Source organism: Caloenas nicobarica, chromosome 10 (assembly GCF_036013445.1).
Source record: "Caloenas nicobarica isolate bCalNic1 chromosome 10, bCalNic1.hap1, whole genome shotgun sequence".
NCBI lineage: Eukaryota > Metazoa > Chordata > Aves > Columbiformes > Columbidae > Caloenas > Caloenas nicobarica.
In genome coordinates, this window is record NC_088254.1 from 8,558,460 (window position 1) to 8,680,355 (window position 121,896).

The 121,896-nt window shown below is 39.7% G+C and overlaps 3 protein-coding genes across 5 annotated transcripts; 1 reads left to right on the forward strand and 2 right to left on the reverse strand.

The window, feature by feature from the left end:
• Positions 1 to 3,239: 3,239 nt before the first annotated feature.
• FAM81A (family with sequence similarity 81 member A) lies at positions 3,240 to 15,018 on the reverse strand. Its single transcript, XM_065642064.1, has 8 exons — positions 14,972 to 15,018; positions 13,466 to 13,739; positions 12,586 to 12,704; positions 6,858 to 6,987; positions 5,627 to 5,733; positions 4,360 to 4,495; positions 3,789 to 3,984; positions 3,240 to 3,379 (listed from the first exon to the last, which is right to left on the reverse strand). Exons 1-8 carry the CDS (start codon positions 15,016 to 15,018, stop codon positions 3,240 to 3,242), a joined length of 1,149 nt encoding a protein of 382 aa, XP_065498136.1.
• A 10,384-nt stretch (positions 15,019 to 25,402) lies between these two features.
• Positions 25,403 to 114,569, forward strand: MYO1E (myosin IE). Of its 3 annotated transcripts, none has more exons than XR_010606763.1 (28): positions 25,403 to 25,483; positions 58,466 to 58,609; positions 61,321 to 61,410; positions 62,335 to 62,429; positions 69,374 to 69,461; positions 71,014 to 71,103; positions 72,064 to 72,195; positions 73,264 to 73,398; positions 74,353 to 74,485; positions 78,099 to 78,295; positions 79,323 to 79,403; positions 79,783 to 79,869; positions 81,109 to 81,195; positions 82,311 to 82,478; positions 83,239 to 83,324; positions 83,923 to 84,004; positions 84,738 to 84,844; positions 88,699 to 88,797; positions 92,569 to 92,713; positions 96,699 to 96,813; positions 97,483 to 97,652; positions 98,115 to 98,260; positions 101,667 to 101,813; positions 103,451 to 103,608; positions 104,434 to 104,526; positions 107,392 to 107,596; positions 110,968 to 111,175; positions 111,588 to 111,664. XR_010606763.1 is itself a non-coding variant. In XM_065642118.1 (28 exons), the coding sequence occupies exons 1-28, from the start codon at positions 25,481 to 25,483 to the stop codon at positions 112,357 to 112,359; spliced, it is 3,330 nt and encodes a 1,109-aa protein (XP_065498190.1). In that variant the 5' UTR covers positions 25,403 to 25,480; the 3' UTR covers positions 112,360 to 114,569. The 3 variants fall into 3 exon arrangements, 2 of the variants coding, with proteins under 2 accessions (XP_065498190.1, XP_065498191.1); XM_065642118.1 differs by lacking the exon at positions 110,968 to 111,175 and adding an exon at positions 112,283 to 114,569 and having other exon boundaries at positions 111,588 to 111,757; XM_065642119.1 differs by lacking the exons at positions 107,392 to 107,596; positions 110,968 to 111,175; positions 111,588 to 111,664 and adding an exon at positions 105,768 to 107,380.
• Positions 114,570 to 114,872: 303 nt separating this feature from the next.
• On the reverse strand, positions 114,873 to 120,810 carry CCNB2 (cyclin B2). Its single transcript, XM_065642120.1, has 9 exons — positions 120,702 to 120,810; positions 118,981 to 119,109; positions 118,775 to 118,900; positions 118,186 to 118,356; positions 117,954 to 118,112; positions 117,388 to 117,624; positions 116,169 to 116,309; positions 115,473 to 115,583; positions 114,873 to 115,169 (listed from the first exon to the last, which is right to left on the reverse strand). The coding sequence occupies exons 1-9, from the start codon at positions 120,729 to 120,731 to the stop codon at positions 115,065 to 115,067; spliced, it is 1,209 nt and encodes a 402-aa protein (XP_065498192.1). The 5' UTR covers positions 120,732 to 120,810; the 3' UTR covers positions 114,873 to 115,064.
• Between the last annotated feature and the right edge of the window lie 1,086 nt (positions 120,811 to 121,896).

Consider the following 121,896-nt stretch of genomic DNA (forward strand, 5'->3'; position numbering starts at 1 on the left):
TTTTTTTAGAGATGTAGAAAGAAGAAAAAAGTTTAAGAAATATTAAAAATTCCTGTGAAACTTCATCTGAGTCTTCTGTAAAACACAAATTGCTTAAAAAAAATAATGGACGTGCAGGGAAGAATGTCATAAATTAGGTTTTGTGTCCTCTGTGCTTGAAATTTAATCCTGTTACATCTTGTCCTATCAAGAGTCCACTTAAGTTAGGTGTTTGGGTGACAGGGCAGTGGTTGTAGAATCATAGAATGTCCTGAGTTGGAAGGGACCCACAAGGATTATCGAGTCCATCTCCTGTCCCTGCATATGACAACCTCAAAATTCATACCATGTGTCTGAGGAGAGAGTTTTGCCATACAGCTTTAAGATGATTGAAAGATAACAGGGAGTGTAATTCTCCCTGGAAGAACTCAGCTGTTAATTATCAGATATGAGCCCTCCCTGACAGACTAGACATTGTTCACCTGTTTTGTGCAGAAAACTTAACAAAAAATCCCCAACAAAAAACCCCACCACAACCAGAAAGGAAAGTAACTTGAGAGAAAACAAACCAAAATAATACGTTTTTCCAATTGAGCAGAGTAAAATGCAGCAGGCAAGTAGGTAGGGAGCATGAGTTGTGACAAATCGATTGATGTGCCCGTCCTTGTGGATTCTGTGTCTAATATATTATTTTTTGTAACTTTTGTTTCTTTCTAAACTCTTCGGGCCTGTTCTGTGCTTCAGCAGGCAGCTACTCTTCCTTGCTTTTGCCCGTGCGGCTGCCATTCCACTGCTCCACTCTTCTGACTCTTTGTTACTTCTCCAGAGTTTTCAATCTTTCTTCATATTACTGTTTTCTATTCCGGCTTTTCTTCGCTTGTTCTGCAGAACCCTCTTGGTCTGGAATACGTGCTTCCCTTTCACAAGTGACTCTGGAGCACTGGGTGCAGAGCGTGGGCAACGGGCATGCTGCTCCTCTGTGTGTCCGTGTGTACGGCCGGGCCTCACCCACCCTGTCTGTCTGTCCCAGCATACAAGTCCCCATAAGGCACTGCTTGGCAGTAGCTTGTACTTCAATATTGGTTTAATTGGGCTTTTAGTTATCTGCCTTAGCTGAGATTTGGGAAAAAATAGTTTCCAAACAGCAAAAGTAAAATTGGATGGGGTTTTATGTGTTGTTTTATATCTGGATGAATCACACAAGATTTTTACAAGAGAACCATTTTATTAAAGTCCTATATAAATTGTTTCTCTGATTCCTTGTATGCCCTTCATATCATACCAGATTCTCTCAGGTACAGATTTCCAATTACAGAAGAAAAAAATTGTTGGGTTTTTGTTCTGTCTGGTTTTGCTTCTTTCTTTGTTCTTTTTTATAAAACACCAGTGATAGCTTTTCCACTGCACATGGCTAAATATTTAAGAATAGATAAGAATACAAACATGAAGAATGAATGAATTTTAAAGACAATTCTTAAGAAATATTTGCAAGCATTTCATTGTCTCCCTTTAGTGAACTGGGCTTTCCCCTTAGCTGCCATTGTAAATACATTTCACAGCACATGGATGACACAAGATAGGAATAGCAGAGGCAGTTTTGTTATCAGAGAGCATTGGAAGCCAGACTTGCAAAAATCCCATGTATCTTTGATAAATTAAATTACTTTCAACTATATAGGAAGTGAATATAAACTTAGGTGCTAATCCTGTAAAAATGTATGCGTTTCCTTGATTCTTACATACTAACACTGTCCTACTGAAGTTAATGAGCTTAAGTTTTTGGAGGTGGTTTTTTTTTTTTTTTTAAATGGTGACTCTGTGGGTCAAACCTTCTTTCATGAAAGTGATGAGAAATTTGCCGTTGATTTTCCAAATAGCAATATGGTTTTGCAATACTGGCCAAAAGAAAGGTCTATTAAGGACAGTGCAGAGACATCCTGTTAATTTTCTTATGTCAACAGAAATTCTTTTGTAAATTAATAGTATTCGTGTATATGAATTACTGTTAATAGTATGAATTCATAGGATACTGCATGAAATCTTTTCATGAGTGCTTAATCCTGCATGACTCACAAACATGAGGAACAATATCGAGCTATGAATGAAGATATAAAATCAACATAATATATATTCCATGTCTAGATTAATATGCGTTATGGGTGCTGATTTTCGTTATGTAATCCGTTCTCGGAATGGAAACAAGCACCATTGTTGTTTGCAAATACTGTGAATGCAATTAGCAATTTGAATCTGCTGAATTATTAAAGTCTACTTAAATTCGAAGAATTAGTTGTTTTACTTCAATAAAAATTTCTAAGCAGATAATAAACTGCATTTTATTTTACATTACGTTCTCCAGACTAAGTTAGATTATCACCTTCTCTTTTGTTTTCAAACCTTTCAAAGTTTTTATTAATATAAAGAAACAAGTCACAGGAACACATATAAAATACTCTATATACATCTTTTACCTTGTCTCACCTCCATTTGGTTATTAATTTTAAAAGGTCACAATACATAAGACCACGTGAGTTAAGTTTCTTATGTTGTTAATAAATCATCTTAGTCTACAACTACATTATATAACACTACTTAGTTTACACACGTACACAGAAGATATTTGCAAAATTAAAGAAAGTTTTTCTGATGGTATCTAGATTTTGAAAACTGCTCTGTTCAGTGCCAATTCTGTCTCCCCAGGAAGTGAATAGTAGAGAAAGTCACTGTAAAAATGTCTGTTGACTTCAATTAAGTAATTTGTATCAAGGTGGAAAACCTTGCCAAACTGATGCTAAACAACGGATATAAACTTGTTGTATTTTGTTTGTTGTTTGTTTTTGTTGAGGGTTTTTTTTTGTTTCCTTATGTTTGTTTGTTTTTAAAGGGGTGTGTGTGCAGGCACTTTTCCATATATAAGCATATACCCTCCTGATCAAGCCTGCAAAACTGGGGAGCACTGGAATGCCTTTAGCAAATTAGGTGCCAGCTTTACCAATATATTACTCCAGTTTTACATGGTGCTTAGTCTCCTGAGAGCAACTAGAGTAGTGCAGTGGCAAATCAGCACCTCAGCCCGTAAAAGCCTGTGGTCAGTTCGTCTATGAAGAACTGGCGTTTACTGCTTGGAGTAAACATGCGGACCTGCGCAACAGCAGCATGTCATTTGGTACATGCACTTAATCTGGGTTACAGGCTGGAACAAGATTTTAGTCTGCCTGTTTAGCCAGGAAAATGTGAATCTCTCAGGCAAAATCTTGCAGTCATGGTCCAGCCTCTCCCCATGTTGGAACCTCCTGCTTCATTTGGTGGATCTGCTTCTGTAGTTCATCTCTGTCCAGCTTCATTTTCGCTTCTAGAACTTGCCGTAGAGACCCAATACTCTCATAGATAGCTGCAAATCCTAATTGCAGGTGAGAATTAAATTAGTTAATAAGCAAAAGCAAGAGTATCGCGTAATTTCTATCAGGATGTGCTTCCTACCATAACACTCTCTCCGCTTTATAGCAGAAAGATAACAGAAGTTCTGAAGAAAAATAGGCCTGTAATTGTGTGCTGGTGGCAGCAATGCCCCAGATGACAGCCAGGCTGTGCCTATGCATGCTATGGGGAGAGCACTTCTAAGCTAAGAAGATGTCACCTCTCGCTGTGAATTTCACACTTAGTGAAAATCCTTTTTAATGTCACAGGTGCAACCATTACATCTGGCCCCAAAGTCTACTTTGATACAAGCAGAGGCATTTTGCATATTATTATAGGTCAGTAATTGTTACCACAATTCAGAATAAAGAACTTGATAACTATGGTCCTACCAGCATTAACTTCAGCTTTCATTTCTTTTATATCTTCATTTATCTCACTTTGAAGTTTGCCAATGCGAATATTTATCTTTTCTTCTGTCGGTTTTGCTTCATGTGCTTCCATGGTCATCTTCTGTATTTCTTCTATTTTGTCAATTTTCTCTGCCATTTGGTTGAATTTCATCTCTATAGTTCTTTCACTCATTTCCTGGAGCCGGGAAAAATAGTTTTAATTATTTACTCTGCATCTGAAATTACAGTGGTCTTTCCCAAATATGCAATAGACATTGATTTATCATCTTTTATGCGGAATTCAAAGGTGTAAAGAATTATAACTTTTTATAGAATGCTTTAAACTGGCTTGATTACTGTAGGCTGAAATACTGATATATTTAGAAGTGATCAGATTTATTTGAAGATGCTCAGTCTGTGGGGATGTTATACTTGACATCAGGGAAAATACTAATATTGAGGAGGTCTGAAATCTCACTCAAATAATAACTCAATTACATCATCTTAGCTATTAGTAATGCTCTTGCATACTTCCCAAGAGGTATTATTAGGACGTTTGAATGAAACTTACAGCATTTTCCTTAAAAGTCAATGAGAGTTGGTCAATTTTTTGCACAAGCTCTTTTTCATGCCTTTCATGTTCCTGTTCCATCCAGCTACGTGCAGACAAAATCTGGCTGCTGAGTTCCTCAATGGCATTTTTTAATCTAAGAGCATAACAGAAATGAGCAGATACAAAAGGGCAGAATTTTTGATCATTCAGCAGTGACTTTCTTTATCAACGTGTTCATAAAAATAAATCCATGACAATTTAATACATTCTTGACAGCATATTAAGGTGAATCTTTGAACTTTGATGCCACTAGACTGGATAAGGTAACATGGTTTTAGAAAATAAAGATGAAGCAGCACAACAAAATAGCAGTTATTTATACGTAACACAACACTACATTTTGAGGTATAGTAGATGCAAATTTTTTGCAGCACTGAAAAAAGACTGTGGTCATCCATCCATATTATAATCTTCCTTTCCATAGGTCTTAAATCTGAGCAAAGATTTAGTACCCATTTATTTTAGTGGTGATGCTGGTTCATATAGCCCCGCTTGCATTGCCTATACCCACCTCAAGTTAACACCAACCAATTGTGCCACTGAAAGTGTTTCTTTAGACAGTCTTTTTTCCAGTGAATATTTGAGATCTGGATGTATTCTTTCATCTGGTTTGCAAATAGTTTTACTGGTATAACTGATGGGATTACATGAGGAGAGCAATAAGCAGTAAGGATGTGGATGGCTTAAGCCAGGACTGCCACTGAGTGAAATGCCTGGAGAGGAGGTAGTATCTAAATGGAATGTATCCCTGTATAATGTCTAGTAATAGCAGAGTAGCTTATAATTAATAATTCAGGTATTTGAGTTATCTATTCATATTCGAAGCCAATTTAAAGCAATAACACTTTGTGAATGCTGTGCCTTGCTTCCTGGTTCCTTGAGCTGAACTTCTTGCCCTGCTCTCAACAGCCACCTCGAGCTTTTGTTGCTTTCTACAGTTCTTGCAAAAAGGCACCAGGCCACTGTTGCCAAAATCCTTAGTTGTGTTCTTTAATACAAGTTCTGCCTGGGAACTTAACTAGGGACTTAATGGGCTTTTCAAAATGGTCTCGCCACATTAGGGGCAGAATTCTTGTTGAAAGCGAGTCCTACCTGACAGGCCATTGTGCTCTTGTAGTAACTCTTGAGCACACATACGTATTTAAAAAGGTTCACGTTTTTTTAAACCCGAAGACGACAACAGCCAAACTTGGAAAATGGAGCAGCAAGGTTTCCTGGCACTCACTTCATATCCAGAAGATGGAGCTGTTGGTTGCTCTCTTTGTAGGCAATCTTCAGCTTTGCTTCTTGTTGCATTATTGATTGCTCTACTCTGCTCAGAAGATGAGAAATCTGAAACAAAATTCAGAATTTACTGTTTTTCAACAGTGTTTCATCACAGTCTCATTTGGGACGTTTTCCTACCAGTAGAGGAGATCTTAAAGAGGGGCTATTTTTGCTGACATTTGAAAAATTATTGAATTTGCACATTTCACTTGATCATGAAAAATATACTGTCTCACAAGATGAAGGTATCTACATTGTGAAAACTGTAAGTTTTCAGCCATAAATTGTTTTAATAGTCTTCTCTTGAAAGCATCTGCCTGCTCCCCCCTTGAGACAGCTGAATTTGCATAACCCGTACATCTCTATGTTGTCATATAAGCAGAGTAAAAGAATGGCAAAGCACTCCACCAATACTGAGTGATATTCTTCATCACTTCATGTATAATGGCTACTGCAGTGATAAAGCTGTTGGATTTAACTGGGGATAGGCCATTACTAACAGCAAATATTTCTCACCAAAACAATCATCCCAGTTTTACAAAACAGACTGTTCTGTTTCACAAGATTAATGACAATATGCTCCTGGCGTGCTGGTGCATTACACTGAGTCTTCTGAGAAACACAAAGTGGATTTTAACCATTCACCTAGCACAAAATGAAGATGTAAAATACTTTCGTTGCCCCAAAAAATGAGAGGGCCTTGAGATGGAGATAGGAAGAATCCTTTTCCTAAGTGTTTTATGTCTCTGCTTGTATCTAATGCTCACTATTGTGTTCAAATACATACGAAATCATTCTGGGCAGGCCAAAACATACCGAGAGAGACACTGATGTTGCATTGTTGTGGTGGTTTTGCAGAGCATCCATGTGTTGTTCACATTCCAACCTCAAGAAGCCATTCAGTAACTACTGACTTTTCTTCATTCCTGGAGACTTTCAGGTGCTTTTAAATACTATCCCCTTCTACACAGCATGCTAAAGGCAGCAAATTAAGGGCCTTTTTTTCAGTTAGACCAGTGCAATATTGCAGCTGGGTACCCATATTAAATCTAATAAGGACTGTGAGCACATACACCTCTCCATTTGTAAATAAGTGACCTCCCAGGATAATAATTAGCAGTAATGGAGTCTGTGTGAATTGGACTGTAACTCTCACCCGTACATGAATCATTCTGATCCAAATACCATACCTGTATTTCTGCCTCTTTGATTTTAGATTCTAAGATCAGTTTGGAGGTGTGTTGATCTTTACTTAGGCTCTGAAGTCTTTCATATGTAATTTTATGCTCTGCAGACAGCCTGGCTAACCCAGCATCACATCTGTTTGAAAAAATAAATACAAAAGCAACAGCTGAATAGAATACAAGGTTCAGGCTTTTTAAATTATCCATTTTAGACTAGGCAGTTCTGTGAAATTGCTGGCTGTCTAGCAAAACAATGTTATGAGACTATAAGAATGGTGATATATCTCATAGTATTCAGCAAACTGCCCCCAAATGGGACTGGAAGTCAAGTAGTCTGACACATACATTCCTCTTTTCTTGACGCTGACGTAATATGTATAAACTGTGTTGTTATCAGTCAGGAAAATCACATTAGAAATGCAAAGATGCGGAATTTCAATACTCTGTATTTTTGTCATACTCCAAAAGACATCTAGTAACGTGTGTATGATTTCACCTACATGATTAGAAGCCTAAATAATTGAGGGCTGTTTTTTCATTATTGTAGCTATGTTCCTCTGAGCTTTACATTATTTTTTAATTTGTGAAATAGCAGTATACAATTAATGTGTAGTAAACAATGTGGGGCAAATTTTACAGTTATTAGTCTTTATTTAGGTAAAATTGTCTTTAAAAGCAATGGCAATTTTGTCTCACAGAAGACTATGAATTGTAGTTCTGGAACTATTCAGGGTAAATGTGCTGTAGAATCTGTGCATTTTCTACCACATTTCAAAAATCCTTTGGCCGGGTCAGTTTCTTCTACATACAATAAGGACATTAACTGAGCTGTAAAATATAAGTACTGTAATTTCAAGAGTAAGACTGCTGTGAAGTATGACTCATGTATATTTTTTCGTTAAGGGAAATATGTAATCGGCAATGTTACCCAATTTGATTTACAAAACCAATGGAGAACAGATAGCAGTTACAGTTTGAGGGAGAAAAAGGCAGTAAAATGGAAGAACGAGCTAAGGCACGTTAAATCATTACCTAAACCAATGACACATTTTAAGCTCTTTTTAGTCAGATCTCAGTTTGAAGGCTTTCATTGCGACACGCATTTTCATCACCTCGGTTACAGCAACTACCGTTACCATTAATCGTGAAGGGAAAGTAACAGCTAAAATGACAAACACAGCATCTGCTTAGTATTATGGTAAAAGTTCAACATGAAAATAATCAGTAATTCAAAATAGGACAAAGAAATTATAAAACTTGTGGAAATTAATTTATAGTTTAGCAGTTCAGCATTGCAAGACCGATTAGTAATATCTGTAGGAACACCAGCTATGATTTACGTAGCAGTGAACCATACTTGTAGCTCTTACAATCAGGCAGTTTCTTTAGAAGGATGAGAGAAGCCAAATCTCTTCCTGTTGTTGTGGTCAATCAGAGAGAATCAGGGGAATGAAATCATCTTGCATCTACCCACCAAAAGCCTATGAACTCACAAAAACGGTTAGTTTGTTTCTCTGAGGCACCACAGAAGATCTAAAAAGCAAGAGCTTTGAAAGTACTGTAGCAACTGTGAACAGCAGGCATTTGCAAGTGGTTTTAAGGCAAATTAATGTTTTGGGTTTGACCACAGTTCATCTCTCTTCTTTGTGGAACTCAGTTACGTGATCAAAGAGGCCATAGAGTTGCATGGTAACTGAAACATTAAAATTCTGACTATGTTAATTTAGTGTCAGCTTGGTATGTATTAATCAGAATATTTCATTTTTCTACAGGGATATTACAATTTTCACCCTTTTAAACAAAGTTTGAATAAAGTTTAAATTCCATTGTCTGTTGTTATGCAATGTTTAACCTACATTGTTTTTTTAAAAACAATATTCTATATGTCGAAGTGGTCAAAGAGAAGTCTCTTTGCTATATATATTGTACACACAGGCACCCAATTAGTTTTGACCTGGAAGAAAACATCAGTGTGCTCCAGACACAAATGAGATTCTGATATTAATTATGTGAATATGCATTTTGAGTTAAAAATATGAAATTTCGGCCAAGGATGCACTAGAATGTGTTTGTTTTTACTACCGTTTGATTTTGGAGGACATTTTCTGAAAGTTCTGGTTGCCAAGCTGTGTACTTCTCTGAAATTAGTAAATTACAAATAAATGGAGAGATTTTGTAGTGCCAAGTATCATTCTTGGTTTCAGAATACATTATAATTCTGAAATATAAACCAGTAATGTTTAATATAAGCAGTGAAATTATCAAACAGCTGCCTTGCAAGTCATAGTAAGCAAAAGCAGTAGTTATTTTTCTGGCATGCTGAGGAATATTTCTGTTGCCTTCAGTCTCTAAGAAATAAATACACAATGGTTGCTCTATTCGGTATCGCCAAGGACTAGATAAAGCTGAGGACTACACCAATACTCTGCAACAGGATGCTACATAAATACACTAGAATGGTACATACAGATTTTTAATGTTCCTGTTTTATTATAGCAGGAGATTTTTCAATTAAAGTACCAGTGTTTCAGTGAAAAACAAGTAGCTGAAGAACAAGTAGTGAAAAGCAAGTTGATATGTCCAGGGCACCCAGTGGGCAGGAACAGCAGAGCTGGTGGATTCTGGGCGGCCTGGAGCGGGATCCCAGTCAGGCTGTGTGAGCGGCTCCTACGCAGCTGGAGTGCAGCACATTTGCTGTGCTGATGGGGTCCATAAATGCACTGCATCCCAGATGCATCAGACTCATTTTCTGTGCAGTGTAGGAAAATCTGCCTACATGTAATGAGTCCAGAGCGTCTGGAATGAATCAGATCTATAATGTATATAAAAACCATCTATATATGCAAAGTAGGCCCAATTTGAACATGCATAGCTGCCATTTCTCTGGATGTTTCAGCTATCGGGAAGCTTCTAGAGACAGCTACTGCTATGGTTCTGACCAGGCTGCTCTATTTAAATTTTCCAGACAAATTATCGTAGTCCACAAGTTATTCTGTAAATAAATAATAAGGCACTACTCATGAGTTTTATGATCTAATATCAGTAGAAATAGAACTGGTAAATCTGCGTTATATAAAATTGCAGACATCAGGGACAGGAGGCTGGAGTAATGGATCTATTGGCATGTATCTAATTTTCTGCTGAATGTGTCACTGAATTTAATAGAGGTAATGTTTTTCTTACAGTTAATGCTGATTCTTAGGAAAATGTACAGCATCATTCACGGTGAACACTATAATGATGCTTTACAAATTCATCAATAAATTATGCTCAATGAGAAGTGGTCCCGAGACATGAGCCGTAATGTGTACTCAGTCTTCTCCTGCTAGGGATATGAGTTGATTTTGTGATGCAGGTGAGCTTAATTGCGAGGGCTGTCGGAAACTCACTGCTCTGGAGCTGTTGGTAGCGTGATTGTGGAGCTGTGCTTCGGAACTGTGTGTGCATGTAGCGAACCCTGCTCTCACCATTGAAAGCAACAGCCCCCAAGAAATAATAAGGCAGTTGTTCAATGATATATTGACATGTTACAGAACAGTTGGTATTGGGAAATAAACACCACTCTCTCCAATATTGAAATTGAATAGGATGTTTAGTATGCCTGTAATTACTGGAACTGAAATTTTGCCAGAATCCTGAGATTGATATTAAAATTATTACATGACCAAAAGGCTCAGATGTAGGTGATTTACTGTCATGTGTCATATAGAAACTGATGGACACTGATTGTCCAGCTGCACACTTCCACCCTGGAGCAACTGTGATGTCCTTGGAGTTAAATTAGCTGACTGTCACTCCAGCCCGAGCCACACACCATCCCTTGGCTGTGGCTGAGCGTGGATGCACAGTAAATTGGCAACCATAGTAACTCAGTCGCGTTTCTGAGGTGTCACTCTTTGAACTTATCTGAAAGCTAGCAGGACTAGGTGTAAAAGTAAGATTATATTAGGTGAGTTCATCTTATTTTCTCTAAGGAACATTGGCTAGAGTAATCAGAAGGTGTTTATCCCAGGACAAATTTCTGGTTAAGTATCTGTATAGTGCCAACAGCATCACAAACTGCCGGCTTGACCAGGATCTCCAGAAATTAATATAGTTGTTATTCACAGGAACACTAATTTTCGAAGTAGAATATGTCTGTAAATGAAGGCAAATAGCTTTCTCCATGGAACACTGCTTTAACTTGATTTTTGATAAAGGAAAACTTACTTTCTTCCTCATTCAGGGAAAATTTACCATAGAGAACATAATGTTGAATTGAAGTAACCGTTAAAAGACAATAAACTGATTGTCTTGTGGGAATGAATACAAATACCCAACATTCTAACATTGCACAATCTAACATAAGGCAGATTAGTATAATCTCCTACAATTGTCAGATAAATTGCAAGCCAGTCACAGTACAAGGGCATTGCCCTCAGTAAATAAAGGAGGAATCCTGGCACAGACTGTGCTAATCCCCCCAATCCCCACACCAAGTACTTGGGACAGGCAAGGGCCCCGTTGTCAAACTCATGCTGGCACATGTTTGTTCACTCAAGTTCTGTTATGAAAAGCAAAGGCACTATATTGTGCTTCACAAGGTGTCAATGACTCTGTTGCTCCAAATACAGACCTTTCTCAGGATGTTGTGTGATCTCAAAGTGGATTTTTTATATAAAGAAGCAGGAAGATCTAAGCATGTGAACTTGTCAGGGATTTCTTGGTGAGATAGGTATATATGTGTGTGTATATCACTCTATATATATTATTTCAATCAATTTTCTGATTTGACAAAATAAGCTTGTCTAGTTCATTCCTGTTTACTTAAGGACAGTGCATAACTTAAAAAAGTAAAACCTCTCTAAAGTATTCTTTACAAAATTGGCTATGAAAGTTACAGTGGAAACTTTGAACAATCAAATAATTTATAAGAAAACTTTTATTCAAGGAAAATACCTCCCTGGTTATTTTTGTAGGCTATTGAAGGTTATCACTAAATCACTTGAAGTATCAAAGAAAAAAAAAGTCTGTACAATATAGACAATAGATCTATTTCAGGACAAGTATAATTCCACCAAAGCTATTAGCCAAGCTGCTGTAGGCCCGATCAGGTAATTTTCCTATAGCTGTACATATCCTCTGCCTTTTGCGTTCAACTGTACAGACACTTAAGCAAATGTACTGGAGTTTGTAAATGTGTCATTGATGACACAACCTGAAGTCTGTGTAGTTCCACAACTGTAATCTGGAGTTTCAAGTAGCCTATGAAATCTCTGTTTTATAGATTTCTGTTCCTTAATGTGTCAGGTAGCCTATGTAATTTCTAATATGGCTGACTAATTACTGAATGCACAGATTTTTCCTTCTAAAACATATGCAAAAATGTGCAGCTATTCTGTTCTTTACAAGTGCAGATTGTTCCATGCTGCCTTTATAATTGTGATAATTAATTTGTTTCAAAGATAGACTGCCCTAACCATAGTACTTTTCAAAGCTGAACCAAATCCAAATTCATAAGGAATCTGAGGTAATTTATTAAAAACTAATTTCAGGAATTAAGGGTGATATTGTTAAGTTTAATGTGTAATACTGGAATGCAAAGGGTTATTATTCATTTTCTTGAAAACACTGAGCAAAATTATCCTGGGAATTTTGCCAAAGTTGAATTCAGCCCATTATCATTAACATTCATACTTCAGGATTACACCAATATTAGCTAGTCCCCAAAACATACTTCTGTGTTGACTTTTACCTTGCAACTCTTCCCCGAAGATCCCCTAAGCCAGAAAGCTGCCGCATTTCCAGACTCTTCAGGGTAGAATTTGTTCCATAGCTGAGGTTGTCTCTGACACGGATCTGTTCCTGCAGCATCTACAAAGCATTCATATGCAAATATAAACTCTATGTCACATGTAATGTACATATAAAATGTCACTCGTTTGTTTTCGGTAACATCACGTACTATTTTATTATTACTTTATTAAAAGCTTTGTCTTGTACTAAATAAGACACTTTTAGGTCATTCATTATTTCTTATTCTTAGTATCCAGTCTGCACATAAACACCGTAATATGTACAAAGTATAACTTGACAAGGGAATGGAAGCGTAAATATTAATTTTTATCCTTTCGGTTTCCCCACCACACCCCTGTTGCTCATTGCAGCAAAGGTCAGACATGAAATATGTATCTGCATACGATTAGGTCATAAAAATGAGCGGCTGGGTTGGGCTGCTTGGTGTTGTCAGTAAGTCGGAAGTGAAAGAAAGTTTATTATAGATCTAAGGCATTTCCGAGTGTTTATACAGCACAGCCTTTGGACTGAACTTGAGCTGGGTATTAGTGTCGCATTAATTCATTTTCTCAGGGGTTTCCAGTGCAGCTTTTGAAAGCAAGCTTATTAGTACCACAAAGTTTCTGTGTTTATATGCTGACATCCTGTGCTATTTTAATAGCCACTTAAGGAATTATGTAATTTGTGAACAGTGTTTCAAGTTATAAAAACAATTTATAAGCTTACAGGATCTTCAGACCTTGTCTGACCTTTACTTATCCTCTGGCAAACTTTCTTACTAAATTAGAAGGAATAAGTAGCCTAAATGGGGTTAGTCCTGTGAAAAATTCTTGACATACCTCAATGTCCCGATTAAGCTGCCTCACGATCGCCGTTATGTTTCGGATGTGTTCTTCCAAGAGTTGCCTAGCCAACCGGTCGCCCCCCCCTTTGTTCTGCATTCTGTGCAGAGTGGAAACAATGTCCTCCTTAATGCGAAAAGCGTGTTCCACAAGAGCTGCCGTTGTTTTCTCATGGCTTAGGATTCTGTCTTCCAGCTGATCCACCAGGCTTGCAGATGCCAGTGGGACCGCTGTCAACGCCTGGCTGTGCAGCGGGATATTTCGAACCCGTCTAGTGGAGAAGAATATCCAGATATTGTGAAGTTCTTACACAAATTCTGCAATGTCTCTCCCCTGGACACAGTGCGATACTGTCTTAGTAGCAATACTGGGGAGAAGCACCAAAGTACTCACAGCGAGAGGGCCCCCTGCTACAAAAAAATGGGTGCTGTGTTTGCTACTGTGCATATCTTGTACAGAGGCAGAATGGGCTCTTTAAGGAAGGTTACAAAAGCATAGGATCTTAAGAAAAGGACATTAGCATTGTCAAAGTAGTTACAATTCAGACCTATAATTTGATTAAGAATCCAAATTCAGAACCCCTTTACTGAGCTGAAAAAGTAATGCTATTTGTCTCTACAGTTTCCAGGCTTAATCAAAGCAGTAACTATAGAAGGCAGATGTTGTAAATTAAATGAAAACAGACCAAGATTAAAAAAGAGTTGCTTGTGCCCATTCCTTTTTTCAGTCTCTACAGCTATCCTGTAATACCATACAGAAGCCTGTCCTCCCATGGAACACACAGGAGCATATGTAGGTGTGGAAACTAAGGAGATACCAAAATCATGACAAGTTTCTCATAATCTTAGTAGTCAAAATTTCCCCCCAGAATAGCTTGCCTTTGGATACCTTCACTAATTGTCTAGATTTTTCAAGAGACCTCTGCACTACATAGCTTCCATGGAAAGCAAGGGAGCTCATGGGTGCTCAAAGTAAAAAATTAGGCTGCTAATAAATGCAATCTTTCCTGTCACTATATTCTGCAAAGAATAAAGAAATTTTTCAGAAGCAGAAGTGGAACATACAAGTTCAACCCCACTTTGAAAAAGATCTTTTTCTTTTACTATGTATTCTCCATGTTGTTTCCTGTTGATGAGCCAAATTAACGGTTTATTTTCACCATGATGATATTGATGGAGATGCATGAGGACTCCAACAAAGGTAACTTCTGGGCCTGAGTATTTACACTTACTCCATGCTATTAGAAGACTGGTTAAAGTATAGTAGTCTTGGACGTTTACTCACTTACAGTTTAAGCTATTTAATTTCTTTGGGAAAGGGTTAAATAAAAGCTGAGTAAGGAATTGTGATTTGGGCCATGATTTGAATGAGTCTACAGTATTTCACTTTGCTTTGCATACTAATGCCAAAGTCCCAAGTCACAGTATTACAATAGATAGAGAACTGAGAGACACATAATACTCTGCAATATGAAGACTTTATTTTTTACATTCCAAACTGTACCTTTCAGAAGGGGCAAGAGTTGGGAAGATTGGGCTTCGCTGGGCCATTTTCTGGTCAATAATTTATCTGTTGAAAAAGTACACATTGAATTATTTAATAGTTTATATCTGGCACTGAAATAACTTCATGCTTCTGCTTTAAATGAACCTTTAAGTAAAGTTTAAGATTACGCTGACAGCTCTGATCTTGGAGTTCAAATATTGCTTATAGAATAAAGGCAAATAAAAATCAATACAAAAGAACAAAAGAATGAAAACTGTTAGAAAGCTTTTTATAGTGAAAATGATACTCTAAAAAAAGGCAAAGTTGACAGCCTTGAAACTGAAATCTGCTGTGGACCCACTGAACTGGTTTGGCAGGACAAAGGCAAACAAGCTTCTTGTCCCCAGTTGGTTTACTGGCCTCAGACATCATCAATCTATGAATAAAAAAGAAAAATCTGCAGGATTATAATAAAGCTTAAGAAAATATTGGCTAGAGAATTAAATAAAAATATTTCACGACAGCAGATTGTTAGCAGTAAGGTGTTTTTCAGGTAAAAGCATTGGCAGTTGGAAACCTAAATAAAATGTGTTAGACATCAGCATAGTTTAGCAAAACTGAGTCTTTTATTAATTTGTCTTCAAATCTAAATGACTGCACTTTATGTTTTAAGAAAATTCTTCTGTGGTAAGAATATAGGTTCTGTTTTTAATTTTTAGACATAGCCAGCCAGACTGTGACAGACGTTGCAGCAGGATAACTGTTAAATAGCTTCAGAAAGACATTTTAGATATCTGACTGTGAGACCAATACCTGGCTCAATAGCTTTGTCCGCTGACGGAAGTTAAATTAATGAAGAAGATGGTAGCCTCAATCAAAAAGATGGTGGCCTAAATCAAATCCAACTATTCCACTCTATATAAAACAAACATTTTTCATGATAGAGATGGCATGAATGAGCATGTCCTGAGCCTGAATTCCTTGGGAACCTAAAATCCTCACTGAAAACTGAAGGCTGATCTATGAAAAAAATTTTGTAATTGCTGATGAAATCCAGTGCAATATGCTGTACAAATAGAAGCAGAAAAATAGAGTTGTTGGAACAAAATAGTCAAATATCGATTGTAAAGAAGTGATAGGGTCATCCTCCAAGATCTCAAAATGCGAAACATGATTGTGCTTTAGAAATTTATGAAAGCCCTGCCTGAAAGCAGAGAGCAAACATTGTCACAGTGTGTGTGTTCTATTTATAGCACAGTGCTTCAGAAACTACAAATTAGAAAAAAAAATCATTTTAAGAGAAGCTGGGTTGCTGAGCAGCAATGACACTAGACTGGAATTCAGAAGGTCTGATTCTAATTCCTTGCTCAATTTCTGATCCTGATGACTTTGAACAAGTTATTTCCATTTCTAATGACTCAATTTCCCTACATGCCTGTAAGTAAAAAGCACAGTATAAGAACTGGGTATCATTATGATGATTTCTGCATTCAAAATCCTGTGCAGACACTGAATGTCCAGTGCTGCAATCTTCCTCACACTCTGCTTTCCCAGGTGTTTTTTTACCCATGCCGCCGCTCTGCAGGCCACCCCCCAGCTGCACCGCCAGGTTAGACAGGGCCCAGGCACCCCGTTCTCAGTGCATCTGAGCTCGCTCGCTCTTCATCCTCTGGGCCATAACACATTCTAATGATCTTGATGCAGCAAAGCATTTAAACACAATGTAACTGTAAACCCCAGAATATCCTACTGATTTGAGAAGAGCTATGCATTTCACAGCACCAAAACACTGGACACTACCTAGAAAAATGGAGAACAAATTAAAGTCCGTACATCTAGCAGTATCTTAGTGAAATACAATTTATAAAAACCAGCCAAACAAACAAACAAAAACCAACCCTCCACTCAAGCATTTTACAGTCTGCACTATCCATTTATTATCAATTGAAAAAACTGTTTGGAGCAGAGTAAGCATAGGATTGTTTGAAGTTTTTACTTTTTCTGCCAGACTACCATTAGACATGCAGCTAATGGCAAATGTTTGGGGGAACTGTGCACATGAAACAAAAGTTACACAGATGGACTTCTCGTTCATTGTTGCTAACTTAAGCACATCACTTGGTACACACTGAAATATCATCAATTATCGGATTTCTTGATCTGATCCAACATCCAGAATGGATGTGTTAAGATCTTCTTCAGCAGTTGTACAAAACTTTTCTGCAGTTTGGAGGTAGGTATTTGCAGGAAACAATAATAGATGGGTGTTGGAACTAACGGCAAATTCCCTCTCTACCTATTTAGACTAGTAAGTATAAAATAAAAGAAGAATATGTTCTAATGCCTAGATTCAGAAGAATGTAATTTCACAAAGCTCAAATTTTAGTGGCAGTAAACTAGGATCAGCTTAGATCCCAATTGAAATACTAGTTTCAAGTGTTGGGGGTTGGTGGGGTTTTTTTGGGGTGTTTTTTTGTTTTTTTTTTTTCTTAAATGATGTTGTTTCCTGCTTGATAACTGCTATAGAATCTTAAATCATAATACATTAACCCAGTAAATTTTGATTGTTTGATTGATTTAATTTACTGAATTTCCAAATATTCTTGTTACACTGACAAGGTAAAGATTTGTCCCTGTTGTAAATGGTATGCCCAAGTGCCAAAAATAACAGTTCACTTGATACATAAGGCAGCTTTTCCATGCAAACAGAGGCTACTTCTTTATCGTTTCTTTGAGTCACTGACACCAGACATGTGAAAGCTTGAAAAAACATCATACATGGGACATGCAGAAGAAACTCTTAGCAATGTGAAGTTCACTCCTTGCTATTTGTACTGTGGCATCCCTTCCCACTTCAGCAGACTGCCTTGCATGTTTATTTTCTGCGGATTCTCCATTTCTCCGGTTTTGAAGGATAATTACATCTGTAGTGTTCGGTTCTCCATCTTCCATTATAACCTAAATCTAGTGCTTGCTCTAATGTCTGTGCACCTCAGAGCGTTTTTCACATTCATCCTCACAATATGCCTGTGGGGTAGGAAAGCGTTATTATTCCTGAAAATGTTATTTTCCTTTTGTTGCTGGTAGGGAGGTGAAGCACGAGTGGGACTATGTGACTTGCCACAAGTCACACGGGAATCAAAGCAGACTGAATACCTGCCTAGGCAAACACTTTAATCACTCTTTTCTTCTTAAAATAGAAACCACTTTGGTTGCTATACAGGGAGCATCTGACGGTGCCATCCCAGGAGCCGCAAGGTCCTGGTGTTACTCTGAGGCACTTTGGGGCAACATTTTGGAGTAAGTGCCAAAGTCCCTGGGTCGCAGCTCAGCAAAAAGATGGGTCAAAACCCGAGTGTATTAGCGAGTCGTGTGAAACAAACCCGTGCAAAGCCCCTGTGTGCTGTGTGGCGTTTGGGAACAGGTACGCGGTGTGCGGTGGAGTGCGGGAGCAGGCTCCGCGCAGGGAGCGGTCACCGTGCCGGCCTGCCGAGCCCAGGCTGAGGGTCCTCTGCAGAAATAGGTCTGATCGGCTGAGGTGCTTGACTGTGCTAACGCAGCTCTGCAGCACCTGGGATCCCAGCTGGAACCCGTGCCCGCGCTGTGCCGTGTGGATGCACCGGCGCTCCGCCGTGCCCGCTGCTCTGCCTCGCCCGCGGCTCTGCCGGGCAGGCGGGCCCGGGAGCCCGGAGGGGTCACCGATACACGCGGTGATGGCTGTGGAAACACGGGGTACACAAGAGCTGACAGGACATGACAGCGCAGACACCACTCTATGGCCATGCAACGCGGAGGGACGTAGTTGGGACAGGCTGTCGGGCGGGCGCGGGGCGCAGCGCGCACTCACCAGTGCTGGCTCAGGGCAGGGCAGGGCTGCCCATCGCTCCCCTGCATCCCCGCGGCCGCCCGGGCCCCGCTCTTTAGCGCGCTGCCATCGCTCCAGCGGCCGTTTGCGAAGCGTCGTGGCTGCCTCTGCGCAGCCGGGGCGTCAGTCCGTCCGTCCGTCCGCGGCGTGGCAGCCGCTGCGCGGAGCGGGGCCGCCGCAGGCCGGGCTGCGGGAGCGGGCGCGGTTGCCAGGACGCCGTCACCATGGGAACCGCTCGGCGGGGGGCAGCGCCGCGCAGGCAGCCCCGGGAGGGCGGCGGCGAATCTTGCGGCCGCCGGGGCAAACCCCTGTTGTCATCGCTTCCTCGCAGGTATCTCATAGCAGGTCCGCTCCTTGGGAGGCAGGGAGGGAAGGGAAGGACCCCTCGAATAACAGCGGCGTTCCCTGCGGCGCGGGGCATGAGCAATGGGGACGCGCGGCAGGGGCCACGTCTGCGGCCCCCGCATCCCCACATGTCGGCCTCCAGAAAGAAAGTTTGGTGGTGGCGAAACAGCAGTTACTCTGAATTTCTAATGGTGCTGAAGAGCTGAGAGTGTGACTGAAAGTATGGATTTTTCCAGAGCATATAACAAACCTTGGCAGAATATAAGACTGTTAAAATTGATGGTGAATAATAGTTTTGTTTGTAAGATTTCCAGGTTATATATTCAAACAAGTTCTAGCGTGTGTAGCGTCAGTAAAACTTCATGTATCACAGAAAGGATGATCTGTCCCTTTGCGCAGCAGAGGCGTATGAGCTAAGAGAAAGTATTACTGGAAAAACAAAGTCCATCGAGGGTGTGTCTGCCTTCACTGCTGTTTCCTCCTTGTGTCATTCTTTGGACTTTGGTACAACCACCTTAGGTAAACAAAGGGTAAGGGAAATCAGAGGCAAACTTAACTGCGTCAGTTCAATCTGAAATAGCAGATTATCTCTGATTTTGGTTAAAATATAGACATCTCGCACTGTCATATAGGCAGACTATTGCAGGGCTGGGTACCTGGCAGATGCAAAGGATAAAAGTGCTATAGCGTGCACACACCATTGTAAAAAGCAAGGCGGGGTCTGAATCCACACTCTGATTGACTTATTTGTTTTAAAATAATTCCCACATCAAACGATCAGGCCAGAAACAAAGCATGCCATAAGTACTTTCAAAATGGGATAGTAACCAAGCTGAGAGTCATAGGATTGTGGTATAAGTCGGGTTAGAATGGACCTCAAGAGGACACCTGGCCAACCTCCTGCTCCGACCAAGGTCACTGATGAGGCCAAATGCAGTTTTTTGCAGTTTTACACAGGCTGCTCGTGAAAACCCCCAAGGATGGAGACTATCCAGCCTCTTGGGGCAGCCTGCTCCCATGCTTGATTGGCTGCTGGGGGAAGAACATTTTCCTTGTACCCAGCCTGAACCTCTCTTGTTTGCATTTCTGTTGTTGTCTTCCCTCCATGCACCACTGTGAAGAGTCCGGCTTTGCCATCTTGATGACTTCCTCATAGGTACTGGGGGCTCCTGTCAGGTCCTCCAAAGTCTGCTTTTGTCAGGCTGAGCAAGCCCTGCTCCCTCAGCCTCCCCTCAGGGAGGGCCCACTGGCCTCAGCTGAGCTTGTTCTAGTTTGTTGGTGTACACAGCTGGATTCTCTGACCTGGCAAATACCTAGACTAACTTCATGCACCTGTCTAGTAATTTTCCTTGCTGAAGGACTGCTCAGATACTCAGTGTTTTCTTGAGAATGTATATCTGCAGGAGTGGGGCTTGAAAGCAAATTTTTGTTTAAAGCAAATTGATTAAAGTTATTTTAATTTTAAAACAGGTCAACATTTGTATGTCCTACTGCAGTCTTGAAATTAACTTTAAAAGGTACCTCCATACTGGCTCTTGGTCTGCTTACTCTCTCTGTCCCTTGTCTGAGAACAGCGTTCAGCATGGTGGGGGCTGAGAGGTGGGGAGGGGACAGGGAAGTGCTTGTCTGTTCCTCTGCTCTTCCCAGGCACCTGTCCTGGCCACCGGCCAACACAGGGTATGGAGGTGAATGATCTTTGATTTGACCTACACAGATACTCTCTTCATCAGAGGTCTTGAAGGCAAATTCAGATCACTTTCCTTATCAAGACACAACATTAACAATAATGTTAATTTATTCTGGAGTGTTGAACTGTCTCACTCATGAATGGAGCCCCATTTTGAATAATCATGGAAGTACAGAACGGAGCAATTTAGGCTGGAAGGGACCTCAAAAGGGAATCTGGTCCAACTCCCTGCTCAAAGCAGGGCTAATGTTGACGTTAGATCAGGTTGCTCATCATAACATAAAATTTTGATCTTAAAAGCTTGTGTAACGTTTCAAAAAATCTCCCTCTGAGGAAAAAAAATACAGTCCTTGTACTTTTGTTGATGTGAACCTACGTAACTTAACTGAAGTCAGTCACAGGAATGCAGGAGGCAAAACTCCTCGGTTACCAAGTCCTTGTGGACTTCTTCCAGATTTATACCAGCCTTGCAAATAACAACATTATTCATACACTTTGGGTTACAGTTGGAGAAAATTCAACTCCATGAATTCTGAGTATCTCTTACGTCTGAGGCTTCTCTTAATCAGATCCAGAGTAAAGGAGCCACATGATATTTTTCCTCAAAAAAACCTCAATGGGTGAAAAGGGGCTGTTGATTTTGTTACTGTACTTTTTATTCTTGTGGTATTTTAGATGGACACGTTGAACCTGTTAATGAGCATGTTTTCTGAACAGGTATGCTTCTCTAATTTAAGGCAAACAAAAGAAAGGAAAAAAGGAAGATGCTGTGTTAGGTACAGAGAAAGGGAGTGGCAGAAAGCTAAAATGGTTATACTGTTTTCTGTAACTGGAAAACAGTCCTAATCATTGAAGTGATTTCATCACATTTTAAGTCATAAACTTCTGCCTTTGTTTTATACATGTTTTTGTGTTTCTCCCTACATTTCACAAGTAGAAATTGCTGGATCCCTGTTTTATTTTCTGTAAGTAGAATTCTACATTCGCCAAGTGTAACTGAAGGCAGAATGTAGCCATCTGCATTGTAGCAGAAAGCATTAAGATTATAAAATGACTGTTTACTCTTTGGAAAGCAGATACAGCAAAAATTGAATGGAATTTTTAAAGTTTCCTTAATTTTCTACTGCTTGTTTTTCTGTGACACAAGTCCTTCATCTTTCTAAGAAATACCAGATTGTGTGGTTTTCTAACTAAAAGTATGATGTCTTGTTAAGGGTATTAAGCCTTATTTTAGTGGCTTTCAAGCATTAGATTATTAATTAAATTATTCTGATCAATAGACGACAAATATATAGGTTATAAAACTTATTCTAAATATATTTTGTAAGTAAGAGGAAAGCAGTAATGCCTTATTTTTTCCTTTGCTGTCAGTTTTAAACAATTAGAAAGCAGTCAGGGCAGTGCTTATTTCATTAAAATTCCTACTCTTTTCCAGATCCACTGACTTCTCGTGAGAGTTATTTCTTTCTGAAGCCACATTAATGTTTTTAGAATGGAGAGCAAGGGAAGGTTGTATTCTCTGGCATTTCCAGAGGTAAGGACCATGTTCTTTTTTCAGATAGTTTAGTCTTTACACACTTCGGCACCAGCCTGATGCCTGTTGGGTGCTGGCACACGGTGTCACTCAGGCAGTGGGAAGGTGGAAACACGTGTGCGAGTTACCAGCCGCACTATGGAGGCAACAACTTCTCCCTTGTGGCACTGCCCAGTGCTGGGCTCTGAATCAGGGCATGGCAAAGAGGCTGTCATCACTTTGCCAGCACTGAGCCTGAACCCACCTCCGAACGAGTCCCGAGTGCTGACTCAATAAACCTCCTCAGGCACTGGAGTGAAGCTTGTCCTTAAATGTTTTGTTGAAGCTTAGCACTAGTGATCAATATCAGGAGGATCAAGTGCTGCAACTGCTTGCAGCCAGAAAATATCCTCAAAATAATTCTTGATGTTAGCACTTGTGTGCAGGAGCTGGTAGGTGTTACTAACCAAACACAACACTGTCAGACAATACATGCACTGAAAAAAACAATTAAAGCTCTTGATGTTGGGAATTTTTCTTAGATATTTGTAAGTTAGGTCTCTTAAAGGTAACCTGTCCATCTGAATTTTATGACAGAAATGTCACCACTTCTAAGTTGTGTTCATCCTTTAAAAATACAAAGATTCCTTTTTACTCTGCTGGAGCTCCTTGAGATGAAAATGTGGGTTCTGCCTTTCTCAGAGCTGACTGTTAGATGTTGTTGGCTGGAGGAGCCCAGGCATGCAGACCATTCAGGCACTCCACCGCTGACACTCGAAGGGAAATGCCTTCCCCTCCTTCTCAACCTGGGTGTTGAATAAGTGTCATTCACCTAATACAGTCCGCTTGGGAATTAGATGTTTATCATTAAAATAAGCAGAATTAAACGACTATGTTTAAAACCATGAAAAGAGTTCATTGTGAATTAGACTGTGCTTGGTACACACAGTGCTTAGCAAAGGTTCATGCAGACACAGAGCACTGATGCCTTCAGCCCTGACATTTTTGTTGAAGGTCATCTTCTAGTCCATCTAGAGTAGATGTGCCCCTGTAGCACACGTAAAATACAGTGAACTCGGGACTAGTTTCTCAGGTAGCTATCCAGTCTGAATGCACTTTTTTACTCTTCATTCACAACCTAGTTTCTCCACTTTTTTCATAACTTGTTATAAAGATGTTTCTTTGTATGGAAACACACATACAAATATATGTCTTAGGAAAATGAACACAGACATTAAAAAGACCCATGTACAAAACAAATAGAAAAACCTACACAACCTATTGGATTATCTTTCTTTTGTGGGCCTATATGTGCTCTCTGGATTCTCACAGGTTTTCTTCACCGCTTTTTATCACAGTCTCATAAATTTATGTAACATTTCCATGTTCAAATGAAATACTAGGCAAACTATTTTTGTCCTATTTCCATAAAACTGCTGTTACTCACCTATTGGGAATCAAAGCGTGAAACTCTTCTCCTGTGAACTTCTTCTAACTTTTAGCACTATCAGATTTATTTTTGCTTTAATAGCCATTGCAGCTTGTATTTACCACCAAGCTACTTTATCAGTGAAAATATTTCCTACCCGTCATGTCAATGTCAGTTAACATCCAAGCAATCCACTACAGAAATCCCAAGCTTCACGTGATCAGTAATCATACAGTGTAAACCAGGCTGAGCTGAAGAAGTGCTTTGGTATTCTTTAAAACCAAGGGTAAAACATGTGCAAGGCTGTTGCGTTTCATCCAAACCACCAAAGTTTCTGGGACCTAAGAGGGGGCCAGATAGATAGTTTAAGTTTTGACCCATTTCTTTATTGAGCGCGTTGGGGTGGTTTGAATTTGTAACACTTCATTATCCATGCTTAACGTTTGCGAGCCCGCATGCTGATCCTGCGGCCAGACCCACGCGGACAAAGCCAGGTGCCTGTGCTGAGCAGCACGGCCACATCTGGCTGCAGAACCAGCCCCTCCTCCAGAGAGTCGGGAGTGAATGCGCTTATGCCTCATCTCTAAAATAGTTTGGAAGGGAGTCTTTATTTGGTTTATAAAAATAAGCAATAAAAATTGAACACCACTCTCTATTTTTTCCAAGAACCACACTTCTTTTTAATCGGAAATAAACTAAAACCTGGTAATATCTAACAGTGAAAAACAGAAACTGTACTTTTCAAAGTAGTTTGGAAGTAGTATTAATGTATGACTCGGGGTCTGTCAGTTATGACTGTTAGATTGTGTTGTTTCCACATTATTTGTACTCTAACGGTGGTTAGAAATCCATTAAAGTCAACAGCAGGGCTTTGACCCTGGGGAGGAGCGTTTGTTACCAGGACTTCAGTCCCCAGCCGTGGATGGGTTTTACTTATTCGATCCCTTAGAAAGCAGTCTCTGGAAATTGTATTGATTGTATTCTGATCAAAACAATACAGGCAACATAGGGCAGGTGCCAACCTCCAGGCAAACACTTAATTTTTTGTTGTTTTTTTGCATTTGCGGGGTGCACCTAGGACTTGTTTTGGCATCCATTTGGTATCAAGATGCTTTGTACGCTCCAGTATTCCCAGGGATTAGAAGCCTCTCAGCGCTGTGGGTGTGAAGCAGCTTGCTGGGGTGTTACCGTTCGGCCCAGCCGCAGCGGCGCGCACCCCCGCGCCCCGGGGCCGGGCCGCGCACCCCAGCGCGGGGGCCGGGCAGACCGGGGCTGCTGCGGGTGCACCGGGGGGTGTCGCGAGCACCGGCCCCGCAGCCGGCGGGAGCGCGAGGGCGCGCAGGCCGCGCGCACGGGATTCCCTCAGGGAATGACGTCCCGGCGGCGCGCGGCGATTGGCTGCGCCGCGGCGAGTTCTCCATTTATGGACACATCGCCCGCGCGGCCGGCACGGGGCAGCCGCCGCCGCGTTCCCTCCCGCTGTTCCCGCCGGCCCGGGCCGCAGCGCTCGCGGGGCCGCCCCGCCCGCTCGGGGCCGCTGCGCCGGGCTGCCTCGCGCCGCCCCGCCCCGGCGGCGAGCTGCGCGCGCGGGGAGGGCGGGCTCGCGCGCTCGCTCCCTCTCCGCCGTCCGTCCCGGGGCGCCGGCGTGTCTGCGCAGAGCCGCGGGCAGCGAGCGCCGAGGAGCCGCGATGGTAGGCGCGGGGCCGCCGGGGCTCGGCCGGCTCTCGGGGGGGGGGCAGTGGAGCGGGGGGGGCGCGCCCGCCGGCGGCTCTCGGCGCGGAGAGCGCGGCTGCCTCGGCGCCCGTCTGCTGCGTTTCCTCACGCTTGGCCGGGAAGGGGCTGCGGGCAGCGCTCCGTGCCCCGCGCTGTGGAGGGGCCGCGGCGAGGGGGGAGTTGTGCAGCCGGCGTGTGGGGAGCGCGACCGTGCCGGGCGCTTGCCGGGGCGCAGCCGGTCAGGGGCTGCTGGCCCCGTGGAGCCCGGGTGGGGGCTGCCGCCGGGGCACGGCGGCTCCGCTCGTCAGTGGCGTCCCGAGCAGCCCGGGGCCGTCCCCAGCCCGCCCTGGCCGGGCTCCGTCCCGTCCCGCGGCGCTCGGGCGGCGCCGGCGGAGCACAAGCCTCATCTCCCGTCGTCTCTCGCCGTTTGGGGTCTAAAGAGGTTTTGCGTGTCGCTGTCCTCAAGGAGGAAACACGCTGTGGGAAGGTAACGCGACGGCGTTGTTGAACAACAGGTGACGCGTCTCCGCTTCAGAGCGCCCTTCTGGACGGGGTTCTGCCGGAGACCGCCCCCCCGCCCCGAGCTGCTGCTCCCGGGCCCCCGTGTCCCAGCAGCGGGGGCGGCTCCGGCCCGCTGGCCTGCGGCGGGCGGCGCGGAAACGGGGTGTGCAGCAAACGAGCAACCGAAGGCAGGGAATTTGGGCACTGCAAATGCGGGGTCTGTTAAACCTCTCGTGTGATGAAGCGATGTGATGTCAGCCAAACACATCAGTGCTAGGCTGAGGAAAAAGCTGAGGTTAAGCAGCTGATCCTGGTTTACCTTTAGTAATTGACTCTTGATGACTGATAAATAGCTTTCATTCTGAAGTAATCCAAATAATGATTATGACTACCTGTTATACAAGAACCTAGAGTCAGTAGTGAAAAATCCTATGTGGTAATAAACTAGGCTAAAATCCATAACCTTTAAATAAGTAATTTATTAAAAAACTGTTCTAAAGTGGAATGCTAGAGATCCGTGAGTTAAACTTGGAAAACTTTTGCATTATTCCTACTGAAGCTTAACTAAGGTTAAGTTTTGAAGACTGATCAACCTAGGCCTTGTGTAGTCAGAGCTTTGCTGACTTGGAGTGTTAGCTGGGGCCCTTCACTGCCAGTATGTTTTAAAGGATGCCCGTCTTATTACCAGTGTCTGGGCTTCGACTTCCTGTGGCAAGTACAGTTGTGCCTGGTTAACACCTATGTTGAGTACAAGCCTGTGCCTTAAATGAAGCATTGCAGAGGTTAGGAAGGTAAAATTTCTGTCACAGTCAGGGATAGTGATACTACCACATCTTACAGCCCTGTTATTGGTAAGGAGCTTTGAATAAGAGGGGTCCATGTGTTCCCTGTGAGTTAGCCAGGTGGTTCAAATCAACTCTTTAACCATAACCTTTGCTCAGTACTTGCTGAGTCACAGACACCTGTGGCACTTACAGACTTCCTGGTAGAGACTGTGTCATTGCCTGTGCTGCTGGCATGTGAAATGGGGTTGAAGTCCTTGGTGCAGGGCCTTCTGAGATGTCTGCCTCTTAACAATAATACTTGGAGATCAGTGAGTCTATTAGTTGATCTGCTGTGGACTCTATTAATTGCTTTTTAATGAAAGATTTTAATCAAAATGTAGTTATTGTAAGTATACATAACTAGTCGGTAACATACGAGATGAATTTTATGTTGTCAAAGAACTAGTTTCCTCCACAAGATGTAATTTCCAGGGAACTATTCAGGCAGTTATTTCTCCAGATTTAGTTTGTTACTGAAGTAGTCTCAAATTAATCTTTTCACTGTGAGGTTTCAAGCTAATGTGAACTCCATTTCTTAAAATTGTCTGAAAGTAATGATTACAACAAACCCAGGAAAGATCGTTTTTGAAGTACTGCTTTTTTTTTTTTTCCTAAGAATTATGCACAAACAATTGTTTGATAATCATTAAAGGTAATATTTTGTAACTTAGAAAGCTGGCACAAGGATGGATTGCCTGGTGGGACTTGCAATGACTGCTTATGAACATGAATCACCCTACTAATATCCTGAAACTTTATACTTGTTCTCTGTACTGTATGCAAAATTCACATGATTTCCCTTATTTTTGTTTTGACAATTTTGATTTCTGTGGAGAAGCAGAATGTCATAGGTGCGCTTCATGTTCTCTAAATTAAGTCTTTTCTGCCATATCATCTCCGTAGGCCTCACAGTGAATTTTTCCTGTTCTGATGGTGTCCACAGTGCAGGGTGCGGAGATAATGCTGCTGTCGGTTGTGGTTGTTTCATGCCGTTGAGGCAGTCTGGTACAGCAGAGCATATAAAGGTGATGCTGGTATAGATGTACCGTGTTGTCTAGCCTCTGTGCCGTGGCACGCTGCCTCGCTCGGGTCTGCGGGCAAGGTTGTGCAGATCTGTGCAACTTAGCAATACACTTGTGCTTTTTTGCTGATTTATTTTTAATCCAGACCAAGATCTATATCCAGTTAACAGTGTGGTTTCAGGAGGAGAACTGCAGACATGGAATGGGTGGGCTGTTTTGTGGCTGTACACTGCAGTACAAGATGGGAATGAGCAACAGTGGGGCAAAACTGCATTAAAGCAGCCAGTTCTAAAAAATGTAACATCTGAAATTTTTCTCTTGAATTGCATCCATTTTATTAACTTTGCATTTCAATTTTAAAAATTCAAAATAAACCAGAACCTCTAAGAGTTTAGCTGTAACTTTTAAGTCTTTCAAAATGTGTATTATGTAAGTGTAAAGTAGTCCCACTCCAGTGCAAGAATGGGTCCTTGATGTTCAGGAAACCTCTCAGCAAAACTAACCTGAAACTTGCTTGAAGTGAAAAGTAAGATCATGTGAACTTTATGCAACTTTTGCTTTTATTATGTGAGTTGGGACCTTCATAGTGTCATTAGGTAGTTCATGGAGATGCATTGGAGGATCTTGTGTGGAGTTGGATAGAGAATTTGTATCATGTTACAAAAGTAATATTGTCACGTTAATGTGACAATGTGATCTTCAACCTTTTGTTTAAAGCAGCTCTTTAGTCTTCAGGGAAATATTGTTCCCCTGAGTACTGTCAGCTGGCTTTGACTTTCTAAGGATAAAACATTGAATGCTAATCAGCAAACATAATATGGTGCCAGTTTATGCCTCAGAAATAGTATTTATTAGAAAAAGTAGGAAACAAACAAAACATAAAACCAGATAAACACTCCAACTCATCAGTGATAAACTTTGCCTGCTTTTGCATAATCTCTGTTCTAGAGGGAAGGCTCCAAAAGAAAGCAGATTCATCAGTATCTGGAGTAACTCGCAAATTGTTGAGCAAGCCAGGATTGTCTAATTCACTTAAGGAAAAAAAAAAAGTGTTCACATGTTGCCTTTAACAAGCATTTCAATGCTAAGCATTTTTTGTAGCACTGCAGTCAGTATGCGTGTTTTGTCTGGGCATAGTTGGTGTCTTCATGTTTCCACCTCGTCAACAAAGACGGAAGGTTGAGTCTTAAAAAGGAACCTTTTTATAGCAGTTAAACATAGCTTGACATCAGTAAAGGTCAGATATTTATGGCCCAATCCAGCAAGATGCTAGGGATGTCTTGATTACATGTAGTGCCTGTGAAAGTCTGCAGAAATGAAAATGACTCAATTAGCCTGGAAGGACTTGCTAGCCTTTAGGATTTTGTCCTAAAATAGCTAATGTGTGATGTGAGCTGGGACCTTATACCATCTTAAGTTCTTCTTCTGCAAGAAAGTCACAAGGAGGACACGGATGCTTCTGTATCTGAAGGGAGCTTTTCTGTCTGGTGCTGCAGACAGTAGCATAAGCTTAAACCTTGTTCTCTGCCAAATGTGGAATAGTAGGGAGGGTAACAGCATGTGCTTTGCATTATGTCTAGAGGTGCATTAATGGAAAAATCTTCTAGCTATATGGTGTTTCTGTCTGGCCAATACATAAAATATAAAAACCACAGTAGCATGTTCAATAGCAAAGCCAGGGACTCATACTTGATTGTGTTTTGTTTGTTTGAATTGTGTGCATGCTTTTCTCTGTTTCTTTATAGTTTAGACCTCTAGAATGGTTTATGGATATATTGGGCATGTTAGAGCACTTTTTCAGAAAACACTAACATATGTAGAATGTTACCTAAATGCAGCTTTTGCAGCTGAAAGCTGAACACCTGATTGTACGTGTGTACATCTTAAACATTTTTCTCATAATTTCTTTTGCCCTCCAGAACTGTTTTTTTCCCCCTCCATACATAACTAGCTGCTGGTGAAGGAAATGGGGTGACAGTGCTATTAGTAGTTTAACTAAACTACTTACAGTAATTTTTTCTTAACTTGAAGGGATAACTTGCCCTAGTTTTACTGCCTCATCTTAAAACATTGCTGCATATGTGTAATGGGGGAAGTTAAACAAGCTTTTTAAAGCTATTGTGATAGCCAGTGAAATCTAGTCAAGCTTTTACTGAGTTCTCAGTAAAATCTTAGTAATATTCTCATCTTAACATGGAAAGTATGTTTTTGTGCTTGAAACCCTAAGAAGTTGTATGTCTCTTTAGAGAAGTCTTCTCAGCTCCATTTGTGATAATTTTAAATATTTTTTTTCCTGCATAAATACCAACTTAATCTCTTCCCAGATTTAGGATTTAGTGTAAAAGTGACTGATCTAAATGGTCATGCACTGCCCTATCCAAGTTACATCAAAGAAGAAAGGTTTTTGTACTTTTCCCAATTTCAGCCTAAGGAATTCTTTGCCAAGGACCTCGGTAACCCTGGGAGTGACTTTCCTGTGGTTATACTAAGAGATCTGAGACAGATCGTTGTTGTTCTGCTAGCAGAGACTAGCCTGGATCTGGCTTACTGTCTTGGCCTGTAAGTTGTCAGGTTTTTGCTTATCCATTTATTCTGGTTGTCACCACAAAACATAGTTTGAGTGACCAATTGACCTGCTTTTCAGTTTCCTAAAACACTATTGTAATGTAATACTTGGCTCTGCTTTTTTTGGGAAGCTGGATTCTAGATCTAGATGGTGTGTGGCTACTGGAAAGTATTAAGAGCTATGTTAGAAAGGGATTTTGCACCTAATTAAAACAGGTTTTGTTCTGGGAGTTAACAGTGCAAGAGTAGAAGGAGTAAAATCAAAGCAGCAGTTCTCAGAACTGGGAAGAGTGTGTGTATATGTTTATTTTCCAAATCCTTATTTTTGTAAAACAGTTCATTGCCTTTGCAAATGCAGAAATCACCAGGCTTTGGCAAGAAGGGGTTGCCTTGCGCTATTGTTAACTTTTTGAATTAAGCCACTTTGTACTATCTAAAGTCTCACCTTGAATGTAAGCAACAACAGTTTACATCAGTGTAAAAGGCTAAACCTTTTGGGGAAGGTTCTCTTATGCATTTTCTCATCTGTTGGATGTCATTAATTTCCTCACTATTTTGTTGTCTGCCAAGAAGATTTTTCTGGTGGTTGCAGGTCACTAGCAAATGACCAGCATTCCAATACTTCTGTGGAAGTGATTTGTTTGTTTCTTTCCTGCTTGTGTATGGAGAAGTATTACAGGTGTATGGGATGCCTGCTAATTTTTGAAACTGCTTGTAGCCAAAGGATTCTGTTCGCTGTTGTATGTTGTTTGGCTTTTATTATTTCTACTACATGGGTGTGAAAGTATTTACAAATATTAGAGAAATATGGCAGAAAGTAAACAAGAATTTTGTTCCTATCTTAAGATCACAACCAAGAGCTGTCTCTGGCAAGTTGTTTAGACATTCACCTCGCCTAATCATCAGTACTATTGGGCAATCTTGGCCTCCTGTTGCACTCCTGGGGGAGCCTGGGTGTGAGGAACTGTAGTTAGTCAGACCTTCCTGGGCTCAGGCCAGTCTTTCCCATCTCCTGCTCCCTTCCCCACGTTCCTGAGATGCCAATCACTGACCTGCCCAGGAAGTATGGCTATCGCTCATCTCCTGACTCACCTTATCTTCCAGCTTTTCTATCCTCCACCTACTGATTTCCTCCCCTTCTTCTACCCTCACCTCTCTAAAAATGCAAGAATAGCCCTGGGGCAGACCAGGTGCACTGTCATGTTCTGGCAGTGCATGAGATCTGTTTTCTCTGCTTGACTAAGTCATTACTGTGGTAGGAAGAGGTTTCGTGGTCTAAAGTATTTCCACACGCTGAACCTTGCAGGTGTTTTCTGCCTATTTTATTATATATGCTTCATACAAATACCTAAATGGTTTTGGAGTTCGTTGGCTCAATGTACAACAGCAAGTACATCTAAGCTCAAGATTATTTTTCCAAAGACACAGCGGCATTTAATTGGCATTAAAACTATTGGTTGCTTGGGTTCATAAACTGTAAAGTGTATTTCTAAAAAAATTTCTGATTTTTTTTTTTTAATTGAAACTGAAAAAGCTATTTTAAGTAAAGCCAATGGGAGATCTGTCATGGAAAGCAGTATTGCTAATTGGAGCATGAGTCAGAGTTATCAGAAGTGATGCTTATAGGGAAGCATGCTTAAGAGGTACAAATAATTACCTACTAACATATAACTTACTAATATCAACAACTAAATGTGAACTTTAAAGTTTAAGTCAGGTGCTACCAGATGTTGAGCATGCTTTGTGATCAACACCATTATGGAAGTGTAAAAAGGACTAAAAAACAGGTCTGCTCTGCTCTCCTATCATCTGGGTGATTCCTCAGCTGCCAGAAGTGTCTCTGGCAAAAGCCACTTCAGGTGGTCAGGGAACGTAATGTTTTAATGCTCTTGGGGTGGGAGGATGATAGATCTTTCTTTAGCTTACTTCATCAAAAAAAGGAACACAAATGGTTTATGCAAAAGAATGTGCTTTGAGAAGCTATTTTGGTGCTTTGTTCAGCAGTCTGAAGTCTAAATGTGGGGTTTTTGTTGGCGTCATTCAAACAGCACTAGCAGTCTTGCAGTGACTGGCTGCACTTGTCCCTGCACAGGAAGCGTTAGGGGTTTTCCTTGCCGGCTCAGAACCACTCACTGAATCACCTTCATCAGCTGAGCCTGAGTCTGTAACCAGTTCTTGGTCAGCCTTGTCTAATTTAAGTGTTGAAGTCGTATTTAAGTCTGAACAGTGCAGCCTGATATCCTTTCTAAAACATGTCAAATGTTCTTAATGCTCAGGATTTCAATCTTTCATGCTTGTCTTTTGAAATAATATGCTGCCAGATGTTTTATCCTGCACCTAGGACAGTCTTCTGTTTCCAATATGACATTCCACAGCACTTGTGAGGCTTTAAATTCTAGGCAGTTTACCAGTGCATGTTGTTATCTTTCGCAGTGATTTATGCCTTTTCCTGTGCTTTGAGATGTATATTGCTAATAGCAGAAATATGGAAAAATAGAAGTTGAGACTGCTTGTCAGTAATATATCTGCAGTGCCAAGCAGTAGTCAAGAATTTGTCTCATCTTGTGTGTTCGTGTTTTGGGTGTTTTTTTCTTTTTTTTACTGCCTCGAAGGATACAAGTCTGCACAAATGCCTAAGTGCTTCCAAATTTGCTTTTGCAGTAACTCTTAACCCTGTGTTATTCCCAACTTTGTAAAGAAGTACGCTGATAGAAAGTGTATTTGAATTGCTTTTAACAAATGCTACCAACACATTTCTTTAAATCCTTTTCATTGTGGCCCCTGTACACTTTGATAGCTCTTCAGTAGGAAGATTCCAAGGACAAAAGTTTATGTAGTTGTCATCAGCATGTATATGTACATAATTAGCATTCTGTTAACCGTTGGGCTTTGAGCTGTTACGGTTGTTTTGGCATGTACTGAGCACCTGTTGATCACTCAGGTTTTGGAGTATCTTATTGCAGATGTTGGTATATGAACTGGAAAATACTTTATTTGTGAAGTGAAAGCACTGTGTTCTTGAAAATACTCCTTCAGTATGCCTCATTAAACCTAATCTTAAAGGCCACTTCATGGTATTCAAAAGCAAGTGCATACTTTTGAGTATTTTTTTTCTTTTAGTATTTGGGAAGAATTTGATTTGTCTGTTTATCAATCATAAAAGAATTTGTTTTCCTGTACTGTGTCTGAACTCTTTTCAGTACATACCTAAAGAAAGGGAAATATGCAAAAGTGTTTATAACAGGAATTGAACACAGTCATAGTACAGATATATTAAATGGGGGATGTCGAACTTGGTGAGATTCATTCCAGAAAGGATACAAAGTTACAAAACCAGCTAGTTGCTTTCTGAACACAGTGGTACTAGCTGCCTACATAGTCTGAATTACTAAATAATTCTGCAGTATCTTCTGGTAAGGCCAATGAAACATGGATCTTGTGTAATTCTCTGTCTTGATATTGGCACTTACAAATTATCTAAATATATATCATGTTTTAGAAGGACTTAGTGATAGGATGCAATCATCTAGGGAACAAACTAATTAGCCACAGAAATCCATAATTGTATTAGACTCTTGTATCATATTTAGTTCTACAATTCTTGTTGATTCTTGATAGTGCAGTTTTTATGGAAGCAAGTTAGACTGATAAAGTACTTCTGTCAGGAAACTTCTCCTATATTCCCTACCATAATTTGAATTAAAAATGTGGGTACTGTGGAAACCAATGTATTATAAAGCATGATTTTTATTACCTATAGCTTCAATACCATATAATATCCTGCTGACACTGCTCTTGTGTAAACTTGATTAGTTCCTGAATTTCGAAGTGCTTTAATCCATGAAAACAAATATTTGACTTTACCAATTAAAACACAGCAGTCCACTAAGAACAGAATTACTTCAGCTAGATTTTATTTCTTCTCTACTTAAAACCCATGCCTTCTGCACAGTCATGTTTCCAGGACTTGATGTTGTATTGTTGGTAGTCTCCAAAGCCTTTTTCAGTGCTTCCCCTCAACTTTAAATATACGCTGGGAACTACTATATTGGTCAATAATTGCTAGCTTCAGCAAACCAAAGATTCCTACAAAAACATTATGGTCTTTGCAGTGGAAAAATCAAAATAACTTCTCAGGGTAGGGCAATTCAGATGTTTTCTGGTTTTGAGGGTATCCTGTCTGTTCTTTGTGTAACCTGTAGGACTTGAATAGACTGGAATAAGGTGACTCTTTGGAATGGATTAGCCCTGGTGTCAGGGGAAGTATAGACCTACTGCTGCAGCTTAAACCTCCTGAGATATCTGTAGCAAAAGAGCTAAAACTGCATAAATCTCCCCTGATCTGTGCCCACAGTGTTAGCTGTTTACTTGCTCTGCATTGGCTGTGGGGTTTGCAAAGCATCTCTTCTGCTTCTTCCTCAGGTAGCCAAGAGTTCCTCATTACAGTTGTTTGAAGCACACATTTTTCTAGCTGCACTAGCAAGGGGTGGCATAAGCACACAGGGCTTGTATGGGGAAGAACACTTTTCTTCCAGCAAATTGATGGGACCTGGTGGGCCCCTTGGTGTTTGGTTTTGATGGCCAGTGTCACATGCTGCTTCCCAATGGTTGAAGGCAAAGTCCCTGCAGGAACAACATTTCAGAACCCTCTCAGGACCCAAGTTGGTGAACCAAGGTTATAGGAATAGGCTATCAGCAAATAGACTTTGCTCTTAAAGCTGATGTTGCGCTAACTTCTACAAACTATGCTATTTTAATTTTTTTTTAAATGAATTAGGCTTGACACGGGGGAAAAAATGAACTTGAGTGTTTTTTGTAACAAATGGAGATCCTGTTTTGACACTGCTTTTGTCTATGGAGGTCTGATTTGAGATTTGGCTTTTAATGAGCAACTTGAGTTCCATTTAAAGCAGAGTTCTGTGGGGGAAAGGAGAATGACTTCATTGTAGGCGAGCCACTGCTTTTGCTATTTTGCTGTGTCTTTTTTTTTTTTTGTCTCAGCATTGGGTTGCAACCACAGAGTTCAAGGCATGATCGTTTTCAGATGAGAGGATAGGGGTAGGTCTTCAGCAGAGCAAGGCAGATTAGAAGTGTATCTTACCAAATGAAAGAGGACTTGACAGTGCCTGAATATCCAATATGTGGAACTTGAGATATATGTTGAGTACCTGTTTCTAGTAACTGAGTCTGGCTTCTGAAGCAGCTTGGATATTTGTCTGTAACTGTCACTCTTGTCTTACAGCACTATGTAATAATGTGTATCTGCATGGCAATAAAGGACTAGATCCAATGTACTGGAGAAAATAAGAATTTGACCAGTTTGATACTTGCTTTAAATAACAACTTAATCTGCATATACAGTGCTATGTGGTTGAAAAAACTTAGATTTGATACGGTTGAAGTGGGTTCTGTTGTGGTTTAAAAGAGTACATACAATAATGGAGACTAACCTGTTCTAGCTTAAAGCTGCCTTCAAACACGCAGGGTATGTACTTTCTGCAGAACTTACTCCAGTCTCCACTGCCCTTGGCATCAGTCTCGGGAATATGTTTAACAAAGCGTGTGAGTAGTTTCACTCTGGCATAGTTTCATTCTAGGAAGACTTGAGAGGAAGCAGAACAACAGTGGCTACTTATTCCCATATTTGGTATTGTTCTAGGCAAAAAGAACATCCTTCTTCACTAAAACCGAAGAATGATACAGAGTTTCTGGGCAATCTAACCTTCTTTAAACCATGGGTTAATCTCGACAGGGGTCTATTTTCTTTGTAGCTGTGTCCAGTGCAGTTTTCTATGTGGAGTTATAGTGATGTTAAGCAGTTAGGTGGCACTAATGGAATGGATTAAAATAAGTGAGCTTGCAGCTTCACAATACTAGAAGTTCGTCTTTACATAGGTACAAGTCCTTTTTCTACAGCAGAGCTTCCATTGGTCTATACATTAGCAGTGGTGTATAAAGAATTGGAATTACTGGAGGTTACAAGTACTTCTAGTGAAAAGAACACTGATCCTTTAATTGCTGATAGTGGAAGAGAGCAGAACAATCAGAACATCAATGTCAGTTGTACCTCCTTGCTTGCTCATTGTTTTCCCTTTCTTGAGACCCGTACTTGAACGGGCTCATGTTGTATTCTGTATTCCCAGTGCAGATTTGGGGGTGGGAGGGGAACCCCAAGCCCTAAACCCGAGTTCTTAAAACAGTCCCTATTAAATACTGAGGAAGAGGCAAATACAATGTACTTCAGAAAAGCATTGCAGTCACTAGAAATGTACTCTCTACTTCATGCTGCTTTACTTGCTTCTGTGCAATTCACCTGTAAAAATACAAATTAATTCTGTGACAGCAGATTGTGATCTTCAGTTTAGGAGTCCTGAGCTTGACCTCTTCTTGTTCTTAAGTATTGCAACTAAAAACTTCCCATGCTGGAAAAGAAAGAAATGTCTGAAAACCACCCAGAGGAGCAGAACATAATACAAAATTCTAAGTCCCTGTTTCAGTGACGTAGAGTAAGTTTATAGACTTAATGTCTTTTCCAGTCCTGAAAGCTGCTTTTGTGGAAAGCAATTTAAGAGCTGTTTATTCTGAAAACAGTCTTAACTGTGTGAAAGATGACAAGTGCTGAAGCAAGTATTATATATTTGGGTATATTGACAGTACAGCCTGTACCCTTAGTGTATAGGCAGGTATGTCATAAACCTTTTGCTGTCGCTAAGGATGTTCTGATGAACTTGTACTGAAGGTAGTAATTTGAATGTAATAGAGAAGCATGTTGTTACCACAATGAATTAGTCATGAATAGCTATTGAGTCTGACACGCCTCAAGAGTGTTTACCTACTGAAATCAGGTTTTCTTTTGTTCAGATAATTTCTTAATGGTAGAGGCTGAGGCATTTCTGCACCTGAGGCCATTAGGTAACTTTTACACCTGACTTGTCCAGTACATGGGTCTGTTCTCAGACCAGAATACATTTAAACTTGAACAAGCAGTTAGCAGGCTTATCCTGCTACTGTCTGGTGGGATTGTCTTTGTGCTGGCTAGATCCAGCTTGGGACTGCAAGAGACAAAGCAAGTTTGATTTTAAACTGCCTGTTGTGGTTTGTACTGGATCTCTGATATTCAAGAACAGTTAAATAGCTCATAACTTATTATGGGGAGAATACACTTAAGACTTTGTGGCGTTCCTCCTAGCCTGCACTTCAAAATTTGTAGCTGGAGAGTCAGTAATTGGCGTGTTAACTACCTGTTGAGATAGCTACAGTCGTGAATTTTACATCCGAAGCAGACAGTATTTTGAAAGAATATCCATTTTTATTTCAGAATTATTTTACCTGGAGACTACAGTTAAGATCTGAAAGTTAGAAGTCAAGGTTATTTCCCCCCCTGACACCCTCCTGCCCAGGGTTTGAAAGTAATTAGTCACTCTGCTCTTTACAGATGTAGAGTGGTAGGCTAACTATAAAATACTGATCCTGCTGCTGTTTGCTCATTGAGAGCGCAGGTGTACAAACAGGAAAAGAAAAAGGGGAAGTTAATATAACTTGATTGCCAAAACAAAAAAGCACCCATTCAGTAGCTAAAATTATGTTCAAGCTGGTAACAGGATACGGTGAACAATGAAGAATGTTTCTTACATTCTGTATCTAAATGTGTCCTTTTAGGGCTTGTTTTGCAATTATTCTTGACCAATGGAAACTCTTGAGGTGGGTAGAAGTCTACCGCATTTAAATGAAACCGATTTTTGGCATGATATCTTAATGAGATGCCTAGTCACTTATTTTTCATTATTGGTATTTTTGAAGACTTGGGAATATACTCAAGAACTGACACTACTCAGCTTTTAAAGTTGTTTTTTTTTAATTTTTAAATTTTTTTTAGTCAGGGCAAGTCAGGACACGTAAGTAATAGAACTGTCAGGTGGGAGAGTACTTTCTGTTGTTTTATCCATTTGCAACTGTATCTGTAATAAAACATAGTATTCTCCCCCTTATTCCTGTTCGTCTCTTCCAGTCTCTAGTGTGACAGTGTGTGACAACCTCGCTGAAGTACCAAAGCTGTGCAGAGCCTCAGTAGTCTCTCTGTGGATGTTGTTTTGTTCTGCTGCTATTTTAATAAGGAAATACTGAGGAATATATCTAAGGGGCATGTTTCCGGCAGCTGCCATGGTTGCTCTGTTGTGGAGCTCTCCTAGGAGCCTGAATAATCTGTAGTGTGTGAGGGCTGGAATCCTATGCTGGTTTTGACAGACAATGTATATCCAAACTACATTGTGTCCTCCATAACAGAAGTGTGACTTGGTCTGCAATAGGCTGTGACAGACCCTACTTTCTCAAATAGGAAAGAGAATAAGGGGAATAAATCTAAGAGGGAATGGTCAGGTGGTCTGGGTTGGCAAGTTGGTGGGAGCTGCCTGATCCAGGCAAGCTGCTTCCAATTTCGATGTGAAGTTCTGCTCCTTCACTTCTACCTTAGTTCTCTTTCCATCTGTTCATAAGCCTTCAATATTGCTGATGAAACTGGTTCAGTGTAGCACCTTATGTGAACCTAACCTTGTATAGGAAACCTCTGCTTGTCTTCATCCGCACTGATCAGCCACATGACTTTGAAATACTCGGCCTGACACTGTGGTCTTACCTCTTAGCTTCTGCAGTTGTCTTCCACAAGCTTTCCCTTCTATGTCTCTAACTTTCAGCAAGCTTTCACAGAGGTCCTCTGTTTTCAGCTGCAAATCCCAAAGGACATGCTCACTTTGTTACAGTGTGATTTTGGGGGGTTTGTCACTTAAATGCTATCTGTAATAGTATGTAATGTGATGTTGAATTTTGCGTTTACTAGTAGTTCTAAACTATTTAGCCTTGCCCAGACAATGGTTCTTAAATGGTGTGTGTAAACATTGGAACATTTATTTGGTCCCTTTTAAAGTGCAGATATCTATGTTAGCACATACTAGATGGAAACTTGCAGTGAAATACATTGCATAAAGGCAAGGAAGTTCTATTTTGTGCTTTACAATAAGGTGATGGAGATGAAAATGGATGTACAAATGTTATCTCCATTCATGAACCTGGTTATATGAATAAGTGATGTTGTTATTAGAATAATATGAAACATGTGACTAACAGATTAAAAATTAATTTTTATCTTTGTAGTACTTCTTACAGTTATTGCTGTGGGGTGTTGGTGGATTTTTAGGAGTGCAATGAAATATATACGCTACTCAGTTTGTGCATTACCACTAAATTAGCAGAACACCGAGAGTGAATCTTTAAAAGGAATCTATGGAATAATTGGTGTTAGATATTGTCTGTATACCACAGACCATGAGTGTGTGTTTAAAAGATACAGGAAAGCCCTTTAGTCATGCTTAGTTATTACTGTGTGATTTAAAATGCAGAGTGTTTTTTTGAAGCTGCTGTTAACACTACCTAAAAGCAATACAACTACTTTAGAAGTGGAGTCCAGAGTAAAAAAAACTATTGCAAAGAGTTCCATAGCACTTGTAATCACTACAAATAACTGAAACCTCTGACACGATTTGAAAGGGTTTTTTCTCTTTTGATAGCCCTTCTGCTGGACCAGTGGGCTGTTATTGACTTATGACTAAATTACTAGTCTTGCTCTCTTTAGAAATTTGGGCTTTACCTGATGCTTTCCCATACAAACACTATGTAAATCAACCCCTGCTAAACATTGAGATTTGACAGGAGCAAACTGCAAAGCGAGATAGCTGCCTCCTTTCTTTACTGTGTTTTGGTGGAAACAAAATGATTCTGGCAGTCAGACCTTGCACAAGGAGCGTGCAGAAGCACATCTGCATATCTAATAGTCTAATTATTTAAGCTACATACTTTAATAGGTGCTTTCATTAGTTGGATGAGGCATGCTTAGTTGCACAACAGAGTTTTTCATATGGTTGCTGGGATTAACATGTTGCAGAGGAAAGAAAAAGGCCCAGGCAAAGGACTGAGATGGGTAAAGATCACATGCCTGATGTGTGATGTATTTTTCCACTATTGCTTCACTAGATGATACATAGAACTGTGCATCTTAAAGGAACCTTCTAGAAAACAAGCTTTTCTCAGTTACTATACTTCAAATAAACCAAGGTACATAACGACATCAGTGGGGGTTTTGAGAGTGGCAGTTGTGAATTCCAAATCTATATCACTAAATGACCAACCAATGATCCCACCTCTTTGCTGAAATGCTTAAAGCCTTCCTTGCCTTTATTTCCTTTTCCATCATCTGCCGTATCACAGGACAGCATGCTGCCCTCGGGTGCCCGTGGTGGGGGTCAGTGCCCCCTCACCAGCACCAGTGCTGTCCCCAGCAGCATTAGAAGCCGGACATGCCATGGCCGTGAACTGGGCTCTCTTGCCTGACCCCGCTCCAGGTCTGCAGCTACTTCCACATGCTGTAGGAATGTGAGATAATGTGTTAAAACCTAACAGTTTTTCATTAAATTAAATTGAAGCTAAATCAATAGACATCTGAAATGATAGAATGAGATTTTATGATACTGCATATAAAACTTAATAGGAAACTGTAAAGTGGGTTATCCATCTGCATATTTAAAAACTTAACTAGATGAGGCATTCTAGTGCACAAAGGCTTTTAAATGCATGTTTCTGCATTTGAATGCAATATAGCCTACAGGGGAGGTATTTTTTTTTTCTTATAATATAAACAATTCACGAATTTTACTAAAGAACAGTTTGTACTAGCGTGTTCTTTTTTATTTTGAAAAACCTAAAGAAATACCCTGAGGCTTTCCTTAATTACCGTACATGATTCTAATGGCTTTTGTTAATGGGATGTATTAACAATGAAATACTAAAAATTGTATTATCAATAGCAAAATAGCACAGACTTGCAGATTTGTTCAGTTGCTGGCAGGCTGTACATCTTGCTTGTTAAAAAAAAAAATCTGTGTATAAGTTACTCTGGTCTTGTATTTGGTCTTACTGAACTTAGGTTTGTTGATATTCTTTTGTGTGTATCTGTGAAAAGTTACCTTGGAGGATGTTTGAAGCTCCAATTCCATAAGCAACATAACAAATGTCCTTCATTTCAGTGTGGCAGAATAGATGGAATCTGTAACTTAAGTTTTCAGCTCATCTTCCGAAACCAGAAATGTGCAGACAAGGAGGAAAACTAAAGATCTGTGGGTTATGTTGGTGTGGTGTTTGTGTGTGGGGTGTTTTTGTGTGTGTGGTGAGGGGTTTTTATTATTATTTTTGATGAGGACACTGTCTATAAAAATGGATAGACTACCTCAGAGTTGTCTTTTTTTACGGTCCTGCAGGGGAAAACATTATTAATTGGCCTAGATACTTTTTGCAGAAGCAAGAGAGGAATGGTTTTCTTTTCAACAAAAAACTACCTAGGCATAAATAAAACTGGAAGAATAGGTTGGCAGCTTATTACAAACACTTGGATATTTCATGGTTCTTTGTTCTTTTTGTATTTACATGTTCATAATTAGAAGAAGTTTATTTTTGAAAGCCTCAATGAGTTTCAGTATTTTAGGTGTTGAATAATTAATGCTAAACTTTGTTTACGCATTGTTTATGGTACCAAAGAACCTTAAGCAAGTGATGAAAAAAAGGCTTGCCACATTTCTTTATTTACAATTATCCTCTGGTTAATAGCAACATTTAGACACAACTATCTTGCCAAAATCCTACCAAAATTTACATAAAGACTGGTACTATGCTGAGCCTCAGCATTGAATTCTGAGGGCTGCCCAAATCTTTCCGAGTTGGTCCCCTGCCCCCTTCCAACACACTTGGAATTTGTTTCCAGTTTTGCTTTTTCTTTTTTGTAGGGGAACATTTCTTTATTTTCAGGTTTATATGATGCTATGCCCAAGTACAAGCAGCTTGACTACAAAATGAGCTGTGCTGGAGTGTTTATTCATAGAGGTTAAAATGTTTGTCCTTAAACTTACTGAGCACTGACTTGTTCAGACCGTGCTAGAATGATGGTTCATGGTAGTATCAAGGAATAGCTTAGTTCTCTGTAAATAATTATCAAATGCAGTAACTGCCACAGGTCACAAGGAATTGTCTGGGATTAAATAGAGAGAAAAAAATCTCACCTGGAATTTCTCAGAAGAACTTGCCTTTAAGTTTACATCTAATTTTTTTTTTTCAAAGGAAGAAAATAGATTTTAATGAAAATAGTCTCATAAATATAGAAACATGTACTGTATCAGTGCCTTGGCATCTTCTCATGTACGTTTTAACATCATAGGTCAATGCTCCAAAAGTTTATGGCATCGATTTAAATTTTTGGTCATCTAATCTCACATAATGACATTGACATGAAATTTAGGGAAAACACCAAATAGGCAGTAGTTGTGGTCTGCAGGCAGCAGCAGTGTCTTTGCCGCTGCACATACCTGCCTTTCTGAAGGGGCAGGAGGTTGAAAGTCTGTCCTGCTTCTCACCAGTCTTGGAGCTGCCTGATCCGCACCATTCTCGAGAACCAGCCGAGCTGTGGGCGTCTGCTTCAGAAACCCCGTCAGCTGAGTGTTGCTCACAGGAAAAAGGACAAAACAAGGTAGATGTGTAGTAGTAGAATTAGAGGCTGATCTTGGACAGTATGCCTTTTCCAGCAACTGTGGCGAAAGCCCTGAAAATGGACCTGCAGGTTTAGGATTATCCGAAGGTTAATACAGCATGCCGAACCCTTAGTTAGCACCAGGGAAGTCTGTAGAGAGTGTCAACATTTTTTTCTTAAGAAGTTTGTGGGGTTTTTTTTTGGTATTGCACCTGGAATGCTCCTGATACTTTTATTTTTTTTCTGGTTCTCAATCTAACTTACAGGTGCCATGGTGTTTCTAGGTCAGGTGTGAGGAAGGCAAAGAAACCAGTGTGGAGGGAGAAATATATTGGGAAGGTTTGTCAAAGTTCAGGACAGCCCTGTGTGCAGTAATTGGAAGTAATGCGAAGTTGAACTCTAACGGGTACCTGTTGCTGGAATATCTCTGCGTGCCTCGCTGGTGATGACGGCTCACAACTGAGGGGTGTGCAGCAGAACACGCTCTTACTGACCTGATACAGCCTAAAGGTACAGCTACTGCTTGTGTCTTTGAGTCACATTTTTAGGACACCACTTGAAATGGTTTTTGTTTTCAGCACCTTAGAGTGAAAGGCAGCATTTGTAGCATGGTCAAAAGAATGAGCTGCTCCTGTAACCGTGGTGGGGCTATAAGGAATACATTGCTTAGCAAGCTGACGTGTAAGTTTAGAGGAAAGCTACTTGAGTGCAGGCTGGGTTTTGAGCCAGATCTTTATTTTTAAACGAGTACAAATCTTGGCTTTAGTATGGGGTGTAGAAAAAGGTAAAGCTGCCTCTAAGGGCTTCTACGGTGTAATGAATTGCAGCAGCTCGAAGTCAAAGGATATCGATAATCTGAGCATCCATTTTGTGTCCAGATTGTTGAAGAGTGGAGGGAAAGAAACAATATTCACCTAACAGCTGTCTTAGCTGAATCAGAATGCTATGCTTAGATGAAAACTCACTCAGCTGGTTTTAGTTTACATTTAAAAATAATTTTTTAGTTCGTGTGTGTTTGACTCAGAGCTCAGAGTTTGAATGAGCCTAGAGGTTGAAGGCAAGGTATGTCACAAACATTTAAGTTTAATGTGGTTTTATGTTGATGCCCTGCAAGCCTAAGTCTTCAGCCATGGTTTAATACCTGAGACTCAAGGGTTTTTTTTCTTAATTCCCACTGCCCCGAATTTTGAGACCTTTGTGATTTAGCTTGAATTTCACCTGTTCTCAGTTTTCATTATGAAGTTTAGCATTTTGCTTAAGATTATAAAAGCTAGCTAGCTTTCTATTTTTGGGATAAAATGCTAAACTTTTACTGTTAAGGAATATAAACAAGTAGTTGGATTCATAATGTTTAAAGTTCTCTAACAGAGAAGTTCTTTGAAGACTTAAATGAGATGTACAAGTTGATAGGGGTACAGATGATGGTGATGAAGAGAACCTAATGTAGAATGTAGAATCATGTTGAATACAGATTTGCTTCAATATGGTTGGGGGCAGAGAAACACTTCTTTGGACTGGGCTTCAATTTTTGGATGCTTTATATCTTAGCACCATACTTGAGTGTTCAAATGAAAAAGACCTTTAGGTAAATGAGGTGTCTTCAACAGAAAATGTGAATAATTTTCTGACAGGAAGCCAGGATCAGACATAGAAATGGAAAAATAAAGGGGAAAGAAAATGCAGCATCACACTTCACTGCAGAAACTCTTTTAAATAAAATCAGGGTAACTTATCTGCAGTGGGTATGCAGCAGTTTTTTCTTCAAAGCTGACCCTTGGCTTTTCACTTCATTTCATTTTAACAGAAACGGTTTGAAACAGATGTTTGTTTATGATGCTGATACTGAATTACAAGGTGTAACAGGCACTTAAATACGGTCTTTTGCATAATTCTGCAAAATCAGTGATAAAATTACAGGTTTTGTGAAACAGCAGCAATTTAAGCGTACTGGCATGCATTCAGAGCTTCTTTGGCATCTTTCTGCAAAGCAGAATTATGCCAATGCATCATCTGTGACACTTAATCTAGAATGTATCCTGATACTATCAGTTTCTTACAGCAAATGCATGAAATTTGCAAGTGAACTTGCTTGTTCGCACATCTGGTAAAAGCCTATAGTTATAAAGATAGCTAGATGTCTGAAGTGGTTTTCAGTTTTCTTTCTTGCTCCAGTAATAATTTGAATGCTAGACATTAACATTAAACATTCTAATATATTTTTTAAAAGGGGAGGAGGGAATAGCTATTTCTTTGCTAAAACCTGTCTTTTGTAGACTAATAAGAGCTATCACTTTACCTGTTAAGTGAACTTATGGGCATAGTTAATAAAACAGAGATAATACAGATGCAGGAGTCACACACATGCATCGTTGCAGCCTGCACCATAACCATGAAGACCCAGTCTCCCAGCTGTTGAAGGTTCTATTAAAAAATGTTGGGCCAGACGCTTCCGTTATGTAATTCAACTAATAACCATGGTGTTCCACTAGAGCAGAATGAACTCGTCGCATTCCCAGTGCATTTCTATGCTTCCACCTTTTTGGGCCATCAGCTTCCTTTGCAGAATGCAGTCAGCTACTTGGCCAGTGGAGGTCAGGTATATGAATTTTTAGTATTATTTTGTTGTGTGCCTTATGAATTATTATGGAAATACGAAAGTCTATAGAGCCAGGATACAAGCTTAATACAAATTAGAGTAAATGATTTGAAGCATGGGGTCTGACAGGAAGAAGATATGACAGCCTCATGAAACCTTAAATAGGCTGGGTTATTTAGAAAAATGTTTAAAGAATAGCATTCTCATATTGACTAGAAAGATACTGTAATAAAGGCCAATGGAGTAAAGCTAACATTAAATGAAAATAAGCCAGTTATTCTATACAACCAAAGTTTGTATTTTTAATGTAGTTTCTTCTCAAAGCTGCCCTGAGCTGGATAATCAAAACTGTTACAAAATCAGTGCAATGGCAAATATTAACTTTGTTCATAATGTGCATGTGGGTGATAATCTGGTGATGAGAATGTTGTTTTTTACGGACACTCAATGAGACCTGCTCGCCCTGGCATAGTGTAATTATTGATTAAAGTAAAAATCAAACCCTGACAAAGGGTGAATGAACCTGTGCATGAAATTGTCCCCAAGCCACTTTCATTAGCCATTCACTGAGCTCCCACTTCTGTATCTGAGTAGTTTAGACTTTTCCTGCTGTCACCATGTACTTTGCAGCAGAAAGATCTCTTTGCCTGCAGATGTTTAGGTTTGGTGCTTGCATGGCATCACTGAAAACCTGGAGTGGTCTGCAAAGTGTTGTGTATTGGGTCTTTAGATCCTTGCTGTAGGATGAGGGAGGAACTGGACTGTCATACTGGTGAGGAGTGTGCTTTCCGAGGGGGCTCCTGGCAGCTCTGCAAACCCTGCGCTCCTCAGCTGCACTGTAGTTGCGCATCCATCCTCAACTGTTACGCTGGAAGCGGATAGTAAGCACTTTGCAGACCAGGCCAGAGACGAATGTGCAGCTGAGAAAGTGAGGGAGTATCTGTTTGACTCTCCTACACAGTGCATGAGGTTTGGGTCTAATGTATACTGCTTTTCCCAAGACTTTGCTGCTTGTTGCTTTTTGAGAAATAGCAGCTTTTGGGGAGTTGATGTCAACTCGAAGATTTGATCCCTTGGAAAGATGCGTAACTAATACCTGAGGTGGAATGCTCAAAGGAATTATTATTCGTGTTTATGTAATAATTAAACAAGGAAGCTGTTGTATCTGCATGCACTGAAATATTAAAGTTGGATTTTTTTAAGAGTTGAATTAAAGGTTTAGTCAATGTATAAAATAGTCTGTCTACCACACTGTCTGAAGTCAAAATCTGATTTCTTGCATGAATAACAAGACATGACAGCTAATAAAAAGGAATGTGTGGGTTGAGCCACATGCATCTTGCCACGCAGGTGTGGGCTCTGCTGTGGATAGTAACACCACTCCCTGGTGGAGCGTTTCCCTGCTGCGAGTCAGCGCTGCCCAGGTAAACAGGAACTGCCGTAGTCCTGAAGCTTTTACTCTGTTTACTTGGCACTATCTGAAATTAAAATAAACATAGAAAGCAATTTTTACATGAGAACCTCCTCCACTGTGGAGTTCCTTCTGCCCCCCCAAAGAAGCCCCTCCAGTGCCTGTCACCAGTGAGAGGAGTTGACAGCTCACGTGTGAACTGGGGATGTTGATGTGGGGGAGCACTCCTGCTTCTCCCTGAACCACAATAACATCTCTTCAGCTCTTCACTGCACATCCCACCTCCCAGTGCCAGAGCTGTCCCCTGCTGCAGGACTGCGGTTCCCAGGGCTCTCCTTGTTCGCATAGTCTCCTCAGAGCAGTGACCTGTGTAGAAATCCAGTCACCTGAGCTCTACACCTGAACAAAGTCCAAGGACAGATATGTAACTCTTTAATCCAACATCAAAGTAGACATTGTTGGAGCCACCTCATTAGGAAAATCCCAGATAAACCACATGGTATACCTTGAGATTCTGCATGCAGGACTTTGGCAAATCAACAGTTATCATGGGGCACCACCCTGGTCTGACACAGCAGTGATTATCTTGTACTGCCCTGCTCATCCCAGTCAAAACAACACTATGCACACAGGAGGGCAGGTCTCCATTCTAATATATGGGAAGATCGCAGCAGATATCTCAAAAATAGGTTCATTTGAAAGCAACGACCATTTCAGTGCCTGCATTAAGAAATGAGCAGTTGACTGTGTGTCTTATTTTTGGCATCTGAGCAGTTAAATGTTATAACTCTAAGCAGTGCATTACGCTAATAAAGTTTTGCGGTGTCAGCACAAGGGTGCTTTTTGGTACATACTGTTGAAAAATCAGTCTGGCCACAGTTATCTGCTGTGTTGCAGCTTTTGCTGGTTTATCATGCCTATTACAATAGAGTGTTTTTTCTTTAGTCTGACCTGCATGTGACTACATGACAAACTCCAGTTAAAAAGCAAAAACTGATTATATTACCTCTGGCTTGAAAATAAGTTCAGAACATGGCTGTATTTATACCTAAAAGGAAAACAAAACAGAGTACATGTAAAAAACCACAAACAAACAAAAGAGTCTCAACTTAGTTTTTCAAAATTATTTTATATTCAGATGTTATTCAGGGGGATGATTTAGCTAATGTGCTTATTTTAGAAATCAATCTTTCAATTTTTGCAGAATTGCTACATACTTTAACTCAATTAGATGAAGTGGTTGAGCATGAAAGCATGTAGTTTGATATTACTGGTTAAAAACAACAGTAATAGGTCCATGCCAATTTCTATAATCTCCCAACCTGTTGTATTCTTACTGACAATCCATTAGCAGTTGATGAGGACAAATACACCCAGGAAAACTGTAGATGTTCAACAATTTATTGAGGAGAAAATAATATTGTTTCATAATATCTTTCGTCGTGGAGTGTGTTAGTGCATCACATTGAAATTAAATTGGTTTGTATCTGGAGGTCTTATGAATATGTGCTAAGCAAATAAAAGAAAAAAAAGGAGGTTTGGGGTGACGGGTAGGTGAGAGTGTCTCCCTAGGTACTGTAAAGTTAATGAAACAGGCATGTTGGGGCATAGATGTCTTTGGTTTTTAATTAAATATCTAAGCCAACCAAAAATAATCTATTTATTGAGATTGTTTCAGTTTCTTTACTTATTTGAGAGAGAGACTTTTGCTCTTCCTAAAGTAATATAATTAAAAAAAAATCTGCCATCTGTGTATGAGAGCTGGTACTCTGTATTTAAACTGTGTTTTTAAAAAGCTTTTTTTACTGGACTGTTCAGGCAGTAAAAAATTGTGTTTCTGTAGGTCAGAGTTCAATACCCAAGGACTTAAAAAAAGCCATATTGAGATAAAATTTTAGAATGCATAAAAAGGATAAAAAAATAGCAGTGAAGTGGTGAGCGGGCAGGGCTGTGCTGCCCCGATGCCTGGGCCCTTGGGGTCTGGACCACTTCAGAGTTTGGCATGAACTGCTTTGCTATTAATTAACAGAAAGTTACTTTATCTTTGAAAATTAGCGGACTACAGATTGAACACAAATTACTAGATTTTGATTATTCTGATTTCATGAAGCTTTTAAAGTGATGTAGTATTTTTAATGAAAAAATAGAACTATCTTGTGTGTGTATGGAAGCAGAATAGAAACCAAACCAAACCTAAAAGCTATAGCAGTGTGGGAAAATAGGTTATGACCCAAGTTTAACATATCTAGTGTGCTAAAACGTGTACAGGTATGTTATGATCGTAATAAAAAAATCAAAGCTAAAGTATTACTGGTAGTAAGTTCTTAATTTTTCTGTTCAGTACAATACACTATTTAAGATGCTCACTTGCATTTTATTATGTAAAATTTTCCTTTGGGAATGCAATTTCAATAAAATTAGTTGCTAAAAAATAAATATTTTATGATGAGAATAACGTTAGGGTTAACAAAGTTTTTTGCTAAATTCAAGGAAAGATTCAAAACTAACAGTTTGGCATCTCTTTTCATCATGCTTTGTAATTACTGGCAGTATTGAGCATGTTTTTCAAAGATAAGTCACGCTTTACTGGAATGTAACTAAAAATGTGAGCTATAAGTATTTTATAGTATCTTCCTGCTAATAATTAAAATATTGAACTGATGAGGTAAACATTTGTTGTTGGGAATGAGGTATTTTCAGTCACTCAAAAGTGCTGGTGACATAATTGGAAATTGATTTGGTAGGTACAGACAGTGGATTTGTTGTAACTGACACTCTTTGGTTACAATGGAGTAGCAACCAAATGGTATTTCACAGGAGAAGTTTTATTCCCTGAAGTTCTACAAATACTATAATGGTTTCTACATCTTTAATACTTGCAAAATGTATTGATTTACCCTTCAGCTGGCACCAGCGTAGCAGGTACCGTACAGCATCAAAATGCTGTCTTGTGGCAGTGCCTGTGGACACACTGGTCCGTGTGTAGAGCTTCTGAGTCGGCCTGTTCTGAGATTGCTCTCTGGAAACCAGATAATAAGCTCACAGTTGACTTCAGTTTCTTACTTGGTTTCAGGCTGATCAAAGAAAAATATCTTCAGTCTGATGCTGTAGGAGAGGCAGTGGTGTTTTATCTGAATTTACTGATAGAGTTTTCAAATTACATAATTAAAGGCCATAACAATTTTTTTTGGTAAACACAATACACAGAGGAATACTCATAATAAATTCATCATAGACAAATCGTTTCCTGTTGTTTAAAAAAACCCAAACCAATCAAACCTCAAACAAAAAACAACAGCCAGAAAAAAATATAATGTTCTTGTTCACAAAGAGGTGGAGGAGACTTTGGGGGCATTGCAGCTGTGGAAAATCTGGTGATGTTTGGCCTCTGAGATCCTAGTTGCAATGTTGCATTTTGGGGGAGGTGGCATGCAAATAATCTCAGAGCTCTCTTTTCCAGGGAAGTATCAGGAGGAGGAAGTATCACTCAGCCTTTTTTTGTAATGACAATGAAGGAGGGAAGAAAATGCTCATACATGCCCCTATATTGTAGAGAACAAATACCAAAACGAATTTTAATACTCTATAGATAAACTGTGATAGTAAGTTTGGGTTAAAACATACAGTATTTTGTAGTATTACATGTAAGAGGTATGATTGCACAAACCTCTTTGAAACTTGTTTTTAACGGAGAAGAGTGACAGATATAAAAGCTTTATTATACATTAAGGACTGATATAGCCAGGGTGAAACTTGTTGTAATTGTTGTCTTGCATTTCCTTAAGTTGCACAATACACATATAAAGATGCAAACTGCATATACAATTTACAGATCAAGAGCTAGTGTGTGTGGATGCTGCTCAGTTAAATGATTGGAATGGGGTGTGTGTGTTTATATATATATACACTCATCAACTAAATTTTGCTATTGCAAGGTTTATCCTTAATCCACTACGGTCACCAGAAATGTTGCTACTCGTGCCAGAAGGAAGAAGTCAAACTTAGAACAGTTTTGGAGACTGCTCAGTAAGTTGAGGCAGGCAGTTTGTGTCTAAGAGCAAGTCAAGCACATTAAGTAGATAGCAGTATTGTGTTTCCTTGAGAAGATTGTTTCTTGGAACATTAGGCCACAGCTGCCCAGAAAGCTGTGGGGTAGGTAAACATGAATTTACAGTTCATTAACTACTTTCTGGTTCTGCCCACTGTCTCTGTAAGTTGTGTCAGAAACGTATGCACATTAGCATGGTCTGCTCTTAAGCTCATTCCCATCCTTATTGTGTTCTGTCAAGTAGCTGTGCCTTTTTCAAAAATATTAGTGAAAATTAATACCACTGCAATACCTGATCCTCAAAGTGAAACACTGCAGTAATTTTTATCTTGGTCGTGTTCTGTAATTTATCTTACAAGAATGCCGATGTCTTTCCTGACTGCTGAAAATGGGCATAATGTGTGTAGCCTGTAGGCATCTCGCATTCCTGTAACTCGTCTTGTGTTACAAGCGTGCACCTGCAGCTCAGGTGAGCAGGCTCTGGGTTCTGTCCCGTCCCTCCCGTGGCCCCGGCTGCGCTGGCGTTGGCTGCGGGAGGTGACGTGGGGACCTGCCCGGCCTGGCCCCGCTGGGGAGCCGTGTGTGGGCAGCTCTGGAGTCAGCCCTTCTGCCACAGGGGCCTGAATCCGCTCTGGTCCAACAGCAAACAGGGAGAGCTGGCCACTCGTACCCCCAGAAATATTTTCTAAGTATTTTATTTCCCTAGCTGTGGTTTTGGGGATATTAACCTGCTAGTAGTTTCCAGTCCTTAATACATTTTTGGTATTTTTAGTTCTCTGTAAAAGCTGTCTGTCCTGCTGTTAGATGCTCAGTATTTTTGCATTGCTGTTCCCTGAAATCTTAAAGCTCTGCTTTTTGTCTCCCTTAATATATCTGTCATGTTAAATTTAAATAATTTGCTCTCTATCTTTGTCGATCTAGCTGATTCTGCTATCTTCCTTTAATTTTTTTTCTGAAATATGGTCACATCATTGCAGATAATATCTGTATTTTTTCTAACACTAGATATACAAGAATATTTTTGTCTACTATGTCTTCTCAGTTTTGATTATCCCAGTCAAGGACCAAAAGTCACATTAAATATTTCCGATGTATTCTCTACTGAGAAAGCAGACTTTTTCACTTAATAGAAATATGTGAAAGATTCCTATAAGTGGATTATAAAAGTTTGCTATTTTGATGGATTGTGTCATTGCAAAAAGTTGTGTTTCTTTTTTTTTGTTCTTGTTAGATGGAAAACCTGATAAAAATTATGCATGGATGGCACTAGTGATATGCCTCCATTGGTAGAAGCGTTGATGCCAGGTGTAGAGTAGCTGATGTGTGGTTTTTTCAGTTTTGTGACATCTTTGGTTAAAATGATAGCTGTGTATCATTTAGTATTGTATTCATAATACTTATGAGTAGATACATACGTGCCTCCAAAACTACAAGGATTTTATGCAATAATATGCTGTCGTAGCTGAAAAAAAGAAAGAAAAGGTCATGCTTGTGATCATACGACACTCTTACTTCCCTCTTGGAGGCTGAGAATCCATTCTACACTGGGATGGAGGATTGATGTTTGCTACCGAAAAAAGCTGTCAGAGATTCAGGATGGCCATTTTTCCCCTTTTGGGAACCACGAATAATTATTTATGGCATGTAGGTTGTCATAGTTTAGACAGAATTCTGATGGAGAGAGAGAAACAAGGTTCTTTCTCAGGGACAGAATATATACAGTCTCTTCTGATCCCTTGTTTTTAGTGCTTTATTTTTAGACGTACTATTTTTATACAGCTTGAAATACAAAAATATTTGCTTTTTTTTCCAGTTAAAAGAAAACCCTGTTGTGACACAGCATGACTCAATCTTTTTATAGCCACATCAAATATGTGTTGCTTAGGATAATGTACAAATATACTAACAATAATAAAGGCAAAAAATAAGAAACCAGCAGTTGCTATTGTAACACAAGGTGGAGGGCAGGAAAAATGTTCTGTAAATAAGTGTCTCATCAATATTTATTATTGACTCCAAATAAAACAATAATATGCTTTAACCATATCATACCAAAAGTAGTACAGAAAGTATAGATGGTGTTTAGTACATAGAAAGTATTTTACATCCCCTCTCTTGGTATTAATGTAGCAATTGTCTCAGTCTGTTAATGAGTAGGTGTTAGGGAGATGTACAAAGTGAGAGTAGAATTTTTAGCATTCTTTGGAGTCTTGATTGTTTCGACGCTGAAGATAATGAAGTTGCTGAGGTGGAGAGGAGGGCACTGTGCGCACTCCTGAAGCCGTTCTGCTCGGAAACGGTAGGCTCCTAGCCTGCAGGGTCAGCTGGTGACTCATAAATATTATTCTTGTCAGTGCAAAGCAGATCTGATTTTGAGCCTAAAACAGCAACCGAATGAATAATAACAGCTGACAGCAGTGCAGTACATGCCTTTAATTCCAGCCGGGCCCGCCCTGCCTCCTTTCCCTGCGTGAGGCTGGGTGCTGGGCTGTGAGCACCGGAGGCCTGGCCGGGGCTGCGCACCCGGCTTGTTCAACACCCGTGCTTCCACTTCTGTGGTGTTTAGCAGGCTGTTGTGTTTCTGGTTTTTTGTATTTTTCCTAATCTGCCCAGCTCATCTTTTTTCAGCTGTTGTTGGTGCTGACACAAAGACTTTCCTTTGCTTATCTATTGTACAGTTAGACCACATCTTTCCCTGAGAAAAGCCAAGAGAAGCTAAGCTGCTGTTTGCTGACATGCGAACTGCGCGGACCACAAGCCCTGAGCCTCTGCGTGCCCAGATCTGACCGCGCCGCAGGGGAGCTCTGTTCCAGCCCCGCTGTGGCCAGTGCTGGTGTGGGGCATCCCCAGCGGCCCTCGCTCTGCTGGCTCCCAAGTTCTGGGTCAGCCCCAGGAGACCCAGCCTGTCCCTGGAGCAGGTGGACGGGGGCGGAGGGGACAGTGTGCTGTGTGAAGAGCAACAGAGCGCAATTAGCAGCTGACTCAATTTGTCCGAGTCCTCCCTGCAGAGAAGGTTCAAGTTAAGGTGGACACCAGGTAACTACCTAGGGTGTAAATTGTCTCCCTGTCAGAGTACTGCACTTTTATGTGTCTGTTACAAAGCTCTAGCTAAAATAAACGTTAAATTCTCAAGAAATATCCAATAAGAACAAATCATTAGTGTTTGCAATGTGGGTAACTGAAAAGCATTGTAATTTTTAAGCGTGTATCCTTGACCTTTAGGAAATATGCAACCTGGAGAAATACAGAGCTGCTTTTACAACTCTTCATAATGTGGAGTTTTTTTCAGATGACTCGTGATAAGAAGATTCTTTTTTTATCTCAAAACTATATAAAAACCTGTTAACTGTTAGCTGGACATGCTTATAGTACCAGTTGAAAGTGACTGAAGTTGATAAATTCAGGTTAGACTCTGTAGTCATCACTCATGGAAGAACTTGGGGGTGGGTGGTATCCTGTAGGAAAAGCACTCCCAGTTTGGTTGCCCAGACCAAGAGGGTGCTAGCCACTGTGTGTGGCCATCCTACTGGTGTTAGGTTCCTGGAGAAGGGGGAGTGAGAGCAAAACTTAACCACAGATGCAGTGAGACACTACTGACGCTTGGGCTTATTTCTAGATCCTAGGGAGAAGTCTGGCAATAATGTGGTGAGGATTTGCTGCTTCTCTGTATATTTGCATGTAAGGCTGTGCTGTAAGGGAAAAAAGTAGTCCCAGGCTACTGGTGGAATCTGCCGTTTAAACTGTGATGGAATATTAATGTGAACTACTTAGTGCTACCACTCTCAGGTGTCTTCCATGCTTTTGCTTTCTTGGATATTTAGGCTGCTGCCTTTTTCTTAAATCTCTGTGCATCCTTTTCCATGTAGCTGTGTGTGACCCTGCAGCACTCAGCCTGGATGGCAATGCTGTAGCGCTGTGCGTGCGGGCTGTAGCGGTGTGCGGGCGGGCTGTAGCGCTGTGCGTGCGGGCTGTAGCGGTGTGCGTGCGGGCTGTAGCGGTGTGCGGGCGGGCTGTAGCGCTGTGCGGGCGGGCTGTAGCGCTGTGCGGGCTGTAGCGTTGTGCGGGCGGGCTGTAGCGCTGTGCGTGCGGGCTGTAGCGCTGTGCGTGCGGGCTGTAGCGGTGTGCGTGTGGGCTGTAGCGGTGTGCGTGCGGGCTGTAGCGCTGTGCGGGCGGGCTGTAGCGGTGTGCGGGCGGGCTGTAGCGGTGTGCGTGTGGGCTGTAGCGCTGTGTGGGCTGTAGCGGTGTGCGTGCGGGCTGTAGCGGTGTGTGGGCTGTAGCGCTGTGTGTGCGGGCCGTAGCGGCGTGTGGGCTATAGCAGTGTGCGGGCCGTAGTGGTGGGCGGGTGTGGGGGCCGTAGTGGTGTACAGGTGTGGGGGCCGTAGTGGTGTGCGGGCCGTAGCGGTGTGCAGGTGTGGGGGCCATAGCGGTGTGCGGGCCGTAGCGGTGTGCGGGTGTGGGGGCCGTAGCGGTGTGCGGGCCGTAGCGGTGTGCGGGTGTGCGGGCCGTAGCGGTGTGCGGGCCGTAGTGGTGTGCGGGTGTGCGGGCCGTAGCGGTGTGCGGGCCGTAGCGGTGTGCGGGCCGTAGCGGTGTGCGGGTGTGGGGGCCGTAGCGGTGTGCGGGTGTGCGGGCCGTAGCGGTGTGCAGGCCGTAGCGGTGTGCGGGCCGTAGCGGTGTGCGGGTGTGCGGGCCGTAGCGGTGTGCGGGCCGTAGCGGTGTGCGGGTGTGCGGGCCGTAGCGGTGTGCGGGCCGTAGCGGTGTGCGCGCGCGGGGCGATACCACTCTCGGGCAAGCGGAGGTTTCCTGGCGCTGCCCTGGCCGGCGTGCCTGCTGGCGTGGCTTTGGGGAAGAACCCTTTGGCCCGGCAGCGTGCGTGCCTTAATCACAGCCAGCAGCAGCTGCTGACTGGTACAAAGCCTGCTGTTTTGCAGACTGTGTGCACATTTTCCATGGATCCCGTGGCTTTGTGAGCTTTGTCCTCTTCTCATTGAATTTACTAGGTCTAATGCTGTAGCTTCCAATGGGAAGCATGATTGTTTTCCCACTCTTATTTACTACCCTTTTTCTGTAGCTTGCTCTATTATCTGATATTAAACCACATTCCGTTGAGCTTTGTGAAGAATGCGATTCACTGTATTTATATTGATACCACACCTTTTTGTCCATCCTGCCAGTTCCTTTTTCCAAGCGTAATATCACAAATAGCTGATGAGTACACTGAAGGAAATGCCTCTGTGTTGGAGTTCTGTTTTCTCCAATAACCCAACCTTCAACTGATTTCTTTCAGTCACATGCTTCATAGCTATTTCCAAAAATTAATTGGTTCCTTCATTTTCTCAGTGTTTCCAGATCACTGCTTCCATTGTGCAAATATAAAATTGACAATGTTCACACAGACTAAGCTAGTTTGAGATTATTTTTTTATTAAAGCTCATGTAAGGTTGTGGATGTTCAAGGAAATTTCTGAGGTTATGTGTTTTCATACATATACTCTGCTGTACTATATTTAAAAGCATTCTTTTAATTCAAATTTGCAATTGTTATTCAGTGTTGTTTGCAATGATGGAGCTGCATCAGTGGTAGCAATGGTTGGAGACTTAATAGAAAACACATGTAAAATCTGCAAGTTCTGTGCTGTTTGCAGTAGTAAAATGGTCTAGGTTTAGTGCAAGTTAATTTAACTTGAGATAAAAATCCAGTTGGCCCTTGGTTTGTATGTCAGTCAAGAGATGAGGCTAACCTGTAGGCCCGACTCCATTTGCTAATATTAATATTGCAAATACATTATGCATTAAATTGGCATCTTCATTAGGTTTTGTTGGGTTTTCCCCCTAACAGAGGCAGTGAGTTTAGTGGAAAAACATAGTCCGAGGCTAGTTTAATTTACACTTTTAGCCAACCCAGCTTAAAATAAAAGCTTTGTGCTCCCCTGACCCCATTTGTAGTTCTTACTCCTGTGCCTGGTGCTGGTACAAGTGCTTAGCTATTTATTTGAGGAAACAATTTGGCAGATGCACTTTTGTGTTAGTAGTTGCATAGGAAGTGTGTACACAGAAAATTTGCACCTCTCTAAGTTACTGACGTCCCGTTTCAAAATAGTTGAGTCCAGCCTAAGTGTTTAGAGTACCTGTGTTTTCTTATTTAATCTGTAAAATTATGCATTATTTTGTTCTGCAAAATACTTTATAATAATTAAAATTTCTTGTATTCTGCTGAATATGATTTGATCCCATAACATACATGAGAGCAACGTAGATAGATCACATTATTTGAAATTGTGGTATTAAAAAATGAGAGGAATACACAGAATTGCCATTTTGTTGGTCACATCTTCCTTAACAGTGTACTTGGTAAATTTTCACTGTAAAATGTGTTAATTTCAGCATCACTAATTTAAGTATTGCATAAACAAAAATTGAAGTATAAAAAGGCAAGAGGGTAGAACTCTATTAGCATTATCTGCCAGGCTACAGAAAATAGATATGGGTTTGGAGAGCAGATCTATAGCTCAGTCAATAGCATTGATCTAGACGGGATTTAAATTTGTTTGTTAGTGTATCTGTAGAACCTAGCTACTATTCAAATCAGCTCAGGGGAAAAAAAATAACTATATATATATATATATATATAAAACAAACAAAACCCAACCAAACAAAAACCCAAACCATACCATACAACACTAAAACACCCAGATTTTGATTTCAAGTGGTACAGCTTGAAATGTCACAAGTTTTCAGTTGCATCCTGAAATAGTCTCCAAGTGTGGAGAGAGAATATTTAATTTGATGTCAGTGAAGGATGGTGACTAACAGATCAAAAGCGACTGTTAAGACACGCAGCCAACAAGCTGCATAACATAATGTGCAGAACGTCACTGAATACTTACTGATCAGACTCACAGCTGCCATTTGTGCAGGTTTCACTTAAAAGACTGGGAAGGATGGAGAATCCACTGTACCCAATTTAACAGTTCAGGTGGGAATTATCCTCACTCCTAGTAGTTGCACTGTAGGAGTGTAATTTATGCATCCTTAGCTTCCAGTAACTGCATCTCAGTTGTTTGGTTGTGGTGTGGCATTTTTTTGTTGTGGTTGGTTGGTTGGGGTTTTTTTGTTGTTGGGGTTTTTTGTTTTGTTTTTTTTCCCTGCTAGATTTAGAAGTGTCTGCCATCTGAAATCCCTTCTGTGTGTAGACATTCAGAAAACCCCATGGAATTACCTTCTAATTTTTGATGGCAGTGCGATTCTTAAATGGTTCAGAGGCAAGTCAATTGGCATATTTTCTGTATGCTTTTGTGTGATGCCTGGGTCAAGGAATAGAATTCAATGAAAGAGAAATATTTTGGAAGTTGGAATTTGAATAGATTGGTTTTGGTTATTTAATGCTAATGACAAATGTAGTAACCTTTTTGATGCTTATTGTGCTTTCTTGCAGGGCAGCAAAGGCCACTACAAATACCACTGGCAGAGCCACAATGTCAAGCACAGCGGTGTGGATGATATGGTCCTTCTTTCCAAAATCACAGAGGATTCCATAGTGGAGAACCTAAAGAAACGATACATGGATGATTATATTTTTGTATCCTTTATGGTGGTGTTTTTAGTGGGGACCTGTGGACTTGCTGAGCCAATGAGAAATTAATCATATGTGTGTATTCTCTTTAAGCAGATTTCTCAAAGATGCTGAGCATTTTATGTGACAGTTCACCTGAGATTACCCAAAATGCTTTGTAAATTGAGCTAATTATGAGGGTTGAAATGAAGATCTGAAAAAATATTTTAAAGTATTCTTTTTGATATTGGGAATTGTTTTTCTCATTGTTGAAGATAGGCCTCTAGCTCCATACATTTATATACCCATGTGACCCCTGAAGCTACTGCAGTAATGTTACTTCTAAGAGCAAGGATTAATAGGTTTAGAGTGTATATATGTGTCTTGAGAACATGTTGTCTTCTATACCTCCCAAATTCTAATGCTTTTCAAAATAGTTTTTTTTCTGTGACATAACCCCATTTACAAGTTATTCTGGAATTGTTAATACTGTGAATCATGGGGTGGTGGAAACAGGTGGACATCTGTAAATCTACAGTGTTCGCACTTAACATTTTTATTCTATGATTAATGAAAACATGAAACATTTAATTACCTGAACATATAACCTAACAAGAAAACCAGATTTCAGCACCAAAGGTTTGGTGATTTTTTTTTTATTATTATTATTTCATATAAAAGGAATTCTTTGAGATAAGAAGGTTACTATTTCATTTTCAGCGTTCACAATGTACCATGGGCTGCAATAATGAATTTGGTAACACGAGTCAGTATGATTATGCACTAGGAAGTGATACTGTTTCTTCTTCTGCTGTAGCCAGGTTTTCATACTTCCTGGTTGTATCTGGAGAACAGTTTCCTTGAAGAGTTTAACTTTTTTTAGCAGAAAGGGAAGGAAATATAACATCTGACTATTTCCATATATTCAGATGTTTAAGAGCTAAGTAGCAGCTCACTTTAGCAAGGACTGGTAGACGAAAATGAATGTTGCAGTTGTGCTGACATTTCCATCCCAAACTGCAGAGGTTTTTAATATGTGTGTACACAAGGGTTTGGATCCTCTCTTCAATAAAGGACCACACTATTATTAAATTTGCCTTATAGAAACATGGTAAAGTTGCACAATATTTGTCAAACTATAGTACTGGGGCAAACTGTAGTGCTCTTCTGTTAGTAACACGAATACTTTTGTCCCTGTGGAATGTTGCATCTTCCATGCAGTATATTCACAAAGTCTTCAGTGCTCTGTGCTGAAGAAATGGCTTTATGCTTTTTTTCTTATAAAAATAACTGAGATTAACACTGAGATGGTCTTTCTACTGAAGCAGGAATAAGTCTGTTTTCCAAGGGTACTTGTGGTCACATTGAGGAATCAGAGTCTTCTTTTAAAGCATTATAATTCCTTTGTGTAGGGAGAAAAGACTCCTTTTGCAGTTCTGCGAAGGCTTTTCATTCTAAAATGGAGATCATCTCTTGAATCTTTCAGTTGTTTGTGTGTCCACTCATGAATGAACATTTCTCTGTGCTACATTGCAGAGAGATTACCAAATCATCCCAGAAAATGCTGGTATTGTTTACCAACAGAAAACTGTCACTTCGGATGTTTATACTGACACAATGAATGCTTGATTTATTATATTCGAGACCCAGATGTTGTCACTCTTGTTTGCATTGAATTAAAAAATGTATGAAGAAAGCATTGCAAATTAACAATACAGAAATAATGTTCTCTGGGTTATGCTTCTTTAATATGTTACCATGTTGTGCTGTGGCACCAAAATAAGAGATTCTTATGGTGGATAATCCAGCAGGATAAATTTGTTAGTTTTCCTGCTTTTGCATGGAAAGTTTGGATAGTGAGCTTGCCTATGAACAATTCCAGATTGTTCAATGAAACCTGCAGTAAAGTGTGTTGGACTCGTTGGTGTGGGCACGCGGCTGACTCCCAGCTCAAAGAACCTGTCAGTTCTTCATCAGTTGCTTCATGTATGTACACTGCAATTCTAATCCCAAAGGTTTCTAAAGTATTTTGTAATTGTAGGTACACGTGCAGCTGAATGCAGAACAGTGATACATGAACATTCAAAATGTTGCCAAAAAGCTTTCTGTCACTAATAAAGGCTGTAAACTGAGTGTCTTCCAGGGCAGCCTGCAGGATAAGACTCGTAGGGACTGTTAGTAGTTACACTCATAAAATACCACCACACGCTGAATTACCTCATCCCTTAGTCCCCCACCGCCACACGCAGCTGAGCGGCTGTCCAGTGGAGCTCGGCCGCGGCTGTTTCCATCCCACTTTGTGTGCTCAGCGCTCTCACTGTGAGATCAGAATTTGTCACTGTACTATATGCTGAACAGGTCAAAACAATCTTTCCTAGTACTGACAATACAACCTTCTCAGTTACAAAGGAATAAACTGGTTTAAATATGCCATTTCCTTTCTGTATTTTGATTCAAGGTGTGTTGTGTTTGGGCCTCTGATACATATTTCTATACTTAGCTTCTCCTAAAATAAATATTTTGGGAATATGAAAGTATCCCATTTTATGATATGTTTATATTCTTGCAAGCCTGCTAATTTCATTTTTATTAACAATTGTTGTAAGCTGTGGGGTTTTTTACTTTTTCATTTGAAGCTGTGCTGTGTTATGTAAGAGATGGACAAGTTATTTGGCAGTCACTTGTGGTAACATAATAGTTTGTGAAACTGTAGTTACCTTAACTTCTTTTGAATACAGACATATATTGGCTCTGTTTTAATCTCTGTGAATCCTTTCAAGCAAATGCCGTATTTTGGGGAAAAGGAAATTGAAATGTACCAAGGAGCAGTAAGTAAAGCAGTCTAAAATGTGCTGCTGTATTCTGGGACATGTAAATATTATTCTATGTGGTTAAACTCTTGGAAGTGTTTGTTTCTGGGTTTTGGTAGCATTGCAGTAGCCTGGGAGGATTTGGCTGATATCCGTTACCATATATTGGGTCTTCAAACTGAATTTTCTGGATCATAGGATTAGTATTATTTCAAGAAAATACTTGTATTGATTAACTCTAATCCATATCAGGTTTCTGTCCTTGACACACCCCTCCTCCTGCAAAGGCCGTTTTTAAGTTATTGTATGCTTAAAGTGTGCTGCACGATACAAAATGGCCATTAGTGCATTTGGAGACTATGACTTGAGAACTCTCTAACTGGACAAGAAGAATAAAAAGATTGAGATGCCAAAATTAGATGCCACTTTTGAAAATACAGCTTGAAGAATGGGTCAGGACAAGGACATTGGGGACTTTAGAAGTCAGCTTCCTGCTCTGCTCGAGCTGGGCATATCTGTAGGTGTGGGAAACTGTTTGGTTTGGTGGGCTCTGGATGAAAGTGAGACCCGCAGCACCAGGCTCTGCCGAGCGGTTTGGGTAGTTTATTGTTAGCATATGACTGCTGGTGGAATAGGCTTAAATTATGTGAGTTTCTCTTGGACAAGTAATGTATTTCAAGCACGGACCATTTTTAGGACAGGGTGTTTACAACAATTTAGGAGAAAATTATGCATGAGAGAAAGATCAGTAACAAAACCCAGACACTTTGATTTGTTTTTATTAAACAAACAAAAAAATTCCTGGGGAAAAATCAGTATAAATTTGGATTCAGAATTGTTTTTCCAGGAAAATAATTATTCCAATTGAAATAAAAATGTATATTGATCTTTCTGCATTGTTTTAAGCTGTGTTGAAAAATTATTCTCTGTTTCCCCTTCTAGGCACAATATGAAAACCCACCACATATTTATGCTCTTGCAGACAGCATGTACAGAAACATGATTATTGACAGAGAAAATCAGTGTGTCATTATTAGGTAAGAAAAAGATCTGTGAAAAAATATTTTTCATCTTCTTTTGGTGTTTTAACTTCAAAAAGCAGAAAAGTTTATTTTTTGTTATATCAATAAAAATAATCTGTGTCCATGACCACTGAACATTTTGGGGTTTTCTAGGACAGCTGAGTACTTTCTGACCCTTCCTTTTGTTTTCCAGTGAAATCCTGATGATAGCTTAACTACAAGAAATAACTTAGTCACATAACCAGCTTCATGCCCCAAACCAAAACTGCAGTAGCTTGAGTGACTACAGGAGAGAGATGGATTAACAAGTATAGCAGCCACAGAAACTGTTAAATCCAGCATTCTCACATGGATGGCATTTACCATACTCTGGTTTGAGTACTATTTCTTTTTTTCCCCTCTGTTAAAAATAAATGTAGTGTTGATCCTTTTGGAATTTTACTTGCATTCAGTCAGAGAAGAAAGGAGGAGAGAGATACAGGAAAAATAATTTTGTCTTCACTATTAATCTATTTTAATCATCAGGTGGAAGGAATTCACTGTGGAACTATTACTGAACTTTTTAAATGACAGGCATTACTTAAGTCACAGTCAAAGTGAGTTTTGGGTCGAGGTATGCTTTGTTCTCAGCTGTGGGTTTAGAGATGGTATATAATAAAAGAAAGTGTGCAGAGAGCAAGAACTGCAGGATGTTTGAGCTGGTACACTGTACCTCTTCTGACTTTCCTTCTTACATGGAAAACCCGAGAGGTTCCCTGTGATGCACCTGGAACTGGACTTCACCTGCGGCAGTGGCATCCAGAGTGGCTGTATGCATCACAGGGGCTGTGCGGTGAAATCCATCGGGATGTGGGAAGAAAATATTAGACCTTCAGTAGTAGATGTCTGTAATTTATAAATAGAGAAATTACATACATGAATTGGGAGTGTGTGCTCAAACTTGTTTTTTAATGGTGTGTGTGATCAAAAGCATTCATAGACCACTGGCCTATGAGACTTTCCCAAGGACTCGGGAAAAGCAGAAAAAAAAAAATTTGAAGAGAAACTGTCATTGTTTTATTAAAAACAGCTTTTCTTATGCTTCCCATCATTTGTCTGTGGATCATGCCAAGAGGCAGCACTATGAATTTAACTGCTGTTGAATTTAACAAAAGAGAGATGTCAAGACTGAACGTTGTCTTTGTCCAGGGCCCTGTCTGGTCCCCTCCCCGGGTGGCTGTGTGCCCTGCAGTGTCACAGCCCAAGGGAGCAGGGTGGCAGTGGCAATCAGGGGCAGGTAACCTAGTGCGCCCAGTCCCTTGGGCTGATCCTGCCAGGAAATGGTGGGTGGTCACTGATGTTTAAACTTAAATGTCCTTGCACCAGCCACTTACTAATTTGTTGTTGTCACAGGGGTATTATAAAGAACTGGGCTCAGTATGTGGGTCGTACTTGTGGATGTGCTCCATCTGCAAGTGTTCCTGTACAGTCCTGAATGATCCAGGGTGAAAATGGATTTCTTATTAATATATCTCACTGATGAGCTGCCATGAAAGCTTGTGAGGAATAATCGTTTGACAGTTACATTCACTGTTTTATTCCTTTGAATCTGTACCTGGGGGTTGTCCAGGCAGAGCTTTCCTGGGTGACATGTTACAGTGGAAAAGTGCACAGGTGTGTCCCTCTTAGTATCAGCCAAGTGTACGTAGGTATGTGGAAACTGTTGATTTTACATGTAGGAAGGTCAGCCAGGCATTAACAGTTTGCTGTGCTGAACTGTGCTGCTGTAAGGGCCTCCCTGTTCCTGGGCCCCTGGCTACAGCACGGTGCCGTATGAAACAAGATGCTCATGTTCCTGTCTGTCATAGATCTGAATTGTTCCCTGAGCTCAGTTGTCTTTTCTGGAAAACTGATGCCTGTTTCCATACTGAAGTTACTAGTCTCATTTAGTCACATTCAGACTTATTAGGGATGGGTAAAATTGGGTTTTATTTTGCTTTTTTAATTATGTAACATCCCAGGCTCTGGGATGTTTCACATGAAGCTAAATTCATAGTGAAAGCCTTTAAGCTCTGGTGAACTGTGATTAAAAAACGTATTTTTTGATCCATTGCAAATGCCTCGAAGTGCAATGAATGCAGAGGGTCACATGTTCAGATATCTGAGATGCAGACTTATGGGTTTAAATTCATGTGAGAGTTCTTGAGCTTGAATGATGGGTGACGTGCTCTTTGGAGTGTCTGCGTTTTGTATATGCAGAGTGTGTGCACAGCCTATTCAAAATCTGGAGTTAATTGAAATCTACTGCAAAACTAAACCAAGAAAAATCATGTTTGCCAGTGACATTTCAGAGAGTTCCTCCTCCTTTCTACACATCTGTTTTTCCTATGATTATTCTTGTTACAAACACTGTAAAAACTAGACTTACAGGTAGTTTTCGTGATGGTATTTGATTTTTTGGGACACTTGGAAATCATCTTATGAAATCAAGTAACTCAGCCATTCACAAAACTGATTTCATTAGGTTGATACTTTAATCCTTTTGACTACATTGAATTGAAACTGTTTAGAGACATCCTGTATTTTCTGATTTTAATGTCATCACTATTTCTAACAACTAGAGCTGGCATAAGAGTGAAGTTCTTGAAGTTTGGGATTTGTTTGCTTACGTTTTATTTCATAGACCAGAAGGCACTGAAATTGCTGGCAGACTAGAAGCTCCAAGGGTTCTGCAGCTCTTGAGTGAAATGAATGTTCTAGCTGTTATAGCTTCATGTCTATTACCACATCATCCTGCTGCAGTCAGGACCCTGGGTGTGTGTGAGGATCATTTAATTTCAGAACTCCAAATAATGCATTTAGACACCGATAGAAAAAGCTCATCTTCAAAAAGTCAGTGAATGAACTGGAAAGCAGATCCAAAAGAAAATACAGTTCTCTGAAGGGCCGAATAGATAGCAACCAAAATTCATCTTTTTAGGTGATAATACCAAACAGCGTTTCCAGGGCCAAGGAAGCCTGTTGCACTAGTGGAGTAACAACAGCGTGTATATGCGTATGCATGAAGAAAGTGAAATGTACGCGTGTCTAATTCCAGCTGAGGAGCCAGGAGCTGTTTGGAGTGGCAGTTGGTGGTGCAAACAGTGAGGTTTTCATGGGCAGGGCTCTGCTGGGCAGGGCTCTGCTGGGCTGGGCTCTGCTGGGCTGGGCTCTGCTGGGCTGGGCTCTGCTGGGCAGGGCTCTGCTGGGCTGGGCTCTGCTGGGCTGGGCTCTGCTGGGCAGGGCTCTGCTGGGCTGGGCTCTGCTGGGCTGGGCTCTGCTGGGCTGGGCGCGGGTGCAGAGCGTGTGCTGAGGTGGGAGGAGGGGGCAGCACCCGCAGTCCTCTGCCCTCCTTTTGTGGCACCAAACAGAATTACAAAGGAAGTTTACTCATATGAGTAATGCAGTTAGGCTGGAGTTGATTTTGTTGTTAAGTTAATGCTTTACTGAGGCATGATATTTAAACCTCTGTTGAACCAAGCTCATAAATGTCTGTTACAGCAGACTCTCTTCACATTTCTTCCTCACTTGAAATGGCGGCCCTCCCAAACTGTCCCCAAGGAGTTGTCCGATCAAGATTTTAATTATGAAGAATTGTCTGTTGTGACTTTTACTTCTTCTGGACTATTGTTGTCGGTGGAGATTATGATTAATATTTTGCTATTGTGTAGCAATAAATGTGTTTCTTCAGAGTGTTCTTAAGCTTTTACTTTTCTATAAAGTTGAGGACTTTATTTTCACTTTCTTTCTACGATCTCTGCCGGGAGATGATGCAGTTTCTTTAAAGCAGTTTTTCAGTCCTTATTTGTAATTTTAGTTTACATTTGACATCCATGTGGCAATGCTTGAGTGCAGTAAAGCTATGTATGGTGATTGCATATCTGAAAAGACAATACATATTAAATACTGCAAAATATGTTAATGAAAGATCATTTACCACCTCAACTGTTTTTAGTGAACAACTCCCATCTATCTTGTCTATTAAGTTCAAAATTTAATGTGAGATTTCTAGTCAGGTTCTGTATCTCGGCTTTACAGAAGACTCAAATGACTTGATTGTTCTAAAACATCTGTACAGAATACAACTGGAAATGTGGTTGAATTTTAATGGAGAAGTGGTAGAAACCTAAATCTAATGCCGTAGGAAAAGTTAGCTAAAATCTCTGCTTAAGAAGGGAAAAACATTTCTCTGAGGTTATGCTACTGAGGTTTCCTTCAACATAATTAGAGAAAGTGAGTTTGCTGTGTAAACAAACTAAAAAGCTTATCCAAACACATCAAAGTATTTTACATATGCAATGCTCTTTATTGGCAGAACCAAGAGTTCTTTGTAAGTATTTATTATTCAAATTTCGACATTGTCCTGGTGATGTATGTAGGTATTACTGGTACAGTTCTATAGCCAGGGATTCTATACTAAACGTCACTCAGAAAATTAGTTTTAGGGAGAAGGATGAGGCTAGTTATTGCATCTTGCTTCTCTAATCACTGATTGTATTTCCCCTGGGAAGGAAGAAGCAAAAACTTTTCCCTCCGCGTTTGTAGTCTTATTCTGATGTCAGCTAAGTGTTAATTGACTTTGCTGAACAAAATGTCACTTTCCTGAAGTAGCAAGTAGTGCTAGAAGAAACAATACCTCTTTCAAAGCATTATCTTTTTTGCTAGTGATTGAGACTATGTAATGTTTCTATTTTTAGTAAGAAAAGTCTGAGAAAATTGTCAGTACCACAATCTGCTTACTTTAAACCATTATAATCATTTTTTCAACCTTCAAAAACCTCTATACTTCCAACATTCTTAAACCTACCAAGTTAGAAATTATTACCTCTCCTTAAAATAGTTTTAATAGCAGCAGAGCAGTAAGATGTATGTGAAGAAGCCTCAGTATGAGAATAAATTGGCAGGAGTGCCGTAATTTCCCTGCTAGAGCTGACTACCTGAGCTTTCACTGGGGACAAGATACCATCCCATCAGATAAAGTTACTTTGGTTCATAAGTAATGCATCATCATGTTTTATTCTAGTTTAATTGGGACAATTTACTGGTCCCTGATCAATAAAATCATAAAAAATGAAAAAATGTATACATGTGTTAATCTAAAGCAAACTCTGAAAGGTAGTCTTTTGGCCAAATTAACTTAATATAAAGGACCCCTTAGATCAAAACAGAGACTAAGAATAAAATGAAACTTTATTCCTCCAGGTCAGTTTCCATGGCAGACACTATGGAATGAGAAATATAAGCCACCCTTAAGTTAAACAAACAGGAGAAAGATAATTTATGCATCAAAGAAAATCTTACAGAAAGGTGTTACGTTTTTATTGTGTGATCAAATTCATTCAGTGTTTGGCCCTGGATCCTCTTTTGTATTCAGTTGAAAACTGCATATATAAACTCAAGAGTATGATTCAGTTATAGTGGTTTGTCTGTCTTGTTTCACCACAGGATGAGAAAATTTACTGTGAGCAAATTTTGAAGAAATGTTATTTTAATTATCGTACTGTTGCTGATTTGAATTTCTGAATACAGTTTGCCATGTAGCAAACTTGTCTGTCCCTGTGAAGGCAGCAGATGCCAATAATACAGGCTTTCTTCTTGATGCTTAGGAAAAGATGACTTGGAATAATAAAAATCATAATCCACACTTCACAGATGAGATGATCAAGAAGGGTTTTTTTTTGGTTTTCTGGGGTTTTTTTGATTTTTTTTTTTCACCATTTCAGGGTTGCTGTTTGATCTGTAAAACTGCAGTTAGGAGAAGGCAGAAGCATGAACACATTTCTGAGGGGAAAAAAACCCCAGTGCCTTTCAGTATGTCTGTACTGTTTGGAAGCTTTAAGGGTGTAAAATTCAGCCTGGCAGTTTGGGGAGCTTTTTCAGAATTAAACCTTTGGAAATGTCTCCATTATTCATGCTGATAAGGAGCTATGAGTTGACATTCTCAGCAAGTCCTTTTCTTGCACAGGACTTGCTGATGTTTCTCTGGCAAACGTAGCTTAAATTTGTGCAGGAAAAGATGTGTATTTGATCCATATCCAGGAACAAGTAGGCACAGGATAGAAAAGTCAACAACATTCACTGACATTATTGAGGAGCTAAAAGAGAGCACAGATTTTGCACAAGGAAAAAAAAAAAAGTATCTTTATGATGTTGAGCCAACACCCATCTGTTGTTTTTTTGTATTAGCATAGTTGTCCAGGCCAGGGCAAATTCATTAAGGTCAAGGCTGACTTGCACCAACATTGGTGTAAGTCTGGAGGAATTCTGCTGAAATGAAGTTAGCTTTAAGGTATGAAATAAAGCATGAGCTTGGATTGTCTGGCATGTCAGTCTTCTTTCCCTCTTGAGAGTTTACTAATTGCAAGAAGGCAAATCTACTGATGTTGTAAATGTTATTCACCATTGAAGTAAAATATTATAATGGCGAGAAGGAATTGTGAAAGCTAATATGGAATATTAAGACTTCTTGTACCCTGTGTCAAGAGGCATAGGAACAGGAAGGAAGTTCTTCCGTCATTCAGGATGTGATTAGTAATGTCTCATTATTTCATTCAGGAACACCTAAAACAAAAGACTCCTGAAATGAAGGAGGTATCTGGCATGGCATTGAAAACTTGGACTTTCAAATGATTTTCTGTGTTAAGATCTGAAATCCCTCTAAATGTAGATGGGAATTGAGTTCTTAACACACTTGTTCTCTTTTGAGCATCTTAGTTTAAATATATTTCTTTCTCAATTTACATAGCTTTCTGACTTTGAAGTCCCACAGAGATTCTGGTGTCCATGCAAGATGATGTATTCAAAATTATTTATTCTCAAAAATTCAGAAAATATTCATTGTTAAAGTACCTAGTCTTAATTGAACAAGATAAACCTCAAATTACTCCATTTTAGAATTACTTAAAAACTAACAGGTACCTTTCTGTGTTTCTTTTTCGTAGTGGGGAAAGTGGTGCTGGAAAGACTGTAGCTGCTAAATACATCATGAGTTATATCTCGAAAATTTCAGGAGGTGGCCCTAAAGTACAGGTGAGTTGATACAGGTTAATACTGAAGCACAAGCATCGTCTGAAGATGCACTTGAGAGGCAGAAGGACAAGGGTCTGTGCAGCAGCCCCGCGGCTCTGCCGAAGGTGCTGGGTGGGGAACGCCCGTGGGCCACGGCTGCACAGGCAGCTGCAGGGGCTGGGGAGCTGCCCTGGCGGAAACCCACAGACCCAGAATCGTCTCTGCTAAAAGTCTGGCAGCTCTCATCCTCAATTATGTCTACTAGCCTTTTTTTTCTTTTTTAGTTAAGGGGTAAAAGGTGCTTTAATTATTGTTCTTAACCAGAGTAAGAACCACTTCTAGTAGATGTGTGGGTTTTTTCTCCTCCTGTGTTGACAATCTATTGAAAACTGACCTGGCTTTCCAGCTTTTTATTACTACCATTAAACCTCTGATTTGTATGCATATGTCAGAGAGCCAACAGCAGGAACATCAGCTTGTTTTATGAGGCTATCTTGTCAAAATGAGAGTATCTGCAAGCTAGCTGCAACAACAAATAGTTGCTTTTGTTAATAACTATACTAGCAATGTCTGCTCTGTCTACCGTAACCTATTAACTAAAGCTTATCGAGCGAATTAGCCATAAAAATTTTCTTAATGACATCACAATGGCTGACATTCACTGGCTGACAGGCAGCTGTAGGTATGTAGTAACTGCTTTTATCAGTCTACTCTTTTTAAAAGCTTACCGTTAGTTTTTGCTTCATTCCCATCTCTGATGTTGAGTACGTTCTTTCTGCTTAATTTTGCGCAACAGTTATACTGGGAACATTACAGAGAATAATTCAGTGACCAAGAGAATGATCCAGAGAAAGTATGCATTGTGTTATTTTGGGAATAAATATAATCATACTTTATAAGTAAATATTTTGTTTAAAAGATTCCAGCTTTTTGTACAAAATTAAAAAATATTCTTAGTGATTACACAGTAACAGTTGATGAAGTTGATAAGTTGCCTTGAGCATTCCTTTTGAAATAAAACTAAATCTTCACAACCCAGCATGCACTGGGTTTATTCCAAAGCTGATATCTGCCCCCATTTCCAGCAGCCAGGACCATACAAAGAGAGAACAGTAACACACTTTGTTGCTGCAGCATCAGTGATCCCAAAACAGGTTGCTGAAGCACTTGCAGATTTCATGCTGCCCTGGCTTCATTGATAGTGGTTCCAGACCCAAAAAGATTTAAATGCTTATGTGTAAGAAGGAAATTGTTTAAAATCAAGATGATGAAAAAAACCAAATCAATTTATTGGCTCTGTTGCTTGGCAGTACACTGAACAGAAGGACCAGGTTTTAGCCTCAGGCATTTTGTTCAATTTTGTAGGATTTTCTTCAAAAAACAGGAACTAGAAGCTCTTCAAAAAATATGGTTATATTCTATTCTTTATCTGATCAAGAAGATTCCTTACAGATGCAGGCTTTCTTGCTTTTTTAATATATAATTTAGATGTTGTGGTTTTCTAGAAAATCTGTAAGAACTCTTAAAATGTCAATTTCTGAATCTCTATTTCTCTTGTTTCCTAAAATTTTAGCATGTTAAAGATATTATTCTACAGTCCAACCCTTTATTGGAGGCCTTTGGGAATGCAAAAACTGTACGGAACAACAATTCCAGCAGATTTGTAAGTCCCTGTAACTTAGAGATTACTTTATTCTTCCAACTTCCGTGCTGTTACAGAGACAGTATTCAGGAGTATAATATAAATTGACTATAAATGAGGTAAATCTAAATAAAATATAAAGTGTGTTTTAAAAAATAAAGTATATGTTGAGAAGCCTGTATTTCATTCTGTATAGCTTGCGTGTTTGTTTCTCTTGCAATATGTACTGGTCACAATTTATAAAATGTTCAGTCTGCAAGCAAATAATTTATCAGCAACAAACTGTCCAGTTTTCCAGATCAGTAAAATATACACAGTAATATATATATTTTTTTTTTAAAAAAAGGTCTTTTTAAAAATAGATTATACCATCCTTAGAGTTGTTTGATGGGGAACGCTTTTACTAATATGTACAGAAAGTAGGCAGGAATTATTTTCAGTCTGTCATTATAAAATACACAAGATAATATTGTGCAATGACTGTTCATTAGATAATATACTGAAGGGTCTGTTTTAAAAAGTGTTACATGTAGGCTTTACAAATTTGAGATTTGTTCCTCACCCAACATGAATGTTAATGCAATTAACGTTTCCTGGAAAGAAAAAGATAATTGCTTTACCTTGCTTCCAAGCAGAACACTATGTTTGCTGTGGGTGGTGAATCTGATCTATTGACTTCCCATATAGGTGAGCCTTATAGTTTCCTTTATACTGAGCAAGACTCTCAGCAGTGAAAAGAAGCCATTGACTTCCTTTCTACGTTGGCATTAACATATGACGTATTATCCTGAGTCTAGCACTGCGTAAATGCAGAAAGAATAAAAGTTCAAGAATCTAAGCTTAGGTTATACCTTGAGGCAGCTGTGTCACTGTATCCATAAAGATTAAACATCCCAGTAACCTTCCTTGAGATACAGTGCCAGTGCGGGATTTCAGATTTGTATTTACTAATTATTCAACAGCTTTAATTGTTTATTGCAGGGGAAATACTTTGAAATCCAGTTTAGCCCAGGTGGAGAACCAGATGGAGGGAAAATCTCCAACTTCCTACTGGAAAAATCTCGCGTTGTAATGAGGAATCCTGGAGAGAGGAGTTTTCACATTTTTTACCAGGTCAGAAGTTTACAGCTCCTTTCTGAGTTACTTAAAATAACTAAGACCTGTTTTTCCTTTTGATTGAAAAGTCTGTCTCAACACAGTGAAATTACTGAGTGCATACTCAAGAAGGTAATCTGGATATCAGTGGGAAGCTTGATAGCATGTGGAGGCACCATCCAGCATAGACGTACCTTGCTGCCTTCCAGCTCTACAACAAAAGTGCTTCAATATTTCAAAGGCCTTGCTTGGAAATTCAGTGTGAACATCTATATGGAAAAAGTCCAGTAGCAATAATAGAAAATGAGAACTTTCCAACAGATTTCTGTTTGAACTGGTCTGTATAATTATACCTTCTGCTCTGGAATTCCATAGCACAGCTGTGAAAGAGAGATTTGATTCTCAGTTGAGTTTTCTAGGACATTTAGGATAATATCTCTTCATAGAATCCTCCAAACATCCTTGCTTTTTTGCGTTTCAAAAGGCTTTTCTGGCCTTCATTAGTCTTTGACATGTGAGTTCCTTATCTGCTGTTGATCAAGCTCTACGAACCTAAAGGCAGTGCATTGTGACTGTAAGCAGCTTCACATTAAGCTGAAGTGCCCCTGCCAGGATGGAAAGCTGAGCTGGAGCTGGAATTGCTCCAGGAGCTGTGCGATTTTATTTTCCAAGGTTTATTAACAATTTGCAGCGTCCTGCTGTGGCTTGGAGAGGCATTTTGACACAGGGGTTAAAAGACCATGGGGGTTTGAGTATTCTAAGGTTAGTTTGTTCATTCCTTCCTCTTGCACAACTGTGTAGACTTTACACAGATCCGAGGATCTTCTCCTCTGGCATCACAGAGAGTACAGGAACCTTTTTTAACTACTGTGTTATTTATTCTTGGCCCTGTTGGCCTAAATGATGCAAAGAGGTGTGACTTGAGCCGTAGTGTTGAAGCAGTTCAAAACTTGCTTAACAAACGCCATATCTTAACATATGCTTAACACTAGCCGTGTCCCTCCCAGTAATTTCAGGCTCAGTCACCTCTTTCATCTCTCCTGAAGACTGTTGTATGATACCTAATGTGGGGATTTTATTCTGCAGCTAATTGAAGGGGCCTCCTCAGAACAAAAAAGCAGTCTTGGAATTACCAGTATGGACTACTATTACTATCTGAGTCTCTCTGGGTCCTACAAAGTTGATGACATCAACGACAAACTGGATTTCCAAGAAACACTGGTGAGTGTTTTACTCTATGATTTGCACAGTGGTGGATGTATGTTCATTTCACTGTCCATTAGTAGCAAAGACCTTGATGTATTAATGTGAGAATGAGAAATGAATGTAGATGTAACTTATTTAATTATATTTTATGCTGGGGAGGAGGTATGTTACCCTGAAGAGGTCCTGTGTTGCAGCCTAACAGTCCGAAGTAGATAAGTACTTTTTATAGAAAGGCGTTTTGTTTTCTGATTGTTCTTTTTCAGAAGGGTGCAAATTTAATGAAATTGAATTGAGTGCAGATAATCTGTAGTATGAAAAATGTGAAAATGCAAACACAGTGAGGAAATTCCATTTGAAGAAAATATAAGAGAGTGCCCTATTTTAGCTGAATTCTTAGTGGTGACTCATCTTCCATTCCTATTTAAAACGGTGCAACTGAAAGGCTGGAGAAAGGGACTTAGAAAGCATAGATCAGGGATCTTTGTCTACTGCTGTTGCCGATTTGTTATGTGACCTTTACGCAAGTCATGTCAACTTGCTGCTCTTCTGTTATTAGAAATTTACTATTTAAAATAATAATATTAACACATCCTTTATTTATATATGTCACATATTTAAAGGCCTAAAAAAAAGTAACTGTTGTATTCTAGCAGATTTTTAAGTGTGACACTTCAGAGTAGATGCTTGTTTTGCAGTGACTTTAATTTTTCCAGAATTTATTTTGCTAACACATCTTCTAAATGGTGTAGATGCTTCTGTATTAAATTAAAAAAAAAAAAATGCTGAAGTAGGACATCTGGTACCTTTTGAAACTTCAGTCCAGGCTGTAATGAAATTTGATTGCCTTAGGTATTTGAACTGTTGTGAAAAGCTCTAATTTTTAACATCAAAATTTGAAAAGGACTTCTGTGACAAGAGTCATTGAACAGATTCTTCAACTAACTCAATTTTTTTTCTTTTTCATCCCAGCATGCAATGAGTGTGATTGGGATCTTTGCAGAGGAACAGGCACTGGTGCTGCAGATAGTGGCAGGAATACTGCATTTGGGAAACATCAGCTTCAAAGAAGTTGGCAACTATGCAGGAGTGGAGAGCGAGGAGTGTAAGTACCTCTGGAAACCGTTACAGCATTAGCAATGGGCTGAAACCCAGATGGCGTAAAGTGAACCGCAATCCTGAGCTGCTTATCCAAACACAGCGCATCATTTCTTACAGTGTGAGGCTGCTAATTTAGATTCTCTTCCAAAACCAATGGTGCTGAGGTCCCTGTTTTGTCTTGTTCAATGCCACAGACTTAACAGGAGTGCCATTTTGCATTTTGAATTGAAGAAATAATTTTTCAGCCTTTAAGTATGAAATAATAGAAACTGTGAGAAGTGCTTTCAGGCAAACTTGACCTCTGCTCCTTTCAGTGCGTCAGCATGCATTCCTAAAAACACCTTGTTGTTATGTGCTTAGACCTCCTTGCCACGTGAAAGCACCTAACAACTTGTGGAGTTTCCCCAGTCTCAGGTACACAGCCAGTGCTCAGGCACGTATATGTATGTGTATATGTATATCTGGAAGAGGTGCCTTGAAAACAGAAATTCAGAATTGAATTGAAATGCAGAATTTACATACTACAGTTACGTTCCCTGTCTCTAATTTTTCAACCTGTACCTCATCATTAGGTACATCTACTATTTCCCTACCCACAACGCACTGTCCTTGCATCCCTCACCTGTTGCTGCTGGTTTAGATCAGCTAAGCCCACATCAGCAAGATGTTGAAAGAGTAATGGATCTTGAGTTCTAAACATTTTTGTCGTGATTTATATACCTTGCATCTAATGTTGATTTTATACTACCTTGATAGTTTAAGGACAGAGTGGATAAGCACAACATATGTAGTAGTTTATACATATCTATCTGTTCTCTTAACTCTTATTTCAGAATGGTCCTTATGTTTAGGAAAACTGCATTTATTTAGTCTTAGGTAAGTTAAATATTAATAAAGTTATCTTGTGCAGTCAACTTCCCACTCAACTGTATGATACTTGTTTTTAAAAAGTGGGAAATAAAAATACTAATTTTTAACCTTAATTTCTTAATTTGAGAGAATAGTAAGTGAACCCAAAGAAAAACATTTTGTGGCATTTTATACATCCAAATAAAAATATAGGAGTTTTTATATGCCTTGTGGTTCCAAATGAGCTACTGTGCTTCCATTTACATCACAGCATTAAATCTTTCCATGAAATCAAGACATTTAATAGCCAGACAAGATAGATACAGAGTGTGTTGCATGAAAAAGTAACAAACTGAAAAGACAAGAGTTGAAAATAGGTTGGTAAATGTGAATGTATTTCTGTGATGAGCCATGTACACCATATTTCTGTGGCTCACTGGGATATAAATACAGAAGTTGTGTGTGAATATTATATTGAAAAAATTAGCAGACAGAATGAATATGGAACTCACTCATAAACGTACTGCATTTTTAAGACGCCAGGGAAGAAATAGCAATGTCTCGTACAATTTCTGCATTATGAGGTTGAAAGTTGGGTTCATTTCTCTTTCCATTAATCTTCCCCCCCAGTTTACTGGTTGTCCTAGCTAACTAAATAGCATTTATAGCCTGGATAGCCACAAAAGATAAAACACAAAGACCACTGATAAGTCATGCTTTGCGTAAGTCGGAAATAATAAAAAGTGTAAGAATTTTGTCACTAGTGTTCTCGTTATTATATAGTCAATCGCACAAAAACAAGCCAAGGCCATTCTTCAGGACACCAAAAGCTCTAGTCTTTGAGTCAGAATCAGATCCATACAGCCCATTCTTAACAGAAATTTAGACAAATACTTCTTTAAAACTGCTAGTGATTACTGTCTGTTACGGTGCTTGATTATATTAGTAGTTGTAAAAAATGTCATTATTTATTCTAAATCTTGTACATTGTAAATCATGCCAAATGCTACTGGTTCTCTCCTGGATGAAGAAAACAATTTAAACCATCCGTCTTTACACTTGCGTTGTATTGAAAGGTCTGTTTTATACTTTCCAAAGGCCGACAAAGTGAACCTAGTGTTTTTCAGCTTTTCTTCACCAATTGTATTTAAAACTGTTCCACAGTATGCTACTGATTACTCTTTGAGGATCATTTTTTCAGTTACGTGCATATCCTGCTTTATAGTAGTTTCTAGATGGTAACTCTATGGTTCCTACCCAGGGATAATAATCAGGCATCTTAGGAATGTGAAGTTATTATAGTGTCAGCTATTCTTCCTTTACGGTAAATCACGAGCACTATGAAGAAGAGTTTCTGAGGTATGCGTGGTGGTTCATTCCATTAGACTATCTTCATAAATTCTTACAGCAGTATTGGCTAAATACTTACTCTGGCATCTTTACAGTATATGTGAGCATATGTGGTCTGTAATTACCTACATTCTTTTCCATTGTAAAGCATATGACCTTTTCATGTGCTCCTCAACCTGAGTTCTCAGTGAGTTAGCAGAGATGTTGCCAGTGACTCAGCTTTGGTTAGTTGTGTGGTTCCTAGTACCCTAGAGCGTAAATTTAATGAGCTTGCTGATGGGAATAAATAAAATTCCAGAAAGCTGGCAGTTGTTTGCAGTTTTGAAAGTCATTTTGGATTAATGTGCGGAAGGGTTTAGTGAAATCATGCTGTGATATTACAGACGTGTAAAGCACAAATGGCTGCTGCCTTAGTGATTGTTTTACATCCTCCTCATACCAGTAAAGTAGATATGAAAGCAATGGAACATGGAGGAAACACTGTTAGAGGATGAGACGGTTTAGCAGAGGTGCAATGCCAGGTCCAAGAGCTGCCCTTGGGAGCTGTTTCCATGTGCTTTCAAGCTGTTTCTCTTTTTCCGTTCCTTAAGGTGTATGAGACACTTGCAGGTAGCATCTGCACCATGTGCTGTGAATGCAAAGAATACTAGACTCATGGCTGCTTATTGCATAGATGTATTTTTCTGCTTTACTTTTAAACAAGGGAAACCAGAATTTGCAAACTATGTCCAGAATAAGGGATTAAAAAAACCCAAACCAAAGAAACAAGCAAAAACCCCAAAGCACCACCACGCACAAAAACCAACCAACCAACACCCACACACACACATAAAAACCATGAACAAACCAACAAGACCCACCAAAAAAACGTACGCCACACAAACAAAAAACCACCCAAACCAACTAAATGGCAAGGCAATTGAAAACTTTTTGCAATATCCTAACTTAGAAGAAGAAAGGTAAAGAATATTAGGAAGCAGATAGCAAATTCTTTATAATTTTAAACATTTCATGTTTTCCACAAAGAATTTTAAATTGTCTCAATTTTATTTAATGTTTGAACTCTATGTTTTATTTTACCTGCTCTAAGAGTGATTTGTTTGAACCACATAGTTCAAAACTATGACCTAAGCTACCTTACATGTTTGAAGGACTGAAGGTACAGAAATAGCTGATTATTTTACTTCTAGGTAGTTTATCTTAATTGAAATCCATGTGAGTAAAGAGTTGAAAGTGTCTTTGGGGAGCTTAGGGAAATTTTAAAGACATAAATCCCTGGTCTTTTTCTTTTTAAGATGCATGCCCCATGAGGTTCCTTACTGCTGTTGTTATTAGAGATACAGATATTTTTTTTTCCCTTCATTCTGTATTGGTTAAGTCTGTAAATCATAATCCAGCAACTCCAACTTTTCTTGCAGTTTTGGCTTTTCCTGCTTTTCTCCTGGGAATTAACCAGGACCGCCTAAAAGAAAAACTGACCAGCAGACAGATGGACAGCAAGTGGGGAGGCAAATCTGAGTCTATCAACGTGACGCTAAATGTGGAACAAGCCTGCTACACCAGGGATGCACTGGCCAAGGCCCTTCATTCCCGTGTTTTTGATTACTTGGTGGATGTAAGTTGGATTTTCTTGAGTCTACTGGTATCGAAACAAGTATAAGTACACTAGGAATGTTCCTTGCAGTGTCTTACTTGCCTATCGTTTTTCACCCAGCATGTTTCTTTGCCTAAACCTTAGTAGCAGCACTGAGCAGAGCAGTGGGAGCATGACTACAGATATAAAATACAAGGCACTGAATGTACGACAAATGCTACACTTTCTTTGAAGCAAATGAGCTGTGCTTTCAGCACTGTATTTGCTCAGTCTCCTGCCACAGCTGTACCATATGATATTATGACATCTTCCTCTCAGCATCCAGACTGCTCTGAGTCGTTATCCTAGGTAGCTGAGCATTTCCAGATGAGCAGAATTAGTGAATTAGGGTCCCCTGCCTTCTTACCCCTCTCTCCTGTGAAGAACACCTTCAGCATCCCAGTGCTGTGGCATTGGGGCAAATGGTCAAATTCCATTGTCCGTGCTCAAGTACTCTCCTGTTCAGGAGGAGACCCTGGGCTGGAGTGGTAGGGTAGGAACCTCACCTTTGGCCGCAGCTGCGGGCTACATGAAGCAGAACAGTCTCCTCCGTGGTGACACTGCCAGTGTCTCCACAGTCACCCTCATCATGACAGGTCTGTAACTCCCACTATGTGCCCGCACCAGCACTGACACTGCAAAGTAGAGTAATACAGAAATGGATGAAAAGATGCGTGACGCTATCTGCAAAATGCATCAGACTTAAAGCTGTTCTTTTTTTGTTGGCTCCTTTTCTTTAACTGAGCCTGTTACACCAAAGGGGAAAGGACAGTAGACCCAAAGGCTCACTAACCTGGGAAACAGGATAGTATATTGTTCATTTCCTAGCTGTTAATAGCAGTTTATTTAAAAGTGAAAGTAAAATACCATATTACTTATATTTGTATTCTGTTCAAATAAGTTCTTTTAGAAGAAACCCAATGCTTTTATGTAAAGATCTAAGGATATGAAAATATCTTTTAAATATGTAAACCACACTTTGTTTTACATTTTGTTTCTGTTTTATTAGTCTATTAATAAGGCTATGCAGAAGGACCATGAAGAATATAACATCGGTGTCCTTGATATTTATGGCTTTGAAATATTCCAGGTAAGGCAATGCAATACTCCTGGTTTGAGCTGATCTGACGAGGGAGTTTTTTGTTATTTAGAGAGGGAAAAATCCAAAACAGAAAAAAAAAAAATCCTGTGGCCAGAATAAAAGCAAAAAAAACCACCGACCCAGCTTCCTGGACATTGAGTTCTTACTGGTAATGTCTCACTTAATAAACATGAATTATTGAAGAAACTTCAAAGAAACTAGGTCATTGATCTTAAAAGAAAGATCTGAGATTACACAGGACGTCCATAAAGTCAGCAACCCATCCATCATTGAATGTGTTTCTTTGAAGCTTATTGCCAGCATAAGAACTAAGAATTATTGTATATAAAGCATGAGACTGATTTTTAAATTGTTTCCTTTTCTATAGAAAAATGGTTTTGAACAGTTCTGCATCAATTTTGTTAATGAAAAACTACAGCAGATTTTCATTGAACTGACACTGAAGGCAGAACAGGTAACAGACATTTATTATTTTTGAATTCATAAGTGAGCTATGGCTTTTTTAGTTGGTGGAAAAACTGAGGTTTCATCATCTATTAATAAGAAGATTTGCCTTGTTAAGCAAGATAAAGAAAAAAACCCCTTTGTTGGCTAACCCTAAAACTGTAAACCACATCAGCTACAGACATTTATTCTGCGATACAGTGGTACAGAAGTGAGTCTGTCAGACAGTGTACTAATGCAGTCATATGACTGCCCAGACTGCTGCATATTCTGACTCATTGACAGAAATGGAAAACTGCTTGGTTCCATTCCTGTGCTTTTCTTGGACACGACACAGTTAAATGGGAATACTTAATTTCCTCCACACCATTTTTCTTTTTTAAATATATATATATATGAATGAAATAGATTACTGAGTCAAATGCAAAAATACTTCTGAAAAAATATTTGCAGTTCTCTGCCCACAGTCTTACTGCAAAATCTCGCTATACACGAATGTGAGCTTCTGCATGGGAGGGCAGACAATGCGGCCGAGACAGAGGCATTGTCTACAGCGTGAGCTCAGGCCTGGCACCAGCTTCAGGACAATGTTTTCAAGAATGCACATGCACAGTTGCCTTTGTATAAACGTAACTGATGGCTGCAGTTGAGCATACAAATGACCTGCTCAGTGTCTAGCTGAACTCATATGCATGCAACTGAGTGGGTCAATTTAATCAACTTTTAGTATGATGTTTTTCCCCAGACAGTCTCTAGGTATCTTTATGGTTACAGTAATTGTGTACAGAAATATAGAGTTGTGTCTCCATTTTACATGCATTTCTAAATGGGTTGGTTTGGGGGTCTGACCCTTGATATGCCTGTCACTACCCTTATTTTTTAAAATAGATTATGATATGGGTGCTGAGGTGCACTGTCAAGATACTGTAAAAGTCATTTCGTTAGTATTTGCAAAGTGCTTTGACAGTGAATGCACTGATGAAATATTCCTGCTCTTCTTAGTAACTACTCAAGGGCTATGAATGACAAAAGAATGTGTGGGGAGAAGGATTCCAGTTCATCTCTTAGGCAGGAGAGAGCTGAATTTAACTATCATTAGGGTAATTTCTCCCACCTTCCCCCAGTCACACGTTTGACAGGTCTTTCTGAACACAAGCAGTGCAGAGTTCGTGTATATGTAGTGCATTGTAAATCTAGTGCTGCGTCCACAGTGCAAAGGAATATTTGCGTCTTTCTTTTCACTTAACAGGAAGAATATGTGCAAGAAGGAATTAGATGGACACCAATAGATTACTTCAACAACAAAATAGTGTGTGACCTTATAGAGAACAAAGTGGTAAGTATTTAGAACAAACAGATGGAAAAAACAACAAGATTTGCTCTAAAATAATTGGGCAACTGCTTTGCTGTCAAGAACATTCATAGGAAAAATGCAAATACTGTGCAGAAATGTTGTTCAGTTACTGAGTCATACTAAGCCTATATATAAATCTTATATAACATGTCTTATAAGAGCTCTAAGATATATGTTATCCAAGATATTGACCAAAAAGAGAACCATAAGATAGCATGATTGATGTGTGACTAAAAAAAATAGGAGGAGTGAAATTAAACTTTTTTTCCACCTAAATTTATAATGAACTTCATGACATATTCTGTATGTCAGATGAGGCTCTCTGTGTCCCTGGGAGATATACTTCAGTTTGGGGAAGCTACAGTACTGGCATCCTTTGCGGTACTGTTGCAAATTAAGCAAAAACCAGCGAAGAGGAAGCATTAGGAAGTGTTGTAGATAAAAGAAATTTTATGTCTTTGCTCCACAGAATGATCTGCAATTTGAAGTCTTTATGTTCTAATTTGAGGTGACAGCAAATGTTGAGTTGTCCTTTAAGGCAGAAGTAGGTTATTCTTCAGCTAGTTCTTTGTCCTTGTGTAGACCAGATAATTTTAACAGTAGCTCAAGTACTATAGTGACTTGTGCTTGAATGCACATCAGATTTTGCCCATCTCCTATCTGCATCAGGATAACTAGGAAGAAGGCAGGTTTTCTGTCACAATCTTAAGATATTTTGCTGTAGATTTGTCCAACTACAGCACATGAATTTAAATACTTACCTCAGACATACATTTATGTTTTGGTGGAATGAGAAAGATGATTGCTTTGTGAAGGAATTAAAAACTTAAACAAATGTTGGGCATTTTGGTGGTTTTCTTGTGTGTGTGTTTTTTTTAAACAGCAATCATTGTTTTCTCCACCATTTCCTACTGTCACTATCATTACAAAAGTAGTGTCTCTCCTTAAACTATTTGCATGCTTGTGTACAAATGAATCTCTACTGTGAACTCTACTGATGGAGGGGGAATTCTTCTTGCTCTAGTGTTTTTGAAACTGGCATAATAATTTTTTTCCTGACTTTTTGCTGTTTTTGCTATTCTTTTCCAATGCATTAGAATCCCCCAGGGATTATGAGCATTTTAGATGATGTGTGCGCTACAATGCATGCAGTGGGAGAAGGTGCTGACCAAACACTGCTTCAGAAACTCCAGATGCAGATTGGGACTCATGAACATTTCAACAGCTGGAACCAGGGATTCATCATTCATCATTATGCTGGAAAGGTAATGTGGAAAAATCACCACTGAATTCTGTGTAATATATTTATAAAGAAAAAGAACAGTAATGAAGGGAAGGAGGAAGCCATGTAGAGGGCTGTTTGTTTTCAAATACTCAGATTATCTCAGGAGATGGTGTCCACCTTTCACAATGTAGGGAGCTTAGAACAAATATGCCCTAACATATGTCCCTTACTTAGGAGAGATGAGTTTGGGCCTTGCTGCTATCAAACATAGTAACCAGAACTTAATAGTAAATGTAATAAGTAAATGCTCCTAGTTTTTATTCATTATCTTAATTGTTGGTTATATTAGCAGTGAATTTAAAGAATTCAGATATAAAGATGATCTGTAGGTGATGATATACCAATAAAACTAGGAACAGAATGTACAGTTCTGTCTCCTTTGGGTATATTTCTCAGACTATTCATGATTTCCTGCAGATATAGTTAATAATAAAGTAAATCCATAATATGCAAAAATTTTTCTTCAATAAAATTTCATATTAAATTAACTTATGTAATATTTCATTCACTAGCTCCCTAACAGTCTTTTCACTGAATTTAAATATATGGATGAGATTACTTTGTTGTGAAAGAGTTAACTAATAATATATGCAAGGATTTAGTGATCATTGTAGTATCTTTAGGTTATACCAGAGTAACGATAAAGTTCAGAGCAGCTACTGATGAGGACAGGATTTCAATTTTCTTCAATTATTGGGTTCTCAACTTACCACAAACAATCAATTTCCACCTTGGCCCAGGTATCTTATGATATGGATGGATTCTGCGAGAGAAATCGGGATGTTCTTTTCATGGACTTGATTGAACTCATGCAGAGCAGTGATTTGTACGTAAGCAAAACTTGCTTAAAGCTAGGAATAATGTGTTAGTTCAGATGGATGCAGAGGGCCTGACTGCACCACTTTGCAACTTGTGAACTCATTGCATAAAGTGGGAAGAAAACATCGCTGCAGTAGAATAGTATCATTTGCATTATATTGACCTTCATTTTCTGCAAATCTGCATAAATAAGGTACTGCAGTGTCAGAATCAAATGGTGTAATAACAGCGATTTGTTTTGGCCTCGAACAAGGTCATTAGTGATTTGGCATTCTCTCAGGACAGGTGCTGTTTTAGCATGTAAAGTAACATTTTGTTGTTATGTATTTTAATTAATTGATGCTTACTTTTTAAGAAGTGCGTGTTTCTTCCAGTGTAGAAGTCTGGTATCATGTCTTCCAAGGCTCACTAAAATAACAAGGGATCTCTATGAGTAATGAAACTCATGGAAAATACTAATCTTAAAATAGATTTGATACAACTCCAGATTAATAGAAATAGCTATTTATATTCTCCTCAACTATCAACTTTTACAGCATATTCCTTGACATTCCTGCATTGAATTGTCTTTCTACACCAACACTATTTTATTAATTCCTCCCTAGGCCTTTTATAAAGGCTCTGTTTCCTGAAAATCTTCAAGTGGACAAGAAGGGCCGTCCTACCACTGCGGGCAGTAAAATCAAAGTATGTCTAGTTTTGCTGTGTTAGTATGTGCATATATGGGTGTGTGTTTGTGTGTGGATACCTAAAAATAAAAGTTGTCTGTCCAGACATTTGTAAAGGTAGACATCAGGACTGCCTTGATTGTGAAGTGATGCATTGTTTCAGCTGTTAGAACGCTGTTTTGCCCAGCATCACTGTTCATTAAATGACTTGTTCAGTGGCATTCTACAGCAATGAATTTTCCAAATGAGCAGTTGACAGTAGTGATAACAGTACTTGCCGTGTGCATAACAAAGGAGCCCCTCCACTCAGCCACTTGATGTCCTACAATTAACTACAGATAACTGGTCTCTTTTACAGTGCAGAAATGCAGCAGCACCTGATACAATGCCCACAAAGTCAACAGGAGTCTTCCTATTGACCATAACGTGCAAGTGTTAGAAGGCAAGCATCTTTTTGGAGGCTGGCTGTAAAATATATGCTTAGATTACACATTTGCAGACTTTGGAAATCAATATTTTATCAGCCTCTTTCCTCACATTCTGTCCTGACAGTCAAGTCCACCTGATGCATTCCTTGTCACTCCATGTTTTTATGTAATAGTTTAAATGTATTATATAGCTGGAGGTAATGGTGCCTTCTATTACTGATCGTTTTTTCATGAATCATCAGCAGATGGTTGATAATTTTAAAATTCTCTCACAGGATTTACCCTGTTCAGCTCAGATCCTATTGTTTTCCCTTAATTTTACAGAAACAAGCAAATGACCTCGTTGGCACCCTGATGAAGTGTACACCCCATTACATCCGCTGCATCAAACCAAATGAAACAAAGAAGTCTCGAGACTGGGAGGAGAGCAGGTATGGATAAGCAGAGTATGTGATGAGAAACAGTGCTATAGTCAAAGCCACAAAAATTTCCTAATTTGTAATCATACCACCTACAGACAAACAGAACTAGCTACTATAAAACCTTCAGAAATGAAATCGGGCATGACCTCTCCCATACTTTGAAGATAAGCTGTGGTCACTTTGTCTAAATCAGCAATTAGTATATGTAGTTCTTGGCTTTTCTTGTATCAGTTATGAATAATCAACATTTGCATAACAGTAACGCAATGGGTGTATTAAAAAACTCAGTTTTCCATGTAGAATTTGCACACCAAATGCATTGTATATCAATTCTAACTTTTGCTTTATGCTTTGAAAAGAGCTTCTATTAAGGTAGCTAAAAAGCCAGCAGAATGTCTGTATCTGCTTCTATGCATCGAACTTACCAAAAAGTCTCTGTACCCAAGAATGTAGAAGGTTCCTTTTTTACTTCTTGACTTTTAAGTTTCATTAGCCAGCTTTTTAAAGAGAAGTCATTAGAATATCATATCAGGTGGTTATATAGACATTAAATAGATGTGTAAAACATCAGCTTGGTTTCTCTCATCAGTTTTGAGGCATCTTTAAGTACATGACGCTTTATAGCATCTTCCTGTTATCTGAAAAAAAGATTCTCTTCTTTTTTGCACTGAAGTAGGTGATCAGTGCGGTATGTATACTATGTGAGGTCCTAATATAGATAACATTTTTTACTATCTACCAACTACTTTTGGTATCAGTAAAAGTGCTGATAAAGCAAGTGGTTAATTTTATCACAGTGAAACAACTTGTCTGACAAAAAGCATTCCTGACCATATCAACACCACACCAGCATTCAGGTCCTGCCACTTGACATGCAGACTGGCTCAGCCACATGCAGATGTAGAGCACTTACAGAAGCCGCAGTTGGGACTGCACTTGGAAGTGCCATTTTGGTCTTGGCAGTAAATGCAGACCGTCTTTCTCTAGCCTTTCCGCCCCTGAAAATCCAACTATACAGCACTTCATTCTCCACTGATACTGGGGACCAAAGGAGGAAAGTAAATAATCCTGGAAAAAGTATGTCTAAAATTTTTACCTATAAGTTGAAGGGCTTTTAAAATCAACCATTTACATATTGGAAAACAATCCTGTTGCTGTGGAAGGTGTTGCTAGGAAACCAGTGAAACAAACAAACAAAAACCTAGCCCTAAGAAAAGGCCAGCTTTCAGGAAACCCCTTTTGGAGCAAAAATGGGCAAGGTTTCTTCTTGGTTTTCCCATAATGAGGATGATATTTGGCAAATGCAGCAGCTACTGAGAACAAACAAAATACCAAGGATTGTGTACTCAAACTCAGACACAAGTGGAAGGACTTCTTATAATGGTAATCTTTCATTTCACTTCAAAAATTCTAACATTCTCTCCCATTTCAAACAATGATTTCCCATATATTACATTGGGACCTCTCATAGGATACCACTGTAACAGTTAGTGACATGTCTGGGGAAGAGAAATTTATATGTGTATGACAACTCAAACTTGAGTTTAATTTTGTTGTTTTGTGATTTTACTGTGAGAAAGTTTGTTGTTGAGGGAAATACAAAAATGGAGTTTGTGATATTTTCCTGAATGTTGGTTTAGGGTTTTTTTGTTTTTTCTGTGATCACTTAATGCTATATCATACATACGCTGCAACAGCCAGTGTGATGGGCACAGTATATCTACTCTGCGTATTAGCGGCCTGTTACTAGACAGTGAAAATGGGAAAACAACCCTTCACAAAGCCTGTCTTACTTCATGCTCACAGAAGCCATGTTACTCTAGCGTTGTACTGCTGTTGAATAATTCCATAATATTTAGCACTGAAACATAGACCTTGTGTAATATTTAAACCTTGTATAATAGCTTAGTTATTCCAAAAATTGGGGTGTTCTTGCAATGTGTTTTTGTTCAGGTCCTGGCACAGCCACTTGGACTTGTATTCAAAATTGCTGCATTAGCTGAATTCCCAGACCCTGACCTGCTTGAGGTTGATGCCTGGAAGGAGATTTTCAGTGTGCATTTTCTCAGAAAGAAAAGGAAAAACAGAAAACTGTCTCAAATTCTCTGTTGCTGGACACTAATACTGGCAGGACAGTAAGAAAGTGGGAGTAATACTGTTGCTCCAGTGCGTTATTCCAGATGTGAACAGGAGGGAAAGCTATAAACAGGAAAATATACTTTTGTCCACCAACTTTCTACTGTACCAGAATTCTTGGAGTGGGTACAAAATATACTTTATTCCTTGAACACAGCAAGATTAAAATGTGCAGTATTTTTATTATAAGCTAAAGCAGCGGTATAACTTATTTAGTAAAATATCTCTCATAACCGTTCTTTAAAAAAAAAAAAGGAAATAACTAAAGGGCTTTTGTCATTTGCAGCATGGGATTTCAACTTTTTTCCCCTTTATACTATGAGTCATGTGAAAAGAATGTCTCAACCAAAAAAAAAAAAAATCAATGGGCAAAACACTTCATATTGAAATTTAACATTTCAAAATAGCTACAGACATAACATTGAATTAACCAAGAGTTTTTCAGGATTTGACAAATCTCTTGTAAAAATCAGAAAATAGTAAGCAAAACAAAATTAAATGGCTCCTTATAGGCTCACTTTTTTCAATTACATATAAGTAAATGCTCCTTTATAAGCAAAAAGACTAAAAGTCTTAACAACTCCTATATTTTTGATTGAAAGTTAAAGCTACTATAATTTGCCCCCTGAAAGAACAGCAACAGAGGCCCCTGAACACCACATTTCAGTTAAAAACTGACATTGCCTCTTCCAGCCATGACTTGGATGAGGAAATTAAGGAAATGCAAAGGAAAGCTGCAGGAGTCATACATTGTTAAGGAAGTAAACTGAAATTCTTCAAATCAAAACTCCAAACATTAAATAGTAGACTAGCAGGGTATGTAAGAAGGAACATTAAATAATGTACCACAGCTCCAGAAAGAGGAAAAGGTGCCAAAAGGAAGCGGCTTTTTTTTTTTTTTTGTGGTGTGTTTTTTTCTGCTTTGAGATTCATGTGGGCATGTTTGTTCCCTTTTTAGAACCTAAATGAACATGTCTTGCATGAGGGAACTGTAATGGTGTTGGGATAAGGAAGTTTCAGTTCACATGTGCAGCAGAGTCCTCTTTCTGTGGGACTGGTACCAGCTCAGGTTGTGTTTGTCACTGAAGTATGCCATGAACAAACTTACCAGGCGTGCTTCAGCCAGCCTTGTGCCTGTCCTCAAACCCTTCCTTTGCAGCATGGTAACGTTAGGAGGAATGCTAGCTTTGCAGGAATATACCAGCCTTCTCATTCTTTGTGTAATGAAAGTGTGGCATCTGGGGCTTTCTCCAGCATCAGATTTGGTCCCTTTTCCAGAACAACCAAAAAAGAGCTGCTGTCTGCTACTGTTGATGTTTGAGGTTTGTAAAACACAGGTGAAACGTACAACAGAAGAACATGAAACTACTTCCTGCACCCTTAGATACCAACTCTGCAGGTGAAATTGTATAGTTTGTAGTTACTTAGCCTTTTATGGGTAATAATAATAGACAAATTTATACACAACTTAGATGGGAAGTTAAACTCTAAAAAAAATGCTAAGGTAAACTTGCTACCTACATTTCAGTAATGTAGTCTACCTGCCTTGGAGATTTTTTTCTACAATGCAGTGTGCATGGTAATGCCCAAGAATAGATTCATGTACCTGTGTATGAATTTTAGAACTCAATAGTCTTTAAACATGATACAGACTTTTAAGAATACCTCAATCTACAAATATGCTGAAATAAAATGGATTGTAAGTCTTGCACTGTTTTTCTCCACAGGGTAAAACATCAAGTGGAATACTTAGGTCTGAAAGAAAATATTCGAGTAAGAAGAGCTGGCTATGCCTACAGGCGGGTGTTCAAGAAGTTTTTGCAGAGGTACGGCAATACTCCCTTCGAACTATTACAGTAGAGTTGTTTACGTGATGAGGAGGAAAACAAGAAGTTGCAAGTTTTGAAAGCTTCTCATTTCCCACTTACCCTTTCCTTTTTCTCCTATTTATCTTGCTCACAATCTAGGTTACACAGAGATTTCTAAGTGTCTTAAACACTGGCTTTGTGTCTTAGAAAATCTTTTCATATTTCTGTAAACCTGCATAAAAACTCAGTTATTTTTGTAGTGTTATAAGAGGGTTCCTCAAAGTTAGAGAGTTAGGGGAACTTAGAGTTATGAGCTGTAGAGCCTGGAATCTGAGTGCCTGGCTGCTACTCTTTGTAAAATGTTACTGCTCTTGCTCTCCCAAGGACAGAAGACAGGTAAAGAAACATGCCTGCCATTCAAATGTAATGAGTGACCTTAGCTTAAGTTGCTCCTTACATCCTTCCCCTGGTGTTCCCACAGCTGGGAATGGTTACAACTTAAACCACTGCAGCTGCTCACTAAATGAAAGCAAGTCAGAGCTCTGTACCACCAATCCTTTTTTCAGTGTCTCAGGACCAGCTGCTAAGATGATTAACTACCTCCACTAGCTAATTAAATCCTCTTAAATAAGAGTAATTTCAAGATTTATACAACATTTAGATTCTGTTTTTTAGAAAATTGAGACCTACAGCTAATAAATGCCCGAACTGGGATTTAGATGACAAATCAGATTTTGTTGGTAGTCTTTCTGTTACGTTTGAGAATATAAAACAAAAACCCAGTAAGTTGTTGCAAGGAATGGAGTATAGTTAATCAGACAGCTCAGAACAAAGCCATTGATAGTACTTCATTATAATACAGATAAAGTTCTAACCAATAGACAGACCTAAAATATCTTGAAGTATGAACTCAATTTTAGTTATGGAGCAATTTAAAGTCCCTTTTTCTTCACGATCTTCAAGCCCAGACATATAAACATGATATGCTTCAGGTTGCATTAGTTAACAGAGAGTGTTGCTGATGCAGAATAACAGGTTAATAATGTGTATTAAGTCAAGCCTCCACGGTTGCTGAACACTGATTGTGAGCGGTGTGAGGTCTGCACAAAGGAAAGCTACCCGCTACTTGTAGAAGGTGAATAGATTTCTATACTTTATATGTAGACATCCACAAGCAACTGAAACCATTCGTTATGGAATGAATCCATTTGTTTCAAATTAGTCTTCTTAAATTTAATGTTTTGTTGTGAGTAAAACTCTTCCTGCAACCTTTCCATTCACAGTTCCGTAGCATCCAGAACAAGCTCTGTTCTGACAGCCTGAGTCAGTGTGAGTAGATGAGCTGAGGCATGGGATGGCCAGGAAGTGCATGCTTGGACACTTGTTTGCATTGGGAGCTCCTTGGCAGCTCCAGTAAGTGGAGATTCCTGGGCTGAATAGACTTCTATGTACAAAATTTACATTTGCATGCAAAAAGCCACAGTCTCTGAAAAGGCTGATGTGTTTCAGAGCATAACCAGTCTGAAAGCTCAACTCCATACTCCACGTTTAGACATAGGACCTAATTGCTCACTCTAAATATATAATAGATAACTTTTGGGGGGCAGTCATGACTTGAAATTGTTTCAGAAGCATTTTAGGATCACACTTAGTACTTGTGCCAAAATCCTGTGTAAGATCAAATTACACAAGCTTGAAAAACCTAGATACATGTATATTGACATGACCAGTTTAATGATAAGCATGTGTAAGTACATTAAACTGCTATTTCTAAACACCAGTGAAAATGATAGAAGTGTCATGTTATAAACTTGTAAAATTCTTAATTGGTGCATGTTGTAGAATAACCTGTTTCTTCTGCCCTCTAGACTTGTCACACCAGTAAAATGTATGACGTTAGAGTTAATGAAAAATGAGAATTTAAAATGTATTCCTATTTTGTACCCAAGAGCTTTACTTATATTAAAAGGTCTTAAGTCATGTTTTCCCTTGTGCCCTCCTTTACAGCTCAGAAGATGTAGGAAATAATTTGTAATGTGCTGAAATGTAGCATCAAATTCTATTGTGTGGAAGGTAGCAGTTTCAAATGTTTTTCATAACATCAGCTCCCTTAAATTCAGACTTGCTTAGGCCCACCTGTACAACTATACTGTTGACAGTATGTGGTGAACCTGCAAAAGAGGCTGTTAATTAACTAAGTTGGGAGTTACTTGAACTTACAACTCCTTACTAGGTTGCATCTATTTATCCTATAATACTGATAAATTACATAAATATAAAAGCATACACATGAGCTATAAACATAGATTATGTATAATATACTTCTATATTTAGGGTGGTAGAAGAGCTACTCTGTTCCACCATCATGCATAGTACCTCGGTATTTGTTAACTAATAAGAGATTTGAACATCAGCAGACCCTTTTGAATCCTACTGAATTATTCATAAGTTAGCTTTCCCTTTTCATATACTTGCTATTCAGAGTTGTTTGGTTTGTGTGATGTGTTCCTTTTAACTGTTAGCTATTTTTCTTTGTGTGGTATTGTTATTTAAGTTGCATGAAACTATTTCTGCTTCCTGGCTGGATAACATTTTAGATATTACAAGAACAAGTAATGAACATTCCCTTAATTAATTTTCTGACAATTCCTTCTGTTGTTTTTTTGAGAAAATTTTATTAGGAACTGCCTAAATCTTCTTAAGAAACAAAAACTTGGGAATTACAACAAACTCAACTACATACTTTTTTCATTAGTTGAGTAATTTTACTAAGAACTTTGTATAACTCAAGTACACTTAAGGCATTTAAAAAAAAGTTGTCAAGAGTAAAGAAAAAAAAACATTTTGGGGAGAAGTTTGTCACATCTTTAGCTGTTCTCCAGTCTCATAGTCAAAGGAATCTAAATAGCTTCTGCTAGAGAGGCTACTTGTCCATTGACATGCTGAGGCAGCTAAAGCCCATCAGTGCTCCTTGGTGGGCAGTGGAACAAGGCAGCTTTGTAACTCCAGCCTGGCACTTCCAAAAGCTTAAGCCTGAAAAAGTGGGAAGTTCAAAAAGTACTGCAACCAAGCATCCACCTCATTTTCAAGGCTTAAAGAGAATGAGACAGAAGACTACTCACCTGTTCTGTCAAAGACATGGTATTATAGCACCTTCCTGCCTCCTTCCCTAGCCCCTGGTGTGCTTGATTCTGGTGTTCCCTCCAGGTAGCACCAACATCACTGTATCTTTCCCCTTGTACCAGAGGGCAAGCTGAAGGCTTTCTGGCATAAAGCCAAGAATGGCTCCTCGCTAAATGCAGAGCAGCTGCTGAACAGGTGGGTTAGGAGCATGAGCTGCCCACTTGCTTGGAAACACAAAAGGCCTTTGTAGGAGTTAAGACAGAGAGAGAAGGATTAAGTGGGAAGTTGGCTGCATATTTAGGAATGAGTCTCAAATACTAAGTGCGCAGGTACTTAAATCTGGACCATAAGTCATTGCTAGTAAATAACCTTGCCCTGGAATTAAGGAGGTCACAGCAGAACTTTCTGTAATTAACTGCTGCAGTTACCAAATAGTAACTTGGCATCTGGCAACTCCTGGACACTGTTGCCCTTCTCATTGTAGTTGTTTGGTCTTGCTAAACTAGTAATATCTTAATACTGTGCATCTTCCCACACTCCAAGTTTCTCTAAGTCCCACCAGAACTGTCAGTGACCCGCCCCCCCCAGGTTAATACTGACTTAGATTCAGTGGTATTCTGCTGCGGTTTGATGTCAGATTTTAATCTCTTCTCCTTGGTGGTTAAGGTATGCCATTCTGACCAAAGCAACCTGGCCTTCCTGGAAAGGAGACGAGAAACAAGGAGTTCTCCACCTGCTTCAGTCAGTCAACATGGATCCCGACCAATACCAGCTTGGGAAATCCAAAGTTTTCATCAAAGCTCCAGAGTCTGTAAGTGTGGCAGAACATGAGTCTTCAAATGAAACTGTTTTGCTGAAATAAAAGGCCTGCCCATGCAGAAGTTGAGCATGATATCTGCTGAGGTGGTAGAGGCATAAGAATGTAAGTCATGCTGGGCAGGTCTGTCATGTGCCTCGAGGCTGTACAGGGATTCTAGGCACTTTTATAATGGGCACAGTACAGAAGGACCCTGCATGATTCTGATGCTAATGCAAGGAGCATTAAATGCATCAAGAAGAGAAGATAGGATATGAAAGTGCTTTGGTGTCAGGTTGCACATTGTGACATTCCATCAGAGAATCTGTCATATGAAGGAATATTATGGCATGAAAACACACCTATGACCATTAGCCCAAGAAAACAGGTGCTCTTCTCAGCACAAGAATGACTGATAAAAATAGAATAGTCCCCAATTATAGTAAGGATGTGTTATGTATCATTGAGTAAATCAATGTTCCAGAATGACCACAACTTGAAATCCTATTCAAAGAGAACGTTAGGGAGGCATCATCAGGCTGGTTTTATCCTGTTGCCGATAAAGTGCACAAAATCTGTTGGAAAATAGTTTTCTTATATCACTACTCAGTAAAATTGTCAAGGAAAAAACTATGCTCTGCTCACCACCATGTATTCCTTGTTTATCAGAAGCTCAGTTTGTATAGCATACCTTGCAGTTGAGCATTAGGTAGTTTCTTGGTGCTTTACCTGAAGTTACATATCAAAATAAAAGCAGAACACTTGTATTGCTATCATTTTCTTTTCCAGAAACATATTTTTTGCTCTGTGTAACAACAGTAATTCAGGCAATGGTACTGCTGTGCCCAATCACGCAGTAAGATCTCTGTGGAAGGGAAAAAATAATACTTCTCCAAGTCATAATAGAAATCGTGTTGTTTCTACCATAAATTGGGTAAAACAGTATCATCACTGTTCAGGAATAGTGGGATTTTACATTCCTGCCGTCTGAGAGACATGTTTACATAACAAAGCGTTTAGCATTCAGGATGTTATTAGAATACTTAAGTGCATGTTGGCAGAGCAGGAAATTCAGGAATAGGATTAATCCTACTTAGTCATTGCAAGTGGCACTGTAGCTAGCCAGTTGTGGGGAAGCGTGAGCTTTATCTGCTTTCCTCTGTAGCACAGGCCACAATTTATTTCCTAAGATTATTGGGGAGGTTTTTCTTACAAAGGCGGTGCAATAGCCTTGGACAGCAGTGGATGTTTTTGATACCTCTTCTTATGACATGACAATTGTGATTTTTAGTCCTTTTACTGATGACCTCAAGTTTATTATAGGGTGGTGGCAGGTACACATTCTGGTCAAGTATCTATTTGAATTAATACAGGCAATTTAGTTGCTTGTAATGACAAGGGACCAGAACATGTAAGTTAAACAACATCTTCCAGACCTGTGTTCATTATCTTACACTGTAGCAAACCTGATTTTCTTGGTTTTGCTGTGAAATTATTTTGCATCCCTGCCATTCATTGCAGTTAGTTATGAACCAAATGCAATTTCAGTTTGGAAGATAAACAATTAAGGGAAGACCCCAAAATATTTTTTGTGTGGTGGCTGTTATGCTACTTTATGGATAAATCAATCAAAATTTTTAAAGTATTTTTGTTTTCAGTTTTATGTAATAAATCATATAAGGAACTATGTTCCTTTTCTGGCTGCTGATGTACCCTCAGCTTGTTATGTTTGCCCCTTCAGCAGCCATATCTTCACAAGTGGGTGGGTCTTATCCTGCCTGGTTTGTTTTGTTGTGTTTGAAATGAAATAATTTGCTAGTGTCTGTCTTCTGTTTAATAGCCAACTGCTCACATAGACTTGATGGATCTAGTTCCCCTTCTCTCTGAAGTAGCCAAGATGTTAATATTCTGTACCTCAAAATCATGTGCTACTAGGTCATTTCCAGGAAGATGACACTGTTTCAATGGATGCATCTTCCCATTCTAATGCATTTTTGTAGAATTAAGTCTTTGTTGATGTATATGCCATTTAATGGCATATCTGTGAGTTTTACTGAAGGGCAGTTCTGCCATTTAAGACATGAGGTTGACTGGCAATAGTAAAACTTTTTTGGGTTGCATTTTATTTTAATTCAAATTTATGCTTTCAATTACTGTTTAAATTTTCTTTAAAAAATTATTTTCTGAAAAGCCCTGAAATCCATTTTTAAACAAGTACTAAAAATAGTCTGGGCCTATTTTCATTTTAAGTTGAAAAATCTTCTATGAACTAGATATTCTAAAGCTTGATTTATATCTTTTAGTATCAAAGACAATCATCTCTCATCTTGTATTACTAAAGTATTGGCTAGGGTTATATTACTTTTGAGAAAAATAAATTTTTAGGTGATAAATGAAAATTTTTATTTCTACCACCAAAGAGAGCACCTGTTGTGGTTGATCAGATGAAAAATACTTGATTTGCTCAGGAGCGTGGGGGAGGCTTCATAATACTTATTTTAAAAAGCATTTATTCTGTGTATTTATTTTATAATTTATGAACCATATTTTCACTCAGTGTTTTCACTGAACTTCCTTAATTGTGACCTTCGACTGCAGGTGACTATTTTGCATTGAGATTTTGCAATTAGCATTATTGTTAGAGAAACAAATGACAAGTGTTGATGAGAAACATCAATATTGTTACTGTAGCCTGAACTGCACGAGGGTTCGATCATGGCCCTGCTGAAGCTGAGGAAGCTTCTGCATCAGGAGCACTCATGCCTGTTTGCTGAAACCCTGGCTATATTTTTGGTGTGTTTTTTTGTTATTGTTTTAATAAGTTGACTCAAACCGGAGAGTTGCCAACTGTGAAATAAGGTCTTATGGGTGGCAGAAAGAAGGCTTCATTATTTATATTTCCATCAAACACCTGAATAAATAACTCTGTACAAGAGCAAGTGAGGTTCTGTCGAAATGGATTGCACTAGATTAAGTTTTCTTTTTAAGATCAATATGAACAACAGTATTTTTCTAACTTTGCATTGTTTAAGGCAGCAAATTAAAATAAAAAGGATCCCAAGGTCCAGGTTTTCTTCTTGAAACTGAACTTGAACCTGGTTTTTACTAATTTTATATTTGTTGAAAACTAGAAGGAATGTTTTTATGAATATTTAACACACAGAGAGAAATATTAATAATGTCATGTCAGTGGACTGCTGTAGTACTGTAAGTGTTAGCCAAATGCTTGTGCTTCTAATGAGACAAGAAAACATTTAACTAAACTTGAAGTATGTAAAGGGCTATGGTGAAATATGTGGTATCCTACAATAATTATGAAGTTAGTCTAATGCATTAATTTTACATATGTTTTAGTGGGACCTGGGAAGTTCTTAAAAATGGGGATGCACCTTCCGTTTCAGTTTTGCTAAATCAGCATTTCCTCTTGAATTCTGACAACATTTTAGACCCCAAAAAATCTTATTATGTCATTCTGAAATACAAGATCATAGTTGTAAATGCTGCAGCTAGCCAACAAACTTCACTGCTGGCAAAGAATGGAGCCAGTGGATGCAAGTATGAAATTCAGACAGTGAAGAAAGTTGCGTGTGAATACAGTGTGTTATGTTACACATTGCACAGATTCCCATAGACACAGTAACATTCTGACAAGAGAAATGTGAATTTTGGAGAATGTGAAGACGGAGGCTGGGTGGATGCCCAGTGGAGAACCTTGAGTTGTATCAGTAGAACATTTCAGAGAGAATCCATATTCCTCTTCCTTCATCATTTGGTATCAAGATTAATGGGTAGACAGGTAAGAGTCAGAACCACTTAAGCATCAGATGTTTCTTCCAGAAAAGGCTACTTTAACATTCTGTTCTCAGATCCCATGGTTGGGGTACAGGCACAAGCTTGGATTTAGAGTGAAAAGCACTGGAAAGTTGTTGAAAGTAAAAATGGCTTTTTCCTGAACTTTTCATGTAAAATGTTTGACCCACCCTACTGTCTCTTTGTACAGCTGTTTTTGTTAGAAGAGATGAGAGAGAGGAAGTATGATGGGTATGCCAGGGCCATCCAGAAGGCATGGAGGAAGTATGTGGCCAGGAAAAAATACGTACAGATGAGAGAAGAAGGTAGGTCATAACTTCTGATGACAGATATTTCACAAATGGTTCCAGGAACAGAAAGTGCCACAAGAGATGAAGGAAATCTCTCCCTCTCTATAGAGCAAACCATTGCATTGCAGATGACTGTCTAGGAATGACTGCAAATTGTTGGAGCCCTAAGGTACCAGCAATGAGGCTGGCTGCTCTGCATGCAGGGGTTTCTAGGACTTCCTACGTTTTGCTCTCAAAACAAAGCCAGACTGAGTAGGACAGATCAGTGACGTTCCAGGGAAGTGAAAAAGGAAAAGTTTCCCACAGTTATACAGGACCTATAAACAGTTTATAGTTTATATAAATCAATCCAAGGCCTGTAATGCTTAGTTGCATGTGTGACCTGGGTTATGGGAATGAACAGCATTCTGGGTTTGGAAGAGTTAATCTTTAGTTTCCAGCAAAGAGTGAGAAGTTCCTTAGTTCCAGAAGTCCTTGTAATTCATCAGAACTGCTGAGCTTGCCATCAGTGTATTTCACTAGGAATGGATTTAATAATCACATGGATCCTTAGTAGCGGTGTTTTTTGCATATTATAAACGATTTGGTTATCACTTCTTCTCAAAAAGTTTTGCTTGAAAGAGTTAGCTCTTTCAGATCATCAGTTTAGAAAATGTTAATCAATGTTTATTTTTTGTATTTAAGCATCAGATCTATTGCTTAACAAGAAAGAGAGAAGACGGAACAGCATTAACAGGAATTTTGTGGGAGATTACATAGGCATGGAGGACCGTCCAGAGCTACGCCAGTTTGTGGGCAAACGGGAGAAGATTGATTTTGCAGACACTGTAACTAAATATGATAGACGGTTTAAGGTAGGTTTAAAAGCAACATGCACTAATGATTCTGCTAGGGAGTTACAGATGTCTTTACCATCTTTTAATAGAAACTCCGCTATGTTAGTGTCATACCACCTAGGATACCAGCTTGAAAAAAGTGTATTTGTCCCAAAAGACTTTCAGGGAAGCAGTTACATACATCCTTGTGGTTGGAACGTTGCCATTGTCAAACCTGTTGTCCCAGGATGAAGGTTTTATGGGGCTTGCTGGGCAGAAAGCTACATTAGTTAGGAAATGGGGAGAAAAGCTGCTTTTCTGTCCTGCGCAATCTGACTCTGAGGTCATGTGATTAATCACATCAAGATTTTTTTCATTCGAACCAAAGACTAACAGTATCGCCCCAAATCATAGTACATTATATACCCTTGGAACAACATCACAACATTAGCGCATTGATCTCTACGTAGCTATACGTTTTCAAACAATTTTGTGTTTCAGAGCGTGAAGCGAGATCTCGTCCTCACTCCAAAGTGCATATACCTGATTGGGCGAGAAAAGATAAAGCAGGGTCCAGAGAAAGGCCAAGTGAAGGAAGTCTTAAAGCGAAGGATGGAAGTGGAGAGAATTCTTTCTGTTTCTCTAAGGTCAGTACCTTGAAAATATCTTTCCATTGACAGAGAAATTTGTGTAGGACGGGGGAAATCAGTTGACTCATGAAAGGTGAATTTCTTAAGCTATATTATTTGAATCATGTAAACAGAGAAAGCTGAAGCCTTATTTTCACTCCCAGCCCCAGTAAGTGTGTTATAGCAATAGATGTTTATGTTTATAGCCAACACACATTTTCTTACTAGTTGTTAAAATGTTTCTCTCGTACTGGGTCACACCTCTCCAGTGTGTCCCCCGAAGTGTATTCTATGAAGCATATATTCAACATCCACAAGCAGGTTCTAGTAAGTTTTGGCTCAAGATTGTATGCCAGAAATAATTCTTACTTATAAAAGTATGCTATGTACGTGTCCACTGCTTCCTAAAGGGGTGTTCTTTCTCTGAGGAGCTACTAAAACCTTTATTTCTAGTTGGATTTCACATCACTTCTCTTGACTGAATGTTGAGCCAATCCCAGATTGCAGGAAATATCTGAGGTTAGGTGAGGAAAACCAGGAAGCAGCTACCCACAAGACTAGAGGATTCTTGCCTATATCATTTCTTCCCTTTGAAGACGAGTGAACAAAGTCTCTGGATACCTCTGGATTTGTTATTGCAGTTTATCAGAGCTGGTAGCTGAGTGTAATTTAATACAAAAGAATACTGATCCAGGGCAACAAGTATACTTTCAATATTGAAATAAATTACTATTTTAACATAATACAAGCCTACAATTAAGTACTATGTATTGATAGCCACTGCAAAGGTTTTTTTAGTATACGCTTATGAAATGTACCCATTAGCATAGCCAGAAATCTCACAGACATTATCCAGTATTTAAAAACCAGCAGATTTCACATTTTTGCAGAATTCTTCACAGCCATTTCAAGATTAGGGAAAGGTCTGCAAGATGTTTTTGCTCACAGTACCATTTTCAAAACCTGTGGTTTATTTATCATACATCTTTTCTAACCAAAGTTGCAAGAAAATAACTGTCGTAGATCTAGGATAAAGACAAGAGTGGAACTTGTCTTTTTAGTGCTCCACGTTTGGACAGTGTGCTGTGCAAAGCCCAAGCAGATTGCAGCCAGGCGCCTGAATTGGGCCTGCGGCATTCCAAAGGCACAGCCGCATGGAGCCAGCTGAAAGGGTGGCTGCCTGCCCAGGCAGCGAAAGCTGCTGCACTCCTCTCACATACAAATAACAGCTGCACACAACCTTCTGAAGCAAAACCAAAGATGCCTAGTTCAGAGGAAATATGTACATTACATTATGTATAATAATTTTTTAATTTAGCTTATTGATTTTATTTTGTCGTAAAAACATTTGATTTTGTATCTGCTAAAACTAGATTCAGAATTACAAGCTATCAAACTGTCCAGGTATTCTTCCAAAACCAAACCCTAAAAAGCTCTGGGGGCAAGAGGGCTTTTCCCTGTTACCCTGTTAGTATGGCCCAACTTCAAAATGGGTCTTAATCAAGGGATCTCTTAACTCTGTATTGAAGCAGCTTAGTTGTAATACAACACTCTGGCTGCAGAGGCTGTAAAAGATATTGATTCTCTTGAATCTGAGATAATCTTATCTCTGTGACAAGAGTTAGTGCTTGTAATATTTAACAGTCCTCAACTAGTAAAACTAGAGTGAAACCTTTATTTAGTACATATATTACCTACTTGTTTTGGGGTGAGGAGGGGAGTTGGGGGGAACAACACACAAAACAACAAAAAAAATGCAAACAGCTTTTGAGATGTCAGGCTCAAAGCAAAAATTGTGTTAGCTCTAACTTGCATTCTCTGATGTGTTTTCAAAACTCCAGTTTGTTGTCCCTATAGTTTAAATTTTCTAGACCTTTAAGATAATTGGTTCTGACTAGTTTTGAAGGGAATCTCAAACCTCTGTGCTGGAAGAAAAGAAATGCAGTACCATTCTTTGTGAGTTTATCCAGAACAGATTTAGCTCTATTCTGTATTGCAGCCTCAAAGTTTTTAAAGTTTCAATTCAATTTGTTCTATTTTTCATGCACTATTAAATTTTAAGTAAATCAACAGAAAATAAAATATATCTTAAATGGAAGAGGGAGATAATATAAATGTATTCTTGCATTGCTGTCTAAATAATATCTCCCAAGAAACCCATGTGCAATATACTGATGTAAATTTGTATCAATACGCTTACAATAAAGGCAGAATAATCAGCACTACTGACATGTATTAAGAGCAATTAACACTACATAACAAATTACTGAAGGAGTTGCAATTTAAAGCGCAAATGCCCAACTTGGAATTTGTTCAGGGTACAGAGAATGACAACCCACACTCTCATGGAAATGTTCTTGTATTTTTAGTTGAAATAGATAACTGAGCTTTATCATTCATCTGATAAGGAGTGACACAGGACATGCCAACAGTATCATGAAGTCAGACTTCACCAAATCAGAAAAAATAAGACCACTGACTGGACAATATTTACTGTAGGTCTTGGGCTTTTTTAAAATGTCTTATTCAGAACCTTGCCGAGGCTCTAGATTTGCTTGATGATAGGAAAGAATGTCCATGCTCTTACTCTATTTTTATAGATTTCTTATTGCTATTTTTAATACTACTTAGGTAAGTTTGTAGTTTCATACACTCCTTTCCAAACTATGAGAAAGACTTCAGAATTTGAAAGGAGATTATGGAATGCACAGGTGGATGATAGATTTCTAGAAAAACAGGCAGTGTACAAACTTACCTTTTACGTAAGGTCCCAAGTGGGTTAGAATTGTACTTTCATACATGACAGTCAAGAGCACCTCTAGCAGCACTATGAAGGTTATTTTTGATTCTGCTTAAAAAGGTACTCACAGTCTGTGGAAGGAGTTGTAGTCTTCAGTAACCGGATGAAAAATGAGGGTCAAAAAGATAGGCCTGCTCCCTCCTTTCAGATTTATAGAGTCAGCAATCAGGCAAACCAGCTGGGAGAGGAAAAGGCAAGAGCATGCTCGAAGTGGAAAGCTGTTGATTGCTAGGTAATTAGGATCAGAAAAGAGTGATGCTTACTTTGGGTTTCAGTCCTACCTCAGTGACCTTCAAGTTTCCAGTTCACCTCTAATCACAAGTTTTGCCCAATATATGGACTTTAACTTTAATAGCACATGTTCGTCTGGTTACAGTAATTACTGTAAAATGACTAAGTGGTAGTCCTGTCTTTCAAAAAGGATTGCTTCAGGTATTCCATTATCAAGTCCTGCAAAAAACCCAAACCTGTTCTCAGAAAGCAAGACTCTATAATTAATGCTACATGGACTTTCTTATGTTTTTAAAAATTAATGATGAGTACTCTGCAAATGTCATTATAATGCTGGCTGTATTTGCTGATGCAATTTTAATCTGAGTAGTATATGCTCTGATTTCTTTTCAGCACAATGCAGGATGACATTTTCATTCTACATGAACAGGAATATGATAGTTTGCTTGAATCGGTCTTCAAAACGGAGTTTTTAAGCCTCTTATCAAAACGATACGAAGAGAAAACACAAAGAAAACTACCTCTGAAATTTAGCAATACGTGAGTTATGTTTTTTTCTTTCAATGCACTTTTAAGAATAAATAATCTTTGTTCTTGTTGCCAGGGCAAATGAGTGCTAGTTGTCGAGCTCCTGCTACTATGCTTTGTTTTAAAATTGTAAGAGGCAGCACAGTGTAAAAATCTGTATGTGCAAGGAGACCAGACTTTCTGATTAGCTCATCAGAGTAATAGGTTAGGATTGTACCTGGGCACTCTTCCCTGTCTGTGCATCGCAGAGTTGCCTTCATTCTGCTGACCACGGTGTGAGGCTCAAGGGTCTGCTGCTTTGTGCTACAGAGCTGCTCTGTGCCAGCAGAGCCCTGGCCCCATGGCGAGGGCCAGGCCAGGCCCTGCACAATTCATGTGCAACCACAGTGCTCGCTCTCCATCTCTGTGCTGGCTGCTGCTTCCTATAAAGAGAAGGGAGCATCCTCTTCCTTAACCTTGACCTAGGAGTGGAAACATCACCATGAAGAGTTTGAAAGACAATTCCAGAGACATAATGTTAACAATCTGAAATTCTAAAGTTTGTTGTGGGGACAGGGGACTGCAAGGTACTAGGCTAATTCTAAAGGACCCTCATTAAGTAAATGATATTGGGAACATGTTTTAGAAACAAGCCTGAAAAGCCACAGAAAGTTTGACGTGGATTTTAGCTGTAAGGATGTGCTGGAAACTATCCCAACAAACATGTGCTTTTGTTTAAGTCCTACCTGTTAAGCAGAGTAGCAACAGCAGGCCTTGGATTCGTATGTTTATTTTATTTCCTTTGAAAAAGTGAAAGAATTATAAAAGGTAACAGGAGATTATTACTTTAGTTTGGAAAGAGTGGAGTAGGACCAATTCCTATAGTATATGCTTCTATACACTGGGAATCCAAAGCCAGTACCCAGAAGTAAACTTTTTTGTTCATGCAAGATGTATTGTACTTCTGGGGTCTTTCCCACAACCGTAACTTCCTTAGCTCAAATCTGGTTTAGAATTCAGAGCAAATGGATAGTGTGGAAATGCTGGGAAGGAATATATATGTGTGTGTGCATGCATGTGGAAAAAAAATAAATTTGAAAGACTGAAGTTTATGTATGCAAAAATGTTTACCTCCAGAATGTGCACAAAACCCACTCCTAAAGCATGTATTGGCATATGCGTGCCAATGTATATACGTCTATATACACCTAATGTATCTATATACATCTAGTGGTACATACAGAAAAATGTTTAGGAATGGGGCGCACTAGCTTGCTCCAGTAGTCTGCTGCAGAGGCAGTGATGTTTGATGGCAGACACATGGACCTTTGCACATTTTTCCTCAAAGCTCACTGTACTTTCCATCTTCTCCAGGGCAACTTAAACTTCCTTTGAGTAGCTCTACCAGGGAAGTTAAAACAGCAATTAAGAAGAACATTTTCTTTAAGCATGTAAAAGAGATTTAATTACACAGTTTAAGTCAATCAGGGAATACAGATGCTCAATCTAAGCTTTTTATTTTTGTATTTCTAAGTTATTTGCTGCCAAGTGATATTATCCTGATTTGACATGGAAATGCTCTTTAGTTTTGGGGGTTTTTTTGGTTCGTTGGTTGTTTATTTGCTTTGTTTGGTTGTTTTTTAATTCATGTGTTCATGTGCTTATATTAGACTTGAAGTGAAGCTGAAGAAGGAGAGTTGGGGACCCTGGAGCAGTGGTGGTTCTCGACAAGTGCAATTTATGCAAGGCCAAGGAGATATAGCCATTCTCAAGCCAAGTAATAAAGTGCTGCAGATCAGCATTGGACCAGGGCTACCAAAGAATTCCCGTAAGTATGAATTTCCTTCAGAAATTAGTGAGTGGTTAGAAATTGAGAGAATGGTTGACGCTTTCTCTCCTTACTTGCCTCTAGCCTCAGCATGTTCTTTATTATTTTTCTGTAACACTTAGAAGATCCAAGTTACAGAATCCTAATGATACAGAATTCCCTGCTGCTCTACAGTCATGCTGGAATTTTGTTACTTTCGCTATATACTGTTTCTGAAATGTCTGAAATTCTTTGCCCTGTGGCAAAAGAAATGAGGGCATTTCATCATGTGACATAATACAAACGGCACAATGAGCCAACCATTTTCAGGAAGAGTCTTTCACTCTGCACTGAGCTCCTGCAGTTCCTACGGTCTTGCTGATGAAGAAAGGTTTGCATCAGGACAGGACAGGCCGTGATATGAGAAGAGGTAACCTCTGTACATCACCAAAGATTGAACAGCAAATATACCAGCCTCTCGGTTCACATCCTACATTTTTCTCATAGCAATTGCTTATCAGAAACATTATAGTCAGAAGTACTGCTGTGCTAGCTATCCATGGTTTATAAACAAGTTCATAAAGCTAACGGTGTTTTGAGTGTCATTTATTGTAGACTTTTGAGACAGCTTTACTGTAGCTGAACTGGATCACTAAAGGGAGAATATGCCTAAGTCATCCTTGTTGCACCTAAAGCTTTAGCACAACCTGGCCAATACTGGAGTGAGATTTACTGTTCCTGAAGATCAGCCATTTCTGATCACAGAGTAGGGGTCTGGCAGCCACAATGATTTCCCTAATGAATGCAATTGTGAAAGGGTAATAAAATATTGCTGGTTTCTTTTAGGTCCTACTCGACGGAACCGTACACAAAGTAGACAGTATTCCAACAGGTCTCAAAGTCAGACTTACCCTATGAGAGCTGCACCGCCTCCTCCTGGTAAGTCCTCTTACCCAAAACAAAATTCCAAATTCAGGCTTTCACTTTACTATGATTTTTAATGGGTAAAAATCACCAGATGACAAGAGTAAAGGTTTAAAATCCTTCTTAAAAGATCCTGTCAGGAAAACATACATTGTAGGCATTTTATGAAGTGTTTTGTTGGAGTCTCCAGACAATCAAACTGGTATTCCACCAGAGGTACCCTGGTTGTCATGGATGCTGGCATATTCAACCACTTAATATAAGACACTGGAAGCTAAAACTAACCCCATAGCCTTCACTTTCCTTTCTAGGGTAAAAACTATACTTACCAAGCCATAGATAATGCTTTGCAATGAAACTGCTTCATTGCCAATAAAGAACAGAATGCAATTTATGTCTCATTGTCCTACCCTGTTACTTATCAACTTTTGTGTACGCTGAATGCTGAGAAGTATCAGCTGTGCCAGTGAGCAGCACAGCTTTTTCTGCATGGGATTGATGTCATTAGGGTGTTTCACTTCTGCCCTTGAGAGATATGATTAATTTAGCCTGTGAACTCAGAGAGGAGAACAATATTCCATTGATCCAACATTTCCCAAGTGTGTTTTGTTTTGTTTTGTGTGTGTGGTGATTTTTTTTTTTTTTTTTTTACTTACAGTCCCAGAGTAATTTTTTTTTCTCTTAACAAAGGGTTTTCTTTCAGTCAGCTGCTGTTTATTGAGAAGCACAGTGCTAATTGTTTAAGTTGGGTATGCAACCAGTCTTGGTCATCAAATTAACTAGACAATTCCCAGTCCTAGTAAATGAGTCAAGCTAAGACTGTGTGATCTGCAAGAACTGCTTATAGTAAAGTATGAAATTACAGTAGTTAGAGTTAACCTGTCTGCAAACACAGATAGTAAATATTCATACAGGATAAGTTAAAGCAAGGAAAGTCTGGTTTAGTATTTTCAAAAAACTCAGCAGTTTTATAGCTACAGGAAAAAGACAAAAACATTGGCTGAAGAAGCCCTGTGCATGTAGGCCACCCCCAAACTTGCCTCATGTAGGTAAGGTAGTTTGGATGTAGATTTGCATGCAAGGCCACAGCACCAGTGGATGCCCATACCTGCAGCATGGCCTTTTGTAATCATATAACACCCACTGCTTACAACAGCAAGTCCTAATTAAAAGAGCCTGCCTCTGTGTGCAGCAAGACACTGGGCTAACTTTCTGCATGGGACTGATGTCATTGGGGTGTTTCATCTCTGCCCTAGAGAAAAAAAAATAATTTAGCCCATGAACTCTGAGAAGAGAACAATATTCTAATATTGGCCCACCATTTCCCACGTATTCAACTGTGGAGTTGAACTAGATGTTTGTGGACCAGGGAAAACACGCCGTAGTGTCCAGGCAGGGTAAGTCTAACAACTGAAGTTAAATGCTCTGTTGACCCTTATGTGTTAGGGTTTCCTGTTTAAAAGGTGGGTAAAAGTCTTTCACACAGACCTCAAATTAATTACTGTAATATGTTTTAATTCAAACTTTTTTGTAAAGTAGCCAATTATAGCTGAAAAAATAAGACTGAAGACAGGTGTTACAAAAGAGTCCCAATTTGATTGTCCAGACTTTCAAGGAGGCAGTTGCATGATTTGGGCACGTTCCTCCTTAAAAGTTAAACAGTTTTCTCCACCCTGCTCTCACAATGTGGGGAAGTAACACTGCGGGCTGTCATCCTTGATCATTTGAAATGTATTCTTCTATTTTCACATCTGTTTTGAAATTAATGGTCCAGGAGCTGAACAGACATTGTTATGTGTATGTTCAGAATAAAACAAACCTTATATTACCATAATGTATGTGCCATACTAGCTTGGGTCCCAAAGTGAGTTTTATGTATGAGTTTCTGACTGCTTAAGCTCTGCCACATTATCAAGAGAGTATCAGAAGCAAAGACCAGCTGTTGAATGCAGTAAAGGTTTTCAAAGTATCATGATTATGAATTCTCCTCTCTGCACAGCTATTCATTCTGCTAATTTCAACAGGCATATTCACAAGGAAAAAAAGAAAGGATCATCCACAGCATTAACCACTGATTTTCAAGATAAACATAACTCCTATTTTATTTAGTGGAGGTTTAGGAATGTAAAGTATGCAGAATTGAGCTCGCTAGGCCCTAATCCTTCATGTAGTTCAGACATGGGCGGGTCTGTTTTAAATTGAAGTTAGAGGCATAATTATTATCTAAAGGCACTTACCCTTGTCATCACCTAGAAAATTCAAACTCCTGTTGAGCTATCGAACTAGCAGCAAGGCTTTAAAAAAAACCAACCACAAAAAAAAAAACCCAAACCCAAACCCACACACACACAAACAAAAAACCAACAAACTGCAAAACAAAACAAACAAAACCACAGAAAAACCTTGCTTGTTAAAATACATTTATAGCAACATATAAACAGTTTACCCAGTATTCAGAGCGTTGGATGGAGTTTGAACTTTAAAAGAAAAAGACGCCCAGCAATTCTAGCTAGCCTAACATCAGCCCTTACCTGGATAAAATTTTATGCAGTGTTTTAAAAAAAGAGGTTTGGTGATTCCTTACTAGCTAACATTAATAAGGCTGAATTCAGCTGAGAGCTAATCCTCCTATTTGTCTGTAACATTCAAGGGGATGTGTCTCAAACTTGAGAACAAGTCCATGAAGCTGTGAAACTAAAACAGATCACCTGCAGACTTGAAACTGTGTATAAATCATACTTTAAGATTTCAACATTATTTTGTTTTTAAATTCCTTGACAGCAGCATCTCACTGACAACCAAGCCATCAACACAAGGAGAAGGTTACATTTATTGAGCTGTAGTTTGGACTGGATGTGTTCACACTTTATTTACTTCTAGGTCAGCAGCAAAATGGAGTAATAAATCCCCCACAGTTTGTACAACTTCCTCATGGCCCAGGAAATCAACAGGCCAATCAGAAAAACCTGTACACAAATATGACACGACCAACTTTACCACGGCAACTTTCAGGAGGCTCAATCAAGATTTCACAGCAACCAGAAAGCTTGGATTTTCTTAAAGTACCTGACCAAGGAGCAGCCGGGTAAGATTTTACATTAAATCTGAGAAGAAAGGGCCAATTTTTGTAAATAGCCTCACACATTCAAACTGTTCCTGACTGATAAACTTAACGTTGTGTACAGATGACCAGATTGTGCTACTGAGCTGTGCTCAAAGGTATCATCATCTTCCATAGGATTTCAAAACACATATTCTATTGTAGGCCTTTAGGAATGAAGGTGAACCAGTTCTAGTTTAATATCTTAAATCTGCATTGTACCTTTTACTTAAGGTTTTTAAGACACTTCTGGTTTACAGATCATAAACAGTAGATGTGGTACTTCATGGCAACTGAAATGCCCAGAAATGCTGGCTAATAGTCCTTTTGTTGTAGTTTTGACTCTGAACTGCTATGCCAGACTTGTACTTCTTTTTAGGAAAAAGGCTTGGCAGTGTGACAGTCAAGATTATTTCAGCATCATTTGGACTTCTAAGATGCAGCCTTCCAGAATATGTTACTATGACAATCCTACAAGATTTGGGGGTGGGTGGGTCTGTTATAACTAGGTGTTTCCCAATCGCCAAGAGTCAAAAGCATCAAAACAATCACCAGAAGTAGCAAAGACAGAACCAAGAAATCAGGGACTTAGTAAAGCAGAACAAGTTGTTCTCAACTCTGAAACCAGCTGCTTCAGATCTTGACTGAAAATCCAGAAGGAGGCAAAACAGCTCTGAGTTCTGGAAAACATGCAGTCTTCTGTCAAATATTTATGGGACTCTAGTGCTCCAGAGTGTTAAAGGCCTTATAAAATTCTAAGTTTTTGAATGACTGAACAGTTTCTACTTTAACTCAGCCCTTATATTCCACTGTCTTGTAGAACGTTAGTGGAGCTTTACTATAGTGGAATTTGAGTGCCACTTAATTGTCAAAGACTGCTTTCTATTCCACAATTCCAGCAAAAAAAAAGAAAAAAAGAAAAAAAAAGAAATATTCTGGTCTTAAATAAGCAGTTTGTGTTTCTCCTTGCTGATGACTTCCTATTTGTGTGATTTAATTCTGATGTAACCAAGTCTCAGAGAAATTACTCTATTAGTAACAGCTGGTTGTCCAAGAGCACATTAAATCAACAAGGAAATTTACATTAGCACATAGAATGAAAATCCACTGTGGTACAGTGTAATAACTTTGTATAGTAATGGCTAATGCAAATATAATTCTATAGTCCGCAGCTCTTCAAGTAAACATACATGATAAATACCTCCTTGTTAAGTAGGAAAGTCCTGTGTATGTTGAAAAAGCCATCATTCTTGTATCACTGTCCAAATAATATTGAGGGGACACCCAAAAGGACATTTTGACTTTTCCTGCTGGTAACTCTTCAAGACTGGTAAAGAAAAAATTACAAACAGCCACAGCAGTAATTGCAACAAGAACAAGTAGGGAACAGGTGTCAATTGCTCCCCTCTGGATGGATTTTGTGGAAGTCAAGCTTCTCTCTAGGATGCCTTAAGACGAAAGAGTAACATAGCTTATGATTCTGAGGACAGAGGTGGGGAGGGAAGAGGGTGTTGGGGAGTTAGGGTTATTTGGTTTGTTTTGTTGCGGGTTTGGTTTTTATTCTGTCAAAGAAAGCCATAGCTGAAGGCAACATGCAGTAGCAATATGGATGCTACTGCGTAAGGTAAGGGATCATCTCAAAAAAGGGCCTGGCAAAGTAATTTCTTAGACCTTAAAATTCTAATATATGAGTTGTTGCCTGTCTGGTACAACCCACAAGTTCTCTGAATGGAGTTTCCTAAAGTGTAAAATAGTATTTTGGTCAGAAATGGTATAAAGTGCTTTACAAGTAGGATAATTTCAGGTGGGCATTGAAACAAGTAGGTAATAATTTGATTTTACATCTGTGTGACCAGAAAGTGATGGGTTAGTCTAGGAATTTGAGTATTCTGACAGAGCATATTCAATGCTTTGTTAATACTACTAATACCATATTCTGAGCACACAGTCAAAAGACCAATTTGTAATCACCATAGTATTAATATGACACAGTTCTTGTCCTTACCAGTACTGTTACTGAGCCGTAGCTCAGTAGATGTTTCTAGGGCTGTTTTATAACCTCGTTTCCACACAAAAGAGCATATTGCAACACTATCAACAGTATCACTTTGTAAGCAGAACTTCTGTGAACAGCTGTTGCAAAGGCAGAGCTAGGATAATTTTCTTGGGGTAAATGGGAGGGGGACGATGACACCACCCTCCCCACCAGCACAGGGCGCACTGCACAAGCTGGCTCGGCCCTGCCTGCTTTTGCCTTTGGTTCCTGTTGCAAGCGCAGCACAAGTGCATTACAGAGACTGAGCAAACCTGACTGACTATTCTAGCCAAGGTAGAGGATTGTTTTTCAAGTAGCTCAATTCCCAAAGCCAGAAAAGAGTCAGAGGAGGCAGGTACGCCCCACACCTGAGGGATTCTGCCTGTTTAGTACCATTCCCAGCATCGCTATCTGCAAGTTTCTCCAATACATTTACCACTATGAAAAACAAACATCCTAGAGGAGTTTTACAGCAGTAACAGGCCAAAGGAAGTACTTGTACAAAGTGACATTTGCAAGGCAGTCTTCCTAAGGAGGATGAGAGCCTTTATTAACGTACTAAAAAGAAAGTATTACTATACTCAGTAGTTGGTTTCAGTAAGTATTATCTGTGACAGTTCTTTTTCAAAAGGGAAAATTCTAGTTTTCTTTGTACACAAGGAGTAAGCTAGAAAAGCTGTGACTTTAGTATTTCAAAACAGCCATTCTAGATATAATTTTTAAGGGTTAGAACTGGCTTTATTTTTAGCAAAGCTGCTGAGCAGGATGCACTGGTACTATCACAGCTTTAATTTCTAGCCATCACTAACGATCCAATACAAGCCTGAGTTTAAAAACATCATGCTCTCACCAGCAAACCATCTTATTTAAGATGTTCTTGTTCTACTGTGGTTGCAGAAAAACAAGGCTCTTTTTTAAGACTTGCTCTGAATTCTTTCATTTCCATACCTAGGTCTAGGTTTCACAATGTGTCCTATCCCAAAGCAAAGTCAATACATGCTCAAAAACAGGAGAAAATAGTTTCTCCCAGTAGACAAATTTAGAACTGAAATGTTGTTAACCCATACTTCAAAGCTCATTTTCTGGTGCAGTTCACTACACAAACTTAGAACTAGACAGAGACATACTTAAAAAAAATTAAGTGCCGGACTTTGTGAAAGTAACTATAAACCTTTTCTGCCAGAGCTGTGTAACATTTATCATGACATTACCTGACATGATCAGTCTCCTCCACATCACCACATTTTTAGTCATTCAGCACATTCATTTATTATAAATTTTAAATTGACGTGTTGCATCTAATACCTGTTCTCTCTTCCAGCCTTTATTAGCTGATGAGCTGGCAAAATGCATTTCTTCCCTCTTTCCCCTTCCTAATCTTTGGAGTGGTCACAGCTGTGACAGAGTTTGTGCAGCATCTCCCCTGCTGCTTCAGAGTTGACTAGAACAGAACAAGTCCATAGACGGCCCTGGAATCTGAGGCACCTTAAAAGAGATGCAGTCTCTCTTACAGCTTAGTCACAAGAATGGTAAAGTAGCAAGCCTGTGAGCTAGAACTGTTTTTAATATTGCAAACTAAATCCCTGTTGAAGTTGGGGCACGGGGAGAGACAGATCAGCTGTGCAGATGTCAAGATATGCATGAATTGCATGTGCACATTTGTTTACATTCCACCCTGAACACTAAAATGTCTTTTCCTATGCATTTGAACTGCTGCTTGGAAATACCTAATAATTCATTTCAGTAGGAAAGAAATGGCAACTTTGCCTTTCACAGAGAAGTCTTACATTGCTATTTTGAATTGCTGTGACATTTAAGAGAATATTTTTTCCCCTTGTTCAGTCATATGCTTTAAAATCAATCCACTAGGCCAGAGGGGTTGATAAAGCTTAGGTTTAAGTCATAACCTTTGAAGCACATTAACATTTTTTCTCCCATTAGTGTTCGCAGGCAGACAACAAACCGCCCCCCACCAGCTGGAGGAAGGCCTAAACCACAGCCAAAACCTAAGCCTCAGGTACCACAGTGCAGGGCACTGTACGCATATGATGCTCAGGACACAGATGAACTTAGCTTTAATGCCAATGACGTGATTGATATAATTAAAGAAGGTATGTAAACGGTTTTGTTACTTTAGTACTAATCTTGAAGGTACACTGTCGTAAGGCATGGCTTTTTGAGCCACCCCACAGTTATCTTCCCTCATTACACTTGCAAATTTCTATGATAGTCCAAGGAGCAGAGAAGTTTCCACAACCACATCAGTCAAACCTGTTCACCTAACAGCATGTCAGAGACAGATCACTTATGTGTTACTTAGTACTGCAGATCTATAAATTTAATTAGAGAGCAATTCTATCACTGGCTCTGGTGGAAAATAGGCCTAAAACACAGTTATAGCACAAGAACCAAAAACTAATAAAGCAGTTCCAACTCTTTGGGTCTCCAAAGCAACCTCATAAGGCACAGGGACATTACCAAAAGATCAACAAGCTCATGTTCTCCAAATCATTTCTCCTCAGTCCTTCACAAGAGGCTTTTTTTACCATGTCAAACAGCTTCACAAGGCTGTCTCAAAAAAGTACACAAAAAGATTTACAGAACTTCACTACTTACTTTGCTTTCTTTGTCACTAGATCCTTCTGGCTGGTGGACAGGAAGACTACGAGGGAAACAAGGTCTGTTTCCAAACAATTATGTCACCAAGATTTAAAAGACTGTCAGGCAAAGAAAAATTCTGCATGAGGTTACCAGTGGTTCAAGATGTTTTCCTTTGCCATCTGGACGCTGTTCGAGATCTGCTATTCTCAGCAGTATATTCACCAGTAAAGTTGTATATGAGCAGGAAGAAAACTACCCACAGTACAGACTTTGATCTTTTGTCTCAGAAGCACACAGCAATGGACATACTACCAATTATTTATTATATTTAAAACCCGGTTTTAACACCTAGTAAGTAAGGAATATTCAAAGCTACTATCTTCCTGAAACAGAAAGGTGCTTTGCAGTCTGGGACCAGGGACTTTGAAAGGGGTGTATTTAATAAGTGCCTTCAGCTGAATATCAGTAACCTTTTTAATTATGTACTGAAGATAATGTTAAATGCACATTTATTTCCTCCAATGAAGATAATTCTGGGGAACACGTTAAGTATGCTGCTACGTGTCAAAAAGATTTAGGCGCATTTGGGATATTACCATCTAAAACCCTACTGTAAAGGTATATTTAAGTAACTCTGTCCAGAGTTGTAATGGAACTGGTTTATGTTTGCTGAAGTGTTTAGGGGCTCCAACAGACACTGTAATAAGTTAAAACAGAAAACCACGTAATGCTGTATGCTAAACAATGTTGCCTTCTTCAAGATTTATGTTATAATGTGGCTGGCCCATGTTGGATTTATGTTTAATGCTCTACCTGTTATAAGAAGTGTCTTTATGCAGAGCTGTACATTTATAGAAGCAGATCATATACTGTATATAAAAACTGAACATGATAGAAACATGTATGAATGTATAATGTAGTATTCCACTGTTCTTATTCATGAAGTAGTTCTACTAGAATTTTTATGCCAGGTACTTACAGATACGCACTACTCCTTTTAAATGGCAAAAGTGTTACTGCTTAAGTCTGACTGCCTCCCACACCAGAGTGGCTGTTGCTTGCCATACAGTTTATCAGCATTCATGCTTTGCCTTCTGAACCTCCATAAAATAAAACACAAGAAGCAGTTAGCTGAACAGGTCTGTTCTCTGCGCAGTTTGTTTTCAGTTATGTATACTAAAAGATCCTTTCACAACAATGTCTGTTGGATTTTACCGCACTCATGTCAAAAGAAAAAGAATCACTTTGCTGCAAACCAAACCATTTTCACTGTGCCCAGCTGAAGTGTTGTGTATTACATCTTTTCTTGTTAAGAGCAGTTAAAAAACCCCATAAACCCTGCATATGTTGATATTAAGAAATTGTATAAGCTTGAAGATCCATCTAAAAGTCTTGAATCCTCTCCTAAGCCTAACTTAGACACACTTAAACTCCATCTCCATTAAGAGATGACTGACTGTAGCAGCTGTTCCAGAAAGCTAGAAACTAGGGCCTCAATCCGAGGGGAGGAGGGGGATGATAAAAAAGGGATCAAGCATGTTTCTCAAGAGACCATTTACAGTAAGTGCTAGGCTTACTCATCCTATGGGAGAGAAAAGTCTCCTGCTTGAGAAGATAAAAACCAGGAGCTTCAACATCCTTCCCACAGAGGGAGCACTGAGGTCTAGGCCAATTTTGTAGTATTGGATCTTGCCTTCTACATCAGGGCAAGCACACCCATGAAGAGGAGACAGAGGGAAGGGAGGTAATGAGTTCAGTATAACATTACTTACACAGGACTAAGTTAAGTTACAGACCCTTAGGTTTTTCTCTAAGTTAACAAATAGGCTCAAATGAAGTATTGAGGCAGTAAAGTCACATTACTTACATGCTTGCATTCCTTGAGCATACAGGTAACAATGTTTATTAGAAACAAAGGAAATCAAAATGTTAAGTGATAAGGAAGAATCTGCTTATGGTGGCTTTGAAGTTATTCTCCCAAGTAGAGAGATTTATTTTTGGGGTGTGTGTGAGTGAACAGGCAATGAGAAGCTATGTGTTATTTTGTCCAAGAAGTGGAACAGGTTTTAAGAGCTGAGATGGTTCGAAAGATCTCATCCCTATAGTTCCACACCTACATCCCCTGCATACAATGGTTAGCATCACAGGAGACTTACAATTTTCTTAGCGCCCTTTGTTTAGGTACACAAAGATAGAGAACACATTGTCCTGCGTTCACCTAAATGCAAAGATGTACAAGGCTAATATCTGTCACAGCCAGCCCATTCACCCCAAACTTGAAGGCAAACTACAAAAGAAATTCCTGTATACTTCTTTGGGACAAGGCGCTGATATAAGTATGTATTTTGTGTCCTTTAAGGTACACCAATAAAATACAAACTGTCTGCCTGCGCTTTCTTAAGTTACTAAAATAACTCAGTATAAAGCCTTGAGATTTTCATCAGAAACAACCACTGAGAATAATCATCCACATCTCACTGCAAATTGTATCAATCACCTATTTAGTCAAATGTCCAGCTCTGACATTAGATTGCAGACATGTCTAAGCAGTTGCCTTTAAGATTCACACAGTACTACTATTTTTTAATTTTATTTTTCTTTTTTCTTTTTTTTTTTTTTTTCCTTATTTTTCCTTAAAAAAAAAGGAGCTTTATTTTTAGGTAGAGACTTGAATTACAAAGCAAGTTTAAAATTTCACCTTCTGAGTCTGAAGAGTCTGTGGTAAGGCTGGAATGCTATGTACAAAGAGCAGTAGTTTTGCCTCAACAAGCATATGAGGATGAAGTGCATATACCATTAGGACTTGGCTGCCTAAGGTTACGATAAGAGTGATGAAGCCAGGTCTTCGATTATCCCGCCGCGCAGTTGAGGGATTGTGCTGATCCTCAGTAGTTTGCTACTTGCATACTTGTTCTTTATAGCCTGTAGAGGAACAGCGTTACAAAAGATTTACACAGAGTATTTTTAAGTTCAGGCGGATAATTTGGGGTCAGTTAGTCTGACTGCCTGGAAAACAAGCAGGGTTAGAAGTGAACCAGCTTGCAAAGTAGCAGGAGCACAGTCTGTCTAAAATGTTTTTTAGTACTAAAGCAATGTTCTCTCACAGGCTTGTCAGAACAGCATATGCTTTAACAGAGCATACAGAACATTTACCTAAAGGAGCCACAATATGCAAGAACAGTATTTCTAAAACATCAAAAAGAATATTTAGGTAGTTATACTTACTGTGTATTTTGTTAGTTTCTCATTTACTTTGACCACATTCTTGGCCATATGTTTCATAGTCATCACAAGACTGTCTTCTGTATACCCAGTGTAGTACTGCTGCTTTGTACCCTGCAGCATAATAGTAAGAAATTTGAGATGGAGTGGGGATCACTGCTCAAGCACAATCACTTCAAGCAGCACATGCCCTAAGCTTCAGGCACTAGCCCTGAGTGCTACAACTGTAATACTGTCAGTTCAGGTGACAGATCCAGAATAACTTCTGGTGTGTAATAGAAGTCTGGACACACCAGAGCCAAGAACCACATTTCTACATTGCACAGAGGATAAAAAAAGCAACCCTTGCAAGAGCAACTACTAGTTGAATTACAATTCACTATTCACGGTCTGTGATTTCATTATTCTATGTGTAATGTGAGAATTATGAAAATCTACAGTTATTTACAGTGTGGCCTTCTGTAACTCAATATTTTAGGGAGAAAAATCCTTTTATAACAATGTTCACATAGAAAGAGTTAATAAGATTTTAGTGGTATTTCTACATACGACAATGCATCAGGCTCTCTCCAACTGTCACTTGATCACCAGTATTATTACAGACCTAAATACAATTTTCAAAAGTAGTTGTTTTAACAGTTCAATTCAATTGACTGAAGGAAAAAACCTCCTAACAACAAGTTTGATTAATATACTTACCCATTCATTATGTCCCAGAAGCTTTTGGGACAAGCATATTGCAGCAGCTGCAACCTCTGAAGGACGATGGTGAACCATGTCATAGTCTGTCAGCGTCAGCTCCATTAGGTATTTTGCTAGTGTATGTTGCTTAGCGTCAGCCTACCAGATTGAGAGTTTGTTAATCCACAAAGTTTCACCTCACTGTATCATAATAATTCAGCATTGTTTATTGTATTTATTAACTGACAAAACAAAAATAGCCAAACAACTCTTTATTAAAGTCTAGGGACCATACTCTTTAACAAGCACTCATCTCAAAATCGAGACCAGAGCCCAAACCAGACTAGTTTAGCAGCCATTTGGGATTTAAACACAAATGTCAAGCAAGGGATTTTACAGAAAACTGCAGTATCAGGCACTGCTGTGCCCAACTAGGGATAGAAGTGCTACCTCTGTAATGCACTAGGGGGAGGGGAAAAGTGTAAAATGACTTCAGGAGATCCTTATTAAAGCAGTCAGCTAACTTCAAGAGTCACCTAGTGGTCTGTTGCGGAAACTGAAGCCCGCTTCAAGCACAGGCAGTTCACTCAAGCGTAACAACTGAGGTGGGAAAAAAAGGGCCAAGTCAAAGAGAAAGCGTATATTTTGATTCTTAAATAATACAGTATTTGCATCCAAAAATTATGAAAAAGTGCAACACTGCTCCCCTTTTACTAGGGAATACCCTGATATCCAAAAGATGACTTTAAAAGCAAGGGTTCTGCTCCAGGTATGTTTAGTTTACTCTAACAGTAAAATTACCACCGCTAGGACTGAACACAAGCCCCAGTAAATACAAATGTGAACTGCTACTGGCTGCCACAGTGATATTGTCATGTTACTCCACATGGTGGAGCTTCATAGCTGAATATAGGGCGTTTCAAAATGACGGACCAAACACGTTACAATTACACAAAAATTTACAAATGGTTTAATGAGTTATCAGGTTTTAGTAACCTTTCATAAATGCTCTATGTTCACCTGCTGTACAGGCTGTAAGAGTTTCATTCATGGGCGGTTTGTGGTTGCAGAGATATAGCCATTTCAAATTGGGTCCATCTTTTTGAAACACCCTGTATTTCTTGATCCCGTGTATAAGCAGAAAGCAAGTAAGATCATACAATAAAAATGCCAGAAGCATTCCTGATAACACTTTACGCATACGGTAAAGTTCTAGATAATGAGAACAAGTACCCACCTCTCCAGCTTTCGATGCTCTTCTTAAAAAGTGAATCGGAAGAGGTCGTCCCAAATCGAAGTTTAACCCTTTAAGCATCACAATCTCCATTTCTTTAACTTCATCACCGGTATAGGAATTGTCAGTAATGTAAACCAAGTCTGCTACAGTAGGACAGAAGAGCTCTTCATATTTAGAAGCCAGAAGCAGTGCTGTTACACCTACCAGCTGAAGCCTCTTACGAGGTACTGGGTGACTCTGCAATATAGGAGTTTAAAAAACAGACCCCAAAATGTCAAACTCTAGATAAACATATTCTAATGAATCAGTTTAAAATACCATTATGACAGTGCTCATTTTTTTAACATAAATGAAATTTTCTACTTCAAGTCAGAAGTGTCTCTATAATGACAGGCTCAAAGAGGACTATGGCCTCAGAGTTAAGATGATACATTATACAGAGACTACACAAAGAGCACATTTCGTAGTTCTTAGATTTATAAACAAGGATAAATTCTAAACTCCTTTAAAAGCATAGTCTTTGAACAAGCCTCATCCAAACATGAGTTGAAAAACATATTTCTTACCTGTAAGAAGCGATCCATAACTGCAACACACATATACAGCGTTTCCTGCAAAAGCTGGAATCTTGAGTGGACCTGGACAAGCCAGTCAACTAAAATTGCACGCATACGCCCATTGAGGGTCTTCCCGTCAAGGTAATGTGGGCGGATCGATTGCTGCAACTGTTGGAGAAAGAGTTGTGTGAGCAACAAGATTAACACTATGCTGCAGAAGCGCAGAGGCAGTATGCCATACCTCAAGCTCCTTCAGATACAGGTAGATATCTTTTACATAGTCACTACACAGCTGGGGATTCCCCCCATCCTCAGCATCAATGTCTTCTATATTGTTGAGCAATACATCAGAGAAGGCTTGGCACAAATCCTCCTCTTGCATAGATACATCCATAGGGACGGGAGACAGAACCTAAGGAACAGATCGTAATGCTTATTTATCTAACTACTGTTTAAGCTGCAATGTTCCTTCATTTCCACAATCTTCCTGTTACCAATACAATTTCTTAAGATAAAAGAAGTTGAAACTGAGCTTACATTCTAACACGGCAAGCTTTCACCAAGAGGCCATACAGACAAAAATCACAAGACCTTCTAGTAATTGCCAATTAAAGCACAAACTTCATCTAGCTTCAATAGCTAGTTCTGCCACTGTTCTGTTAGTCTTTAAGCACAACACGCATTAAACCAAAACCTCAGTACAGGGGCAGGGAAATGTATTTCCCTTTATCAGCAGAGAAATGAGGTACATCTACATATAAACTAGCACAAAGTTAGAGCTCTACGTTGCAAAACAAATTAAGAATCAGAACAGTATCATTACTTCCTACCTTTGGAACATCAGTTTCTTTGAATGCTTGATTCACAGCAGCTGGAGGTTTAGGCGGTACAGTTACTTTTGTCATCTTACTAGGTCCTTCCGTAGGCTTCAGGGATGCTTTGGAGGGTTCTATTTTCTGAAGTGAAAACAAATACTATTAGTATGTAGCTCATAATCCTTCTTTTCCTTATAGATAGATTTCAAATGTTGCTTTACCTTAGCTATACGTGTTCCTCTCGTTGCAACTTTATTTCCTATTTCTTCCAAAGCAGCCCTTTTGCCAGTAACGTGAGTTTTGGCTTTACTTTTAAGGTCAGTCACAGCATTCTCCATCCCTCTAGTGACCTAAAACAATAAAATTGCAGGTTAAGAATCAGGCATCTGAAAATGAAATGAAGTTGGTCTCTAACTCCATTATACACTTACCACCACTGTACCAGTGTACCTCTGTGCACGCTATCCATTACTCAACCAGTTTTTATTTCCTACCCATTCACACTGCTCAGAGGAAGAAGTCTCCTCTGCATAGGTTTTAGACAGTACTGTACTCTCTGAAACTGTGTTGCAAGATGAGAGCAATGCACCCTGTCTCTTTATTCCTCACTGACGACTTTTTAAGACTGCTTACTTGCTACTGAGCTATTTATTGTATTGATGCACTTAACTATAGCAGTATTCTCATATGCTAGTTTTGGCTAGGATAAAGTTAATTTTCTTCACAGCAGCTACTACAGGGCTGTGTTTTTTATTTGTGCAGGAAACAGTGCTGATAATACAGGGATGTTTAAGTTATGGCCGAGCAATGCTTACACAGAGTCAAGGTCTTTTCTGTTTCTCATACCACCCCACCAGCAAGTAGGACAGGGGTGCAGAAGAAGCTGGGAGGGGACACAGCAGGGACAGATACCCAATACCATATGACATCGTGCTCAGCTAAGGGAGCAATAAGGGAGAAAGGGGGGACATTCGGAGTGATAGCACTTGGCTTCCCAAGTAACCATTAGGTGTGATGGAGCCCGGCTGTCCTGGAGATGGCTGAACACCTGCCTGCCCATGGGAAGTGGCGAATGAACCCTTTGATTAGCTTTGCTTGTGTGAGTGGCTTTTGTTTTACCTATTAAGCTGTCTTTATCTCAAAACGCAGGTTTTCTCACTTCTATTCTTCTGACTCTCTCCCTCAGCCCACCCGGGAAGGTGAGCAAGCAGCTATGCGGTGCTCAGTTGCCAGCTGGGGTTAAACCGCAGCACTGAACACAGCAATTTCTTCCTTACACAGGTACCACCACGCAGATAAGAAACTATGTTGTGCACGCAAAACCAAATATCCTTTATTACGCACAGCAAAGAAACCACCAGGCTTCGAGGGTTTCTCATAGAGTTCAGTTTAACACAGAAGAGCTCTCTTGTACTCCGTCCCCGCACCTCCCCGTTCAGCGGCTCTCATTTTCTCCGCGCGCACGCCGCGGGGCGGGCGGCGCGGGCCGGCTGGAGCCGAGGGGCCGGGGGCAGCGCCGTGCACGAGCCGCCAGCCCGGGGGCAGCGGGCAGCGCGCGCCCCCTCACCACCGCCCGCCCCCTCACCACCGCCCCCGGGAACCTCAGTCCGGCCTCAGCCGCCGCCCCTCTCACCCCCGCTCCGCTCCGGCCGCTGCCCGCACCCACAAAAGCACAGGAGGCCCCCGACCGCATACTGCGCTGAGAGCCGCCACCCGCCCCCCAGCGCAGGGCACAGCCCGCTCCGGCCCGCGGCCCCACCTTCAGCCGCCCGAGAAGAAAGAGCGGCGGGGCCCGCGGCGGCTCGCCCGCCCGCTCCCCGCCTCGTCCCCTCTCTCTCGCTCCCTCGCCCCTCCACCCGCTCGCTCTCTCCCTTCTCTCGCCCGCTCGACCCTTCCGCCGCACCGACTCCCGTCCCCGACCCGCGGCGCAAGCAGCACTCACGGCGGCGCGGCGTGTCACGGGCAGCGCCATGGGCGCGGGGAGCAGGGGGGGCAGACACCCGCAACTCTGAGAGACCCGCAACTCCGACAGACCAGCTCCCACCTGAGCAACACCAGCAACTGCTGCCACGCGCCGCCGCGCCTCCCTTTAAAACCGCTCCCGCTTCCCTATTGGGCAGCTTCGTAGGATGCACGTGCACGATTGGTCCACCTTCTCAGGCCCTTCCGAAGCAGGAAACGGCTAGAACACCTTCCGGCAAGCCAGGCCGGGTTAGGGGCGGGGCAGCAGGGGAGGGCGGCGGCTTCACACCGTGTTTGGACGAGCCCAAGGCCAGGAAACAAGATGTTTTACCTTGAGAACCACCGAACCGACCGAGGGCTGCGCCGGCTACCGCGAAAACACGCGATGGCCACGGCCGTCTCAGCTGTTGGGAGGCGGATGAAGCCGCGGCCGGGCCCGGCTCCTTAGGGGCACTTACTGACCCACAGCTCGGCAACCGGCCCCGAGCCGGCAGGCCCGGGCACACCGGGGCCCGCGGGGCTTCACCGCATGCCGAAGAGCAACTCCAGCCTCTGCACCCTGGGAAACCAGGCAGATGCAGGTCACAGCTTTTATTTTCAACTTCACATATGACTCGAGGAAGGCGTGCCGGCCAGCCAGTAACGAGCTACTAACAGTTCAATACCTAGTCCTGAGGAACTTCAACTCTACGCTACTTGCCTAATCTGACAGAAAAGTCTAATTACAACTATTCTGCAATCTCCAATTGTGGGAGCATTAGGTTTACTCACATATGCACAAGTTAATATTTGTATATCCTTCCTAAGGGAAGCTTTCCTTAATTCCTAAGTTCCAGATGGTTCTGTTTATCAACATTTTTAACAGTGGCTAAATGATCCTTCACTGAGAGCATTGTTCCTTAGGCAGTACCTGTAAGAATACATGTGTGTAAAAGAATTTTTACAGATCAAGACTTAGGCAAAACAAGGCAAAAGGAAAAAAAAAACACAAACTTGCATAAAACAGATTTAATGATACCAGTCTAACATTTTATTTATTGCATACAAAAGGATTTCTTTTGACAATGGAATTTTATATGAAAAGTAATTTGATGCATACTGTTGAGAATCTTTAAAGTCAAAGATGCTGCAGAAAACTTAAGGCAATGCATCTAAGCATATAAAGCACAGTAAGT

What these genes read in the sequence shown, in the direction of transcription:
- CCNB2 (XM_065642120.1), bottom strand. Translation starts at nt 120,731, where the DNA reads ATGGCGCTGCCCGTGACACGCCGCGCCGCC. An exon ending in TGTATCTGAAGGAGCTTGAG is followed by an intron (nt 118,113 to 118,185) that starts GTATGGCATACT and finishes TTTCTCCAACAG; the next exon opens with TTGCAGCAATCGATCCGCCC. An exon ending in TTATGGATCGCTTCTTACAG is followed by an intron (nt 117,625 to 117,953) that starts GTAAGAAATATG and finishes CCTATATTGCAG; the next exon opens with AGTCACCCAGTACCTCGTAA.
- MYO1E (XM_065642118.1), top strand. An exon ending in TGGATTTCCAAGAAACACTG is followed by an intron (nt 73,399 to 74,352) that starts GTGAGTGTTTTA and finishes TTTTCATCCCAG; the next exon opens with CATGCAATGAGTGTGATTGG. An exon ending in CGTACAGATGAGAGAAGAAG is followed by an intron (nt 96,814 to 97,482) that starts GTAGGTCATAAC and finishes TTTGTATTTAAG; the next exon opens with CATCAGATCTATTGCTTAAC.
- FAM81A (XM_065642064.1), bottom strand. Translation starts at nt 15,018, where the DNA reads ATGGCCCAGCGAAGCCCAATCTTCCCAACTCTTGCCCCTTCTGAAAG. An exon ending in AGCTTAATCGGGACATTGAG is followed by an intron (nt 12,705 to 13,465) that starts GTATGTCAAGAA and finishes AATGCTTTGTAG; the next exon opens with ATGCTGCAGGAACAGATCCG. An exon ending in TCAAAGAGGCAGAAATACAG is followed by an intron (nt 5,734 to 6,857) that starts GTATGGTATTTG and finishes ATTTTGTTTCAG; the next exon opens with ATTTCTCATCTTCTGAGCAG.